Here is a 144,179-nt window from a genome sequence, read left to right as displayed (position 1 = left end):
AACGTCCAGATATATATCCAGATATATAAAACTGACTTCATTTCACCACGCTTATCCTTTTATGTTAAATCAAATTGAAAGTCGAGAAAGTGGTTGGGTGCGACACGCTCATAGAGACTAAGTCTGGGCTGTAGGGTGGGTGGTTAACTGTACAGCCTAGACTTTGTCCCCAGTGACTATTTCCTGTTCCGGCAAATGAAATCTGCCCTATGTGGAAGACGCTTCCAGGATGACGAAGACATTAGGGCTGCCACAGAGGCGTGGTAAGAGGGTGTATTGAGGTGAACGGATATTATATTGAAAAATAAAAGTGCAAAAAGATATTCTGCGACATGGTCTTCCAAAACTTATTGAACGCCCCTCGTAGCTGGAATATTGCTGAGTGCGGCGTTAAACAACCAACCAACCAACCAACCAACTGCATAACTATTACACTATGCAAAGCGAAGTTGATGCGTGTTACTATCTTGTTTGGTTTAATACAGTGTGTGTAAATGTCTGTCGCTTTCATGGGATTGCTCCACTTCTGCACTGTAGTTGTAAATAGAATGACGTCTTGCGAGTTTTTATGAATGAAAAAGGTAGACTAAGTTCAGGTGTGACAGAGGTCACGGTGATCCAATCAAAACGAATAAAACGAGGTCAACCTTGTACGACACACGTGTGATGTACTGATTTAGTATCTTACCACCTGTAGCTTCACCACGTGGGTAATAATAATCAGTCTCGAATATATGGCTGTGTATTTTATTGTTTAACAGTGATTGTTGCTGTGTTACATTGTTTCTGTTGAGATTCGGTAGACGCTCATTGCATTGTGTTTGAAAAGTGATCTGCCGTCAGGAAGTTACTATATTTAGATGATAGTGTAGTGCGTAAATTTCCGGTCCGGAATACCTTGGACGGTGATGGTATATTATAGAAACGTCTGTAATGTTACAGTGCCGCTAGACTGGCTAGGTCACTGTGTAGAAATTTCCAGTAGCTTGTTAGGATTATATAAGGAGACAAAAGAGCGTGTTTAGGTGTCTCTCACGCATTTCATCACATCGGGACCAGCCTTCATGTCAGAACCACATATGAACCCATATTCCCTGGCTAGCCCATCTCGGAAGATTGACCACAGTCGCCCCTGGGTGAATAGATTATTATCACTGACTTTTGCTATCACCACTGTATCTATCAATAGATATAGAATACTAAACGAGCTCCCGTGTAATACCAATTTTATGAAACGAGTGAATAGTTGTGGTATCTGACGAGCGAAAGCGAGTCAGATACCACAACTATTCACGAGTTTCATAAAATTGGTTTTACACGGGAGCGAGTTTAGTATTTTATTTATTACTTGCAATTTATAACGTTTTTTGAATTATATTGTTGAGTATGAATAGGCTGACACCTACATGATCCACGATATAGTCCAATTGAGTTTAACAGAATAATACTTCAAACACGTCAAAAGTTGAAACGTATGAATTTCATACCATACAACGGGTCTACCTTTAGAATTCACAACATTATCGTAGGGCTAAGACTTTCGCATCTCACATACTTTAACTTAGACCAACGACTGCCGTTGGGCTACAATACGATCGCCTATTGTGGAACGGGCCTTGCACCTCAAAGTTTTCAATAACGTCACAATACCCGATGACGTAATTTGTGGAATTTTGTTGCAAGATCCATCGGCGAAACAATGCCATGTGACGTCAGCCTAGCAACAAGGTTGCTGGGGTCATCGAGTGTGCATAAGCTCCTCTCTGTGATCTATCAACTCTACACGCAATGTCGTTGAATAAGCCAAGGGATGTTGAGAGCTTTCAATATTTGTTCGTGAAACGTGTTCCGAGAGTACATAAGCACGCGTTTTGGTATTACACAATGTGTAATAAAGCTGTATGTTTATTAAACGGGTGATCTCTTCACGGGCAAGTAATAGAGTGGTGGTATGATATGCAATGGCAATATATTATTATATGATGGCAGTGGTCAGTATCAGAGACAAAAATACAGAGGTGATAGCAAAAGTCAGTGATATATTGTGTACTGCCATTGTAATTGCTGTGCAGGAATTTGTGTTGATTTGTAACGTAGTTAATTTTGTAATACATTTGTTGATTGTGTGCCATTTGTTGGTTGTATGTTGGCTTCACACTAAGTCCTTTTACGTACAGATTTCTGGGTTAACATAGGTTCCATAGGGAGCAAGGAAAAATAATGATGACACTTATCACACTCCGTCGCAGTGGTGACTCAGCATAACACCACTGCCAGAGGCTAATTTGCATATCAAGTGACCGGACTTTTCTCTTGTTTGTAAACAAACGCGCTTTTTCAGAAATCAGTATAGAACGGACTAATGCAAGTATTTGGGGGCGCTTTACATATTGTTTTGCATAACTATATAGATATGCTACTACAACTGCGACAGTGAGTTGCATGACAATATATATTTATGCATCAAAGTGACCGTGTCGCTAGCTTCGATGACAGCACGTGGAGCCGTACAACCAATGTAAACATAGGATAACTACGCAAAAACAAGTAGATTTTTACGTATTTGCATACTTTCTCAATGAAAGTTAACTATTCTTTGACATTTGTTTATGAAAATGTGTAGACTTGTCAAACATGAAACGGATGAAAAGCGTATGCAATATCTTGAATGGACTGTGAAAGATGTGACGAATCGTCACATGGCGCTGGCCTGTGGCAGAGGTACTATGCTAGCTGGCTGCCGGCCGCATGGAACTCTGGGTAGGAGAGTGGACACTTATATAAACGGATAACTCAAAATTACTGATGACACCAGGTGTCCTTGAAATGGATAAACATTCCACCGGTAGAAACCACCCCTCATTTATGATAAAAATAAGTGCCAGTGAGTACGGAGGTTTGAGAACATGGAATGGCATCGCTACATCGTGGTTTAGGTTTTACACAACTGTTAGAGTGAAATGGACAGGATCTACGCTGCTTATAAAGTGAGTTTTCATGTCACTTAGACAGTGTGATTTTATGTCCCTTTGAGATATAGTGAATGTTGTATTAATTACCTATAATCTTCTCATGGGGGGTGTTGTAAACAGATAACGTACCCTCATCGCCTCTAAGATAATATGAAATGAGCGTGTTGAGTAATTATGCATAAATTAATCAATTACACGCTGGAGATGCTCACCCTTTTCGCGAACACCTAATACAGTCAATGTTTATTTGTTTGTTGTTACATTAGTTTGAGGCGCTGTTGATTTAGGAGATACACCTACTGTGTACTTTGATGTAGTCCCACTGTCGAGAAGATAACTTTTATTATAATTAATGTTTCAAATGTATAAATAAGAGGTATATACTCTACATTAGGACTACATCATATTTCAAAACACAGTAGGTTTATCTCCATTCTACCATGACGGCAACAACGCTTTGAAAACGTCGCTCTCTTGCAACGCGTAACAACAAAGGTACACAAATCCGCAATCTTAGAACATTCCGAAAAGTGGTCACAGGTAGTTATATCTGTAACAAATAATCCCAAAGTTCAAGATTAAAAACACCATAGTCTTGAGTAGTACAAAAAAGTGTTCAAAACAAATAGTTTTGCAAAGAGAAGTTGACAACTAACCCTTCAAACGTAGCTCAAAGACAGATGTTTTAATTTCTACCAACCTCCTGTGCACTTTTTGGACTGACCCCAAGTCAATTCTTGGAAATCAGCGCGATAGGTCATTTCTTGGACATCGAACATGCCATTTCCGTTGTAGGGTAAACAGGTTGTTGAAATAGTTTTTAAAATGCTAAACGAATATATTTCTACAACAAACTTTATGAATTTACTTAACATTCTTCTATTCATTTTGCATGTGTAAGTGTTATTAGTTATCAATTACCCACAGTAATTAATAAATAATCAAAATAAAAGCCTCTCCACCCCGAACTAGGATGTGGCTCAACTTGACCTGCATCAGAGTTAATCACTTTTCAAAAACCTCAATATGGCTGCCAATGTTTACATTTTCTGTGCCTCAGTAGACAGGTTACGGAGCAGGATGACAACACCGATCTATGATCTGGTTCCACATTAACCTGTAGATTAATGATGAATGATCCTGCTGGTACCATGTGATTACCAATGGAACTGAAGTATGACTGAACATCCGCATATAGAATACATGTTGTGATGCCATCATGGTTCTATATAACATATACAGTCCATAATTATGACACATACATTTTGCATAAAGATACGTACAGTTTAAAAGAACCTTAACACAAATTCACAAGTGTTGTCTTACACAAAAGAAAGCTTTAAACAAACCTGAAAGATTTTTAGATATTATGTTCACTTTGCATCCATTTCAATATTCATGATATTCTCAAAATTTGATAAATATAAGCGACACAACTTTTTCCATATTCATGAAAAATCTCGATTTCGCCGCGTCGATTCCGACTATATCATGAGCAGGTGTGTAAGAATCACTATCAAATTGTGATGATACTGCGAGTGGCACCTGCCATAAACACGTGCAAAGGCAAGTCAACTGTTCATTTAAAATAACACGGGAACATGTGGTACAAGTCAAAATAGGAAATTGCATCGGACATCGTGTCAAATTTAGAAATGCCCTTTACATGTCTATCATAAGACCTTTGCAAGCTTTACTGGGGCCTTGAATGCTGAAACCCTTGTGAGTCGGATGGGGACCTCTTTAACAAGACATGCCATCATAAGAGGGAACATGCAATGGTATTGGCTCACTTTAGTCGGGTTAGCTAACATCAATATTTCTGAACTGCTTATTATTTCAAAATGTATTTAATTCTTTCTCCCATAACATGGCTTGATCTTCCATCGCCAGCAGTGATTTATTCGCAGTGGTTTATTTTTTTTCACCCAATCAGATTTCCTGGCTGAGAGTGGAGAGTTGTGTCATCGCGTTTTGATTGGCTGGCTAAATTTAACTGACTGCACTATTTTCGGATCGGGGATACCCGAGATCGTCTAGTACAGGAAATCTCCATCTGGCAAAACAATACCGTAGTGACAATGTTTCCATTGCCGAAAGTTGGTGACCGAGAGAAAATTTGTTGGTGAAGAAGGGGTGTGATATATGGAGATATATCAGAGAATTTCGGCTTCCCAATGTACCAGATTCAGTTGCAGAATGAGAAGACGGTAACCGAAGCGAGATACCGCATCGATATTACGGGACCAGTGAGCAATTCCGGTACATTCTTTACTGGGCGTTTTCAAAGCTAATTACAAAGCAAATGAAACAGTTAATTAATTCATGTAAAAATACCGATGAAATAGTGAAAGAAACAATATTGTTTGGTATTATTTAAAAAAATGACTATCAACCACATAATAAATGTCACGTTATAACGAAGTGTTGATCTAGAGCCGATCGATCAAAAACATATTTCATAGTTATATTAAAATAATCGAGACTTAAAATTTATATTTTACGAAAATAAACACTCAGATAATCTGGATCTAAAGCAATACTCAATTTTAATGCAGGTAACGATCAATCTTTGCCGGACGGACCGTCCATCTCACAACCAAGATGTTTTGCAACCACAGCAGTTGTTTCCCCTTTCAACAGATGGTATTTATCCAGATCAATATATTTATGTATTTCGGCCTTTAATTATTTGGTATCTTTTCAACATGAAGACTTCAATTATTTAAACATACTATCTCAGGACAATTAAGAAACTCATTGTGAAAAAACAACATCACCCCGTTTAAACTTGAATGTATAAAGTCATACCTAAATCTAAATAAACTCCAAAAAGTAATATAAGTATTTATATTTCTTCTTAACTATTTTGATTTATTATAGGGAGCAGATAAAATGATGAAGATAAAGATGGTGGGCACCAATCAACCTTATTAGGTATTTTTTTCAAAAACAATATTCTTTTTTTTCAACAATGATGTACATTTATGCATATTAAAATATATTTTGTATTTTAGATAGGATGAAATAATCTCAAAATTAATTTCATATTATTAGTTTTAGGTAAAAACTCAATATCACAGTTAATTATTTTCAGAATTAACAGACAATACAGAGTATTGAGACATTTAGAATTAGGTTTGTCTCAAGTATATTCTTTAAGCCAAAGATTTATCATTTACCATGATTACTGAAAAAACCCACTTCTTTAATAATGCAATTGTTATATTATCACAGCAGATAAAGAGCCCCAATATGCATAGCTAGCTTAATTTTAATGATAATTATTTAGCATTTCTTGGGATGATAAACTGGACACATGACAAAATAAGAAATGTATTTTTATTTATTATTCTCCCATTACAAGGTTTACAATGGTCTATTTTTTTCACATAATCTAATTGGCTGCCTGGGAGTGGAAAGCTGTGTCGCTATTTTAATCAGAGACCTTAAATTATTCTAATGTGTAAATTTTCAGAACATGGTAAGTAAAGAAAAACTCAAATTTATGGGTGATGAAGAAATGACCAACAAGAGGTCCTCTAATAACATTTTACCATAAGCCTCATTTCTTTACATTAGCAATGTCTAATTTTAATACTTTTTACCCAATCGTGATTAATCTGCCACCATTAGAACTCGGCAAAATCTCGTTCTAATCGTGACAGATTAATCACTCTTGTGTAGATGTTTCGGTAACAACCGAACACAGTGGTTAATCCTCTATTTACACAGCAGCTGAACAGAAGTTAGTCCTCACATTATTACACGGCCACATGATTGGTAACAAGCTTGAAACTTCATAAATAGCTTTTCCTTTGAAGATGGTTCCAAGTCTATATAACTTAAGGTTTTTGTGACTTGAACATGAACTACATATTCTTTTACAAAGTAACAAAACTACTTACATCGATATCACCCGCTCATCTTGCTGAGTCACAGTCGGCTGAATCCTGTTTCTTGCGCGGCATGGACAAAACATGGTCTTGGCAACATGGCGGTAGGGTTTGAACACGAGAAGAAAGAGGGGTAACTTCAGGACAAAGTACATGTACATTATCGCAGTTGAGGCCATGGTACTAGTGAAGTTGTCTACAGTTACAGGCACACTTTTCTCGTACAATATCAACGCAAGCATCACGACCACATAGGCACAAATCATGATGAATACGCCAAAGGACTGGCGGATAAGGTTTGCGCTGATAGAACCGACATGTGCAGTGTTCTGTTGTGCTTTGTGGAAGAGCCACACACGGACTGTCATGAGAATGCTCACTAAAGGTAACGTGAATATGGCCGACAACTTAAGGACCTCATACCAGACGTTACGATTCTGGACTCTGTGGAAACTAAACAGCATGAAATCTATGTTGACAACATAGTCGCCGGCAGTGAATATGAGGCATCCTATAGCAATGTTGAAAGTCCATGAGGCGATTATGAAGACAACTACACTCAGTGTTGTATTGTAAAGTTTGAACTTCATTGGGTGACAGACCGCGACACAGAGGGTGATGCCTGTCATTCCGATGGATTGAAGAGATTCACTATATGCCATCACCACAAATACGCGGAAAATAGTTGCTTCAACGGTACCTATCTCTGAGTTGCTGAACAATGTGTACAGTAACATCACGCTGCTCACAATCCCAACTCCACCATCAGCCGCAGCCTGGTTGACATACAGTTTACTTGGTGATGACTTCATTTTGTTTTGCTTGTATATCACCATTATAATGATGATATTATTAACAATATTGACCAAGTCTGTAAGAAACCAGAAAGTTACACACCAAACATCATTGCACATTAAGGTGTTCTTTTCACCACTTCCATCTGTGTGTCTATGAGTCTCCGTTGAGTTTGATGTTGAATTGGTCGTATCCATTTTATTCCTTTAAGGGTCTTTGATAGTAGACTGGCACTTTGTATAAAATCTCCCTCTTACGAACGTCTTTGTCGATTCTACATATAGTCAGCAGCCGAAAGTGAAACCATATTCCTGAACAGAATTGTTTGATGGACTGTTCGGAAAACGTTCACACTGTAATTAACATACACGTGGTATTCTCATCGATCGACACCAGGCAGAAAACGAAGCTAATAATACATATTTATGGGAATTTGTGAGATCTTCCGGTCATGATGCTGTCGATCGGGGGTTGTTGTTTTCTGACGGTGTTGTCAGGGCGACATCATTGCAATGTAAATTGATAGTGTCAATCTACCGAGGTGCAATAGAAACTATATCTCAGTTGATTGTATAATTTTTATTTTCAGTTGCAAATATCTTATCTTAGCGATATCATATCCATTAAATGAACTGTACTGCCGCATGTCAGCACTCAAAGACTACTTCTGCATGGTTTTGTTTAAAAAATATAATAATTTGATCTAAAATTTTTACAATTTTCAAAGAAACAATTCGCATAACACACAACTGCTAATAAGACATCTTTTCTTTGAAAAACAATAAATGTGAATTTTACACCAGTCTTCATTGAACCAATCTATTTTGAAACAAAATAATTCAACCATAGATTACTTTTTACACACTGTTGCTGGAACGAGTGATGGCAAAAAAGTGAGTGAGTGAGTGAGTGAGTTGGGTTTAACGCCGCTTTTAACAGTATTCCAATCATATCACGGCGTGTCAGCTTAATGTGGGAGGAAAGCCCGAAGTGATGCAGGTCTTAGACGTTTACCACTTCGGTGAAACCCACGAGCACGGGTATGGTGCTGACAAACCTAGAAACATAATCGGGGCGAACCGGGATTCGAACCCACAATCATAGGTTTCTGGCGTGCCCAAGGGACGCAACTCTGCACAGCGAATCGCGGCGCCTTAGGCGACTGGGCCACCCGTGCCCCCGATGGCAAAAAAGAACATAATCAAATTGAACAACAGTTCTTTTAATTACATGAACAAACAAACTCAGGATATTTTCCTTTGCCCTTCAATTTAGTTACAAGCAGAAAAATATGGATATGTATTTCAAAGAAATTAAAACACGTTAAAAACCTAAGAGGCGTATCATCCGCACACCTAAAGGCAGCTGCACTAACAATCTTTAACGATAGGATTAACGGAGCGGGTGAGTGATTATAGTTTAACACCGCATCTGGACGTTGGAAGTGCGTGGCCGTCATCAAGACATAGTGGATAAGCACATTTGTAACTTTTACACACATATATCAAAATGTAATTATTTTAGGGTTTTAAAGGATCAAAGTGTTTCTTTCTTTCAAAGTTATGGAAACGTAAAGAAGATTTAGTTTAATTTTAAGCTTTTGACTACCAATTTCATTAATGAATACTCGAGGTGTGTACATATAAATTCTTTTTTTGTAACTCACCGAATAAATATGATGATCATCGTTATCATATTCAAGGTAGCATTTTATAGGGTACCTGGGGCGCTGGGGTAATCTAGTGGTTAAAGCGTTCGCTCTTCACGCCAAAGCCCCGGGTTCGATTCCCCACATGGGTTCAATGTCTATTTCTGCTTCCCCCGCTGTGATATTGCGGCAATATTGCTAAGAGCGACTCATTCATAGAGTACCAAGTGTCTCATCAGCAATATTTATCACGCATATATATTGATCATTATAGTCATTTTAATTCTTTGCTCTCCTTTTGGTGTATTTGAAATTGACAACCTTCAGTCAAGTCACTCACTCTGATAGAAATAAAGACACACCGGTCAAGTGAGTGAGTGAGTGAGTGAGTGAGTGAGTGAGTGAGTGAGTGAGTGAGTGAGTGAGTGAGTGAGTGAGTGAGTGAGTGAGTTCAATTTAAAGTCACGTCGGCAATATTTCAGCCATAATGTGACTTGTGCAAGTTATACAATATTGATAAAAAAAATGTCGACGACGGACAGTATAATTACTAGCATTATATCACAGATTGACTCAAAACTAGATTATTGAGGTACGACACAATATAAAAATGGGGCTATATAGATCGCCAGCAACAAGGTTAAAATCACCATACTGGGGACCAAGGGGACTTATGGTACCTCTGCTACCTGCATGGTTCCCAAGCAGGATTTCCACTTCCCCAAGTTACTTGCGATTGTTGCGAGTTTAGCCAGAGATTAAGAGTGAACAAATATTCTGCAGTTAAAATAGAGGTAGATATAAATATACTTTGAAAGAGCTGGTCTTACATACCTTCTCTGGGGGACAATACTTTTACGCTACTTCAACCCCCGTCGAGGGTAGAGCCACGAACAGTCTCAGTTACTAATTATACACAACTGCTTTATAAAATAAATAACTTTTTTACATCAAAATGGGTGAATTAGTTCTATATCTTTTAAAAAGTTAATGACTAAACGTGAATTAACATGTTTTGACACTGAATATTTAGCCCTTGTGATGAAAAAATCAATACAGGCAAGCAGGACATGCTTGAGTGTGATTCCTTTCATCACCAGGGATACAAAACGGAGGATTCTCACCTTTTAATAAATATTCGTAAAATGACCTCTCCAAATCTGGACTGACAACCCAAGTAGATTTCGGATGTAACATCGAATCACAGGTTTGTAATCACTGTATGGGATAAGAAGTGGCAGGAAAGATTTGTTGAGTGCTGCCTTTGCAGCAGCATCAGCCATTGTGTTACCTTTTATGCCCATATGACTGGGTAACCAACAAAAGACGATGTCGTATTGGCCAGTTGAAAGATCATTGTAAAGTTCTAAAATATCTAAAATCATCGAATGAGTCAAAGATACATTATTCAGTGCCGAAGGCAAGAAAGAGAATCAGATCTAGAAAAGATTATAAACTCTTTACATGTTTGGAGGTGAAAATGAATGATATAAATTGTATCGACGAAGATCAAATATATCTGTATTTTTTTAGATATGTCTTTTGTAAACCAGTAAACTTTAAGGTTTTTTTTGCTCTTGTGTCAGTAACTTTAGATCACTAAACTTGTTCCTAAGTCCTCTGCAATTCCTTTAAAATTAAATTGATAGACTGGCTCATGGGGGTTCAACTGGGGACCGTGATTGTGTGGAAGTGCCACTTCCAGGCACCGCGTGAGAAGGGGCAACCTCCATGTCAAGTGGTTCAAATGAATTTTGAACCGTAACATGAGCTGCAAATGTTGAAGTGCTCTGGTCCTTTTCTTCAACTGTTTCATTTGAGTTTTTGTGAGGCGAGCAACACCCTGGAGTACTTGATGAGATGAACCAGTAACAAGGGTAGTTTCTTGTTGTGGTTCCTCAGTCTGGCTGGCTGAAGAACGTTGACAATCTTGTGATATTTGTATATGTTCATCTAAGTTTATCTGGGCTTCATTAATCCAAGATATCACTGTTTGGCAGGAAGTCGAGACAGATTTAGATTTAGTAGGAGAGACTGGAGCCGAAGAAGAAATTGCAGCTGAATATGTTAGACTAGTGGTAGGTGTTGATTGTGCAGGATCTAATCGTTTTGCTTCAAAATAAGAGATATTATTTTTTCATTTGAATGTGATAATTTTGGTCTCATGTGCAAAATTCGGACAGGATATAGAAGATGCCACAGGCTCACCACTGCAGTTGGCACACTTCATGTCATTCGTGCATTCGAAGCTCTCATGAGCCCCACTGCAGCGTGAGCATCTTGCATTGTAAGTGCAAGACCTCGCACCATGTCCAAATCTCTGACATTTATAACATCGGAGTGGATTTGGTACATAGATTTCCACACCGATGTTACAATAACCGGCTTCAATGGATTTGGGAAGTGTTGTCATTCCAAAAGTAAAAAGATATGTATTTGTTTTGATAATGTTTGAATCCTGTTTCCTTGTAAGACGCGTTACAGAGGTTGCAACTTGTTCTTTCAACTCGGCTACAATATCTTCTTCTTTCATATCTGAAAGACAACGCGACCAGTCTCTGACAATGCCTCTACAGATATTCAGTGTCTTGCGTGCTGAAACAACAACCCGGGTGTTTACAAACTGCTGTAGACCCAGCAGATTGAGAGACTGTTGCCTCTTCACGCATTTCACTAAAAGTGAACCGCTCCGACGCGAGTGACATTTTTAACGTCTCCGCAGACACCTTGGATGCCCTTGGATACAGCAAAAGAATTAAGTTTTATTGGACTTCCATCTGCATCTTCTATGACCAAGAACCTTGGCCAAGAATCATTTCCTGAAGTAGATACTTCATCATCAGCAGAAGATAAATGTCTTCTCTTATTTGCTTTCAATGAATCAGAGTGTGAGTGTTGAGCCATGGTATGAGTTTCAGCAAAATTGCCACCCGCCATCGAGTGTCAACAAGGACGATATTGCAGTGGAAGCCAGACATCGTCACCAGGGTTACAAGGATGTTATACTCCAGAAATACAGACATAAATAGCCATGAATTCAAAAAGAAGATATGTCTGACTGGTTCGGCCTATGACAAGTTTCCCAAGAAACTCATAATTCAGAGGTCTATATCACCAGATTGGCCCATGAGCCACAGCTCTAGACTCTAGACAAATGTAAGAATACAACAGTTTTGAATATAATGTTTCAGTTTACAAACATTTGACACGTAATTCAAAGTTAGAGATTGTCCATGCACAGGGCATGACATGACCAGCCGATTGATAAAATCGGGCCCATTCTACCACCCGTCTAGGTGAAGTAAGGGTCGAAGTGGTGTGTTGAGCAAAAGGAACACTGTTCCTGTCTCCAGTGCCCTCAACCACCAGAATCCCGTCCACAGGGATGCAACCCACGCCAAACAGGTTGCCCAATTTAGTCGCCTCGTACAAGAAATGAACTGGGTGCTGAGGACATATTCTACCCCGGGTCCACACGGGGGAAGAGCTATTAATGTTACCCACCACTGACCACGTGGAGGTTGCTCTTCACGAGTGCCCACACCAGTCAACGTATCAGTAGTACCTTAATGTTCATGATTTTTTCGACCGCCTCCGTGGCCTTATGGATAGAGCGTATGGCCTGAGAGTGACAGTGCTGTGGTTTGAGCCCCAAGCCACGTCAAAATATTAAAGATGGTACATACTGCTACCCTGCCTGGCACTCGGCATAAAGGCGTTGTCAGTAGAATAAGTCGGTAAAGTCAGTAAAATAAGCTGGTATCTGTAAACTTTGGCAAATGGACAAACTTGTGGACCTTGCAGTGGTCAAATACTTGCAGAATGGCCATCCAAGAAGATATGAATACAAAACTAGGAAAGGATGCCTCTTCCTTCCGTGAAGAGGTGAGCACCAGAGTTCAAACTTCTGACATCCGATCAAACACACACCAGGCACAACTTTTTTGTCGTGATAATCTAGCGCTGCTTGAAGCTGATCCAGAAAGATTCGTGCAAAGATTTGTGACTATGGATTGACTGTGAACGTGAGTTTAACACTTCTAGTCGAAGCAACATTCAAAACAGAGGAAGCATTTCATATCGCCACCCCTACCACCACGAAAAGGCAAAGACGGTCATATCAGCTAGAAAGGTCATGGCCATCATGGTGGACTATCTTCCAAAAGGTCACACACAAAAGGGAGCATATTATGCCGCACATCTGAAGTAATTACTGGGCGGAATTAAGACGTGGAAACCTGAGAAAAGGTGGTCTCTCTCATCAGGACAATGTGCCAGTGCTCAAATCAGTCATTACAATGGCTACTACACACGAACGTGACGTTGATCCCCTTCACTACATTATACTCCTGATCTGGCTCCGTCAGTCTTCCAAAACATTAAGACTGCTTTACAAAAAGACACTGACCAGATCATATGATGGAAATGGTGGATATTTGTATAATTCTTATGAACTGTTAGAAAACAACTTAATCAGATATAGATGTGTCGACAGATGAAAATGAATCAATTTCAGTCAATCATCAAATCATATTTGAAATTGTATAAGTTATGTCAGAGGAGATAGCATCAAACATCAAATGTTCAGTAAATATCTATCCCTGTGAGCAGGTTAATATACTAGTATATGACGTATCATTTATGACATAACTCGATAAAAAGGAAGGTGAAAACTAAATAACAATTGAGTATTTTTTGTTGTTGCATCATTTCTGAATCTGAATGATTTGCCAAATACCGCCCAGTTGAGACCCGGGAATCTGTATGGCTGTCAAATACCGACCAGTTGAGAATTCTCGCTCTTCCCTCAATCGCTTATATTTACCAATCATTATGGGAGGACGTGGTTTGATTTATGTTGGGGCTCTTCATGATAGAATTGTTTTGTGCACTTTTGCACACATTTATTTGTCTGATGATCCTCTTGGGAAGCATGTCAAGACTGATGATGAAAAACAAGGCATTCCACAGTTTTCTAAAACCAGCCAAGGATCTGGGACATAATCTTAATGCCAGTGTTGATTTTGTTGATGGTTCTGTACTGCTGGACGGTACAGAAATGAGTGTCAACCCAGCGAAGTGCCATATCAAGTCGGCCCAGACTTCAAGGAGAGGCTTTCTGAACGACCACTGCATCGAGTTTATGTGTTGAGAAGATCAGCAATCCTGCAGAGTCCTATGCTTGAATGAAGTCGTCTGGCCTGAAAAGTGAAACTGAAGGCTTTCTGTTCGACGTTCAGAACCAGTCACTTCCCTCTGGAAACCGTCAATGTGTGATTTGGACTATGATTAATGTTTGTTGCTGACTAGCAAACATTTTTCCAATTGATTCTAGTGATTCTCATTATTTTTATGTTTCAACTATTTTAATAACGTTGTCATTAGTTTAAATCTTTTAGAAGAGCTTTAATGGTATGTGTTTATACCTTCAGTGGTATTTTGTATGTTAAATCCCATGTTAAATCAAAACCAAATTGCTTAGGGCAAAAAGGGCAAAAATACAGATATTGGCCCTTTCGACCCTTACACAAATTTAAAACGTAAATATTTTTCCTTTTTCAATTTTTTTTATAGAAACATGTATATAGGTGACATATTGCTTAATGAAAACAATAATGCGCTGAATAGGTAACCTTGACCGTTGAGATCACATGCACTGGCGCAACGAGAACAACCACTACACGCGAGACCCTTGAGATCACATGCACTGGCGCAACGAGAACACAACCACGCGAGACCCTTGAGATCACATGCACTGGCGCAACGACAACGCCACTACGCGTGACCCTTGAGTTCACATGCACTGACGCAACCAGAACACCACTACGCGTGACCCTTGAGTTTATATGCACTGGCGCAACGAGAACAACCACTGCGCGAGACCCTTGAGATCACATACACTGGTGCAACGAGAACAACCACTAAACGTGAACCTTGAGTACACATGCACTAGCGCAACGAGAACACCATTAAACCTGACCCTTGAGTTCACATGCACTGGTGCAACGAGAACACCACTAAACGTGACCCTTGAGTACACATGCACTGGTGCAACGAGAACAACACTAAACGTGACCCTTGAGTTCACATACACTGGCGCAACCAGGACACCACTACGTGTGACCCTTGAGTTCACATGCACGTGCACTGGTGCAACGAGAACACCACTAAACGTGACCCTTGAGTTCACATGCACTGACGCAACGAGAACACCTGTAAACGTGACCCTTGAGTTCACATGCACTGGCGCAACGAGAACAGCCACTAAACGTGACCCTTGAGTTCACATGCACTGGTGCAACGAGAACACCACTAAACGTGACCCTTGAGTTCACATGCACTGGCGCAACGAAAACAGCCACTAAACGTGACCCTTGAGTTCACATGCACTGGCGCAACGAGAACAGCCACTAAACGAGAACAGGCACTGACCATTGAGTTCACATACACTGGTGCAACGAGAACACCACTAAACGTGACCCTTGAGTTCACATGCACTGGTGCAACGAGAACACCTGTAAACGTGACCCTTGAGTTCACATGCACATGCACTGGCGCAACGAGATCAGCCACTAAACGTGACCCTTAAGTACACATGCACGTGCACTGGCGCAACGAGAACACCACTAAACGTGACCCTTGAGTTCACATGCACTGGCGCAACGAGAACAGCCACTAAACGTGACCTTTGAGTACACATGCACTGGTGCACACCAGGTCATCACTACGCTTGATCCTTGAGTTCACATGCACTGACGCAACGAGAACACCTGTAAACGTGACCCTTGAGTTCACATGCACGTGCACTGGCGCAACGAGAACACCACTAAACGTGACCCTTGAGTTCACATGAACTGGCGCAACGAGAACACCACTAAACGTGACCCTTGAGTTCACATGCACGTGCACTGGCGCAACGAGAACAGCGACTAAACGTGACCCTTGAGTTCACATGCACTGGTGCAACGAGAACACCACTAAACGTGACCCTTGAGTTCACATGCACTGGCGCAACGAAAACAGCCACTAAACGTGACCCTTGAGTTCACATGCACTGGCGCAACGAGAACAGCCACTAAACGAGAACAGGCACTGACCATTGAGTTCACATACACTGGTGCAACGAGAACACCACTAAACGTGACCCTTGAGTTCACATGCACTGACGCAACGAGAACACCTGTAAACGTGACCCTTGAGTTCACATGCACGTGCACTGGCGCAACGAGATCAGCCACTAAACGTGACCCTTGAGTACACATGCACGTGCACTGGCGCAACGAGAACACCACTAAACGTGACCCTTGAGTTCACATGCACTGGCGCAACGAGAACAGCCACTAAACGTGACCTTTGAGTACACATGCACTGGCGCACACCAGGTCATCACTACGCTTGATCCTTGAGTTCACATGCACTGACGCAACGAGAACACCTGTAAACGTGACCCTTGAGTTCACATGCACGTGCACTGGCGCAACGAGAACAGCCACTAAACGGGACCCTTGAGTACACATGCACGTGCACTGGCGCAACGAGAACACCACTAAACGTGACCCTTGAGTTCACATGCACTGGCGCAACGAGAACAGCCACTAAACGGGACCCTTGAGTACACATGCACGTGCACTGGCGCAACGAGAACACCACTAAACGTGACCCTTGAGTTCACATGAACTGGCGCAACGAGAACACCACTAAACGTGACCCTTGAGTTCACATGCACGTGCACTGGCGCAACGAGAACAGCGACTAAACGTGACCCTTGAGTTCACATGCACTGGTGCAACGAGAACACCACTAAACGTGACCCTTGAGTTCACATGCACTGGCGCAACGAAAACAGCCACTAAACGTGACCCTTGAGTTCACATGCACTGGCGCAACGAGAACAGCCACTAAACGAGAACAGGCACTGACCATTGAGTTCACATACACTGGTGCAACGAGAACACCACTAAACGTGACCCTTGAGTTCACATGCACTGACGCAACGAGAACACCTGTAAACGTGACCCTTGAGTTCACATGCACGTGCACTGGCGCAACGAGATCAGCCACTAAACGTGACCCTTGAGTACACATGCACGTGCACTGGCGCAACGAGAACACCACTAAACGTGACCCTTGAGTTCACATGCACTGGCGCAACGAGAACAGCCACTAAACGTGACCTTTGAGTACACATGCACTGGCGCACACCAGGTCATCACTACGCTTGATCCTTGAGTTCACATGCACTGACGCAACGAGAACACCTGTAAACGTGACCCTTGAGTTCACATGCACGTGCACTGGCGCAACGAGAACAGCCACTAAACGGGACCCTTGAGTACACATGCACGTGCACTGGCGCAACGAGAACACCACTAAACGTGACCCTTGAGTTCACATGCACTGGCGCAACGAGAACAGCCACTAAACGTGACCCTTGAGTACACATGCACTGGCGCATACCAGGTCATCACTACGCGTGACCCTTGAGTTCACATGCACTGACGCAACGAGAACACCTGTAAACGTGACCCTTGAGTTCACATGCACGTGCACTGGCGCAACGAGAACAGCCACTAAACGGGACCCTTGAGTACACATGCACGTGCACTGGCGCAACGAGAACACCACTAAACGTGACCCTTGAGTTCACATGCACTGGCGCAACGAGAACAGCCACTAAACGTGACCCTTTAGTACACATGCACTGGCGCACACCAGGTCATCACTACGCGTGGCCCTTGAGTTCACATGCACTGGTGCAACGAGAACACCACTAAACGTGACCCTTGAGTTCACATGCACTGACGCAACGAGAACACCTGTAAACGTGGCCCTTGAGTTCACATGCACGTGCACTGGCGCAACGAGAACAGCCACTAAACGTGACCCTTGAGTACACATGCACTGGCGCACACCAGGTCATCACTACGCGTGGCCCTTGAGTTCACATGCACTGGTGCAACGAGAACACCACTAAACGTGACCCTTGAGTTCACATGCACGTGCACTGGCGCAACGTGACCCTTGAGTTCACATGCACTGACGCAACGAGAACACCTGTAAACGTGACCCTTGAGTACACATGCACTGGCGCAACCAGAACACCGCCGTCAGAACACGGCAACTGTTGGTCTCTTCAGTTCACAAGCGCTTGGACATTAAGCACAGGCACAGAACACAGCGAGTTACAGGATTGTCGATGAAGAATTACGAAATAATAAAAGCGACAAAATCCTTTCCATTATCATAAACAAACCCCAAAGAATCCATTTTTCGATTCGGATTATATCATAAGGCTGTGTTTATGAATCAGTGAAAGAGTAGAGAGACCAGGCGTTCACGACCATTTGGGACGTGTTTACATGTAACCATGCGAAGGATTTTATTCGTTGACAACGACTCACATTAAACCTGTTAAACCCCTCTACATTACCGACCCGTGAAGATACGGTGTAGAATTATTCTTCAGTAACCCATGCTAGGGTAACAGGCGACGATGCGTATCGGAACAGGCGACTAACGGGATCGGTTGGTCAGACTGGCTGACTTAGTTGATGCATGTCATCGATCCCAAATGCGTGGATCGATGCTCATGATGGCAATGACAGAATTGTCTGGTCCAGACTCGTTTATTCACAGACCGCCGTCATATAGCGGGAATATCGCTGAGTGCGGAAAACAACACTGGTTACAATTCGATGGTTAATTGTGGTAATAATATTTATATCGTGTCGAATCAAACATTAACGCACGCTGATCACCCACCTAATTCAACTGACGCAAGTCCTAAATCTACGGCTAAACTCTTATTAATTGGAGGGACGTATCATATATATCCCTTCTGTCGTCACGTTTCACGACTGGAGATCCAGCTGTCTGTTGTCAAGGTGCGACACATCGCTAATGCGTGAAGGATACCAGCGGCAATGTAACAGTACATAGGCGGTAAATCCGGGACACTTGTTGATGGTGCTAATTGATTTACGTATTCTGATTAATATATATGTTGAGGACGCGTTTAGCTTTTCGAAGCTTTAACGATCACAAACACTTTTTAATCAAACAATATTTACCAATAAATAATACGTCATAATAGAATCAGTTATTATTAGTTTGACACGCATGGTATGAGCTCTGAGTGTCAACTCAGCACATAATATATTTTTTGTCTGTTTGTCTTTGTCTTTGTCTTTGTCCGCATTCAGCAATATTCCAGCTTTACGATGGCAGTCTGTAAATAGAGTCTAGACCAAACACTTCAGTTATTGACGTCACGTGAATCGATCTACTCAAATTGGATACAATGACATGCGTCAACCGATCCCGTTAGTAGCCTCTTACGACAACATGGGTTGGTGAAGACCATTTGCAATCAGGATCGGGTACAAAACATATGACATAACATTGGATTGCTGAATAATTCATCGATAATATGGTAAGAACAGATTACCAGTGCAGATCATAGGAGACTTTCAATGGAGTGGTTTGATACATTGGTCGCGTGAATGAATTTAATATTTCGGAAGGAAATATAACACTTCTTGGAAGAATAGTATTACTTTCCTAAAGAGCTTAATTTTAGCACTCAACCACCTCTTTTTATAACTACCCAATTAAAATGTGAGCATGGTCAAACCTCTTGAAAAACAATATTTTTGTTCACATGACGAGATAAAGGTAATGGAAAAGAAAAATGAAAAGAAGCTTTAGAAAAACCGAGGTTTGCAAGCACCAGCCATAGTTATTATTAAAGTTAACAAATGGCATGTATCAAGATGATTTTCAACAATCAAAGACACCCCTGGAGTCAACCTTTTCGAAATAAATTGAACGAATAAAGCCACTTTCAAGTGCACTCAGCAATATTCCAGCTATATGACGGCGGTCTGTAAATAATCGAGTCTGGACCAAACAATCCAGTGATTGATATCATGGGATACGGTGACATGCATCAACCTAATCAGTGAACCTTATTCCGTGAGTCGCCTTTTACGGCAAACATTGGTTGCTGAAGACCGATTCTAACCCGGATCCATTAAGCCGTGGACTAACTTATATGCTTTTCAATTAAGAACTGACCTTCACTTTGTGTGAGTTCATTGGAGTATGAACCTTCATAGAGTGAGGGCCAAACTGTATGAACGTCGTCTCCGAAAGTCAGTTCTTATAATTTTTTATCACAATTTCTTACCTCAAAGGATGTAGGCCAAGATCTAAACACAGTTTTATTGTTTAGTACGTGTGACTTCATGTTTACACTGACAGCCAAACAACAACCAGATATACCGCGGAATAAAATAGCTCCCCCCAAAAAGAGGTGACATGAGCGAATGGATGCAGAACTTGCTCTTCAGAAACATCCTACGCAACACATGTGTTCATATAATATCCCCATTAGATGAGAAAGGTCTGTAATGAACTACCTCAGTAAGTCAGTCACAATGACAGCGCGTCGTAATACATTTAAATCAAGTACAAGACGCCAAAATGGCCGACACGATAAACGTGACGGGAGGATTTCCGAAGTTGTTAATGAACCTGTGGCGGTTAAATGTGTTAGTCATCATTGATCAACTGACCAATTATTGAAAGGTGATTAAAGATGCGTCAAACAGACACCAAGGTAAATTCGTAAATTGCTGGAGACAATCACTGTCAGCCTAGACACAGATCGAGTCGATACTGACGATAGTTTGGATGTGCATTTTTTCGTTTGTTCATTAGGATGGGCCGTAGCGAGGAAAAAATTGTGAACAATCATGCAGTCAAGCTCTCTTACGTTTCTCAATATATACTGAAATGCTGAGACCAAGATTAAAGGTTCTAAATGATCAGAAATAATGTTTATGTATGTTTTCGTGCTAGGGAATTCCCAGGGGTTTCCCCAGGAATGTGGAAGTAGTCCGTCAGTGTTTACGTCATTTCAAGAACACAGTCTCGTGAAAAACGTATGAACGTCAAATTGTGTCGTTCATACACTTATGAACGTCAATTTCGCGGTCATGTGACCGACCTCTCGTCCAATGGAAAAGCCGTATATCGTGTAAACGCCAAATTAAAAAATTATAGTGATACAAAATCGCCTACTTTGGCTAAAATGGATTAATGTTGCTGTTGGTTCTCCACTGACTTTGTCCTATATTTATACATTGAAAGAATAATCATGAAAACATATATTTACAAAATAAATAAATGTGCGTGCGTGCGTGTGTGCGTGCGTGCGTGCGTGCGTGCGTGCGTGTGAGTAGCCTGTTTAATACATCTATATAGGACAAACTATAAGTTAGTATGGTTAAATGTATGTAAATTTATGTTGGTACTTGTTGGATTCATATATGATTGTGAATTTCGGAGGATTTAATGAGTGACGTGGTTAAATAGCAGTGTCACACTGTGCAATCTCAGGTCTACCTGAAACAACAAAGTGTCATGGTTCCCCCACAATTGTATGGCTCCTCCTGTCAGAGAATAAGTTGTATGTATTGCAGCATTGACAAATGTACAGCATTTCGTCTCATGTCATTAACAAAGTTTGCTTAATTGCTCATGAAAAGACTGACATTCCCCATTAACAATCACGTCAATAATAAAAAAAAGGTTTTACGTTTTGGATGCATGGTGGTCACGGATTGGCCCAAAGTCGAGTTGTGAGCGTTCGTGTAAGCATTTAGGCAAAATGTAGGCATCTCTCTTGGCATGAATTGTCCCCCTCCTTCTTGTTGATCTTTTTGTTAATGCATATGAATTTCTACTCGGATTGGCAAAGTAAAAAGAAAGTAATTTGGCCAAGAAGTAATAAGCTTCAGGTATATCGATGATCGTTCAATAACCATCAAAAAGCCAATTTACTTCACTTCACTGATGTACCCACCTGAACTAGAAATATAGGAGACCAGTGAGACCGCCTGATCTGTCTCATATTTGGATCTTGGAATAAAGACTCAGAGTGACAAAACACTCTCTTCGACACTGTATGATTAAGAGGGATAACTTCAACTTTCCAATAGTCAACGTTCCCCTTTTGTCGAGCAATATTCGTGCAGCTCTAGCCTTTGATGTTTACATTTTCACAACTTTTGAGGTAGAATCGCGCATGCTCTTTCTTCCAAGATCACAAAGCGCGTCAAGATTGATCAAGATTACAACATTCAAGATCTCAGTAAAACTTCCAAAACGTTTCATGGTAGACATGTGGAGGACATTTTCAATTTGACGCACGATTACAAAAATGATGTTCGATGCAATTCCCTATTTTCAAATTTTATTTTTTAATACATGAAGTGTATATAATACAGTTCAGGATAATTTTACAAGTAGAATCATGTTTCATTTCTAGAACTAAAGGCATATTTGAAATATAACATAACAGATTTTAAATCTTAATATTTTGTGGTTGCCATAAGGGGAATAGATTGTTGAACTGACGCCCGAATGACATATTTATTTTGTGTGTATTGCTTTCGAATATATTTTAAGGATGGACATATAAAGGTGAAATGATACATATCTTTGATATTGTCCAGATAACAATATGTATGTCATAGCTTTCTTCTAACACCAAATTCCTATTAGAAAATATATATCAATCAATCTATATCGGTAAACTAATCTAACTATTCTTAAAGTAAATTCAGTATAGCGAATTGACCGCCGCATACAAGATATTTTATGTTTCACATATGCGGCTAAACTCACGGTCACTCCAGCTGTGAGACAGTGGCTCATTATGCAAGTCTGCCCAGCCAGGCCGACACAAAGGGACACTCTCTCTGAGAACCAGTGATTAGTGAGTTAACTTCACGTCACAGGGCCGGCACACATGGTCAGTCCGACTGTGATATAAGGGTCAGTTAGGCAATATAACAACCTACTTGAATAAATCCGTAAATAATGACACACCCACCCATAGTTACAGCCGATCAACAGCTGCCACCTGGGATGTCGTGATCATTAGTTATGTAACGTAATGAAGGCCTGAGTTGTATATATACGGCGGTCGGTGGTAGCAAACTTCACTCTGCTTCCACCAATAAACGTCACCAACTCAACAGCCTTCTCTGTCCTTCAAGGTGATAGCCAGTCGTGACTGCTGCTACCGCTAATTCCCCCAATTAAGTAGTACACCCAAAAGACAAGCTACGTCACCCAAAAGACGCGCTACGTCATGTACATAATCTTTCAGATTTTGAAATGTTGTGGTGTCTCCCTGTATATTAAGCTTCGTACATCCAAAACTAGCACGAGCAAAATCAGTAGCACAAGGTGGAATTTATTAAATATTTCTTTGCTTCTAGGCTTATCTTTAAAAAAGTGCATAATATTTATATCTAGCTCTAGATGATAATATATTCGTCCATTCTTTGCGGTACATCACTCTGGCTTGAAAAAGGTTACGACAACTAACTATACATTCAACATCTTGGTAAACCCAAGCATAGTCCAGAACTGAAGTAAACAGAATGAGTTTAACATTACTTGTCCAGTTCTGTCTACCTTCTGAATCAAGATTAAATCACATTTTGTAACATTCTTTTATTCATGACAAGAGAAACGATTTGTAGATAGACAATAATCATTCAAGCTTGTTCCATTGTGACTAAAACATGTATCTTCACCAGTGTTTCTATCCTCACCACAACGACCATTCATAATGTGGATATCTAAGGAAATACATACGTCAATGAGGCTTTGACCAAATTTGTTTACAACCGTATCTTTTGATTTTAGGGCGCTTCGAAAGGATCTTTATTCTCACCAGCAATATTATTCTCGAGTAATTTGAGTGAGTGAGTGAGTGAGTTTGGTTTAACGCCGCTTTTAACATTATTCCAGTTATATCACGGCGTGTCAGCTTAATGTGGGAGGAAACTCCCAAGTGATGCAGGTCTCAGACGTTTACCACTTCGGTTAAACCCACGAGCACGGGTATGGTGCTGACAAACCTAGAAACATAATCGGGGCGAACCGGGATTCGAACCCACAATCATATGTTTATGGCGTGCCCAAGGGACGCAACTCTGCACAGTGAATCGCGGCGCCTTAGACGACTGGGCCACCCGTGCCCCCTCGAGTAATTTGACATATCACCGGTACGAGCACCTGTCTCTTCCTTCTAATATGATGCAAGGTGTGTTCCTGTAGTTTGGCAATATATTCTAAAATGATATTTCCTAAAAGATACATACCAATTGTATTGGTTTGCCATAAAATGTCGTGCTCATGATGTAGTCGGAATCGTACAACAAACGACTCTGCTTTAATTTGGAAGAGATTTCATATAAATGGTGTTGTCGTATTTGTTTATCTGTACGGGGATCCTAGATGTATGCATTGTAGGTTCGAACCCCAGCACTGATAATGACTTATTTACCAGCATCATACCTGTGCTCGCTGGTTTAAACTTCAGTTGTGAAAACCTACGACCTGCATCACTTCCCTAACACGTTAAGCTGACATGCGTGTGATGTGACTGAAATATTGTTTAAATCGACACTAAACCTAACTCACTCATTGATTGTAATTGTAGAGGAGAAAAGTATTTATTTAGTAATGCCAGTCACACACAACGGGTGGACATGACATCAAATTGCAAAAATCATGTTTCATTATGCTCCTTATGCTGGTTCTGACTCGGAAAGGAAGATCTGACAATCTGAAAATCGCCAGTGTTTAATTAAGCATTTATATAAAAACAGACATGATTCAGAACATATTTATTGGTGTAAAAGACAAAATACAATGTTTTGATGATGAATAGCAAGATGAGAATTGTGAATACTATACACACGGATATTGAGTGTATTCATCTTTGGTTGTCCTTTAATGTCCACATTCCTTAAAATTTGACGCATCAGTGACGGAGATTATGTCCGATGCAATTCTCTATTTTGACTTGGCCAGCGGACTTGCCCTTGCATCCGTTTGTGATGTGTGCCAATGGTTAGGCAGGATACGCTTTCCTTTTCACGAACACCTGGTCTCATCACTATTTGCGAGTGATTCATAAACTATGTTCATGATATAGTTGGAACCGTACAATGGAAGATATTTCTTACTGATTATAGAAAGGGTTTCTTCGCTTATATTTATGTCTATTCAGTCTCTGCCACATACCAACCAATACATCCTCCAATATTATCATGGCTTGGGGACACTATGACATTAACTTGCGTAAAATAACTGGATATCTATAGTTGTTAACGAAACGACTCCAAACTCAAATTTCCTCGTCAATGTTGATTAATAACGACCAAGACGTTTTTGTCCGAGGATCTCGACCTTTCCAGAAAGGACATTGGATCCGACATCTGGTTTGATGTTGGGCTGCTGACCACCAACCCAGAATACTACCACGCCTGAAACATATGAATACATACTGTGTCATAAACATTAATACGTTTTCTTTATAATCTGGAATAAAGTTCAATGAAGGTTTTCGTTAGGCTTCAGAGCTACGACCATTCAGTGTGCAACAACAGAAATATAAAATCCGTCACATTTCATTGAGATTTATATGCAGTTTGCATCTGGAAAACATCTTGAGAACAATGATGATCTACCTCATGCTGACATCTTCGGCTTTTCATTGAATTGTTATTGTCTTTATGAGGGACTATTTACAGAGAAATGGTGATTAAACTGATTTTATGGACATACAGTTCAGCTTTCCAATTGTATATTTGCATTTTAGTGTGTGAGCGCTACTCATTGGTTTTTCGATAATTAGGACTACCATTTGGACAACAGAACGTATGCGTTTACCTGGCTCAACAACCCATCCCTTCTGGTCAGTCCACACTGCCAGAGATTCTGCCGAGATGGTGAAGTTCCACTGAGTCTGCACGCCCCGTGGTGCAAACACTCTGTTGAAGGCCACCAGCTGAAGATGTGGAACCGTCACCGTGGGGTTAGACCAGGATATGTACACCTGGATCACCTGGAATAAGGAAATCATGGTCAACTTTCGTACATTGAGTTAGAGACCGGTGAAGATCCGGGGAAGACTAGGTCTACAGTAACCCGTGCTTGCCGTAAAAGGTGACTATGCTCGTCGTAAGAGGCGACAAACGGGATTGGGTAGTCGGGCTCCCTGACTTTGTTGATGCATGTCAACGTATCCGAAACTGCGTGGATAGATGCTCATGATTGGAATCACTGGATTGTCTAGTCTAGACTCGATTATTTACAGACCGCCGTCATATAGCTGGAATTTTGCTCAGCTATACAAACAAACAAAGAGCAAGAAAACATCGAGGTAGGATGCACACTAAAGACTGCCTTCCTTATGTCTTATATTATGTACATTATATGATACTGATGCACCATAGTACTCCGTGGCTACATCTCTATGAGTATTTATACAGTACAATCTAAAACAGTGGTGTTTCTGGTCTCACAATGGCCGTGATGTGACACAGTGAAATAGTTGTATTTACTCAGTGTTACATACCTCGTCAGCGTCAAACGATCCTCGATTGCTGAGTGTTACTGAACCAGTGATGTCGTCCCCAGCTTTCACCTGATTGAGATACCTCATACTGTCATACACAAATTTGGTGTAGGAGAGACCGTAGCCGAAGGGGAAGAGAACTTGATACTTGGCGTACCGGTATGTGCGTCCGGCCATTGAGTAGTCTGTCATGTCAGGAACCTTAAAAAGCAATAGATTTACAGGAACTGGTAAGTATGAACACATGACCCGTGAAGATCCGGGGTAGAATAGGTCTTCAGCAACCCATGCTTGCCGTAAAAGGCGACTACGCTTGTTTAAGAGGCGACTAACGGGATCGGGTGGTCAGACTCGCTGACTTGGTTGATGCATGTCGTCGATTCAAATTACGTGGATCGATGCTCATGATATTAATTACTCGATTGTCTGGTCCAGACTCGATTACTTACAGACCGCCGTCATATAGCTGGAATATTGCTGAGTGCGGCTTTAAACAACAAACCAACCAATGCAACCAAGTAAGAATATACATAACCACTTTGCAGAACTGACATTCTAAAACGGTTGACCTCACACCATGAAGGAACATACCCTTTACGACAAAAGTAACCATCTTAATTGAGTTGTGAGGATTTGTTGAAGAATATGTCGGCAGTGCCACCAGAAGGCTTCCCACATTGTACCCATATAGATAGATAGATACTAAGATTTTCGTACGGTGTTAATATACTTTGGCCACGTGATTGGAAGCCTTCCGGCAGGAACTGAGTTCGGCCCATCCGCCAAAAGTACTCGACGCAGTGCCTCGCCAGTTGCTTGCGATGGGAAAAATAGTTCCATGATAACCTGAACATTGGGACTCTCAACAGCCCATGTAATGTTGAGGGGCCCCGCATTGAATAGAAGGAGGATGACTTTCGCACCAGTTGCTGAAAGAAGTGAATAGATAGTATAACATAACTATAACATAACTTATAACCTAACGTGTCACAAAAGTAATAACTCTGTTTCAGATTAGTGAGCGAGTGCGTTATTTTGGTCTTAAGCCGCTTTTAAAACCAGTATTGGGGAGACAGAAATGGGCTTCACATATTGTACCCAAGTGTAGAATCGAAACCGGACTTTCGACGGGACAAAAACAGTTTAAAGAATAGACAAAAATCGTATTAAAACATGCGCAAGCATTCACTGTGAAACCGAGGGATCCAAGCAACGTTATTGATCATAATATTTAGCCACCTTAATCATTTTAGTGTTGAGGATCTTGGGGAATTTCGTGACAAGTCCCCCATGACATCAACTGGTTTGTCGTCCTATGAAGATTCCTGGTTAGAATTGGTCTTCAGCAACCAATGCTTGTCGTAAGAGGCGACTAACAGGATCGGGTGGTCAGGCTCACTGACTTGGTTGATGCATGTCATCGTATCCCATTTGCGTGGATCGATGCTCATGATGCCATTCACTGGACTGTCTGGTCCAGACTAGATTATTTGCAGACCGCCCTCATATAACTGGAATTGCTGAGCACGGCGTTAAACAAAAAACAAACAACTGGTTTCTCCTGCCTACCCTGGCCGGCGGTGACAGCATCCTTCAGCAGTTGCAGCTGTTGTCCAGGGAGGTCCAGGTTGGCCTTGTCGTTGCCCTCAGATTCTAATTCCTGACCTGAAGTATTTGATACATATCATGGTCATAGTCTAAAATGTTAAACCCTACTATTTTGTCATTCGTGTCTTTCCTTGCTGTCCTAGTCATTATCCTACGTTTACGACATAGAGTCTTCTTACATTACCAGAGAGACTACAAGAAAAGGGATCATAAACCGAGAACATGCATTAGCTCACCTGTGCCAAGACACACAAAAATAAGACCCGCGCCTTTCGCTGCTGTCAGGACTTCCTCGGAGTTATACTGAGTACACTTATTGTCTGTACAGCCAGCTCCGTACCGCACAGCAGACCAGAGGGTGGTTATGCCTTGGAGAGGGTTGGTGGTATAGTTGGGGTTCATATCAGGAGCATAGTTTCCAAACAATTGTATGGTATTGTTGGCCATTGGACCCACAATCTGAAGGAAAAGTAATTTTGTTATTTATCGTATCATTGCAGACGTGAGGCAGAACGCGATAGTTATCTGTATTTTGGTCGCTTGATACAATTTTGAGGAACCCCGACACATTTTAAATATAAATTACAAAACGATTATTTTGAAGATCATAGTTCTGTTATTAATCGTACGTACAGTGCCGTTCCATTACCAATGGCAAAATAAGAAATGTCCTCTGGTGTGATTCAACACACTAATGCCAATGGAATGCTCCTTTCCAAGTTGAAGCCAATTTACACCTACCGCCACGTTCTTGTAGTTCGATGCCTTTAACGGAAGGACATTGTCATTTTTCAGCAACACAAATGATTTCAGCGTTGCCTCTACAGACAGGTTCCTATGAGCCTCGCTTTGAAGTACCGACAGGTTAAGTTTGGAGTATGGGTTCATTTCCGGGGGGTCGAACTCTCCAAGCCTCATTCTGACGTTGAACAACGTCTTTACATTGGCCCTGACCTCGTCTTCGGTAAGTTTGCCTTGTTTCACAGCATCGACTGAAATACAATGACTTTCTGCATGTGCATCCTAGATTATTCGGTATGTTATGTATCCATTCTATTACGATATGTATTCTGGAACTTGACATAACGATAGAAATAGCCATCTGGTCAAACACGCCAGAACACGCGAGAGTTAGTTACCTTAAGATGGAGAGGACCGAATCTATGTTGGCAAATTGGCTAAGTGTATTTTTTAGAAAAGAGATATCATAAATTATACTACCCCAAATTTAATAGGGATATTATAAGTGTGCAGATGGGGGATAAACCGACTGGATGTTTGGAGATGTTGGCTCTAGAATAGGAATCTATTTGGACATGGATCTGACTGAATCAGATCATCCCTATCAAGTGTAGAGCAGGATAGTTTGGATAATGGAGGTAGGTTCACGCCTTGAAATTTTAAAAAATCGCCTTGGTTATAATAAGTTATACATAAGTTAAATTGTCAAAGTTACAAAAAGCAATAACATGTTTATGTCTGGAGTTATTGTTTAATTAATATAATTGACAGTACTTCAAAAGATTCACTTTCATTCTCTGAAATAAGGACCCACAACACAGATTCTAGAACTTCCACCATATGCACTGGGCGTTTTTGTTTTCTAAAATATGTATTTTAAAAACATCGCATATAAGACATAAAAACATCGTATACCAACTGAGAAGTAGACGGGTTGATGAAGATTCGTGGAAAGTTCAAGGTTCAATCCTGCCTTTACACACGCTGTGACGGTGTCGACGCTGTTGTTGATGTAGTGGTGTTCGCTGATGATGTTCTCAATGGCGGCCTGGTCGCTGATAACGTAGCCTTTGAATCCCCATTCGTTTCTCAGAATATCCGTCAGTAGCTTCTTGTTGACACATGCTGGAACTCCGTTGATTCTTGAAAATAATTGTCACAAGTAAATTTCCATTTTTAATCAGAGCATATACCAGACATGGAAAAGAAAATGCTCAAGGCGCAAATTATCAAGTTATTGGCTTTGTTCGTGGTATCTTTACAACAACCTATTTATTCTTGGTGTATTCAGTAAATCAATCTGAGAAAGAAGATTACATGCAAGTCTACAAGGTGACGTTTCCGGACAGAATATTGTAACATGAACGTAAAGTTAATTTAATTAGCGTCCATTCGTAACAGTGAGTCTAGTGAGTGAGTTGAGTTTTAGCAACGCTTTGAACAGTATTCCAGTTATATCACGCCGTGTCAGCTTAATGTGGGAGGAAAGCCCGAAGCGATTCAGGTCTCATATGTTTACCACTTTCGTAAAAACCCACGGGCATGGGTATGGTGCTGACAAACAAAGAAACCTAATCGGGGCGAACCGGGATTCGAACCCACAAGGATCCTGGTGTGCCCAATGGTTTGTGGAACACCCTTGCCTCCGTTTCGTAAGAACAAGCAGGTAGCTGTATTGTTTTTGAGTACCAACTTGTTGAAGCTGCACATGACATTGTAGGTACCGGCCTTGACACAGGAGCGGAACGCTGGGAGAAAGGTAGTGCGCCAGTCTCTCTCAGACACCTTTGGAAAACAATACGCAAACCCTTAAGTACGTCAATGCATTTACATCCGTATGTACGCACACATGCTAATGGAAGGTAACATGTATTGTTTATTGTTAATTTACAGAAAACAAAAACAATGAGTTTGGAATTATGACTCCAACGTTATCTTAATACGCGGCACAAAACACTTGGTTCGTTATGATGAAAGAAACATACACATGGGAATAGGAACGCATGCCAGGTTTGCATTGAACAAAGGGAAACCGTTGTCAATGTGCTATGAAATATTTCAAGTATGATCCCGTACTTAAAATTCCTTCTTTGTAACTTGTGTCAAATTTGTCCCTAGGACCATGTGCTTATCTATGAAACGACGAAAACTGAGATCGGTGGGCCAACTCTGTGACTCTGTGAACGTGTGAACCTATTTCCAGAGACTGGTTTGCATGATCCGGGATAAGTTATGTACAGGTAAATAGTTTGACTATTGTTCATTTGCTGTGTTTTATTGTTGATTTGCTGTGTTTAACTACTTTCACACACTATCAGTGTTTTGTGACGTGCAGTTGATCTTTACGTTACCTTTGCATCAAAAGAGAAACGTGACACCGGAATATTCTCGGGACCACCATGGACATTGAAGTGTTTGCAGCCGGCGTTGGCTCTGATGTAGCGGGGATCACTTCCCTGGAGACCCTTTACAAAATTAGCAGCAAAGACTCCTGTTAGGAATGGATCCTCTCCATATGTTTCCTGTTGAAAAAGTACAATCAGTTGTACCTTATCCTTCCATTGGGGATCGTTATACCACCCAGCGCTTTAAAGACAGAGACAAAAGCTTAGCGTGCTACCAATGTAAGAGATTTGTCGATATATTTGAGGCAAATATGGTATTGATATTTCCGAAAGATCTCCTCCACAAAGAATATTCATCGTATTCCTTCAACACAAAGGACCGCTAGTCTTGTTCCAACATTCATTTCGAGCATCTGTACTTCCTACTAGACATGAACTTCTCATCTGATCGTGGTCGTTAGTCGATTCCTGCCAACCTGGGGTCTCTCACCTGAATCCTGCCCCACCTGGAATATCTCACCAGATTCCTTCCGCACCCTTGTTCTCTCACCTGATTCCTGCCCCACCCGCGTTCTCTCACCCGATTCCTGTCCCACCCGTGTTCTCTCACCCGATTCCTTCCGCACCCGTGTTCTCTCACCCGATTCCTGCCCCACCCGTGTTCTCTCACCCGATTCATGCCCCACCCGTGTTCTCTCACCCGATTCCTTCCGCACCCGTGATCTCTCACCTGATTCCTGCCCCACCCGGGGTCTCTCACTTGATTCTTGCCCCACCCGGGGTCTCTCACCTGATTCCTCCCCCACCTTGGGTCTCTTACCTGATTCCTGCCCCACTTGGAATGTCTCACCTGATTGCTGACCCACCCGTGTTCTCTCACCCGATTCCTTCCGCAGACCGTGTTCTCTCACCTGATTCCTGCCCCACCTGGAATATCTCACCTGATTCCTGCCCCACCTGGGGTCTCTCACGATGTTGATGACCGGACTGAAACAGCTGATACCCTTGTGGTCGCCATATTGTCCTTTCCTCATGTAGTCATTAAACTTGGCCCTCACCTCCACACCCGTGGCCTGGGCTACCCGGAATATCAGATCTGTGCTGCAGGAAGGGACGAAACAATTCTTGGTATAAGATACAGCTGCATATTATATAAAAAATATAGGTGTAGGATAAAGTACGAGGCCGAGGTCATGACTGGAAAAGTAAGGACCTCAGTGCGAAGGAAGTGTAAAAGTAAGACCGACCGAGGACGAGTACTTTATCTAACATATGAACCGTCAAATGAAAAGATTACATTTTAATGATCAAATAAAACAGTATCCTTTATCCAAATACTGCCGGTCCTAACACTGCATTGTTTATACCGCGCTGGGTGGTACCCAGCTGGTATATCGAGGAGCATGGTCTAATTTTAAAACAGCGCGCACGGCCGCTCGTGCTGCACGGAATTTTCGTTACGCGGCATCACGTGTCCTGTTAGAACATTCATTTGACGGAGACACGATGGATGAGGCAGACAGCGACAGAGAACTGTTCATAACCCAGTCCAAAACCGTTGAAAAGAGTGATGAAGCAGAGAGTGACGATGACTTTTTGTTTCGTTTCAAGGAACCTGGAGAGATGTAACGTCTGCCTTTATAAAAAAAAAGGGTTCTTTGGTAAGATTTCTTTTGAAAAATGGTAAACAATGAATCGTTTGTAAAATGGTTTATATATATGTACCAATCAGCGTCAGTCGAAAAAAGGAATGAATGCAGCCATATGTTATCCTAGTACTTATGTTGTATATCAAGTCATGTTGTAACTGTCGATGGAAATTCGAAAATATTCCGAGATGTTTATTTCTTTTACTGCAGTAAGGCAGCAGGCAAGGAAACTAATGCATTCTACTTCACAGCACTGAAGAAACTGTCTATATTACCACTCTAAATACTGAACTGTACAGTTTGGAGAATGTATTTATGCAGCATGTATGTATAACTACTATTTAAATGCATTCTCACTTTGGAGGATTGGAATCTGTTGTAATAGATTGAATTTGGTTCTTCAGTTTAATACTTTATTTAATTGAATTTCAGGTCACCGCAGTAAAGCCGTTCGGGTGTACAAGAGGTCTTCAGATGACCAAAAGGCATCAGTTTCCGACCTGTTGTGCGTTGTCCCTGACAGAAAGAGAAACGTTGATTCTGAACCAACTGCTCAAACTTCTGAACCAGAATCAAAAGTTTCTGTTAACTGTGGAAAATGCAAAGACAAGCAGTATTCGTTAACTATTAATTTCAAATGAAATAAAGAATTGTTGAAAAATTGGTTGTTGTTGTTTTTTTTGAAGGATTAAGAAAATCAGGTATCTGAAACGGGCTCCGATTTCTCAAAACAAACTTGAGAATTCTTACTCAAAATTATTTCTGACTAAATTTCTCTACATGTTTCCAACGCTAAAGCCTGATTTCAACCTATACTGTAACTTTGTACAAACTATCACACTGAAGCGTTTTTGTGGGCTAAATTTGCTAATGTCGTAAATCCGGTTTTGACTGAAAACTTGGTTTGTTTCGAAATCAGGGCAAGGTTTTACTTTAAACAGTAAGACCCGATAAGACCCCGAAAAAGTAAGACCTGCTACTGGGTCTTACTTTTGAAAGTAAGACCTCTTATTGGGTCTTACTTTTTAGAAGTAAAACCTCCAACTCCGCAAGAGGTCATTACATGAAATTCGAGTACCTCCAGTATAATGGGACATATCAGTGATAGGTTTATATATATATTTCACGTACTCGACCATCAAGTGCGGAGACCCATCGGGGCACATATCAATGTTTCGATTGTACATAACTGACGTGTCGCAGTATAGCTTAAATAATGCCTATGTGACGTAAATTGTTAACTCACTCACTCAAAGCTCAAGATCTCCTGTACGCTAACATGTTACTTGTTAGGATTGTTATTATACCGCCAAGGGAACAAGGGTCTCTTTCATAATGTCTAAAGCCTGGTTACAATTGGTCCCAAGAAAGCGATGCTAGTCGTACAAGGCGTCTAAATTGATTGGGGAATGGTTCACTGCGTGTCAGTTGACCACAAAATCATACTAGTATCACTCTCTTTATGTATGGCTGAGAAGATGAAAATTAAATATAGTCTCTGCGTCTAGTGTAACAACCATTGCGCCAACTGAATTCTAACCACCATTAGCTCATTAGTCGACTTCTGAGGGATTTACAGCATGCTGAGTGGTTCCACAGATACCTACAGCAAACAACGGAGGAAGTTCTCCGATCGTTGTTAATAACGTGAAAATACAGAAATAGTTTAGATGTAATCAGTTAGCGGTGTCGTAGAATGACAGGGACACCGTCCACATAAAGCGTTCAGTACTATATGGTCGATATGGTCGAGAGTTTCCTTAACACATTAACATTCATGGGTTTCGGGGATGCTCAATATTTCACGTGTGCCCAAAATAACATACCCCACGGTAATGCGGGTAGAACATAGTACAATGTGCTCATATTATCAACCACTAGTTTGTCGACGCGACCTTTCACGTTCCTTTGTGATATCGTTGCAACATTGCTGACATGGGCTTTGAACAACATTCACTCACTCACTCACTAATTCATACAGGGCCCATTGACCAATGTCCTTGGAGGGTAAAGCGGCGATAAACACAACTCACTCACCCACCTTGGAGGGTACCTCTTAACTTAATAACTACACTAGATTTAATATATCACGCGCATAACAGTATCTGGTGTCTTGCGAGATATTAACTAGTGTGTGATAATCTTGAAAACTTATGAATGATAAGGACCGTCAACACTGCACTCTGGAAGTATACATATTGTCCATATCTTGATACGGGGCGGTCGGGTAGCCTAGTGGTTAAAGCGTTCGCTTATCACGCCGAAGACCCGGGTTCGATTCCCGACATGGGTACACTGTGTGAAGCCCATTTCTGGTGTCCCCCGCCGTGATATTGCTGGAATATTGCTAAAAGCGGCGTAAAACCATACTCACTCACTCACTCACTCATATCTTGATACTTACAATTAACTGATAAGATGCATATCTGAACAATTAGAGCATTATCCTATATTTCCTCAGTACGGAGCATTATGTAAACCGCTACGCTTGATACTAATAATTACGTTAGATTGTTAGTGTGACAATGTTTAATGCATTCAGAGTAACAAAAACAATGCCGACACAAAATACATCATTGTTAACACCTGAACACCTGAACACCTGAACAGTCAGCCCGGCTAAATATCACGCCTCCAGTTGCCCGAGGGTCCGCCACGGCAGTAGGAATGCACTTAAGACAGAAATGCCATTTGAGGTCAAAGCGAAATGAATAACAAACAGCGAGCGTGGTGTCAGCGCGTCGTCATGAGTGCTAACATTTAGCAGTTCCGTGTCATTGTGTAGATCCTGCAGTTGGGAATGGTTGGAATTTCCTTTGACTAACATAACGCCCTTATCGGAGTGTTACATTAACAACAGTTGCAGCTATATAATTCAACATACATCCGCATACAGAGAAGAAAATACGTGGTCACGGTCGATTAAACATATTACACAAATATGAACTCAGGTAATCAGACGTGCTACTTTGTATACTGTGCATAACTGAATGCGTATTTAATGGAATATATTTTGTTTGCATTATCACATAAGACTACATTTAAAGCCAGTATTATTAATGCATGATGAATATGCATGCTACATGTAACTTGTTTATCGATATGACGCGTGCTCATACAGTCATGAGTCATTGTTTTCAAATATTTTCTGTGGTCTTACCTGAATGAGGCTCCAAGTCCTATGGCCTGGGGGAAGGCTGTGGCGTGCCCTGCCCCCGCGTCCCCTCGGAGACACTCGGTGTTCCAGGAGTAGGGTGTGATACCCAGTCGTGGTACAGCAGGGGCAGGGCCAGCTTTGGGCCCCGACCCCCCACGGGATATTTGTAGTTTGATCTCGTCCAGGGTGAGGCGACCCACGAGATCGTTGACTCTGTCCGCCCAGGGTAGGGATGTGTTTCTGAAGGGGAAGTCCCCCGCCACTAGTGATGCGAGGAAGAGGAGGAAAAGCATTGTTCAGGGACGACAGTGTGTATATGACTGGTTGTAGGACGGCTGCAGAGCAAGGATATAAGTAGAGGTGACCTATTTATTTATAGATGTGTACATGGATATGTATGGTGTCGTTTCCTGTTTTCCTTGGGATTTGAACCCGTAAAGATCCGGGTTAGAACTTAGTCATTTTGTAGTGGAGGACATTGTGGAATTTCATGACACCAAACACGTCCCCCATGACATCAACTGGTTTCTCGTCCCGTAAAGATTTCGGGTTCGAATTGGTCTTCAGCAACCGTCGAAAGAGACCCCTAACGGGATCGTGTGGTCAGGCTCGATGACTTGGCTGTTGCATGTCATCGTATCTTAATTGCGTTGATAGATGTTCATGATGTCACGCACAGGATTGAGTTAACCTATGTATTAATTGATGCTCGCAAGGATATGTATGGTATTTAAACACGTGAAAATCCAGGTAAGAATAATTGATATTCAGCAGCCCATGCCTGTTGTGAGAGGCCACTAACGGGCTGGCAAGGTTCGCTGGCGCAGGTTTGGTTGAGTGCGCAGATCGATGATCATCACTAGATTTTTTCTGGTCCAGAATCGATTATTTACTGACCGCCGTCATGTAGCTTCAATATTGTTGAGTGCGGAATTAAACAAGAAACCAAACAAACAAAGCTTTGGAATTTGACACCGGTAATTGCTGCTCTCCGCGAGGAACTGGTTTGAAAGCAGGTACTGCAATACAAACTATTTATGCTGTAGTGTCATGTGTGATCCCTTGAAACAAGGTACCGTATCTCGCTGTTGCGAATCCTACAATGATAAGTGATAGTCAGTTAGCTCTCACTTTGCTGCATAGAAATATTCCAGCAATTTCAAAACGGATGACATTACTTAATAGGCTTCAGTGCACCCATGTGGGGAACCAAACAACCGCCTTCGGTGTGACGAGCGAATAGGCTACCAGTAGTTGTGATGTTAGTTGTTTGTGACATTCAATAAGTACGTAAATCCTTCGACAAGATATTATTTTTGGTTCGTATGTTTGTTTTGATTTATATGCTTTATAACCGCATGTCTATGTTTGCCACACAATGTGGCGTCATGTAGACAAATTGAACAAGCGATCGTTTGAAATTGGAAGGTCTGGGAAAATATGTTGAGAAAATAGACAAATAATGTCGACTACACAAAATAATGTTGTGAAATTAAAAAAATTAGCCCATGGTTTTGATTAAATATATATCTGATTCTGAAGCTAAAAAATGTCAAGTGCCCATATAATATCCCCTACCCTGCACCAAAAGAATATCAAATGGTCAGTCCATTTCTTCATGGGCGCATGTATTAAATACGATATATAGCAAGCTCAGTTTACCGGAGACTTATCTTTAGTTTGTTGTAACGATAAAGACTTAGCTTTTATTTACCAAAGCAATAACTATAACAGAAAACGGCATAGACAAATGAAATAGCAGCAATCAAAGCTAGATGCATAGTATCAAATATACGTCAAAAGAACAAATAGAAGATCATGTTCGTTGCTCATGCTATCAACCACTAGTTCCCTGGACTTATCATATACAGGTCGCAATCATAATCGCTCTCATCGGCTGAAATTAGTCATTACCGGTTATCACATTGAAGTATCTTATACACTGCTATCAGAATCACGTATGATCAGTAACTAAAACGAAATGAAAAAAAGACAGCAAAAAAGGAGCTTTGCTCAATAATGACCAAGAACGTTTAGTCCAATAATCGTGAATCGGGCTGAAATGACATTAGATTCGGTAGCTGGTTTGACGTGAGGCTGCTGACCTCCAACCCACAATGACATGAGAGCTGAGAAGAACAACGAAATAAAGGTGTATCATAACGTCAAATTTAGATGGAGATTTTGAACCTGGTTATTGTTTTAAGGTTTTGAAGATTTTGTGTAAAGAACATCATATCAGAACGTTTCTTAGGACATATTAGAAACACATGATTGAATCAGAAGGTTGAAATATGTGGACAAAATTGTCTAAACCTACTGCCATATCAAGGCACCCTTCCTTGTTTCCTGAACACACGAGGAGTGAGTGAATAGGATGCGTTGAACGCCGTTTTGGACAGTATTTCAGTTATAACACGTTGAGGGGAAGCCTGTGCTACTTTTGTGATGAGAGAGGTGGCGATGGTGACCGAACTTCCAAAACGATGCTGTGGCGGTGAATGGGTCTATGGTATATATCGAAACAACCGAGGGTAGATGGATTTGTGACATCTTTCCATGACGGAGCGCATCCTTTATCCTGTTTTTAAATCCTGTCATTAAATCTGTTTTACTGAGTAAAACAACATTAGCTTCTTATTTGTTAATCACAATTAATAACAAACAGAAAGAAGCTCACTTGGTTCAAACGGTATTTCCATTCACTTAGAAAATAGAAATCGCCTAGGAATGCAATGCGTGAGCGAACGGCCTGATCTACTACAACTAAAAATAAGTTCGTTGTGTGTTATTCGACCTTCAAGATTCGTAAAACAAATAAATGAGTCCATTATCCGTCATCCAGGTGTGGGAGAGGCTTTTAGCTGACAGATATAATTGGTCACACTACTATTACGTGCTATGAAGATCGCAGCCTTGGTCATGAAGTAGTCTAACAGGTCAAGAGTTGCGTTGACTGTCGCGCCTAGTGTGTAAGAAACATGTTGTCAGAGGCTGAATGATGAAGATGTTTACTTTCATAACTACATGCCTCATCATCATCAAAAGCCCCTCGATTGGTTAGTGAGACAGGACAAGTGATGTTGTCCCCGGCCGTCACCTGAGTGGGACACTCCAAAAGGTCGTAGGAGAAGCTGGTGTAGGACAGACCGTAGCCGAAGGGGAAGAGAACTGGATACGTGGCGTACCGGTCTGTGCGTCCGTTCATTGAGTAGTCCGTCATCTGAGGCAACTTGTCACTCAGATGTACTCAAATGTACTCAGAAAGCACAACTACATGTAGTTCAGGACAACATGTGCGATGACATAAGATGACTTCGATGTCCATGCATGTTTGACTATTACTCCATTAAAGTTTGTTATTGAAACATATTACAATTCATATTTATATGTTTATCTTGGCAGCATTTAACTATTTACGCGCAGTCCCAAATCGTACTAAACACCAACTGTATCATGAAATACGTTACAGCGCTAGGTTATGGAGTATACAGTATATTTTTAAAGCAAAAGAAATAATTTCAGCTTTCCTCTTGGCCAAAGAATAATATGGTTAAATTTTAAATAAATATTGAAAAATGAGACCGCTCAGAATAATATATTCAGCTCTCGATTAACTGTGAAACAGATTCCATTGGGCGTAATAGTGGTGAACACTATATATGTTAATGGATGAGTGATCAGTGATTACAGCAGATGTTGTGTGAAGGGTAAGCATGTCATGTTCTACCGATAGCGCCCGCCATTCATACATTTAAACAATCGACAACAATGTAACCATTCATTGTTTTGAGTTATACATGTTAACCTACGGAATTGATATACAATGGCCAAGTAACCGGAAGTCTCCCGGCAGGAACTGAGTTCGGTCACTCCGTCAATAGTACTCGCCGCAGTGCCTCGCCTGTTGCTTGTGTTGGTAAAAATAGTTCCATGATAACCTGAAGATTGGGACAACAGCCAATGTAATGTTGAGCGGCCCCGCGTTGAATAGAAGGAGGATGACCTTGGCACCAGATGTTGAAAGGAGTAAATAAATAGAATATCATTGTAACTTATTGCATATTTCTCCCACGGTGTTAAAATATTGGCCAGGGGATTGGCAGTTTTTTTATATTTTGGTCCCTCCGGCAAAACTACTCGTTGCATGGCCTCGACTGTTGCGTGTGTTTGGGGGAAAAAGCTTCATGATAAATTCGACGTTTGGATAGCAGGCAATGTGATATTGAGGGGCCAACCATTTAACAGACGAAGGGTGAAGACCTTGGAACCAGAAGCAGGTTCGAGAGACGTAATGATACCTTGTAACGGCGGCAGTTGATTCATAAAAGCGAACGTAGTGTGAGTAATGGTAGTTGATATTATTGCCGTAGCAATTATTACAGAGAAATAACACTGATCATGTTATGACTTTCAGTGATATACCGCATGTCCCAGTTTCGCTGACGTGACCTGCCTCCACCTCCCCTAGCCGAAGATGACAGCATCCTGCAGCAGCTGCAGCTGTAGCCCTGGGAGGTCCAGGATGGCCTTGTCGTTGCCTTCAAATTCTAATTCCTGACCTGAATGGAATATCATGGAGCATCGGTAACAACTTTTGATCCAGTTTAAAATGGAATAAATAATATTCGAAGCTCCAACTTATTCTTAATCTGACCAGGTTTTCGGAGTAAATACATGTAAATAAGTGTTAGATATCAAATCAAATGTCAACATGATAATGTCACTTTATTTGATGATGACAGTAGCTAGCCTGTGATTTAAATGAATAATGTGTTACTGTCTGGGGAGTATTTGCATGGGTGTGAGTGCACACAGGGGGGACTATAGTTACAAGGACCACAGTGTCCAAGATGAAGACTTGTAATTATCATTTCTTCGCGCTTCATACATAAAATGACACCATACCTTGAGTTACAAAACTGTATCCAGCTACAATATTTCCAGATTTAACAGCTGCCATTGAGTCAGTGCAGCTCTTATGATACTGTCTCATTTCGTTTTGCTGACGACTGAATATAAATCATAACAAAGTCCGGATTCAGAAGCAGCCAAGGATCTCCACACGCTGAGCAGCATTGTTTCTGAAATCTCAGAGAAAAGGGACGTTGCCACCAGAGAATCGCCTATAATCTACTTAACACAAGCAACAATGATATCATTAGTTGTAAAATAGTTGGTTTTATTTATAATCTGAACAAGAATTTGAGATCACGACGGAAGACATGTAGCATTTCTAGGCATTCCACCCGGAGAGCTGAAAATGTTGCATTGGCGTCCCTGAATATTTGCAAAGCTTCAGACTCAAAGAAGTCATCATTTCGAGAAAGTCATAGTGAAGTTATGGTGCTTTTTTATAGCAATAACAGCAGGGATGTAATAGCCACTCCTCATCAACATTTGAAAGGATTAAAACATATATGTGCAAGTGTATATATCAGATCATGAGATTTATGACAAGATCTATGACAAGGTCTGTGGAAAATATGTAAGACATTTGATTCCACGTATAAAAATATATTATTGTCACGCTATTTTATAGAAGGACGTTTTGCTTGAGTGATAGAGGGAGAGAAGTGGCGGTGCGGATTTGTTGCTAAAAGCCATACAATAACATTGTTTAAACAGAATCGTTCCTATGCTAGCTTTAATGCAGTTACTCGCCTATTGAAGCTGCACATATTACTGTAGGTACCGTCCAGGACACAGAAGCGGAATGCTTGGAGGAACGTTGTTTGCTAGTCTGTCTCAGTCACCTTTTAACAACATATGCATTTGGCATCTATTCTAAGACAACATGAATGTTAGTATTGGACTACCAAGGTCATGCGAGGAGACCCTTTATCAGATATACCCCGATCTATGTGCCTGAATATACCATTATACCGGGACAAAACGATGAAACATGTTCATGTGTACTCAGTGTCAGAGTGAGTGAGTGAGTGAGTGAGTGAGGTTTTACGCCGCTTTTAGCAATATTCCAGCAATATCACGGCGGGGGACACCAGAAATGGGATTCACACATTGTACCCATGTCGGCTAACCACTAGGCTACCCGACCGCCCCTACTCAGTGTCAGAAAAAACAAAAGGTATGAATTTTCGGGAATGTCACTTATTTGTAACTGTTGTGAACTTACATTTATTGTTCTTGGGTAGCAGTTAAATGTAAACTTTCATTTACTGTTCTTGTGAAGCAGCTATATGTAAACTTTCATTTACTGTTCTTGTGAAGCAGCTATATGTAAACTTTCATTTACTGTTCTTGGGCAGCGTGTTCTCGTACCCGTCTTTGATCTCAATGTACCTTCGCATCAAAACTGAACCGCGAAACCGGTATGTTCTTTGGGCCACCATGGACATTGAAGTGCTTGCAGCCGGCGTTGGCTCTGACGTAGCGGGGATCGCTTCCATGGAGACCCTTCACGAAATTTGAAGCAAAGACTCCTGTCAGGTGTGGATCCTCTCCATATGATTCCTGTGCAGAAACGTTAATCACGTCTATTTCTACGAAATCGAGGTAAGTACAGATGTATATTTACTGTAAAAGCAATAATATTCATTGGTGATATCACGACAATCAAACACAGTGAAGAATGGTAATATTGAACAATAAATTTCAATTCTACCTGCGTCATGTTGTACTCATACAGGTAATAAAAGCGGAAAAACACATTTCCATAATCTTAAGAAGCCTACTGAACGATCGCGACTATATCATTAGCATGTGTTTATTAATTACTATAAAAAATGATGATACCAGGTGTTCGCAAACGATTGAGCGTTCCTTGGCCCACCAGTGGCATCCCTAACAATCAGTTGTTTACCTGAACACATGGTACATGTCAAAATAGGGATTTGCATCGGACATATTTTTTGTCACTGGTGTGTCAAGTCTATAGATGTCTTCCACAAACCTTATGAAAGGCTTTACTGAGTCATTGAATGCTGAAACCTTTGTCAAATAACTTTTAAAAACTCTCTTCGTAGAAAGAGCTGGTTCGATTGTACCTCAAGAGTTGTGAAATATAGGCACCGGAGTCATCTATCTTGACATACAGTCTTGAGCAAAGTATATTGCAAAATTGACCAGTTTTGCAGGCATTTCACAAAACGTTACAAATCCATGCGATGCGAATAGTTTCAGTTGTTTCAGACAATGATGTTTGGGGGATGGAGGTTGCGTCTCCAGCACCAACGTCCCCCAGAGACACTCTTTATCCCAGGAATATGGTTTGATACCAAGGCGGGGTATAGCAGGGGCGGGCCCAGCGTTAGAGCCTTCACCCCCACATTTATGGTATGATCTCGTCCAGGATGACACGACCTATGAGATCGTTGACTCTGTCCTCCCAGTGTAGAGTGATATTTCTAAAGGGGTAATCCCCCAACACAAGGGGAACGAAGACGAGAAGCAGAAGCATAATGTGGGGACGACACAAAGACAGCACTGACTATCCTCTCTGTAAAAATCATCTCTCTGGAAACCACAGGACCAATGAAGTGGAAACTTCACATGCTTCATCTCACCAATAATGACATGTTATTTCATTCACGAGGTCTGAATCGGATTTTCAATGTGGACGTTGTGACACCCATATTGAATAACCTCTGTATGATTAACAAAACATATAGTCACTAAATAAAGTGTTCACGTGTTTTCTCACATTGGTTAATTTCTCCCACTATGATAGCCACGACGCCTCTATTGTTGTACTCATGCTTGTTCAAATACACTGAGTACTGTTGAAACGAACTTTCTAAGTTTCCTTTAAACAATTTTCTATTTTCTATCATATTTTTCGCAAAAAAATGACAAAGCTAGAGTTGCTAAGTTTATTCCGCAAACCTTGCACATTCCATGACATGAACGAAAGACATCCATGCGGAACCCGGCCATCCTCTAAGCTCCCAGAAGTATCGTGCAGTGAGTCGTCTTCCCGCCTCTCGGTCAGCCCATGTGCACCCGGTTGTGTTTTCGCGAGCTGTACAAGGGAGTTTCTTTCCAGATCATATGTAATAGTTTTCTCATTTTTAAATAAAAGATTATGAAATCGCAATCGACACCTCTCACCACGTTCTCTAGCCTCATCCATCATCACTTTGAGGTGTTTGTGTATCTGCCAGACAGCATAGGAAAAGTCCTCGGATACCGAATAGCCAGTGTCTTTCAGGAGTTTTGTTTTGCCAAGTACAGCTGATTCTACATTAAAATCAAGGAATTTGACGGTAATTGATTTACCCCAGTTAACACGATGAGCTCTTTCAATAACCTCTTCAGTATCAATTTCCATAGTGTTTTCAGACTTTCTCGCACACAATCTTCACAATCTTTCCAGGTTTCGTTCTGTTGAACTTTCGGTACACCGTGATTGTTTCGTCGACTTGGATTTTCAAGGTAGTCCAGTTTCGTAGTGAGTGTTTCCATTTCTTTTCTCAGGGGTGTATTTTGTCTCCATATGACCACATTTTGAGTTCAAATCAGTAACCGTTGTTGCAAGTGAAGTCAGTGTTGCAGTCATCATTGATAATTTGGACGACAAATCAATCTGAACTTTATCAACTTTAGTATAAACCAACTTTATTTCAGACAGCAGTCAGATCAATATCTGTCAAACCTATTGGCGTTGACCGTCCTTGTTTAGCTCCACTGTCTCAGGACCAGGTTCTATTCCAGAACATAATAACAGTATCTGTGTAACCGGAGTGGTTTTGGTGAATGAATCCACAAACGCAGGTTGATTTATAGATGACAGTTGTTTAATTCAGTAGAATTAAATGAAAAGAGGCACTGTGAAAATAAATACACAGAGTTAAAATACGCACAATCCCTACACATACAAATACAATATTACATTATCTTATAAACAAATATTAGAATTTTATATGATCACATACATGTACATTGCTATGATCAGTCGTAATTAGTTTTTTGCTCTAAATATTATGAACATTTGTCATATAATATATTGACAAACATATCTTATTAATAACGGGAGAGTGGTGATCAATACATCAATACATAACTCACCATTTCAGTACATATGAACATTAATACATATGAAATATAATAGTCCTGACCAAGTGTATGGCACTGTGCCCTATGATGTCACAACATCATATACATCATTTGATTTACCGGAATACACCTGAACATATATATGTGCAGTTAGGTGCAGAACCTCAGTTTAAAGGTAAATAGCTACTAATATATGTATTCATTATATCAATAAGTTAAGTAGTATATCAACATGAAAATGCTATTTAAGATTGGCTATAATAAACATATTGAAGCTATTTATCAACTATAACTACATTTACCTGAATACGATGACAGATATGATATATATTTATCACACCTAATAATATAAGTACTATTAAAATAAGTTAAGAAAACATACATATGCACCTTAGAAAACCCTTATTATATCAAAGCACTAAATAAGAACACAAAACTAAACAATTTAAACACAAACTAACCTGTGACAGTTGACTGAATTGTTTCACCGATGAACTGAACTTGTTTCCAGAGTCAAATACAAGTGTAAATTCTAACTGACCAAACTGACCTGTCACTGAAAGTTAGGGGCTGGGGCTAGACAACAGAGACCAGAGAAACAATAGAGAAGGCAAGCGCAAGAGTGACTGTGCTATTGCAATAGTGAAGCAGGTTAGATTGGGAGGTTGAACAAGGACTAAGATTTAGGTATTAAAAGAAGAGCTGACCTTAAAATACACTTGATGATATATACATAATTACATACTACTACATCTGCACAACACATTTTAGACACACCTGGCTCAAGTTCAAGTTGTCATTGATGTGGAGTGAAGAAAAGGTATCGCAAGATGATTTTGCATATAGAGTTAAACTTCTGACTGCTATTGGTTTGCCAGTTTATAGTTGAGTAGTTCGTACAAATACATCATCACATGTCCTTCCGAAAATGTGGCTGAGGCTGTGGCTCCTGTTGTCGTTGTAAACAAAGGACAGATCAAGACACTTTGCTGACACAAAAAGTTTCAAAAGCATCACAGACGGATGGTGGCGGAATCAATGTGAGATAAATACACTTCAATCATTATGTAACCGTAAGACCTGAAGACCATATAGTTAGCAATAACGTTGTACAGATTACCATGCGGTAAGACAGGGCAATCAATGGCGTCCATTTTGAAGATTGGGAGTAAGGCAAGAGTTTGCAAACCGCTGTCATATAGCTGGAATATTGCTGGGTGCGGCGTTAAACAAGAAACCAAACCAAAGCCTATCTGTTTCACACCACTGGTTTGGGTGAAAGTTCCTGTTCTTGCTCGCCAAATGTCAATCGATACACCTATTTTATGTTTGTATGATCTGCATAACGTCAAACTTTGTGTATTGTAATAATATTCACAAAGCTTGCCCACAAACAGAAACGCCGATCTGTCTCAATCACGCATGCTCGCCACTATACGTATGATAAGTAACTAAAACGAAATAAAAAAGACAGTCAAGAAGGAGCTTTACTCAATATGGGCCAAGAACTTTTTGTCCATTAATCGTGAATCGTACTGAAATGACATTAGATTCGATAGCTGGTTTGGCGTTGGGCTGCTGACCTCCTACCCATAATGACACGACAGCTGAAACGAACAATGAAAAATAGTTGTATCATGACGTCCCCGTTGGATGGATATTTTGAAATTGGAAACACATGACTATATAAAGAGGTTGAATGATGTGGACAAAATTGTCTTAACCTACTGCCTTATCAAGGCATCACTTTCTTGTTTCCTGCAACATGAAGGGTGAGTGAACGAGATGAGTTTATTGCCGTTTTTGGACACTATTTCAGTTATATCACGGCGTGCCAGCTTGATGTGGGAGGGAATCCCATTCTATTTAGATAAATATACAGGACTCTTTTACTGCCACAGCTTCGTTTGTGTCCAGTATGAATGCCACAACACAATTTATAAACTCAAATGTCTCTGAAAGGATAAGAGAAACTATATGCTGCGTTTGTGATAAGATAGGTGACGATGGTGACCTTACCTCCAAAAAGAAGCCACGGAAGCGAATGGGTATTTATCGAAACAAGCGAGTAGAGATGACTTTGTGACATCTTTCCATGGCAAAGCGCATCCTTGATCCTGTTATTAACTTATAAATCTAGATTCGATTATTTACTGACCTTGTGCGATATCAGTGTTAGTGTGTTAAACAACATTAGGTATCTAATTTGTTATGAATCATAATCAATTACAAACTGGAAGAAGCTCACTTGGCTCAACAATCCATCCATCCTCGTCAGTCCACACTGCCATGGCTTCTGCCGAGATGGTGAAGTTCCAGTGAGTCTGTACTCCCCGCGGTGCAAACACCCTGTTGAAGGCCACCAGCTGAAGCTGTGGAACCGCCACAGGGACCATAGCCCAGGATATATACACCTGGATGACCTGAAGTAAGAAATTCTCTTCCCATACGTACAGACATATTTCCTTAACAATCTGTCTTGATATAATATTACGAATATTTTTTTAGGGTAAGCCTCAAAGGCTGTATTAGGTTCAAGCTGCATTTTCATTCACTTAGAAACTAGAAATCACCCAGGAATACTACAACGCCTGCTCGAACCACCTAATTTATGACAAGAAGAAGATAGTTCATTGTATATTTTTCGTCATTCAGGACTGGGAAAGGCTTTTAACTGACAGTTATTCGTCTCTCAAAATGTTTACCATGAGATAGTTTCTGAGGTGACGTTCCCAATATTGTCAGACAAACAAACTTTTCTCATTATTAGATAGGTTGTATATTATTCAAGAAGGAAAACATTGCTGAGATGTTCTCCATATTGCAACAAATTATTGCCGGATGGGTTGTTAAGTGAATATATACACCTTTCTCCATTTTGGGAGACTGGTATACATACGTGTAAATCGTCATCGATCAATGATATTTGAAAGACGAATGATGAAATAGTTTGTTCATGGTTATTCGGGACGTTTGAAAGTCAACGAAAGATGAAATGCTTCGTTATTCGTTTTTCAGGAAATCAAACGAGTGTAACGAAATATTTCGTTTTTCAGCAAGTGGTTATTGCATCCATGTATAGGACCTCTGACTATAGTTCCTGCTAAGTGAACTCTTTTGCATATTTATTGGTTCATGGTACCAAGTTCTTCATAATACAGGGGGGCACGGGTGGCCCAGTCGTCTAAGGCGCCGCGATTCGCTGTGCAGAGTTGCGTCCCTTGGGCACGCCAGAAACCTATGATTGTGGGTTCGAATCCCGGTTCGCCCCGATTATGTTTCTAGGTTTGTCATCACCATATCCGTGCTCGTGGGTTTCACCGAAGTGGTAAACGTCTAAGACCTGCATCACTTCGGGCTTTCCTCCCACATTAAGCTGACACGCCGTGATATAATTGGAATACTGTTAAAAGCGGCGTTAAACCCAACTCACTCACTCACTCACTCACTCAGAGTAGCACTGTGGCACTTTAGCAAACCTTCTGTGTGATAAATGTATTGATCTCACTCTCCTTCTTTGCTGTGCAGAAGGGTTGCTTATTGTTCACACTACTATGAAGACTCGCATCCTGGTAATGAAGTAGTCTAACAGGTCAAGAGTCGTGTTGACTATCGTGCCTACTATGTAAGAAGCATGCCATCAGGGGTTTAAGGGTGAAGGTGTCTACTTTCATAACTACATACCTCATCGGCATCAAAAGACCCTCGATTGGTTAGTGAGACAGAACAAGTGATGTTGTCCCCGGCCGTCACCTGAGTGGGACACTCCAAAAGGTCGTAGGAGAAGCTGGTGTAGGACAGACCGTAGCCGAAGGGGAAGAGAACTGGATACGTGGCGTACCGGTAAGTGCGTCCGTTCATTGAGTAGTCCGTCATCTGAGGCAACTTGTGAAAAAATGTACTCAGATAGCACAACTGCATGTAGTTCAGGACGACATGTTCGGTTAAAGTGAAATAAGATGACTGCGATGTCCATGCATGTTTGACAGTCACTGCATTAAAGTTTGTTCTTTAAAACATATTACTCTTCATGTGTATGATTCAAGTATGTTTGATCCTGGCAGTATTAAACTCTTTACCCGCGGTCCAAAATCGTATCAACCACCAACTGTATCACGAAATACTTAGTCATGATCTACCGATACCGCCCACCATTCATACATTTAAGCAATCGAAAATAGTGTAACCATACATGGTTTTGTCAACATACGGAATTGATATACAATGGCCATGTAACTGGAAGTCTCCCGGCAGGAACTGAGTTCGGCCCCTCCGCCAATAGTACTCGCCGCAGTGCCTCGCCTGTTGCTTGTGCTGGGAAAAATAGTTCCATGATAACCTGAACATTGGGACTCTCAACAGCCCATGTAATGTTGAGCGGCCCTGCGTTGAATAGAAGGAGGATGACCTTGGCACCAGATGCTGGAAAAAGTAGATAAATAGTATAACATTGTAACTTTGACAAGTATATTTCTTCCACTGTGTTAACATACTTTGGCGGCTGATTTTTCTATTTTGTTCCCTTTACGATGCCTCCATTGTTGCGTGTGTCTTGGCAAAATAGCTTCATGATAAATTAGATGTTTGGACTTGCAGCAGCCAACGTGATGTTGAGGAACCCACCATTGAACAGAAGAAAGGTGACCTTGTAACCAGAAGCTGGTTGGAAAGAGGTAATGATACCCAATCCTGGCGGCAGTAGATTGTGAAAGTGAATATCGTGGGAGTAATGGTAGCTGATATTGCAGTAGAGGTACAGAGAAATAACACTGATTATAACATGACATTCAGTGATATCCTACATGTCTCAGTTTCGACTGACATGTCCTGCCTCCACCTACCCTGACCGAAAGTGACAGCATCCTGCAGCAGCTGCAGCTGTAGCCCTGGGAGGTCCAGGTTGGCCCTGTCGTTGCCTTCAGATTCTAATTCCTGACCTGAATGGAATATCATGGAGCATCGATTACAACGTTTTATCCAGTTTACAATAGAATAAACCATGTTTGAAGCTCCAACTAATTCCGAATCTGACCAGGGTAGAGAGGACTATTTTCTGAGTAAATACATTAAATAAGTGTTTGATATTAAAACAAAATGTGGCAATATAATGTTCTGTAAAATCGAGCAAAACCTTTTAAACTTTTGTTTATGATTCAGAACATTGTGTCAACTTAACGTTATACACCAGTGACAGGAAACACAATTAATATAAATCTTGGTGTGCCAGAACAACAGGCAAAATGTTACACCTTGAAAACGTTGACTTTTGAAAACGTACTTAGTTCTTATTTTATTGTCACTGTTTAAACTAAACTCAACTCGAGATGATTAAAGTCAACTATAGCGAAGAGTTATAAAAAAGGTTACCTAGCAATAAAGGTTTTCCGAACATTACATAAGCCCACCTGTTCCCAGACAAGCGAAAATGAGATCAGAGCCAGTTGCTACTGTCTGGACTTCCTGGGAGTTATACTGAGTGCAGTTGTTGTCCGTGCAGCCTGCCCCATACCTCACTGTAGACCAGAGATACTTTATGCCTTGTAATGGGTTGGTGGTGTATTCGAGGTTCATGGTGGGAGCATAATCTCCGAACAGTTGATATGTATTGTTGGCCATTGGTCCGACAACCTGTTCAACAAGGATTTGTTGTTATGTACTTGGACCCTGCCAGTATCAAAATGTATCATCATCTGCAAACTGCAATCTTGGCATGTTTTCCAAAGTGTAAAAATACGACAGGATATGGCGAACAGCTGTATCATGACTGACTGTAAGGACCCATTCACACCATTTTCATCTCAGTTTTGCCGGTTACGTGCTATCTGCTTCATCAGATATTGGACACATATTATTCTGTGGCATTGATGTTTGTGTTGTGAGTTGTACGCTTTTCCTAACGCATGTACCTACCGACACATTTTTGTAGCTTGATGGATTTAAGGGAAGGACATTTTGGTTTTTCAGCAACACAAATGTCTTCATTGCTGCCTCAACAGACAGGTTCCTGTGAGCCTCACCCTGAACTACCGACATGTTTAGCTTTGTGTATTGATTCATTTCCGGTGGGTCGAACTCTCCAAGCCTCATTCTGACATTGAAAAGCTCCATAACTCTGGTCCTGACCTCGTCTTCTGTCAGCTTGCCTTGTTTCACAGCATCATCTGAAATACATGTTGTGTCCATGCAAGCCTTGATGTTTGCAACAATGTGTCTGTTTTGGTAATAAACGATTGTTTGGATCAATGTGCAGAATAATGTATAATATTTGTTTGGATATTGTTTAACACCACACTCAGATATATTCCAGCTATATGACAGCAGTCTATAAGTAAAAGAATCTGGATCAGACACACCTGAGATTAAAAACATGAGCATGAATCTATACAATCGAGATTCGATGAGATGCATCAACCAAGACAGCGAACCTGATCACCTGATCCCGTCAGTCACCTCTTAAGACACTCTTTGGTTGCTGAAGGGCGGTCGGGAAGCCTCTTGGTTAAAGCGTTCACTCGTCCCTCCGAAGACCCAGGTTCGACTTCACAATATGTAAAGCCGAATATTGCTAAAAGCGGCGTTAAACCATACTCACACACTTACTCACTTCTGTTGCTGAAGCCAAATTCAAACCCGCATCTTCACAGGTCAAGTTAATGATCTCCACTTTTTATTTTCTTATTTTGGAGAACAACATATGCTTAGGTTCGCACGTACGGGCAATAGGGTTCGGTGAGATACACTAAACAAAGCAACCTCAGCTCTGTTGGTAAACACTGTCTCCAGACGGGTAGATAATTCACACTGAGGTGTAATTACTCAGTACCATTGTAATTGGATACTTTCGACTGGCAACAGGTTAGGTTTTACATTGTAACAACTGTCTGTGCCTTGTGATATCTGATGCTACTTCAACTCTTATCAACATATAAAGGTTATATACATGTATATCATAATCTACTGACATTTAATATTTATTTCTATATGCATCAGATTGCATGATTTAACGATGGTCATGGGCTCAAAAGCTGTGGCGCCAAAAACTACAACCCACCTTAGCAAACATTCATTTCCCATCATTTTGTTATCACGTTTGTTGCTCAATGTACAAAATACCACTTGATGTTGAATAAAATGGACATGAAGCGTGCTTTTCCTGTAACAATCAAGAAAATACACATTATGTTCGGAAGACAATTGTGTTTTCAACACCGATACCACTTACCAATTGCAAAGAAAACTGGATGATCGTCGTGATAGGTCAATTCGAGGTTCAAGCCAGCCTTCACACAGGATGCAGCAGCGTCGACAGTGTTATTGAAGTAGTGTTGATTCGCTATGATTTCAACAGCGCCTTCGTCACTGACCACATAACCTTTGAAACCCCATTCGGTTCTCAGAATATCCGTCAGGAGCTTCTGGTTGGCACATGCTGGAACTCCGTTGATTCTTAAAAATTGAATGAATCAAATGTCAACACGATAATATCACTTTATTTGATGATACCAGGTGGCCTAGAAGTCAATGAAATAGTGTGTTACTATCTGGGGAGTATTTGAATCAGTGTCCAAGATGAAGACCATTTTTCCGCGTTTCCTTTGATAAGGATTGTCCATTTGGACAAAGACCAAACTGTGTGCATATGCCAATTCCATGGAGGTTGAATCGACACAAAAAACATACTGTGAAATGTATCCAGCTACAAATTCAACAGCTGCCTTCAAAATAACTGCCTCATCATCATATTCATCCTCTCCTCTCAGCACTTGAAAAATATACGTATGGACAGCTGCAAACACTAGAGAGCCTGAAAGAATGTGTGAAGTTAGCATATTATTCAGTCACAATATGCCGACCTACAGCATTTATGATACTGTGTCATTACTTCCTGCTGAAGACAGATCATAACAATGTCCGGATTCAGAAGCAGCAATGGAGCTTCACTGCACGTTGAGCAGCCAGTTTCTGAATTCTCAGACTATAAGGGACCTTGCCTTGACAGAATCATCTTAACACATGTAACAAAAATATCATTAGTTGAATAAAAGTTGGGTTTATATATAATCTGAACAAGAAGTTGAGAGCATGATGAAAGGCATTCAACCCAGATACCTGAAAATGATGCATGGGCGCGCCTGCATATTTGCTAAACATAGACTGAAAGCAAATGTTGAAACATACTTCTTGTTTCTGTGCTCTCTTTAATGTTATATTACTCACCTATTGAAGCTGCACATGATACTGTAGGTGCCGGCCATGACACAGAAGCGGAATGCTGGGAGGAACGTTGTGTGCCAGTCGGCCTCAGACACCTTTTAACAACATGTGCATTTTGCATGAAGCAATGAATAATTATATTCTAAGATTATATGAATAATGTTATTGGACTACCAACGTCAGGCAGGAGACCCTTCATCAGATATAACCCAATCTATAAATTCTTATTTTGAAGTTTAAGAGATTTTTCAAAAAACTTCAAAAGTGACGGTTACATAGTGTGCATAAATTTCACCTTTTGACGTTTACAAGATTTTTGACCGGAACTACTTTTCATGGGGATTCCCCGCATGGAACAATTTTCTATTCTCTCCCCTTCTTACCACGATCGTGATGATCGGTTATGCTGGACAATACATTAATGCTTCTGTTTACTCTCAAGTTTTCATTAAAACACTTATGTACATATTCGCATTACCCCTTGGATGCCACAGGGACACGTATGTCCCTCCTCTTCTACCCTCACTTTGAAGTCGAGTACAAATCGCAATATGTGACACAAAATACTCTTCAATGTTTTCAATTCTGTGGGAAATTCCCGGTTCTGTGATATCGGCCAATGTACGTTTAGGCCAAAGAAAATGACAGAAAATGACCTCTGAAACAATCAAAATAATGCCCGGACAAAACGAGGAAAACATGTTCATGTATACTCAGAAAAACAAATTATTTGTCAGTGTATTTTATTAACAGTTCAACGTACATTGTTCTCATTCCTGACCTTGAACTCACGTTACCTTTGCATCAAAACTGAACCGCGAAACTGGTATATTTTCAGGACCACCATAGACATCGAAGTGCTTGCAGCCGGCGTTGGCTCTGACGTAGCGGGGATCGCTTCCTTGGAGACCCTTCACGAAATTTGAAGCAAAGACTCCTGACAGGTATGGATCCTCTCCATACGTTTCCTGTGCAGAAACATTAATCACGTCTATTTCTACCTGTGCATAAAAGTGTTTATGATTAGTCTCGACTGACATGATATGGATGGAATCTCATGACATGCTTCTGATGTATCTGCGGAGGACAGGTTCTCCCTGTTTTCTTTTTAAAGTGGATTCACGATTAGGTATTTATCCCCTATGGTTATGAATAAAATTGTGACTGTCAATTCATATGTTCTTTTGCCTTTATTTTACCTTTATCAATCCTGGTATATGGCAGTAAATGTTATTCTTAAACAATGATTGGAACGTTAACCGTATAACATTGTTTCTGTTAAGGTTCGATAGAAGCTCATTGCATTGTGTTTGGACAGAGATTAGTTGTCAGGAATGTAGTACTATTTCATGTGAGCAGTTGTGAGGAAGTTACTATATTTAGAAGCTGGTGTGATGTGTAAACCCCCGGATCACCGTGGACTGTGATAAAGAGTTATAGAAACATGGAGAATATTCTATGTTGTGATGGCACTGAGTGGAAATTTCTAGATTGTGTGTTTATTTGTTAGTTGTTAAAGGCTGTCCTAAGCAAACGTCCAGCTATATGAATGCAGTATGTAAATAAACAAGTCTGAACCTGACAACCCAGTGATTGACATCATGATCTACGCAATTGGAATACGATGACATGCATTAACAAGGTCAGCGAGCCTGACCACCGGATCCCGTTAGTCGCCTCTTACGACAAGAATCGGTTATTGAAAACCTGTTCTACAATTTTGTGACACCCAGCTACAGCTTTTAACTATTCACATGCCCCAGTGTTTGTCCCTGTTCATATGTCCTAATAATCAGAGGAAAGTGTACATGACTACAAATTTATGCAAACTGAGCCTCATCACTTCTCACATGCACACTATGTGTCTCTACGTCATTATATTGATGCAAGCGTGAAATGGATGCAAAAATGCGAGTGTCCCGTGCATTGACAAGGTGACGCAGTTTTGTAATGATATTATGTAAATGAACTGCTGTCACCCAATACCATATCCTGGAATTATAAGACTACAGCCTGGGTGTTATCGTTTGCTTACTAGTTTTAACGTTCAAGGGTAGCTCTACACAATGCACTTTAGGCCAGGGGTCGACACTCGGATTAATTTGGTGTTATAAGACCGCTGTTATAAAACAATGAGGTAAGATGATGTTATATCAAATATGTTGTTCCACTGGTTCATAACCCCATGCCTCTGATCAAGTGGAAGTCGTGCAATGCTTTTGGCAGGGATTGTGATTAATGATTGTGGAAAGGGTTTTATTGCTTATATTTAGGGACCGACCATTTGATATTCTGTGGGGGAGGCCTGGTATTTTGTCTGGAGATTAGATACTTATATTAGAGACAAGAAATCCCAGTCACAAGTAGAGTCGACTGCACGATTTTCCGACGATTTCATGAGCATATGTTTATGAATAACTATCAAATAATGATGATGTAAGGGTCAAAATTGTTAGGTTTTTATTTCAAAATCATATTTCTTTTTGTTTTGTTATCAAAGTATTAAAAATGTAAATCATATTTCGTTTTTGGCAAGTATTACTTCATATTTCATTTCTTTTCCATTCCAAATTTATGTTTACTCATTTTAATATGCCAAAGACCATAACTGCTTTGAGTCATATAATATTTACCAGGTGGCCTCAGAAATTAGATTTTTTTCTAAGTCTAAGAACAATGGTGAGTTTGCTGAATTGTGTTATATATAATATTTTATCATTATCTACATGTGTTTAAATGTTTTAGAGCAATAATTTAGTTATAAAGTGTATTTCAGCGTTTGTTAACTTTTTCTGTTTACATTTGCATGGTATATCATGTCACTAAAAGTAGTAAATTTTATTAGGTTAATTCATTTATAATGCATATGTCACTATAATTATTTGCATTAATGTATCATTTGATCAAAATAGTAATTATTGTTTATTTATTTTGTATTTCAGTCAATCTGAAAATAACAGTAATTAAGTGAGCGAGTGAGCATGGTTTTACGCCGTGTTCAGCAATATTCCAGCAGAAATGGGCTTCACACATTGTACCTATGTCGGGAATCGAACCCGGGTCTTCGGAGTGACGGGCGAACGCTTTAACCATAAGGCTACCCGACCGCCCCAACAGTACGTCAGAAAAGAAACACATTTATGTGAAAAGAAAAGAAAAGAATGTGAAGAAAAGAAAAAAATGTTAACACTAAAGAATAAAGAAGTCTTATATTCAAGAAAGACTTAAAGTTATTACAGATGATACCAGGAAAACACCTTGAAACAATGTGTTTTAATGGCAGACATTGAAGCATAATCGTTTATTTCATGGTTTTCAAGTCCCTGCGTGAATCTTCTTTGAGAAAGATGGCTCCATACATGAAAAGAACTAGTACTCTATAGATATATTAGAGGCAAACGTAGCTTATGAAAACATTTACATATGCCTTACTGGTATTATTACTTTTCGATAGTGATTCATGAACACATGATTTGAATCGTTTAGTCGACTCTGCATCATGCAGAGATTTCTGTTGGATATGGAAAGGGTTTTGTCGCTTCATTACCATATATTGTATAGTTGCTTTGGGGATCATTGGACTTTCCATTAGCATTGGCATTTAATATTAATGTAATTGAAAACAAAGTTCATGGTGAATTATATATTCAGACCATGTATTTTTCATGAGTTCCCTACCCACAAAAACTAAGTATCAATAGAGTATAAGTATATACGTCACACAGATGGTGTTACTTTAAAAGAACAAACATATGATTAAATATATATTTTACAGAACGGTCAGTAATTACATTTGCAAATATAATATGAAATTATACATTCGTTGCATTGACTCTAGGCAAAGCGTTATAGAACATAACCTCAAAGATAAGTGTTGAATAAATGTTAAAAACTGTCTCTGACATTATTCATGGGATCTCGCAATATGTCTTTTGACCTAGTCTCTGCCCAGGTTTAAAAAAAGACAACAGGTATACGAGCTTGATTGTAGGTAGTCCATGGTCTAGTTTCTGTGACGGTTTGGATACTCGCTGATGTTTTCGCTTCCCCTTTGGCGTTTCACACCTGATTCCTGCCCCCTCCAGTGTCTCTCACCTGATTCCTGCCCCACCTCGGGTCTCTCGCGATGTTAATGACTGGACTGAAACAGCTGATACCCTTGCGGTCGCCATATGTCCCGTATCTCGTGTAGTTGTTATACTTGGCCCTCACCTCCTCACCCGTGGCCTGGGCTACCCGGAATATCAGATCAGGGCTGCAGGAAGCGAAACCGGTTTTCATTTCAATATCATGGCAATAATTGATAACGTAGAATGGTGTTATTGTCATATATTAATAGTACGTGAGTCATATTGTACAAATACAGGTAATAAAAGAAAATGTCCGTAATCATATAAAGCCCATTGTAAATTCCGACTATATCATAATCATGTGTTTATATACCAGTTGTTCGCAAAAAAACGTGTGCACACACTGACCAATCCGTGGCTTCCGTCACGAACACACGCAAAGGCAAGTCAATTATTCACCTTAACAAACACGGAAAAAAACATGGTACAAGTCGAGAAAGGGATTTACAAGATGAGCTGGGTTTTGTCAGGCTCGCTGACTTGGTTGATGCACGTCATCGTATCCCAATTGCGTGGTTCGATGCTCATGATGTCAATCACTGGATTGTCTGGTCCAGACTCGATTATTTACAGACCGCCGTCATATGGTGTGAAATATTGCTGAGTGCAGCGTTAAACAACATGAAAAAATACTCCTTGAGTGCTGTATAACCCACATCAAGCAACTTTTGAGCGGAGTCCTATGACATTGGCTGGGTCTGATGGAATACTGCTCGAAAATAAAGGGATAGCCATCCTTCTTGTCACAAAGTCTTGAGAAAAGTTTATTGTTACATGTCCCAGTTTTGTCAAGTATTTTACTGTTCGTTACACATTTAAGGAGATACGGATACATTCAATTGTGACAATTATATTTGAAACAGAAAAACTTTAACGTGCAGTTATTCAGGCGTGACGACTAAATGAGTTTTTTCATATATATCACAGCATGTGCGTACCTGAATACTCCCCCCGCAAAAAGGGAAAGAAAAAAAGAAGAAACGACTGATTTTATCATTGTGGTGAGATTATCATTTTTTTCATTATTCCCTAACTTACATCGTGCAACCATATGCAGAAAAGAGTACTTGTGTATGTGTTTGTCCTGTGGTCTTACCTAAATGAGGCTCCAAGTCCTATGGCCTGGGGAAAGGAGGTTGCGTCTCCCGCCCCAACGTCCCCTCGGAGACACTCGGTATCCCAGGAATATGGTTTGATACCCAGGCGGGGTATAGCAGGGGCGGGCCCAGCTTGAGCGCCTTCACCCCCACGTGACATTTGTAGTATGATCTCGTCGAGGGTGAGACGACCTACGAGGTCATTGACTCTGTCTACCCAGGGTAGAGAGATATTTCTAAAGGGGTAATCCCCCGCCACTAGGGGAATGAAGAAGAGAAGCAGAAGCATTATGTGGGGACGACACAAAGGCAGCACTGACTATCATATAGAGCCGAATCTTATCTACAATTGCTTGCATATATATTTTGCCGTGACCCGTTTTCCTTCTTAGATAAATCGTTTAACTATTATACCAAGGGACCGACCTTGACATTTCAAGAAATAACCTTATGAAAATAACATTATCCGGCCATAAATATTGTACCCAGGCGTGAACACAAACAATAAGTTATTCATGACATGCACATGGAAATAAGTTAAGCAACACCCGTATGTTCTCAGACCGGGCAACTTTAATGAACTAGTGCATGAGATGTGCAAAGGATTTCCATACCAAATAAATTATTTAGTGAAAAGGGTTGAGGAGGAACAGAGCTAAGATTACCATGAAATAATGTGTTTTGTTTTGGAGATGTTACCGATTTGGAAAATGACTTTATTTCATCCAAAAAAAATGAATGTCACTTTGGTTGCACAGACTAATTAAACTGTCAGTACCATTCACACTTCTGGTTCACGGAATTGAAGAACAATGTCCTGTAAGTCCAAATTTTGACGGAATTGAAGAACAATGTCCTGTAAGTCCAAAATTTCCATCAGTATCTTGTGCAACCTCCCTGAACCCGAACAACTGCTTCAAGACGCCTCCTCGTTCTTTGGGTCAATCTCTGGATTTGATTCAGAGGAATTCTGTCCCATTTGTCAAGCAGCAGTCAAGCAGCAGAGCGTATAGACAGGTGGGTCTATTTGTCGAACACAGCGGCCAAAAATGGGACAGAATGGGACAGAATTCCTCAGAACCCTCATTATCTCATGGTAATCTTGGCTACATTCCTCCTCAACTCTTTCTCGTCATTAAATAATGTATTTGGTGTGGAAATCTTTTACTCATTTCATGCACTAGTTCATTGAAGTTGCTCACTCTTAGATTATACGGGTGTTGCTTAACTAATTTCCAATTGTATAGAAAACGTCAACGCCAGAGAAGTTAGACTCGAAAATCAGCCGAAACACATTCCATTGGGCGCAGGAGGCAAAACAGAGGTGTAATCACACATGAATGCGTCAATGAAAATAAGCAATAACCAGCAAAATAACTAAAGCCACACGATATTGTTCAATCACAAAAACAAAAATAATCGGTCATTTTTGCTGTGGATGGAATTATGCCACATGGAACGAACTGAAGGAACACTCCATATGCAGTCCTTATGGCATATGTCACACGATGTGATTCAGAGGCCAGCGTACAGTCAGTAGCCAGTGTGTTCACTGCAGCATTGATGCAGGCCTCACACCTTCGCGTAATTGAGGCCACTAAATGTTGAAGAACGACCTTGGAATTGGCATTCCACATCCTGAGAAAGGATACGTCCGTGTTCCTGAAACGTTGTTTGAGGATCAGGGAGACGTTTCAAACGTGGTTCCATTTCATCCCAGACATGTTCGATCAGGCAATCTTGCAGGTCAGGGCAACACATTACCATTGTTCTCAGACAGATATTCCAGCAACATGTGGTATTGCCATATCAGCCATTTGCAAAATATCATTCGGCTATCTTCAAGCATCCAAATTCGCACTAAACACAGTCCTTCCTGGAGTCGTTACCCATCGCCGAACATAACGCCACTATCTGCAACGCGTTTGCCTTGAAGAACATATGGCGTCATGTAACGTTAATCTCGACGCCTGCAGTCATCAGAACGGTGACAAAGGTATTGTGACTCATCAGTGAGGATGGCCCTTCTCCTCTGACGTGCTGTCCACCAAAAGTGTTGTCTGCACAAATGGAGACGTCGACATTGACGTTCTGCCATCGGGACTGACCGTCTGCTCTGGGCGCCTGGAGCGGATGCCGTAGATCCGTAGATGTCGACGGACTGGTGTGGTACGAGCATTGAGGGTTGCTGTTTGAAACCTGTGTTGGAAATCTATGATTCGAATTCAGAGATGTTGTCATGAGTGGGCGTCCACAACGGAGACGATCTCTGACGCTGTTGATAACGTTACTATAAATGCAATATGGTGTTCCTGTTGACGAACGAGGTATATGATTCAATCTTTGCTGTGGCTATGGCATTTTCAAAACGTTCGAAAGTGGTGCATTTCTGAACCATGCATTTCTGAAAATTGCTCAGATACGCATGATTCTAAATGCACATAGAATGAATTTCTTTGCTCTGTAAACATCATCTCCTCAGAAACCAGTGGACTGATGAAGCTGATACTTCATGACATGCTTCATTTCACCAATGATGACAACTTAATTTGTTGCTGAGGTTTGAGGTTTACCCACATTGGAAAAACTGTTTTAATTAAAACTAAAAACATTAATCGGCCATTTACGTTCAGAGTGTAATATATAAATTGTGTGCGTTTGCGTGTGCGTGTGTGTGTGTGTGTGTGTGTGTGTGTGTGTGTGTGTGTTCATAGTAATTCCTGCAATTTGATTGGCTAAATTGGTCAATTACAAAGTCACCGGTACTCCAAACAGTTTGTGGCTTTCTTCCCATAATAACACTGTTCAATGGTCGGAGTATTATCATGAAAAAGATCAAAATGAAAATGCTTCTTACAGACCCTGCAGTTAATCACCCAACCAACAGCCCAGACTTTGACCCTAGTGACTATTTCCTGTACTGACAAATGAAATCTGCCCTACGTGGAAGACGCTTCCAGGATGACAAGGACATAAAGGCTGCCACAGAGGCGTGGTTAGAGGGCCATTCTGCGTTTTTTTATAAAAAAGTGGTATTAAAGTGAGTGTGTATGGTTTTACGCCACTTTTAGCAATATTCCAGCAATGTCACGGCGGGGGACACCAGAAATGGGCTTCACACATTGTACCTATGTCGGGAATCGAACCCGGGTCCCAAGTGGTATTAAAATCTTGAAGTACAAATGGAATAAGTGTATTGAAGTGAATGGAGATTATATTGAAAATAAGTGCAAAAGATATACTGCGACTTGATCTTATATTGAAGTTGCAAAACTTATTGAACGCGCCTCGTAAGTGAACAGTACTTTGGTGATTTCACGGCGTGTGAGCGCAAAGCTCTATGCAGTCACAGACGTCTATCACTTTGGTGAAACCCCGTACACAATTATGGTGTTGATAATCCAGGAATTTTCATTCATGCAGATTGGAAATTCGAACCTTCGATCGTCGATGTAGACACAACTCGATCTGCACAGCGAAATCCGTCGATTTTGGCGAATGGGAGAACCATTCCCCCACACTTTGGAGAGTACAGTGCAAAGAACAAGCCACTTTTACATGTTCTTATATCTCCCTTCTGACAACTACATTCAGACATGTACCATTCTTCAAAATCGGGCTGTATTGCGTCCGATACTTATACGTGTTATTATTTTATTGTTATTGTAACGTACATTCAAGGATTGAAGTTGTATTTATTGACGTTCATCAGCTGATGAAGACAGGCACGTGAGGCACTGTCTTCATCAGCTGATGAACGTCAACAAATACAACTGCAATCCTTATATTGATTCATAATTCATAACAAAACAATCCATTAAACATCAAACTTTAATTATTGGAAAGCGAACTTTATCAACGTGGAGAGTCGTGACGTCGTCCGTCCCAAACATTCCATTTTGAGTGACACCCCTTTGTTTTACAAACGGCAGAAAATGGCGGCTACCGCAATGTCATTCGCTTGAAATACAAGTTGCACCCAGTAATGTTAGCAATGGAAAGAAATACAGACCCGGCTTATGCTGAAAATGGATACATATTAACGTTCTGAGAACTTCTGGTGTGTGGCTGAGTCATACTACGGCTGCCGATGACGGGGATTACCGCATGAGGCGGCGCGGTTGGATTTACTGAGGCACGATAGTGTGGGGCTCGGTGATTTCTTTTGGTAAGTCGAGCATTCTTTGTTATAGCTTCGAATGGATGCTTCATTTCGGTCACCCGACAAATACATGATCTGTCTGACTTCAAAGCCTGCATCCTTAAGAGCCTAAATCGATGTCGCTCTCAGTTTTCCCTCATTATTTTTAATGTTATTTTTAGACATTGAGGAATTCCCCTAAATTATTTCTATATGTCTCCGCGCGATTGACAACGTAATCACGTGACATACTGACGTTCATCGGGAAATGAACGACAGTCAGCTTGGCAGTGTACATGTTCACCTAGGCGAGGTCACCAGCTCCTGTCAATATTTACATTTCGTATCCAAACATAAAGTAACTACATATGATGTCCAATATCTGACAGTCACAATTAAAATATGCTAGAGATTATATGCTACATATCGTTTAACTCAAAATTTGCATAATTCCAGTGAGGAAACATATTCTTTCAGTACAAAAGAGGCGAGGTGAAATTGGGTTTAACGTCGCGTCTAAGATTATTGCACTTATATAGCGACGCGCATGAGTGTGTGTGTGTGTGTGTGTGTGTGTGTGTGTGTGTGTGTGTGTGCGTGCGTGGCTGCTTGTACTAGTCCGGACTGATGCCGATTGATAGTGCTAGCACACTGAGATACCATGCTAATGACGACGAATAAAGTTTTAAGTTGTCACTACATCTACATGTACAAATGGATTTGGTAGCAATCGCTCGGAGTTAAACAATAAAGGAATACTGCCTGGTGGGAATGGTTTTTGTATGAATTGTTCTCACGCCGTTTTTCAAATTTCATCTTACGATGTCTAAAGTGAACACGTACACGCGGAAGGTACGCAAATGAATTCAGAGAACGCAGAAACAAATATCTGTATCCTTATATCCAAAGTGTCCCCGAACACCTTCTTTAGTGTGAAGTGATTTAGTTTTGAAGCATCTGTTTAAAATTCATGAACATACCGCCAAATTCTTGTGCAGTTTTGACTGGTTAAGTTTAGAGTATTAGTCGAATTCTTCAAGCTTCACCCGTCCTGGACCTTAATGGGTCTTCAGCATCCCAGTATCTGATATTCCGGTTTTGTGATTAGTCATGAATAATTCACGAACACCTGGTGTCATCACTGATCTTCAGGATCCATTTATATATTTTTCACAACAATTTATCCTTTTACGCCAAATCTGTTTCGAGACTGAAAAACAGATACTTAGTAACATAATACTTAGTGTATGCCGTATGTACTAAATCTGCATTGCACGTTCGTTAATATCTGTTGTAGCCTTTGTTATGTCGTACCTTGTTATGTTTGATCAACTCTTTCGGATTCCTGATTGACCAGCTTAGTTTGTCGGTCCCATACCAATGCTCTTTGGATTTCACAAGAGTAATGAACGTCCGAGACCTGATATATACATGTATCTTATATTTTATTCAAACCGGTATTAAACACAGCTCACTTCTTATTAAAAAATATAGGAACATAACCAGGACGCCCTGTGGTACATTCGGCAACGACTAAACATTTCAAACACTAAACTTTAAACTAGATTTCAGTACGTTGTGTAACACTGCTATATTAAGATTAAGTATATTTAACCATTTTGTTTGATACTTGTGTTTGTTTTTAGAATATGTCCTATCCGATCACTTTATACATATATAGAACACATATCCAATTCCATTCATTATAAACCTATACATGAGATACACAGGTGAAAAGTGAAGAATTAATAATGATTAATATCGACCAAGCGTTTTTTGTCCTATAACTTTGAACTGGCAAGAAACAACATTGGAGTCAATAGCTGGCCTGGCGTTAGGTTGTTGGCCTCCTACCCACAACGAAATGACACCTGAAAGGACAATTATGGTAGAACATTTATTTTGTTCAATGTCTTGACATTGCACTCTGTCATTTAGTAACTTGCACACACCAGGTAATGACGAAATGATTTTAGATACACAAATATTCTAATACTAATAATAATTTATTCGGTGAAGGGGTCTGTTGTATGTAGTCACCGTGGTAAACCTTTATGTGATAAAAAGCTAGGTTCTTATAAAAACAGCTGATTCCATTTTATTTCTTTTCCCTCTAAACGATAAAAGTGTTGAATAGTGACTTAATCAATTGTCAAAATATAAGAAATTATTCTGAACAAGCCAAATTGCCATTGTTACGTTACGGTGCCTCGTGAGAGAACAGACAGTGCGCATGGGGAGGTTCTTGTGGATCATTTTCCCCCAGTAGCCTTTGTTTGTGATATAAGCTAACATCTCCGAATCGGATTGTTACTGACTTAGTGCGTATCGTCATTCTTTGAAGAGTTGATCTTTCCTCACAATATTAACGACTGGTATCCTAGGCCGAGATCCAATTATCAACAAGACACCGTAATATGTCTGGAATATTTCTGAATATAAAACAAGTATGTTCTCTCTCCCATACAACGAGGATTGTTGTTCATGTAATCAACCACATTATTGCCTGGTACAGACTGGACTACTTCTGTTTTTTATATAATTTTGTTGATGTCGTAAGGGTACCTCGTGTGCCGCACGAGTCAGCTTACCTGGCTCAACAACCCATCCCTTCTGGTCAGTCCACACTGCGAGAGATTCTGCCGAGATGGTAAAGTTCCACTGAGTCTGCACGCCCCGTGGTGCAAACGCTCTGTTGAAGGCCACCAGTTGAAGCTGTGGAACCGTCACCGTGGCGTTAGACCAGGATATGTACGCCTGGATGGCCTGGAATAAGGACACGCCCAGTAGTTGGTTATATTCCAGATGTTGGAACATGCATGGGTCATATGTATGTCAACGACATTATAAGCAACTATAACTCATTGAGAAATGTTTGTTTCCCAGAAGGATATTCCTTTTAACATTTCATTAAATCCAAGCAGACTCAGGTGATGAGCTAAGTTGTCAAATTGTGAGGTGGGAAGACGGAGAATGTCAATGGTATAATCATTTTTGTGATCATGGGTGATGTTTGATAAAAGCTGTTGTCTCCTTTCAACAATCCATACCTCAAAGGCATCAAAGGATCCTCGATTGCTAAGTAAGACAAAACCAGTGACATCGTGCCCGGCTGTCACCTGAGAGGGACACTCCAATGTGTCGTAGAAGAAGCTGGTGTAGGACAGACCGTAGCCAAAGGGGAAGAGAACTGGATACGTGGCGTACCGGTATGTGCGTCCGACCATTGTGTAGTTGGTAATATCAGGCACCTTTAGGATTAACATGAAAGGATACATTTCATACATACGTGCCTACTGTGAACTTTAAAATAATACAGTGAACCATTATTCCTTGAAGGTTTATACCCGAAAAAAAAATTAACTGATGGCATTTTACCTCCACATCCATCTGCAAAATGTGACGTGGTCTTATTATTATTTACTTCTCTACCAACATTCCAACACTGCCATATGATCAAATATTGTCAGAGAATTAGGTTTTCTAAAACTGGAAAACAGTCTGCTCATGTTTATCCCTATCTGGCATGTTTTCATTTCATTTGAGTAGATGACACATTGTTATTAAATGTAATGGAATTATTAAAATTCTACTGAATATTGTTATGAACTAACAATGCAAAAGAAAAGAATTTACTCAAAACATGGCTAAACGTATAGATGCTGAAGAAAAAATAAATTGAACCAGAACGCAATCAAGCTTTGAATATGTTGAGGTTAAGTTTTGAGGAAGATAATTCATACCTACCGTGTCCATATATCTTGGCCACGTTACCGGAAGTCTTCCGGCAGGTACTGAATTTGGTCCCTCTGCCAAAAGTACTTGTCGCAGAGCCTCGCCTGTTGACTGGGCTGGGAAAAACAGTTCCATTATTGCATGTACATTGGGACTCTCAGCAGCCCAAGTAATATTGAGGGGTCCGCCATTGAAAAGAAGGAGGATGACCTTGGCACCATATTCTGGAAGTAGAGATGTAATGACCACTTGTTCAGTAGCATAAGACTGACAAATCGTGAGTGTGATTGAGAGAATGGGTTTTAAATATATTGAACATGAATCCTGGTTGTGTTATCCCATCCCTACCTACCCTTGCCGGTGGTGACAGCATCCATCAGCAGCTGCAGCTGTTGCCCAGGGAGCTCCAGGTTGGCCTTGTCATTTCCTTCAGATTCTAGTTCCCGACCTAAATGGAAACGTCGGCATAGAAACTTCATCTGGTAGACAAGTCTTAAATTGATGCCAAGAAACACACATCAACCGAAGCTAAGAACGTGTTCTGAATGTATGTGTTCTTCAGTGGTACGATTATGTGAATAATGTCTTAACTGACATTATGTCTATCACTGTCGCACACTGCTGTCACAAAGACAAAACTGACACGTGGTTAAAAGGTTTATATGCAACTAATGCTGTACACCGTCGTAAAATTCCTATATTAATACAGTCATGTTATTCACGTGTTGAACTACCCGTACAATAGCATATCAATCTCGAAAGAGAGTTTCGCATAAAAATTTGTCAGTTTCAATTATTATTTTGTGCAAATCTGGAATCAGATATCTCGAATCAGATTCCTGCAATAGCAAATGTTTATTTTTTTGTATAGAAACATTTACGAACGGGTTTAAATTGGGTGAAAAGTTTGCATGAGCTATAACCTCTTTCCACAAATGTATTTCGTCGCTATGGAAGATGGCCAATTCTTCCTTCCGAGAAAAATGGGTTGTCTAAATAATAATTAAGGGGCAGCTATAGGAACATAGGTTTTGGGGATATATTAAACCTTCTACCATGAATTTGACGTTTGACGACCGCATCACCGCGGCAGCTCTTATTAATACAATAGTACTATTTTCAGTCATTGTCGGTAGACATATTTAAATAATTATATCTACAATTACAGGTTACATAATGCACAGATGTGGTTACTACGATATTCAAAGGATGTGTGGTAATACATTTCGTGCAGAAAACACGATAGAAATCTACAAAGGGAATGTTTTTACGTTTTGGAGACAATAGAGAGCTTGGAATTTTGGCGCTTTTCTACATACGACTGTGACGTCATATCTTTTGCTTCACAATGATCGATATAACGTCATAATGGTGACGTACGATGTAGAGCGAAAGCCTTGCAAAGCTTGCTTTGTTTTCTATAGGGATGCCCACCTCATGTTAGCTTAACAAGTCTCCGTGGTTATATGCTTTCAATGCCTGCCATATGTTCGAGTGAAGTATAATGGTGTAAACAAACTGCTTGAGTATATACAGCACCATATTTTGTTCGGTGATTCCGCAATTCAGATCGATAACCCATTCAAAACACTGGACTCAACCCATGCCGCTTCACTCAGTATATTTCCTAACACCAAAGAGATCGCATTTGTTTAGTCATGGTAGAATGGAGATAGACATACTGTGTTTTCAATGTAGAGCTGGGTTACCTGTAGATTTAGCCGCGCTAAATGCAACATTTTAACCCTCACGCTGCGCGTTCGGTTCCAAATTCAATTTAGCTCGGTTAAATATACAGGTAACGTAGCTCTACATTGAAAACACAGTATGTGTATCTCCTGATTAACTCACCTGTGCCAAGACACACAAAAATGAGGTCAGAGGCTGTTACTGCAATTCGGACTTGGTGGGAGTTATACTGAGTGCATTTGTTGTCCATGCAGCCTGCCGCATACCTCACTGTAGACCAGAGATATTGTAAGCCCTGTAGAGGTGTGGTGGTGTATTCGCGGTTCATTGCGGGAGCATAGTCTCCAAACTGTTCATATGGATTGTTGGCCATTGGTCCGACAGCCTGTTGGACAATGACTGCTTTTCATTTTGTGAACAGTGGCAAGGAGGAAAGTAAGAAATGGTATGGAAATCTTTAATTACAGCCTTCACCATGTAAAACTTATTAATGTTGTGTAAATACGACATAATTTATATGGGAACTGTTTTCAATCTCGTAACCTACCGCTACGTTTTGGTAGCTTGATGGCTTCAAGGGAAGGACATTGTCTTGGTTTTTCAGCAACACAAATGTCTTCAATGCTGCCTCAACAGACAGGTTCCTGTGAGCTTCGCCCTGCACTATTGATATGTTTAGTTTTGTATATTGATTCATTTCCGGTGGGTCGAACTCTCCAAGCCTCATTCTGACATTGAACAGCTCCTTAACTCTGATCCTAACCTCGTCTTCAGTCAGCTTGCCTTGTTTCGCAGCATCAACTGAAGGACACAAAATAGTACTGGTACAGCACCTTGTCCATTTTAGAGCCATACCTCCAGGTTGACAGTTAGCATTGTTTAAAGTAACACTTAAAGGGAAATAAGGTTGCGAGAAAATGCGATGTGTCAAGCAACAAGACTTCAGCTCAGGCAAACGTGGTGTGAGGTGGTTATTTTCCACAATCTAACAACTTAACATTGATGCTACAAGAGAATCTCGGCACTACATGTGCCGAGTATATAATTGCCGTTAGTTATCAAAATGTCATTAACACTCATATATTAAATCGATTGAGAAATGATCAAGTTAGATTCATTGTAAATGGACAATATACTCTTGCTACCAAATCGTCAACAACGGCCTGTAAGGACAGTTTTGTTTCCAATTTCCTTAAGTAATATTAGTCATTAAGATTCATATAATTCTGGTCTTCGTCTTGTTGAATACAGGTGTATTTTGTATCTCTTAATGGCAAGAACAGGCCACCATACATATTGACGTTGTCCCTTCACCCAAAAACCTATGAACTTGGCATGAACATGTGCACAATGAAATAATAAACAATAACATCCAAATTTGGATACAATCATGCCCTAAACAGATTGACAAGGAAAGGGACTCTCGGTGGTATACTCAAATTATGCGAAACATGCACGTACCCACTGACAGAAACACCTGTTCGGCGTTAAAAAAGGACAATTCGAGGTTGCATCCAGCCTTCACACATGCGGTGACGGTGTCGACGCTGTTGTTGAGGTAGTGGTGTTTAGTGATGATGTTCTCAATGGCAGCTTCGTCACTGACCACGTAACCTTTGAAACCCCATTCGGTTCTCAGAATATCCGTCAGAAGCTTCTTGTTGGCACATGCTGGAACTCCGTTGATGCTTAAAAATAAGTGATTCACATATGGATTAGATATTCAAGAGATTATACCATTTCTACATATTATAATGCAAGATACACATACAGGATGTTTAAGGTTTCAATGTTAGGGTTTGCAGTTGTAAGAAGATGGATGCCTGTGGAATAATGAGTTGTCACTAAATTAGTTCAAGTAACATTTGCGTTGTACCAACCTGTTATAGCTACACATGATACTGTAGGTACCGGCCTTGACACAGGAGCGGAAGGCTGGGAGAAACGTTGTGCGCCAATCTCTTTCAGACACCTGAAAAGGTTTGTGTGTTTGTTGTTTAATGCCGAACTCAGCAATATTCCAGCTACATGACGGCGGTCTGAAAGTTATCGAGTCTGGACCAGATAATCCAGTGATTGACATCATAAACATCGACCCATGCAACTTGGATCGATGACAGGCAACAACCAAGTCAGCGAGCCTGTCCACCCGATCCCTTTATTTGCCTTTTACAAGCATACTCGCTTTTTACGACAAGCATGGGTTGCTGAAAAAATTCTACCCCTGATCGTCACGGCTCACACCTGAAAAGAACAATTCAGTATTCTATATGCATTCATTGATATAATTGTTCATAAACTATTATATTTCGGTTTTCTTGCTAAAATATAACAACAAAAGACTTTAAGTGAGAAACTAGTTTAGCTCGACTCCAGGCTAAATAAATGTATGCATGTAGCTTTACTTAAGACCTGGGAAATCACGAGAGAAATAACAAATTGTATTCAAGAACAAAGTAGTATGTATAAAAGTACAAATGTCGAGAAATAAGAACTTCATTATGAGTATATTCTTAACTCTTCAAACAACAATAATCTACCTTCTCGCAAAACGTTAATGCCAGTATATGAACATAAAGAACTTAGATGCAAATTCCCAATGTTTGAATAAAGTCTTTGATAGGCATTTAGAAGATCAGAAATTTAGAAGAACATATCAGGGCTACTTCTTTCTCATTCATCAAGTGAATGATGAAGTGGCAAAATGTAGCCCCGAAACGTCGTGGCAAATACGTCTCATTACATGACATGACATTACATCTCTGACCTCGGGCTACCTTTGCATCAAACGATAAGCGAGAAACGGGAATATTCTCGGGACCCCCATGGACATTGAAGTGTTTGCAGCCAGCGTTAGCTCTGACGTAGCGGGGATCACTTCCCTGGAGACCCTTTACAAAACTTGAGGCAAAGACTCCTGACAGGTATGGATCCTCTCCATACGTTTCCTGTAGTAAGAGAAATATGTTTGTATGACCCCAAAGCTTCTAAATATGTCAGTGCAAACTGGAAGATCACCAGATACAAGGCAGCGGACTCAACAGTGACGGAGTCTGATTCCCATACTTCAGTGGTGATGACTTATGTGATGATGATAGTGCTGACGAATCCTGAACACATGTCACAGTGAGCCAGGGATGCTCGCAAGGGACATGCAGCATAAAACGTCATGAAACATTTAAAAGAACCCGGGCAACGTCCAAATAATAAAATGACACACAAAAATAAACATCAGATTTGGCAGTTTTGTTTTGTTGCTTGTTTGTTGCTTAACTCCGCACTCAGCAATATTCCAGCTACATGACGGCGGTCTGTAAATAATCGAGTTTGGACCAGACAATCCAGTGATTGACAACATGAGCCTCGATCCACGCAATTGGGATCGATGACATGCATCAAACAAGTCAGAGAGCCTGACCACTCGATCCCGTTAGTCGCCCTTACGACAAGCATACTCGCCTTTTACGTCAAGCATGGGTCTGAAGAACTATTCTACCCCGGATCTTCACCGACCGATTTGACAGTAAAAAGAAGGGAGCTTGCAATAGTGATCGCCTCGATTCAAAAGAAAAATACTTGTACTCTCAAATATCAAAGCAGATGGGACACGCGACGCAATTCGTGGTGCTATTAGAGCATATTATACTTAGTATAAAGACCAATAAAGATCCATGTACATACAATCAGCAGAATTCATGTTACTGTGAATTTTTCGTTAACTTTACATATGGATCTGAGCTACTCTCTACAACTTTGCACAATTCATTAAAATATGCTTCCTATGACAAGATAATAGCATATTGAAATTATTAACGCTAGGGTTATTCCAGTGAAACGTAGGTATATATTTTGATATTAAGGAAGAGAAATATGGGCAAGCCACTATAAAGATGTTCTCAACTCTAGCTGTTCCAGAATACACAATTTACGATATCAACTAGCAATATTATACTTGATTTACTGGCTTTTGAATACCTGCCTTCTTGAATACAATCTCATTAAAATCAGACCTTAGTTCTCGCTACCGCTAAACGATGATCTAAAGACATCCCATTAGGGGTCACGTCAGAACGACCTTTCATCCGACTAATCAGAGCCTCGCCTACCAGATTATGAAGGTGACAGTCGGAATGTTATTTCTAATTATAATCATGCAACATCGAAAACTTTAACAGGGGGTATTCCGAACGATAGTTACGGGTTTAACGACTGAACCAATACAATCTAGACCATCTAGTAGCCATTCCAGAATGTTCTTTTGTTCAGGTTTCAAATTTGTAATCGAGAATTTGTCAAAATATGGTTCGAAGCGTAGTCGCCAATTTGAAATAAGTGCCGTAAAGCCATTCTATTGGTTGGTCAAAGTTCGCGAAAGGTCGGTCTGACGTGACCCGTAATGTGATGTCCTCAGATCTTTGTTTAGCGGTAGCGAGAACTAAGATCTGATTTTAATGAGATTGTGTTGAATTCAATCACATAATGTTTGTACAGAGTTGTTTAAAAATAAAATATCAGCTTCTTGTGGACCACAACAAAGCCATAACTGTAAATGTGACCAATACTCTTCATACATGTGAAACCTACATAACGCTTTTACAGACTGACTGACAAGATAACATTGCTTTGGCCATCTGTCATTAGCCATTGAAAACAACCAATATTGTAGACATATTTTGTGATAGTCAACAAATATATCATATCTATCACATTCACCAGTATGGTTTTACGCCGTTTTTAGTAATATTCCAGGAATAGCACGGCGGGGGACACCAGGAATGGGCTCCACACATTGTACCCATGTTGGGAATCGATCCCGGGTATTCAGCATGGTGAGCGAATCCTTTAACCGCTAGGCTACCCCACTGCGCCTTAACCACATTTGAAAGATGATTGTCCTATGGCACACTTGCCATTTTTATATACATGTCATTTCTATTCATCCATTTGTTAGTGCTTCTGAGTGTACCACCATTCCGAAAAACTAAGATTTATGTCTCACTTTAAATTGTACTTTTGAATCAATGCGTAGATCGATGCTCATGATGTCAATCACTTAGTCCAGAGTCATTCGTTTACCGACCTCCGTCATATTGCGGGAATATTGCTGAGTGCGACGTTAAACAACAAACAAAAACGTTTAAAAACATATAATAGCTATTATCATGACTGCCTCTCTTTAATATGGTTTACTAAGTAAAAGCCACACAACCCTTTCCCAATCCATAAGACACGTCTGGAAAAACAAATACGATTGTACCGTTCCGACTACATCATGAACATGTGTTTATGAATCACTATCAAGTGATGATACAAGGACTTAAGCTTGCCCAACCAGTGACACTGCCTAAAATCATGCTGCGTAGGTCAATTATTCAGCTGAGGAAACACAGGAAAGTGTGAAATGTTCTCAAGATGTCTACCATAAAACGTTTTCGAAGCTTTCTCAAGATGTCTACCATAAAACGTTTTCGAAGCTTTACTGAGGCCTTGAATGTTGTAAACATGACAAACAGCTATTGAGCAAGAGCAGTATGACTCTCTTTGATTGAACCTCAAAAGTTGTAAAATGAAGACACCATCTCATTAAGGCTGGAATTGCTGAATCTTTATGCATAGATCTAAATATGACACAGACTAGGCTGTCTCATTGGTCTCCTTTATTTCTAGTTCAGGTGGGTATTTACTGGCTTATGAACGATATCAGATCATCGATCTACCTCAAACTACCAGTAAAATCTTTCTTGCCAAATAACTTTGTTTTTACTTTGCCACAACAAGCCGAAATTCCGATTCATATGCAAGGAGATAATGCATATCACTGGGGGGGGGGGGGGGGGGGGCTACTTCTTGTCTAAATGTCTTACCCACACATTTCACGAAAATGTTATCAATGAGGAAGTAAAGTATTTCACATATTGTTTTTTCAGGAAGCTCTAGATGCCATTTGTTTTCATTTTTGTCAAATAGGTCCTGAATGTCTGAAGATAGATATGGGCTACATATATGGTCAACGCGTTTAGTAACAATTGTCCAATGGATCAATTTCTCCTCAACAATTTACCCACAATGATTTTGAATTACTTTAGTGCTGTGATAATGTATTAACCATATCATCATATAATTTTTACCGCTATTTTCTCTTTTACGCCCAATGGCATCTGTGTCTGATAATCAAGTCTGTTTTATATTTTTCTAAAAGTTCTAAATAATTTGCAGCCAAAGGACAGATAAGTTGAGACTGGATTAAAATGGCAGGGAGGAATGCAGGATTTTATCGTTGCAAGCATGCACTGATAATGCTTCCTATTGTCCTTGTGTTATGTAATCGTATGTCAATGACCTGCAGATTGTCTCTCACCTGATTCCTGCCCCACCTGGGGTCTCTCACGATGTTGATGACTGGGCTGAAACAACTGATACCCTTGTGGTCGCCATATGACCCGTACTTCGTATAATTGTTATACTTGGCCCTAACCTCCTCACCCGTGGCCTGGGCTACCCGGAATATCAGATCAGGGCTGCAGGAAATGACGACACGGCTTAAGCAGTTGCAGGACTTCATCTAAATGTTCAGTTACTATGATGTTGTGTACTGACTCAAGAGATATTTTAGAGCATGTGTTAAAGAAGACGTTATCCAACTAGGTTTATTGTCTATACACGCCTTTAAATATTCATGGATTGTATGGTTGTATGCCATATATTGTTGTTGAATTTGAAGAGACAAACTTTCACAGGATACCCATAACAAAGTACAAATGTCTTACCTAAATGAGGCTGCCAGTCCTATGGCCTGGGGAAAGGAGGTAGCGTTCCCCGCCGAGACGTCCCCGCGGAGACACTCTGTGTTCCAGGAATATGGTTTGATACCCAGACGGGGTATAGCAGGGGCGGGACCACCTTCAGGTCCTGCGCCCCCTCGGGAAATCTGAAGCTGCATGTCGTCCAGTGTGAGACGCCCCACGAGGTCGTTGACTCTGTCCTCCCAGGGTAGAGAGATATTTCTGAAGGGGTAGTCCCCCACCACTAGGGGGACGAGAAGGAGAAGAAGGTTAAGCATTGTGTCGAGACGACACAGATAGAATGACTGTGTGACGACTGCGATGTGTTACATAAATTGACTCATTTTATCTTTGGCTGCCTACCTATCACGCCCAGGCCGAATACCTACCATTCCACGACATGATTACCCTTAAGATTACAAGTGCCCGTGAAGATCCGGGGTAGAGTAGGTCTTCAGCAACCCAGGCTTGCCGTAAACAGCAACTATGCTTGTCGTAAAAGGCAACTAACGGGATCGGGTGGTCAGGCTCTCTGACATGGTTGATGCATGTCATCGATCCCAATTGCGTGGATCGATGCTCATGTTGTCAATCACTGGATTGTCTTGTCCAGACTCGATTATTTACAGACCGCCATCACATAGCTGGAATATTGCTGAGTGCGGCGTTAAACAACCAACAAACAAACAAACTAAGATTACAAGTTAAATTTAACAGAGTTACAAATCATTCTACTTTTTGAGCCTGGGTTGTTTTTGATAGAATAATTAAACCTGAGAAATAAACTCAAACAATGTAACCGTGAATCTATGAATTATACGATACCTGGACATGAAATATATATTATGAAGGCGCGGACTATTTGGCTTAAAAGTGTATGAATCATCTGACTGTGTAACCGTCATTGTGGTGAGATTACATAACCTATATTAAAACTGGACTTACAAGACATAATTTGGTTGGACATCAACAATGTCTGTGGTAGAGTAAGGATTAAGACAGGTCACAACACCTCATCCAACTTAAAACAGGTCACAACACCTCCAACCATTCCCCATTTTAGTGGACTGTAAATATGGCAACCTTACACACAAACGTTTGCTCATTTATGTCTAGACTTAAAAAACATACGTTTATGTGTTAACATTGTGAAAACAGTTTTGCAAACTTTGTCTGTGAAGTTTGATAAACTCGAAAAACAATATTTTCAATAATTTTCTTTTGCTAATATTTTCGTCTTTACAAACTCGATTGGTAGGTTGTCAGACATATCTTTATCGCTTACGGGAGCACGGGTGGCCCAGTCGTCTAAGGCGCCGCTATTCGCTGTGCAGAGTTGCGTCCCTTAGGCACGCCAGAAACATATGATTGTGGGTTCGAATCCCGGTTCGCCCCGATTATGTTTCTAGGTCTGTCAGCACCATACCCGTGCTCGTGGGTTTCACCGAAGTGGTAAACGTCTGAGCCCTGCATCACTTCGGGCTTTCCTCCCACATTAAGCTGACACGCCGTGATATAACTGGAATACTGTTAAAAGCGGCGTTAAACCCAACTCACTCACTCACTCACTCACGCTTACAAATAATCAGATACTGGAGATATTTTTTTACTTGTGTGGCGTCGGCAATTGAGACAAGGGTTGGGGACGGTGTGACAACGATGTTGTGTGAATGCACACGTTAGCAGTTTCTCAGTGTGGAGTGTTATGGTTGAACCCTAATGTGTCCACACCGGCATGTGTAATGTATTTATGTGCGGGATATGTGCGTGTGTTCTCGAGCGAATACCGTATTGTTTATGCATGTGAAGCATTATGGATCTCAAGGCACATTCACATAAAGTGGCACGGAGTGCCTTGTTCTATAATTGAGTGAACCTCGGGTGGATGTTGCACTCAGCAATTTTCCAGCTATATGACAGCGGTCTGTAAATAATGGATCCTGGACCAGACAATCCAGTGATTGACATCATAAGCATCGATCCACGCAATTGGCATACAATGGCATGCATCAACCAAGTCAGCGAGCCTGACCACTCCATCCCGATATAGTCGCCTCTTACAGCAAGCAGGACGTGCTGATAATCTATTCTAACCCGAATCTTCACGGGTTGTTTTCATGTGTAGTCTTTTGGGAATACATCCACATATGTTAGGAACTACACCCCCCACATGTTAGGGAATACAATCGTCATATGTTGGGAATACATACTCATTCCAGTGCTAGAATAGTAGCTTTCTCACCTATTGAAGCTGCACATCAAATCTGAACCGTGAAACCGGTATATTCTCGGGGCCACCGTGGACATTGAACTTTTTGCAGCCGGTGTTGGCTCTGACGTTGCGGGGATCACTTGCAGCAAAGACTCCTGTAAGGAAACATTAACCAAGCCTATTTGTACCTACGCATCAAAGAACTTGACCGTTTATGGTGAATGTATGGTGATTGTATACTCTGACCCAAGTGGTTATTCATGATTCTTGAACAGACATGACATGGATGGAATATCATGACCACATATGCTTCTGGTATATACGTGGAGGACAGGTTCTCCCTGTTTCCTTTCAAAAGAGGTAGAGAGGATTTACGAGTACATTGTATGTATTTATCAGTTTGTGTTAGGATTATGAGTAAAATAGTGATTACATATTGATTAGCGTTTAAAAGAAACTTTCAAAATGGTTTATGGTGGACATGTGAAAGACATTTCGAAATTTGACGTGACAAGGTTTAGCTACGATGCAATTTCCCTATTTTGACTTGTACCATATGTTCAAGTGGTATTTTAAGGTGATTAATTGGCTGTGTGTGTGTTTGTGACGGGTGCCACCAGTATGGCAGGATACGTTCACCTTTTCGCGAACAACTGGTATCATCGCTATTTGATTCATAAACACATGCTCGTAATGTGGTCAGAATCGTTCAATCGACTATGTTTTTGGCTGAAATTTCTTAAGAATATGGAAAGGGTTTTGTCGCTTTTATTTACCAATGTAATACTACTTACATACCGTGGTTCTCGATCAAAATACATTGTGATTCGGTTATTGTCACGTAACAACCAATTATATGGTTTGTTTGCATATTTGATTTTTTCACCCTGCTGCGGCTTTTAACTCTTCTCATGTTCCACTTTTCACATGTTCATGTTCATATATTCTCATAATGGGGGTAAAGTGCGTATGAATAGTAAGAAATACAAAATGCAAACATAGAGCCGCATCACTTCCCCCACATGCATGCCGAAACATCCATGCGAAGCCTTACTATATATAATGAAATTGATGCTAGCATGAAATGAATGTGCCAAATGAATCTCTTTTTTTCGCATTCATGAAGTGACGCATTGTGTGATAATAATAATAAATTGTGCTTCCCTTCTTGCGGATCTGTTTCTTTGTGCATATGATTCGGAATTTCTGTCCGGATTTGCAAAGTCAAAACAAGGTAATTTGGCAAAGAAGTTAAACTTAAGCTTCGGGTGTATCGGTGATCTGATATCGTTCAATAACCATCAAATAACCAATTCCCTGCCACTGATTTACCCACCTGAACTAGACACAAAGGAGACCAGTGACACCGCCTCATCTGTACTTAGATGCATGCATAAAGAGGGATGACTTCAACTTTCCAACGGTCAACTTTCCCTTCATGTCGAGCAATATTCCAGCCCTTGGTGTTTACATTTCGCAACTTTTAAGATACAATCGAGCATTCTTTTTCTACCAAGATTTCAAAGAGCGTCATACGACTTTGCTCAGAAGTTGTTTGATCAAGGCCTCAGTAAAGCTGTCAAAAAGTTTTATGGTGGACATGTGGAGGACATTTCCAACTTTTACGCATCAGTGACAAAAAAGATGTCCGATGTAATTCCTTATTTTGATTAGGGCCATATGTTCCCTGTTGTTTCCAGTTGAACAATTGAATTGCCTTGTTTGTGACGGTTGTCACCGGTGGGGCAGGATACGCTCACCTTTTCGAACACCTGGTATCATTACTATATGATAGTGATTCATGAACACATGCTCATGGTATGGTTGGAATTGTATAATCCACTCTTTTTTATGAAGAGATTTCTCGTGGATATAGAAGGGTTTTGTCACTTAACTCACTTAACTCAAAGGAACTGCAAAAACCATATCCTGGAATTCCAGTCTGTGTATTACACGTTATTAAACGTTTTAAGGTGGGTCCACTCATTAATTTCATGATGCATTTAATGCCAGGAGTCGACACTTGGATTACATGTCGGTAGGTGTCGAATTAAACCCATGCATATGTCACAGTCGATATCGCAGAATGGACTATTGATGATTGTGTAAAGGGTTTTATCGCTTTCATTTATTTATTTGAGTACATGAGATTTTCCTGTATGTATCATATATCCTCATGTCGCCCGTGTACATGTTTCATGTGCGGACCTGAAACAGTGCAGGTGTACTCTCTTTCTTTGTGAGCAGTTTGAGACATAATGTATGCACTATATCTCTTTTCAAAGATTAATCTGCTTCACTATTTTCGCACGAATAATAGATTATTGTATTGCTTCGAACGAGAAAGATCCACTATAAATATATTACAGGCACACGCACTCATTCTATCACATATAGCATCTTTCCGGACCAAGAGTGTCCATTAGCCTATACCAAATCCTTGTTTTTACACTTGCCCTTTCAGGGGACAACGTTTTCGGAACACAGATGTTGCTTTTGCAAAACGTTCTCTAATTTGACTCTCAATATGTGTGATAGTCCTCTCATATTGCAGCACCGAAACGTCGGCTTCAACTGGCAAGGATGAAAACCAGGCCTTGATATAGGCCAGTGGACACACTTGGCTCGGGAAGATGCATTTATATATGCCCGACCATTATCAAGTAGTTGCTTTAAGGATCATTGGAATGACCATCATCCTGTTTTAACGCAATTGGCCACGAAACGTTCAAAAAGCCTTGATGTCATTGGATTCTAATTATCTACGTCATGCAGAAAGTCCTATTTAACAAACATTTTTGCCTCTGGACAAACGGTTATAGTGTCATAAAAACAACCTGTTAGATAAGTGTAGAATGTACATGTAATTACAGACTGATTCTGACATGTTCTAGCTGGGATCTTGCAGTATGTCTTCGGAACGATCAAAAGATGTAGTTCTAAAGTATGCATTTCCGCAGATCACTAAGATTGGCAATGCAATGTACATTGATTGGACAATGAACCTTGGCACTTTGTCCTGCTTTTTAAATGTTCCCAATATTATTTTACTCGGTCTTTAAACATCATCTCCTTAGAAAACACTGGTGCAGTGACCTTCACGTGCTTCATCTCATAAGTGAGATATCAAACGTGTTTGGTTTCTGAAGTATCTCAGGCTATCTGAAACATTGAACCTGCATAGATAGGGAACAGTGGGCAAAGTCTGCCATCCATTCAATTAATGAGCTCCAAGATGACATGTTTTTCGGACACGATATGGCAAAATCAGTCAGTTCCTTCTGATATTGCTCTAGGTATGATACAGTATAAAACTGCAAATGTTGCCATGTTGGGTTCATTGTAAAAGTTGGTATTAAAACAGGCATGTCGTAGATTTTACGAGGCAATGTTGAGTGTCTGGTGAAACGCACTTAAAAGTTTTAATAGTTTACAATGAAGGGCTTTTCGGGCTAGGAAACACTGATTTTTGTAAATGATGTGTCCAACGGACAAAAGAAACCCAGAATTATCATAAGGGCAAGTTGAAGATTCGAACCCTCGCTAGTGGTAGACACAACTCAGCACAGCGAAATCCGGCGATTTTGACGAATGGGAGTAGCATTCCCCCGACCCCCGCATTCTGGACAGACCACAAACTGTCACATGAGCGGAAATATGTGAAAGATAGTATACGGAACAATAAACAAATGGGACGTGCCAATCTTACACTCACACACATATATATGCCATTCTACAAAATCAGGCTTAATAGTGTCCCATATGTATGCGTGTTATTGTAACGTACATTTACATTTAAGAATTAAAACATAAAGTTACCATATATTCTACAATTAATGTGGGTATATTTTACAAATCATGTAACTCAACATTTCCATAATTCCAGTGACGTAAAATATTCTTTCTGTCAAAGGGAGTTTCATAAATCATGACAATTGTTATTTATAATATAATACTGGTTGTCCCTACATTTTGGCTTGCTTCGTTACCAGTCTTTTGCCCACCCTTCTCTAAATTTTAACTTAAGATATCCAAAACAAAAACGTATACACGCAAGGTCCGCACATGAATTCTGAGAAAGCTGACAAAATCTGTATCCTTATTCCCAAAGTGTTCCCGGGCTACCAACATTGGTGAAAACCTGGTATCATCACTGTTTGATAGTGATTCATAACGACATACTCATGACACAGTCGGAATCGTGCAATCGACGATTTTGCTTATGAATATGTAAAGTGTTTTGTCACTTGTATTTATTGAAATATCAATCTGAATTAATTTTATTTTAAAGCACCTGTCCTAAACTCGTATAGCTACGACGAAGTTCTTATAACTGGATATATTTGGGGGAAGGACCTTTTTCATCAACACACACGTCTTCAAGTTCCTGTCAGTCTGGTAAAGTTTAGAGTATGTGTCAAATTCTTCAAGCCTCACTGTACTTGACCTTAATAGGTCTTTAGTTTCCAAGCAGCGGAAGGTCAGGCTCTGCGACTTGTCATCAAGAGTTCACGAACACCTGGCGTCCTCACTGATCTTCAGGATCCATTAATAATTTGCCTTTTTCTCCCAATAGAGTCTGTATCGAGACTGATTATTCTCTAGCGTTGACATTAAATATTTAACCCATCACGTTCATATAAACGAATGAAAAAATAAATACGTATTGTATGCAGTATGTACGAACTCTACATTGCACTTGTCTCTTCATTCCACTCACTCCGGGCGCTTGTGATAAATAGACAACACTATGATATAGACATGTATGTTATATTTTATTCCAATCAGTATTGAACACAACTCACTTCTTATTAAACAAAATATAGGACCATAAACTGGCAGCCCTGTCATCCATCAAGCAGCAACTAAACATTTCAACATTTTACTTTGAGTTTAGTTCATTGTGTGGCATTACAATTAAGTACATTTTACCATTTTGTTTGATAAAAAAATTCTTTGTAGATAATGTCCTATCTGATCGTTTAATACATATATAGAACGCGTTGCATATCAAATATCATCCATTATCAAACTATACATGAGAAATGCGTAAAAAAAGGCAGAAGTTATGCTGGTTAATATCGACCTAGAGTTTTTTGGCCTATAACCGTGAACTGGCCGGAAATGACATTGGAGTCAAGAGCTGGTCTGGAATGAGGTTGCTGGCCTCCTACCCACAATGAAATGACACCTGAAAAGTCAAATTATGTAAGAGTAATTTATTGTATTACATTCACTTTGCTTAATGTCTAAGTGTTGATAATATATCATGTTGACTGTCATTTAGCATTTGAGTACACCAGGTAATGACCAAATGATTTTAGAACTACAACAGCTCTATTTTTCTAAAGATATTTATTGATATTTGTATTTATTATTGGTTTGGAGAAGCGGTCTGTTGTAAATACAGTGATGAAACCTTTATGTGATGTCAACCTGGGGCCTTATCGAAACAGCTGATTCGATTTTAGACCTTTTCCCTCTGACAAATAAAGGTGTAGAACACTCCTAACTTTGTCAATAGTCAGCACTACAAGAAACACGTCGCGGTATTCTGAACCAGATAAGCTGCCAGTGATACGTTACAGTGCATCATGTGGGAACAGAAAGTTCCAATGGGGAATGATTTCCCCAGTCGCCTTTATTTGTGGAACTGTCAGAACTGTCAGAACTGGATGGCTACAATGTCGGTTATTTATTTTGTGTCATCACTCTTTCAAAAGTGGGTCATACTATCAAAGACTGGTAGATAATTTGGTCAGGGCCAAGCAAACCAGACACCGTGATATGTCTGGAATATTTCTGAATGCGACAATAAAACAAGTGTGTTCTCTCTCCCATACAACGAGGACTGTTGTTCATGGCATCAACCACATTATTGTCTGGTCCAGACTGGACTACTTCCGTTTTTGTTCATAATGTTGTTGATGTCGTAAGGGTACCTCGTGTGCCGCACGAGTCGGCTTACCTGGCTCAACAACCCAACCCTTCTGGTCAGTCCACACTGCCAGAGATTCTGCCGAGATGGTAAAGTTCCACTGAGTCTGCACGCCCCGTGGTGCAAACACTCTGTTGAAGGCCACCAGCTGAAGCTGTGGAACCGTCACCGTGGCGTTAGACCAGGATATGTACACCTGGATAACCTGGAATAAAGACGTGGTGTAAGTCCTATTTATGTTGGAACATATATTGGTAAAATGTCATATGTATTAATAGTCTGATTGTGAGGGAGCAAGTGGGGAATACATTATTGTCTTAATAGTATAATAATGTTTGTGATCATGGCTGCTATGTGATGAAGCTTTTCATTACTTTCAACACTCATACCTCATCGGCATCAAAGGATCCTCGATTGCTAAGTGAGACAAAACCAGTCATGTCATCCCCTGCAGTCACCTGAGTGGGATACTCCAAAATGTGGTAGAAGAAGCTGGTGTAGGAGAGACCGTAGCCGAAGGGGAAGAGAACTGGATACGTGGCGTACCGGTATGTGCGTCCGACCATTGTATAGTTGGTAATGTCGGGCACCTTTGGGGTTAACATTGAAGGATATTTAATACATACATGCCTACTGTGACATGACTTATTTTGTATAAGTTTGCGACCTTAAAATACCATAGTGGACCATCATTCCTTGAAGGTAAGTACTTAAACAAAATTAACTGAAGGAGTTTTACCTCTTCGTCGACCTGCAACATTTGACGTGGTCTTCTTATTATTCAATTCTCTACCAACATTCAACACTACCGTAGATTTGTCAATGGACCGGATTTCTAAAATTGGAAAACAATCTGCTCATGTTGACCTCTATTTGGCATGTTTTCATTTCTTTTGAGTAGTTGACACATTGTTATAAGATGTAATGCAATAATTTAAATTCTAATGAATTATGTGGGGATTACCTGGAGCAAGAACGCAACCAAGCTAGCGATATGTTAAAGTTATGTTTTGAAGAAGACAATTTACACTTACTGTGTCCATGTACCTTGGCCACGTTACCGGAAGTCTTCCAGCAGGCACGGAATTTGGCCCTTCTGCCAACAGTACTCGCCGCAGAGCCTCGCCTGTTGACTGGGCTGGGAAAAATAGTTCGATAATAGCCTGAACATTGGGACTCTCAGCAGCCCAAGTAATATTGAGGGGTCCGCCATTGAAAAGAAGGAGGATGACCTTGGCACCATATCCTGGAAGGAGAGATGTAATGATCACTTGTTCCGTAGTTCAAGTCAGTAAAAACCGCGCGAGTGAGTAAGTGAATGTTGTTTCCCCGATTCATCACGGAGTAAAATATATATAACTTGAAGCATAACAGTGTTATCCTACTTCAACCTACCCTGGCCAGTGGTGACAGCATCCTTCAGCAACTGCAGCTGTTGCCCGGGGAGTTCTAGGTTTGCCTTGTCGTTGGCTTCTGATTCTAGTTCCTGACCTGAATAGAAACGTCGGCATATAACCTTTACCTAGTAGACAAGTCTTGTACTGATGCCAAGAAATCACATCAAATATATACACATGCACAAAAGTTAAGCGCCACCATATTCATAGTTTCTTGATTTCACGTGTGGGAATCAGAAATACGAAATATGATGATGTATGACTGAATTAGGCTTCCATAGTTTTATGAACCCAAATTTGTCCAGATACCACAAGGAACGCGTGCTTTACGTGTTACTGCAGTTCCTTACCTTATAAATAGTGAAATTCAAGTTTCAGACACGTGGTTGCATTTTGCTCCTGTGTGAGATTCCCCTTCCAATAGAGGTTGGAAATCAGCCATGGTGAGGACATCTTGTGCATCTCGTTATAATAGTCATTATTAAGTGCCTAAAGTAACAGCTCACATATATGGTGGGTGGCGCTTAACTTTTGTGCATGTGTATACTATAAATTGTCAATGCAAGAGAATAACCATCCTAGATGTTCACTTGGCGTAAAGGGCTGTGGAAACTATATGAATGGACCACTGAACACCAGGTGTTCGCGAAACGTGTAAGTATGTCCTGCCCTACCGGTAGCATCCGCCATTCACACAATTTGCACAAAGAAGTAAGTATTTATTGCCTGACGCAGCACAGCAGTACTCCTGTCATGCGACGTCAGTTGGTAAACAAACCATACAATCAATTCATCGATGAACCATCAAATCCAATGACTCGAGATTACCATAACTGATTGTTTTATGAATAATGTCTGCTGTGTACAACTGCAGAGCTTTTACTGCTTATAAGTAAAGAAACACGTTTAATTTTTTTTATTCATTTTGCAAAACAATGGGGGAAAGTTTTAAAGTCTCGCCCCAAACATTTCTTTTGAAGTTGACTCAGCATAGATACATGCTACTGAGCTTATGATGAAACTCGGATACTTCAATCCACCAGCAGAACCATCGACCCAGTTCAAGTAAATATAAATTGTCATTGCTAGAGAACCGTGAAGCTTTTTCCACATGATTTTACGGTGATAGAGTGTAAAAATTGAAAAACTATACATATATAACACATTTTACGCCACAGGACACACATGATAATGACAAGAAAGGAGTCTCTTTGAGAATTACTTATTTAACCAAGTTAGATATAGAGAATACTCGGTAATACCACCTCTAATTGACATATTTGTTATTGCTAATGATAGCAAAATCCATTAGAATACATGAAGGCCATGACATAGAGATACAGTTGCCTTTCATGTAGTATAACATTTTTGCAAGATAACACATTAATACTCTCCTTTATTTCCTCTTCATGGACAGAAACAATACAATCATGCCATGTGAGATAACTGGGACCCTGTTTTGGAATTGTATTGATTACTGTATTGAACCGCTGATGGTACTGTGTATATGATATTCACGTTCATTTAAATGTTTATCTTCTTCAGGGCTACGATGACACTGACACATTGTCTAAAACTGAGAACACGACAAAAATGACACGTGGTTTAAAGCAATGGCCAGCTTAAATGCAACTAATGCTGTACCACTGTCGTAAAATTCCTATATTAACACAGGCATGATATTCACAGGTTGAAGTTCTCCAACATGAGCTATGACCACTTTCCAAAAGTTTATTTTGTCGCTAAGTTGGAAGACGACCAACACTTCGTCCCAGTCATAAGAGTTGTCCAAAGGTTAGGCACACCCTAATATATTTAATAATTGTTTGGTCCCAATATTTGTAACAGTCATGAAAGATATAATTACGGGAAGAATTATCTCGAGATGATGTCATCAGTCATCCGTGACGAAAGTTCACGTGTCATGCAGGGTATGCCCTACAGCACGCTACCCTCGAGTATCTCTAAAAGCAGTATATCCAAACGTTAAAATTGCTTTCTTAAGCTTGGTTTTAAACAGTTATTCCATGACATTGTGTGACTATGACACAAAGGCGATAATCAAACGCCACAAGATGACAAATAATCGGCATGCATAACACAGGAATGTCTTGTAATGCAATTGGTCGGAATTTGGGGTATCATCACACTGTCGTAAGGTGTTTAGTTGAGAAACATGCTCAGACCGGTGATGTACAGGACCGTCCCAGATTCGGAAGACCTCCTGTGATGACCCTTTTTAACAAGTACTCGTCTGAAACAACTGTGGTTGCCCAATCGTCGTTTCAGCAACAGAACCGCCAGGAACTGACTGAAAGCAGCAGCACTGAGGGCTAAACGAGTCATAAAGAGTCCCTTGTTGAGAGTTCACCACAAAGCTGCTCGTTTAGCATAGTGTATTCCGCGACATAATGGAATCTAAGAACTTGGAGACGGATCCATTGGTCAGACGAAAGTCGCTTTCTGCTCTACGTCACCGATGTAAGAACGAGAGTTTGTCGGCACCGGAACACGGCCTGCACCCCTAGGAACTGACTGTTGCATTCGGCGGGGGCCCGGTAATGGTTTGGGGTGTATATCTCATGATTGCAGATGGATTTGGCCGCCATAAGGAGCATTTTAACAGGGGCTCAGTCCATCCGGGACGTTTTGAGGCAAGTCCTCGTTCCTCAATTTGACAACCACCCTCTTGCTATTTTACCTCAGTACATGGATGGTAATGTCAGGCCTCATCGTTCGCATGCAGTCGTGGATTACATGAGGGCCAATGCAATAACGACTCTACCTTCGCCAGCAATGAGCCCAGATGTGAACCCTCTTGAACATGTTTGGGATATTCTGGGGCAGCGCATACAGGCACGATATCCTCCTGTACAAGATTTACGCCAACTGGAAGCAGCATTGCATCAGGAGTGTTTGTTGTTGACCAATCAACAGATCCAACCTCTGATTGGAGGCATGAGACGTAGGGTGGAATGCGTCATCCGGGCACTTGTCGGTTATACCCACGACTGATCTGTTTCACGTGTCATGTCAAGTAGAGACTTTAAGGAACGTTTTGACATGAAACATGACACGTAACTCGTTTACTTAATCCGGGAGCTCCATACTTTTCTTAGGTATTGTCTAAGGTAAAAAACAGAACCTGTGTTACCATGATGTTTTTGTCAGTAAATTCCAATCACAACTCACCAATATCTTCTTTCTTTGATGTCAAATATTTGTTCTATCCAGTTGCATTGGTATCGCCCATCTCCTGTGGTCAGTCATCCCATGCTATGACTTTTGCCGTTTGTCATGGTTCAGAAATAGGGGTGTGCTTAACTTTTTTCTGTGTGTATGATAAGGTACAGTTATATGTTTTTAGATATACATTAACTCACCTGTGCCAAGACACACAAAAATGAGGTCGGATGCTGTTACTGCTGTCTGGACTTCGTGGGAGTAATACTGAGTGCATTTGTTGTCTGTGCAGCCTGCTGCATACCTCACTGTAGACCAGAGATACTGTATACCTTGTAGAGGGTTGGTGGTGTATTCTGGGTTCATGGTGGGGGCATAGTCTCCAAACAGTTGATATGTATTGTTGGCCATTGGGCCCACAACCTGTTAGAGAAGGATTTCTTTTCATTATGTTAACACTTGCAAGTAGGAAGGTAAGAAACAGGATGGTAAGCGAGAAATATTGCTCAAAGCGGAGTAAACCATACTCAATCATATACCTACAGCAACGTTTCTGTAGCTTGATGGATTTAAGGGGAGGACGTTTTGGTTTTTCAGCAACACAAATGTCTTCATTGCTGCCTCAACAGCCAGGTTCCTGTGAGCCTCACTCTGAACTATCGACATGTTTAATTTTGTGTATTGATTCATTTCCGGTGGGTCGAACTCTCCAAGCCTCATTCTGACGTTGAACAGCGTCTTCACACTGGTCCTGACCTCTTCTTCAGTCAGCTTGCCTTGTTTCACAGCATCAACTGAAGGACACAAAGTAACACCCATACCGTATCTCACACATTCATTTCAGAGACATACGTCCACGTTAACAGTTCACATTGTTTAGAGTTTCACTTGAAATAAGGATGACATGACTGTGGGATTAACAACTCACAGCTAAGGTTGAGAAATATATTGGTGATGTGAGTAGAACACATGGTCTACTGTGAAACAAACAATTGTAACATTGTTGCCACAAGAGAATCCCAACTGCTACAGGTGTTGATAATATACTGAACCACATAAAAACGTCATCCCAAGTAACATTGCTTGAAAAATTGTGATTTAAATATCTGGGTAATCTTTGTCAAAGATTCTAAAATTTAACATTATCTTGTCCGGAAAAAGGAAATTTCATGATAAAAAACAAAACAGATGACAATAAAACCGATCGCCCAAACGTATCACGGCAACGGCCATTGTAACCGATGTACGTGTTCCTTGCAAATTAAAATGCACATGCGTTCCCCCATTTCTTGCCCTATAAAAATCCACACTGATCGCATAACATTCATTCGTTATTGAATTGGTACCACATGCAAAGATTGACAAGAAATCAGCGACACTAAGCCCTTATTGAATTTATTACACATGTCTTCGTCTTCTGTTCCTTTTTGATTTTAGGTGCAAACATATCAGTGTTCCCTTACTTCTTTTGAGTAGTTTAAGTATGTTTGAGACAGTGTTTGGACAAATAAGGTTTCTCATATATCTATCCATGGTGACGTTTCTTTGGCGGTTCAGTATAGAACTGCCGTTAAGGTCACAAACACTCATATATAAAATCGACTGAGAAATGTTCCAGTCAGTAAAATGACAAAATATATTTGCTACTAAATCGTGAAGAATGGCCTGACAGTTTCATATATCTGAATTTACTCATCAGGTACTCCCACTATGTTACTGCATGTCATATATGTATTTTTTAGAGTTCAGCTTTCAAGGCCTTATGGTTCCTGAAATGCTCAAATGTTGTCTTCACATTGGTTTGGGCGTGAAAGGCACAATAGTGAAGAACATTATATGAATGCATCACTGTGAATCACTAACTGATCCGTACACTCCAAAATATGCATAACACTGACGAGACCAGGTGTATACTTTTTTTTGCCTGGCAGTTATCCACCTAAGCAAACACTCATTTCCCATCATGTTGTTCTCACGTTGGCTGCCGAATGTGTCAAATATCACTTTATGCTGACGAAGATGATAAGAACGTGAATCATGCCTTTTCCGTAACAATCGGAAAACAAATCTTGTCCTCGTGGTTTTGCTCGGAAGTCAATCGTGTTTTCAATGCAGATACCACTTACCAACTGAAAAGAAAACTGGATGACCATCGAAATAGGACAATTCGAGGTTGCATCCAGCCTTCACAGATGCTGCAACAGTGTCGACGCTGTCGTTCAGGTAGTGGTGTGCATAGATGATGTTCTCAATGGCGCCTTCGTCGCTGACCACATAACCTTTGAAACCCCATTCGGTTCTCAGGATATCCGTCAGAAGCTTCTTGTTGGCACATGCTGGCACTCCGTTGATTCTTACAAATAAGATTATGATATTCATACCATGAACTGGATATTCAAGAGCTCATATAATTCCTACATACTACAATGTAAGAGACGCATTATCCTCCTGAAGTGATATATAAGGTCCCGATGTTGGCCTTGGAAGTTTTAAGATCATTGGTGAGGACCAAATTAGACTAAATAACATTTGCTTTTGTACTAACCTATTATAGCTACACATGATACTGTAGGTCCCAGCTTTGACACAGGAGCGGAAGGCTGGGAGAAACGTAGTTCGCCAATCTCTATCAGACACCTGAAAAGAAAATTCAATATTCCATATGCATTCAATGACATAGGAATTTTACATTCATTGTGAGCATATCCTTCACATCTGCTGACAACAATCGACCTCCCTGCAAAGTGTTAATGCCAGAAAAGAAACATCAATAATGGTGCAAAATTCGCACTGTTTGAATTTGCAACTTAGTTAAAATTAAATCTTTGATAGGCATTTACAAGAACGTAAAGACATCCAACTTTTATTTACAGCAACTTCTGTATTATTTAGACTCAACGTACTCTGAAACGTAATTACAAACTATAAAACAAAGTTCTTATCCATATACATTCCATGTCTGAATGAACTGTTTGGTTGCTGACACATTTCATTACATGACGGCATCTCTGACCTCGAGCTACCTTTGCATCAAACGATGCGCGTGAAACAGGTATATTCTCAGGACCACCATGGACATTGAAGTGCTTGCAGCCGGCGTTGGCTCTGACGTAGCGGGGATCGCTTCCCTGGAGACCCTTAACGAAATTTGAAGCAAAGACTCCTGTCAGGTGTGGATCCTCTCCATACGTTTCCTGAAGAAAAAGAAAAAGCATGTTGATCTGACACCAAAGCTACCTAGAACCTCGAGATACAGAGGTTGGTCCACAAACACGGTGTCTAATTCCCATACTACCTCCAGTGGTGATGATAGTGCTGACGAATTCTAATCACATGTCACAGTGACTCACGGATCCAGGCAAGGGATATACAACATAAACGCCGTTAAACTTTTACAAGAACACAGGCAACGTCCAAACAATGATATGCCTCAAACAGAAAGAAACATGAAGTTTGACATACATGGTAGAGGTCTTTCAGTGGTGTCTTTCAGAAAAGAAAGATACATGAAAGCTTATTTGACATACGACGTTGTTCGTGATGCTGTTGCGGTAAAAAGACCATAGGTCCATATACATCAATTCAGAAGGATATATTTTATTGATGCAGATGGGTAAGTAATATATACTGAACCGTAAAAGAAACGTCACTTCAAGTAACATTGCTTGAAAAGTTTAAATATCTTGGTAATTTTTGTCAAAGTTTCTAAAATTTAACATTACCTTGTCCTGAAAAATGAAATTTGATGATAAAAAAACAAAGCAGATGACAGTAAAACCGATCGACCTAACGCATCAAGGCAACAGCCATGGTAACACGATGCACGTGAGTTCCCCCTATCTTGCCCAATAAAAATCCACCCTGGTCGGAAAACATTCATTCGTTAATAAATTGCTACCACATGCCAAGATTGACAAGAAATCAGCTACACCAAGTCCTTGGATGATTGCAAGTTGGACAAACCGCCCGGCAAGTAGCCAATGCATTTCAAGTCCATGTAAGGACCACCATGTACAGGCCCCAGAAACGGTACCAGACCACCAACACTACAGATGACCGACCACATAGGGGAAGACCGTCAGGATCGTCAGATTGTGCGACAGCATCTTCAAGATCGCTTTTATACTGCTGCGGAAACTGCTCGACAGATCATGGGGACACATCAGTGCACACACCTCCACTGTCACAGGCCACACCGATTGCCCATTCTGACACCATGCCATCGCCGGGACCATGTTCAGTGGGCAACACAGCACCAGTATTGGCGTCACCACCAGTGGAGAAGAGTCCTCTTCTCAGACGATATCAATATCCCAATTTGCTCGAATGTTTGTGATATTTATTGACTGTGGGACAAGCACCGTTAAACGGGTTTGGTTGTAATGAGACCTACACGTGGCAGGGCTAATAACACACCTAGCCAAGACGAATTTAAACATTTACCGTTAAAAACCGGCTCTATGCAGCCCTTCTGAAGGCAAGGTGTTCTGTGAATGGCCCTACCAGCTCACCATAAGCGGCAAAGTTGCGATGAGCTAGGCAACACCAGGGACGAGCTGTGCGCCAATAGTGATGCACCATGTTCACAGAGACTCAAGGTTTGCCTCTGATGGCAGAGGTTGAGTGGGCGGTATGCGAGGGCAACAACTCTTGACCATGATCGGTATGAGGGAGTGTGGTGTCATGGCGTGGGGCGGTATCACACATAACAGGCGAACTGATTTGGTTATTGTAAATAGACATTTGACTTGCCAGGCACATGATGACGAAATCTTTCGTCCCGTCGTTGCTCCGTTCGCTGACATAATCAGATGACAATGCCAAACCACATCGTGCCCATGTCGTCACCGATAGTGTTCGACGAGAAGACATACGGACTTGGACTAGCCTGCTAAAGAACGTTTGGCCTTGACGTTATATATCTTGCATCCTTAGCGCAGAGAGGTAGAGACTGGATTCAGTCTAAAGGAATTGTCGATTTTTACACTAAGCTGATTTCTTACAATTGCAGGGAGGACTATTACATTGTGTAATTGACATTCACTGACTGCGCTTCCTATTGCTCTCTATTATTGCATGACCTGCAGATTATACTGACCTGATTCCTACCCCACCTGGGGTCTCTCACGATGTTGATGACTGGACTGAAACAGCTGATACCCTTGTAGTCTCCATATATCCCATACCTCGTATAATTGTTATACTTGGCCCTCACCTCCTCACCCGTGGCCTGGGCAATCCGGAATATCAGATCAGTGCTGTCGGAAATGACGGAACGATTTAACCAGTTGCAGGAACAACATCTTAATGTATATCTGAATGTTTGGAGCGTATGCTAAGGAAGGCGTTGTCCTCAGCTTGCACCGTGACAGGTACATAAACTAGGTATATTGTCCATACAAGCATTTACATTTCACAGATTGTATGGTTGTATGTCATATATTGTTATTGAATTTGAAGAGACCAGCATCCACAGGATACCTAGAGCAACGTTCTAATGTCATACCTAAATGAGGCTCCAAGTCCTATGGCCTGGGGAAAGGAGGTAGCGTCCCCCGCCCCCACATCCCCCCGGAGACACTCGGTGTTCCAGGAATATGGTTTGATACCCAGATGGGGTATAGCAGGGGCGGGGCCACCTTGAGGGCCCGCGCCTCCTTTGGACATCTGCAGCTTAATCTCGTCCAGGGTGAGACGCCCCACGAGATCGTTGACTCTGTCCTCCCAGGATAGAGAGATATTTCTGAAGGGGTAGTCCCCCACCACTAGGGGGACGAGAAGGAGAAGAAGGTTAAGCATTGTGTCGGGACGACACAGATAGAATTACTGTATGACGACTAGATCAAGATAGGTTACAGAGATATAACGTGGCTCATTTTATTTATGTCTGCCTATATATCATGCCAAGGCCACATTCCTACCACTCCCAGGTATGATAACCAGATCATTAGAAAAACTGTTTTCGACAAAATATACTGAACCGTAAAAGAAACGTCACCATGGATAGATATATCAGAAACCTTATTTGTCCAAACACTGTAAACATACGTTGAGACATATTAAAAAGATGAAACTTGGCAAAACTGATCATCAAGGTTGAAATTAAAGTGTCAAATATTCTTAAAGTGAAACTAGTCTCTTAGAAAATGGCATCACAAGTCAGTATCTCGTGTGTATGCCATGGGCATTGATGACTGCTGTGCAACGTCGATACATGGAATGGATGAGGCGGTTGATGAAGGACATAGGCACTTGAGCCCACACTCTGTGGAACGCCTGATGCAGATCAGCTGCAGTTGTCGGCCTTGGTCGGATGTCATTCAGCCGTCTTTGAATCTCGTCCCACAGGTGCTCTTTGGGATTTAAATCGGGACGGAGGGCAGGCCAATGCATGGTTCTGATGCCATTCTGCTGGAGGAAGTCTATTGTTGCTCTCTCAGTGTGGGCACGGGTGTTATCATGCTGAATTTTGTGGTTGCGGCGACATGGCAAATGAGGTATGGCGTGTGGTCTCAACACTTCTTTTTTTTTATATAAACGTTTTTATTGTTCCCAGAGTTGTAGATTAATACAGAATTCCGTCAAAGACATATTTCGGATTGCATAGAATGGCACAATACACTCTTTAGAAAATTAAAGGGTTGGAAACAAACATTGTCCTATTTCAAACCAACACGGTTGCAACACACAGTCAGACTCAAACATAACATGTATCAACAGAGAGCTATGAATCAAATGCTGAGAATAAAGGTAACCATTTTCTATTAAAGTTACTTTTGTCATCCTTTTTTATAGCAATAAATTTCTCGATTGAATATATGTTTTTAAACAATTTTAAAAGTATATCTAATTTCGGTTTGGTTCCTTTAATTCCACTCACATGAATATGCCTTTTCCCCAATAAAACTATATGATTGATTAAAGTATTAGAGTTGTTAGAACCAAACCAAATAAGATATTTTGTCAATTTATTTTTTTGTGGAAGGTAATTGTTAAGCCAAAGTTCGAGATCATTCCAAAATTGTTTAGTTTCATTACATTCCCAAAAGACATGACTGACGTCCTCATTGACAGCATTACAAAAGCTACACACACTGTTGTCTACAAGATTCATTGTTAATAGTTCCTTCTTTGTGTAGATAATTCCATGTAGAAATCTGTATTGAAAATCTAAAAGTTTTACATCCTTCAGTTTATATCTATAAACAGTAAATATCATTTTCCAATCAAAGTCACAGTGAAAAATTGATTGCCATTTATTACAAACTTTAAGATTATTTTCATTTGATATTAATTTATCATAAAAGATTCTAGCCCACACTCTGTGGAACGCCTGATGCAGATCAGCTGCAGTTGTCGGCCTTGGTCGGATGTCATTCAGCCGTCTTTGAATCTCGTCCCACATGTGCTCTTCGGGATTTAAATCGGGACGGAGGGCAGGCCAATGCATGGTTCTGATGCCATTCTGCTGGAGGAAGTCTATTGTTGCTCTCTCAGTGTGGGCACGGGTGTTATCATGCTGAATTTTGTGGTTGCGGCGACATGGCAAATGAGGTATGGCGTGTGGTCTCAACACTTGATCAATGTACCGAGCTGCTGTGACGCCATTGGCTCTCCCTGGACCGATGTTCTGGAAGACCCCACCCCATGATGCTCGGACCACCCCACGAGTCTCTCTCAACAACACAAGCATCCGAATAACATTCCCCACGCCAGACTCTCTCTCTGCCATCTGTTGTTGAGATACAGTAACGACTCTCGTCTGAGAAGAGGACTCTTCTCCACTGCTGGTGACGCCAATGCTGGTGCTGTGTTGCCCACTGAAGACGGTCCCGGCGATGACGTGGTGTCAGAATGGGTCCTAGGTATGGCATGTGACAGTGTAGATGTCTCTTCCGTCAATCGTCGACGCACGGTGTCCGCACAAATGTGTCGCTGGTGTGTCCCCATGATCTGTCGAGCATTTTCGGCAGCAGTAGCAAAGTGATCTTGAAGATGCTGTCGCATAATCTGACGATCCTGACGTCGGCTGGTGACCCTTGGTCTTCCACTATGTGATCGGTCAGTGTAGTGTTGGTGGTCTGGTACCATTGCTGGAGCCTGTATATGGTCCTTTCGTGGACTGCAAACGTTTAGTGGTCTCAATGACGCGAAGGTATGTGGCGTGCATCAATGCTGCAGGTGAACACGCTGGCTACTGACTGTGAGCTTTGCCTCTGAATCCCATCGTGTGACATATGCCATAAGGACTGCATATGGAGTGTTCCTTCAGTTCGTTCCATGTGGCAAAATTCCATCCACAGCAAAAATGACCGATTATTTTTGTATGGGACAATATAGTGTGCCTTAGCTAATTTGCTGGTTATTGCATATTTTCATTGACGTATTCATGTGTAATTACACAGCTGTTTTGTTTCTTGTCCCCAATGGAATCTGTTTAGACAGATGTTCGAGGCTAGCGTCTCTGGCGTTAGCGTTTTGTATTATGAATAACTAATTGGTTGTGTTGGGTACAATATTTATGGACGGATAATGTTGTGTTGAAATGGTTATTTCTTAAAATGTCAAGGTCGGTCCCTTGAAGTTACAAGATTTATCCCAGAAGGAAAACGGGTCATGGCACAATATATATGCAAGCAATTATAGATAAGATTCAGTCTCAGTGCTGCCTTTGTGTCGTCCCCACACAATGCTTCTGCTTCTCCTCTTCGTTCCCCTAGTGGTCGGGGACTACCCCTTTAGAAATATCTCTCTACCCTGGGACGACAGAGTCAATGACCTCGTAGGTCGTCTCACCCTCGACGAGATCATACTACAAATGTCACGTGGGGGTGAAGGCGCTCAAGCTGGGCCCGCCCCTGCTATACCCCGCCTGGGTATCAAACCATATTCCTGGGATACCGAGTGTCTCCGAGGGGACGTTGGGGCTGGAGACGCAACCTCCTTTCCCCAGGCCATAGGACTTGGAGCCTCATTTAGGTAAGACCACAGGACAAACACATACACAATTACTCTTTTCTGCATAATGTTGCACGATGTCAGTAAGGTAATAATGATAAAAATGATAATCTTACTTCAATGACAAAATCAGTCATTTTTTTTTTAAATTGGGAGTGGGGAGGGGGGGGGGGGGGGGGGGGAGGTATTCATGTCCACTTATGCTGTGATATATATATGAGAGAATTCATTTAGTCACATCTAAGTAACTGTACGTTAAAGTCGGTTTTTCAGTTTCAAACATAATTGTCTGTAACTGAAGCTATTGGTATGTCTTTGATTTGTAACGTACAGTAAAATGCCTGGCAAAACTGGTAAATGTAACAATAAACTTATCTCAAGACGTTATGAGAAGAGGGGTAGCTATACCTTTATTGTCAAACAGTATTCCATCAGACCAAGCCAACGTTTGAGGTATAATCGAACATGATCCTGCTACGGCTTGTGCCGGGGACCATCACCTTTTTTGCGCACACCTAGTATATAAACACGTGCTTATGATAGTCGGAATCGTACTGCGGGCTATGACCATTAGCGTTTTCGCTTTTATTAACTATATGAATACAAGATGGCCCCCATGGTATTGATAGACATTTGTTAAGAAATTGTCTTCGTTGTCAATAATTGCCCTGACATCACCAGTTAACACTATTCCTTGTTTAATAGTAAATATATAGCATCTGTACATACCTCGGACGATGCAATTTGCGAATTAAGATGCAATGGTCCCAATGTACCAAGTTTCAGCGTTAGGTACATATATTACAGCTGCTTATATTATCGTTTTAATAGTGCTATGATATTACACAGTTTTACCCACATTTCCAAATCGTTCCTTTACGAATGCAAATGTTTCAACGGTGTATTCATCAACGTGACAAAGAGGAATTTCTTGATAATACGATTTTTTGCGACCATCAAATAAGGATCACTGTCCAATGTTACTGATGGGTCAAGTGAAATGGCAGCAAAATGTAAAACCGTTTTGCCCCATCCTACAGCCCTGACCTGATATTCCGGGTAGCCCAGGCCACGGGTGAGGAGGTGAGGGCCAAGTATAACAACTATACGAAGTACGGGTCATATGGCGACCGCAAGGGTATCAGCTGTTTCAGTCCAGTCATCAACATCGCGAGAGACCCCAGGTGGGGCAGGAATCAGGTGAGAGACACTGAAGGGAGCCAGAATTAGGTGAGAGTCGGAATCGGGTGAAAGACACGAGAGAGGGCAGGCATCAGGTGTGAAACTCCACAGGGCTGCCAAAAGAGTATCTTAACAGTGACAGAAACTAGGCGAAGGACTGACTACCTCCAATGAAGCTCTATACCTGTTGTCTTTTTTAAAACTGGGCAGAGACAAGGTCAAAATACATTGCGAAATCCCAGGAATAATCATAATGACATTCTACACTTATCTTTGAGGTTATATTCTATAACACGTCGCCCAGAGGCATGACAAGAAATGTGTAATTTCACTTGATGTTTGCAAAGATAATTGCAGACCGTTTTGCAAAATGTATATTTAATCATGAAAGGGGATCCTCATGTATAACAATCTGTTTGATCTGTGTGGCGAATATAAGTAGACTTATACTATATGTAATTACTGACCATCCTGTAAAATGTATATTTACTGATAATATGTTCTTTTAAAGTAACACCATCAGTTTGGTCTGTGTGACGTATATACTTAGACTCTATTGATACTATCGCCGCGAATAGCTGCAAAATTGCTGATGCGGCGTTAAGCAATATTCACTCACTCATTCACTATTGATACTAAGTTTGTGTGGGTTTGGGAACTCTGAAAAATACATGGTCTGAATATATAATTCACCATGAACTTTGTTTTCAATTTCATTAATATAAAATGCCAATACTAATGGAAAGTCTAATGATCCCCAAAGCAACTATACAATATATGGTAATGAAGCGACAAAACCCTTTTCATATCCAACAGAAATCTCTGCATGATGCAGAGTCGACTATACGATTCCGAGAATGTGTTTATGAATCACTATCGAAAAGTAAAAATACCAGTAAGGCATATGTAAATGTTTTCATAAACTACGTTTGCCTCTAATATATCTATAGAGTACTAGTTCTTTTCATGTATGGAGCCATCTTTCTTTCTCAAAGAAGATTCACGCAGGGACTTTATGGGAAAAAAACACATGAAATGAACGATTTTTGCTTCAATGTCTGCCATTAAAACACATTGTTTCATGGTGTTTTCCTGCTATCATCTGTAATAACTTAAAGTCTTTCTTTATGATTTCTTTATTCTTTCCTTTTAACATTCTTTCACTTCCTTACATTTTTTTTCTCTTCTTTTCACATAAATGTCTTTCTTTTCTTAATTACTGTTGGGGCTATCGGGTAGCCTAATGGTTAAAGCGTTCGCACGTCACGCTGAAGACCCGGGTTGGATTCTCGACATGGGTACAATGTGTGAAGCCAATTCTGGTCTCCCCGCCGTGATATTGCTGGAATATTGCTGAAAATGGCGTAAAACCAAACTTACTCACTCACTTTAAAACTGTTATTTTCAGATTGACTAAAATACAAAATATATAAACAATAATTACTATCTTTTATCAAATGATATATTAATGCATTATAAATGAATTAACCTAATAAAATTGACTACTTTTTAGTGACATGACATACTATGCAAATGTAAACAGAAAATGTAAACAGACGCCGAAAAACACTTTATAACTAAATAATTTGCACTAAAACATGTAAACACGTGTGGATAATGATAAAATAATATATATAATTTTTTTGGGCAAAATCACCATTGTTCTTGGACTCTAATATCTTTGAAAAACCCTTTCTAATTTCTTTGAATCTTTCATGCATGCTGCATGCTTTCTGGGGCCACACGGAAAATAATACATGACTCAAAGCAGTTATTCCCCTAATTATAATTAGTAAACATGAAGTTGGAAAGGAAAAGAAATGAAATATGAAGTAATACTTGCCAAAAACAAATATGATTTACATTTTAATACTTTGATAACAAAACATAAAGAAATAACAATTTTGACCCTTAAATGGTCATTATTTGATATTGATTCATAAACACATGCTCATGACATGGTCGGAAAATCGTGCAGTCGACTCTTCTTGTGGCTTGGATTTCCTGTCTCTAATATAGGCCTCCCCACAGAATATCAAATGGTCGGTCCCTAAATGAAAACAACCAAACCCTCCACAATCATTAATCACCATCCCTGCCAAAAGAATTGCACGATATCCACTTGATCAGGGGCATGGGGTTATGAACCAATGGAACTACATATTTGATATAACATCATCTCACCTCATTGTTTTGTAAGGAGTTATCGCAACCGTACATCTAACAACTTGCAATATTTCAGTCACGTCATTGGGAACGTGTTGTTTTATCGATGCAAGATAGTTATATATACTGATTCGCAAAAGAAACGTCACCATGGATAGATACATGAGAAACCTCATTTGTCCAAATACTGCAAATATACTTTGAGACATAATAAAATCATGAAACTTGGCAAAACTGATCATCAATAGATGGAATGGATGAGGCGGTTGACGCAGTTCAGCTGCAGTTGTCGGCCTTGGTCGGACGTCATTCAGACGTCTTTGAATCTCGCCCCACAGGTGCTTAACGGGATTTAAATTGGGACTGAGGGCAGGCGACTGCATGGTTCTGATACCATTCTGCTTGAGGAAGTCTCGCAGTGTGGGCACGGGCGTTATTATGCTGAAACTCGTGGTTGGGGCGACGTGCCAAATGAAGCATGGCGTGTGGTCTCAACACTCGATCAATGTACCGAGCTGCCGTGACACATTGCCTCTCCTTGGACCGAAGACCACAGGGCCGACCCTCTGTGCCAGACCAATTACAGACTCTCTCTCTCTCTCTCTCTGTGCCATCTTCTGTTGAGATACAGTAACGATCTCTGGTATCTGAGAAGAGGACTCTTCTCCACTGCTGGTGACGCCAATGCTGGTGCTGTGTTACCCACTGAAGACGGTCCCGGCGATCGTCAATCGTAGACGAACAATGTCCGCACAAATGTGTCGCTGGGATGTCCCCATGGTCTGTCGAGCAGTTTCCGCAGCAGTAACAAAGCGATCTTGAAGATGCTGTCGCACAATCTGACGATCCTGACGTCAGCTGAAGATTCTTGGTCTTCCACTACGTGGTCTGTCATCTGTAGTGTTGGTGGTCTGGTACCGTTGCTGGAGCCTGCATATGATCCTTACGTGGACTTGAAATGCATTGGCTACTTGCCAGGTGGTTTGTCCAGCTTACAATCGTCCAAGGGTTAGGTGTCACTGATTTCTTGTCACCCCTTGTGGTAGCAATTCAATTTCAATTTACACGGAACTCACGTGCATCGGGTTACCATGGCCGTTGCCATGATGCGTTTGGGCGATCGGTTTTATTGTCATCTGCTTTTTTTTCATCATCAATTTCCTTTTTACGGACACGGTAATGTTAAATTTTAGAAAGTTTGACAAAAATTACCTAGATATTTAAATGACAACTTTTCATGCAATGTCACTTGGGGTGACGTTTCTTTTGCGGTTCAGTATATATAAGCCTGTGAAAAATATACTCGAACAATGTAACCGTCAATCTATGAATTATGTGATACCTGAGCACTGAATATACTCTTAAAAAAAGAAATGCAAAGCCAGATTTGTTTTTTTATCATCCAATTTCCTTTTTACGGATAAGGTAATGTTAAATTTTAGAAACTTTGACAAAAATTACCCAGATATTTGAATGACAGCATTTCATGGAATGTTACTTGGGGTGAGGATTTTTTTGGTTTTTTTTCTACCCTTGAACGTTAAAACTAATAAGCAAACAATAACACCCAGGCTGTAGACTTAGAATTCCAAGATCTGGTATTGGGTGACAGCAATTTGTTTAAATAATACCATTACAAAACTGCGTCACCTTGTTAATACACGGGACACTCGCATTTTTGCATCCATTTCATGCTCGCATCAATATCATGACATACAGTACACATGGTGTGCATGTGAGAAGTTATGAGGCTCTATGTTTACATTTTGTATGTGAACAGTTAAAATTTGTAGCTGGGTGTAATAAGATCGTAGAACAGGTCTTCAGCAACCCATGCTTGCTGTAAAAGTTGACCATGCTTGTCGTAAGAGGCGACTAACGGGATCGGCTGACATAGTTTATGCATGTCATCGTATTCTAATTGCATGGGTCGATGTTCATGATTTCAGTCACTGGATTTACAGACTGCCTTCACATAGCTGGAATATTGCTGAGTACAGCCTTAAACAACAAACTGGAAATTTCCAGACAATGCCATCACTTCACAAAATATTCTTTGACTCTTTATCACAGTCTGTGGTGATCGGGAGTTTTACACATCAAACCAGCATCTAAATATAGTAACTTCCTCACAACTGCTCACATTAAATAGTACCATATTCCTGACAACTAATCACTGTCCAAACACAGTGCAGTGAGCTTCTAATGAATCTAATGTTTAATGTTCTAATGTTTAACAATAAAATACACTGCCATATATAAGGTAAAAGAAAGGGGGGAAATACATATGAATTGACAGTCACATTTATATTCATAATTTTAAGGAATAAATACTTAATCGTGAATCCACATCCAGGTAGAAATAGACATGATGAATGTTTCTGCACAGGAAACGTATGGAGAGGATCCATACCTGTCAGGAGTCTTTGCTTCAAATTTCGTGAAGGGTCTCCAGGGAAGCGACCCCCGCTACATCAGAGCCAACGCTGGCTGCAAGCACTTCGATGTCTATGGTGGTCCCGAAAATATACCGGTTTCGCGGTTCAGTTTTGATGCAAAGGTAACTTGAGGTCAAGGTCAGGTATGAGAACAATAAATGGAAATGTACATTTAAGTGTTAAAAAATACCCTGACGAATATTTGTTTTTTTCTGACACTAAGTATACACAAACATCTTTTCATTGTTTTGATTTTTCAGGGGTCATTTTCAATACATTTTTTTTGTTCTAAAATCAAATTGGACGATATCACAGAACAGGGAATTTCCCACAGAACTGAAAACCTTGAGTGAGTGTGTGAGTGAGTTGGGTTTAACGCCGCTTTTACCATTATTCCAGTTATATCACGGTGTGTCAGCTTAATGTGGGAGGAAAGCACGAAGTATGGTGCTTACAAACCAAGAAACATAATCGGGGCGAGCCGGGATTGGAACCCACAATCATAGGTTTCTGACGTGCTAAGGGACGCTACACTGCACAGCGGCGCCTTAGACGACAGGGCCACCCGTGGCGCCTGAAAACCTTGAAGAGTATTGAATTCGACATGTGGCATCCAGGGGATCATGCGAATATGTAAATAAGTGTTTAAGGAAACCTTGAGCGAAAAAGAAAGCCTGAATTTATTGTCCGACATTTCGGATCATCACGATCGTGCTTAAAAGGGGAAAATAATAGAGAATTGTTCCGTGCGGGGATTCCCCATTAAAAGTAGTTCCGGTCAAAAATCGTATAAACGTCAAAAGGTTAAGATTATGTAAACAATGTGAACGTCATTTTTAAAGTTTGATGCACAATGAACGGGTCATGTGATCAGCAAATAAACCAAACATCTCATGGGGAATCCCTTAAACTTCAAAATAAGAATTTATAGAATATTGAAGAATATATTGAGGTACATACATTGAGATTACGTTATAGCTGATGACGGCTGACCTTGCCTGACGTTGTCCAATACCAACATTCATATAGTATTAGAATAGAATCATTCATTGCTTCATGCAAAATACATTTGTTGTTAAAAGGTGACTGAAACAGACTTGCACACAACGTTCCTCCCAGCATTCCGCTTCTGTGTCATGGCCGGCACCTACAGTATCATGTGCAGCTTCAATAGGTGAGAAATAACATTAAAGAAACAAGTATGCTTAAACAATCTTATTGTATGGCTTTTAGCAACAGAACCCTCCCTCCACCTCTCTCCCTCGATCACACAATCTAAAAGTCCTTATATTATTATATCCCTACTGTTATTGCTATACATAAAACACCAATAGCTTCACAAAAGCTTTCACAAAATCTGCCTAAGATTGAGTGCTAATATGCAGGAGCGCCCATGCAGCATTTGCAGTCTTTTAAGTTGAATGCTTAGACATGCTACAAGCCTTTCGTATTTATCTCAATTTGTTGTTCAGTTATAAATATAACTATTATTCAACTAATGATGTTATTGTTACTTGTGTTAGGATGATTCTATCAAGGCAAGGCCCCATTTGTTCTCAACGTGCAGTGAAGCGCCATTGCTGCTTCTGAATTGTTATGATTTGTCTTCAGCAGGAAGTAATGACACAGAATCATAAATGCTATAGGTCGGGATATTGTAACTGAATAATATGCTACTTTCACACATTCTTTCAGGCTCTTCAGTATTTGCAGCTGTACATGCGGGTGTTTTTCAAGTGCTGAGAGGAGTGAATGAATATGATCATGAGGCAGTTATTTTGAAAGGCAGCTGTTGAATTTGTAGCTGGATACATTTTTGTACCCCTAAGTATGGTGTGATATTGTGTCGATTCCACCTCCATGGAATTGGCATATGCATACAGTTTGGTCTTCTTCAAAAAGGACAATCATTATCAAAGGAAGTCCGGAAAATTGATAAGTACAAGTCTTCATCTTGGACTTTGTGGTTAAAATGCTTGCGGATGTGTCCTTGAAAAAAGAGCCACTCATGTATGCACTCACTGTGATAACAATACTCCCCAGACAGTAACACATTATTCACTGAAATCCAAGGCTAGCTACTATCATCAAATAACGTGATCTTATCACGTTGACATTTGATTCCTCATTTTCAAGAATAAACGGAGTTCCAGCATGTGCCAACCAGAAGCTTCTGACGGATGTTCTGAGAACCGAATGGGGTTTCAAAGGTTACGTGGTCAGTGACGAAGGCGCCGTTGAGATCATGACGGGTCAACACTACTTCAATAACTCTGTCGACGCTGCTGCATCCTGTGTGAAGGCTGGATTGAACCTCGAATTGTCCTATCACGACGATCATCCAGTCTTCTTTTCAATTGGTAAGTGCTGTCGATGTTGAAAACACAATCGTCTTGCATAACCGTAATATTTATTTTCTGATTGTTACGAGAAAAGCACGCTTCACGTTCAGCATCAATTGGTATTTTGTACAACAAACAACAAACGTGAGAACAAAATGATGGGAAATGAATGTTTGCTAAGGTGGGTTGTAGTTTTAGGCGCCACAGCTTTTGAGCCCTTGACCATCGTTAGTTCTAATAGGCAATGAGAGGGAGAGGGGAGACTGTTGTTTCCATCTACCTAACGTTATTTCAAGCACAAAATGAATCTGCACAATAATGAAAGCATGGAAGTTGGTGTACGTAGAAATATATCTAGACAGCTTAAATGTCCATATGATATGTATAACCTTCAGATGTTGATGAGATTTGAGTGAGTGAGTATGGTTTTACGCTATTTTCAGCAATATTACAGCCATGATAAGATTTGAAGTAGCATCAAATATCACAAGGCATACACAGTTATAATGTAAAACATAACATGTTGCAAGTCAAGAATATCCAATTACAATGGTACTGAGTAATGATACATCAGTATGAATTATATACCCGTCTGTAGATAGTGTTTACCAACAGAGCTGAGGTTGCACTGTTTGGTGTATCGCAAACTCTGTTGGCCGTACGTGGCTCACATGCAACCCATGTTGTTCTCCAACATAAACAAATAGAAAGTGGAGCTCATTCACTTCCTGACTGACATGTGATTATTGGGGTTTGAATTTGGCTTCAGCAACCAAAGATTGTCGTAAGAGGTCACTGACGGGATCGAGTGATCAAGGTCGCTGACTTGGTTGATGCATGTCATTGTATCTCGATTGCATAGATCCATGCTCATGATGTCAATTGCTGGAGTGTCTGGTACAGATTCGTTTATTAATATACAGCTTGAATAGTATGGCGATAAGCAATATACAAACACACATTACACATTAATCTGCACATTGACGTAAACAAACATTTATTACTACAACAGACACATTGTTGCAAGGACACTACATGTATTTCAGATGATGCTGTGAAACAAGGCAAGCTGACTGAAGACGAGGTCAGGACCAGAGTTAAGGAGCTTTTCAATGTCAGATTTAGGCTTGGAGAGTTTGACCCACCGGAAATGAATCAATACACAGAACTAAACATATCGATAGTTCAGAGTGAGGCTCACAGTAACCTGTCTGTTGAGGCAGCAATGAAGACATTTGTGTTGCTGAAAAACCAAAACGTCCTTCCCTTAAATCCATCAAGCTACAAGAATGTGTCGGTAGGTACATGTGTTAGGAAAAGATGTTTGCAGCGTACAACTTACAACACAAAACATCAATGCCACAGAATAATATGTATCCAATATTTGATAAAGCAGATATATAGGACGTAACCGGCAAAATTATGGTGAAAATGGCATGATTGGATTACTGAAAATCAGTTGATCAGTGAAACATTTTGGAAACATGCAAAAATTGCAATTTCCAGATGATGTTAAGTTTTGATACTGACAGTTGTTCGTTTTTCTAATAATTCGTCCCGGTATATCTTATTGCCCTCCTGAGTCCTTGCCTGAGTACATAAAAATGAATCCTTGTTGAACAGGTTGTCGGACCAATGGCCAACAATACATATCAACTGTTCGGAGATTATGCTCCCACCATGAACCTCGAATACACCACCAACCCATTACAAGGCATAAAGTATCTCTGGTCTACAGTGAGGTATGGGGCAGGCTGCACGGACAACAACTGCACTCAGTATAACTCCCAGGAAGTCCAGACAGTAGCAAATGGCTCTGATCTCATTTTCGTTTGTCTGGGCACAGGTGAGCTTATCTAATGTTCGGAAAATCAACACTGGTCTTTCTTTTTATTGCTAGGTCCCCTTTTCTAAAACTCTATATTTGACTTTAGTTTAAACAGTAACAATAAAATAAGAACGAAGAACGTTTTCAAAAGTCATCGTTTTTAAGATGTAACATTTTGCCTGTTGTACTAACTTCTGGCGCACCAAGATACAGATTGATTGTGTTTTCAGTCACTTGTGTATAACGTCAAGGTGACACAATGTTCTCAATCATAACAAAAGTTTTAAAGATTTTGCTCGATTTCACTGAACGTCATACTGGCACATTTTGTTCTTATATTAAACACTAAAGATAATTGTATTTACTCCGAAAATAGTTCTCTTTGCCCTGGTCAGATTCAGAATTAGTTGGAGCTTCGAACATGATTTATTCTATTGAAAACTGGATCAAAACTTGTAACCGATGCTCCATGATATTCCATTCAGGTCAGGAATTAGAATCTGAAGGCAACGACAGGGCCAACCTGGACCTCCCAGGGCTACAGCTGCAGCTGCTGCAGGATGCTGTCACCTTCGGTCAGGGTACGTGGCGGCAGGACAATTCAGCAAATCTGAGACATGTGGTATATCACATGATCAGTGTTATTTCTTCTGTCATAATTTCTACTGGAATATTACCTACCATATCTCCCACGATATTCACTTTCGGAATCTACTGCCGCCATGACAAGCCATCATCTTTCCAACCAGTTCTGGTTCCAAGGTCATCCTTCTTCTGTTCAATGACGGGTTCCTCAACATAACATTGCCTGCTGCAAATCCAAACGTCTAATTTATCATGAAGCTAATTTCCCCGACACACACAGCAGTGGAGGTATTGCAAGGAGTACATTTGGTGGAGGGAACAAAAAAGGAAAAACAGCCAAACCGTGGCCAAAGTATGTTAACACCATGGAAGAAATATACTTGTCAAAGTTACAATGTTATACTATTTATCTACTTTTTCCAGCATCTGTTGCCAAGGTCATCCTCCTTCTATTCAACGCGGGGCCGCTCAACATTACATGGGCTGTTGAGAGTCCCAATGTTCAGGTTATCATGGAACTATTTTTCCCAGCACAAGCAACAGGCGAGGCACTGCGGCGAGTACTATTGGCGGAGGGACCGAACTCAGTTCCTGCCGGGAGACTTCCGGTTACTTGGCCATTGTATATCAATTCTGTAGGTTAACATGTATTACTCAGCACCATGTATGGTTACACTATTTTCGATTGTTTCTCTGTATGAATGGCGGGCGGTATTGGTAGATCACCACATGCTTACCCTTCACACAAACACTTAATCTCATTAAAATCAGACCTCAGTTCTCGCTACCGCTAAACAAAGATCTGAGGACATCCCATTAAGTGTCACGTCAGAACGACCTTCATCCGACCAATCAGAGCATCGCTTACCACATTATGAAAATGACAATCGAAATGTGATTTCTAATCATGCAACCTCGAAAACTTTAACTCCGAACGATAGTTACGGGTTTAACGACTGAATCCATACAATCTAAACTATCTTTTAGCCATTCCAGAATGTTCTTTAGTTCAGGTTTCAAATTTGTAATCGAGAATTTGGCAAAAAATGTTTCGAAGCGAAGTTTGCCAATTTGAAATTCGTGCCGTAAAGCACAAGAAAGCTGCCTTCTGGTCATTCCATTGGTCGGTCAAAGTTCGCGCAAGGTCGGTCTGACGTGACCCGTAATGGGATGTCCTCAGATCTTTGTTTAGCTGTAGCGAGAACTAAGATCTGATTTTAATGCATTGACAAACACCTGGTGTCATTACTGATGTTCACTGATCCATTTATTTACTGTTCACCGCTATTACACCAAATAGATTCTGTTTTGCAGTAAATCGAAAGCTCAACCTATTATTCCGAGCTGACGCATTTTCAATATTCATTTAAAATTTAACCATATTATTCTTAAGCCAAGAGCAAAGCTGAAATTATTTCTTTTGCGTTGTAAATATATCCTGTAAAACCTGTACAACCTATTGCGTAAAACCTATTGAGCGTGTAACCTAAATATTTCTTTATACAGTTGGTGGTTGATATGATTTAGGACTGCCAGGATCAAACATACTTGAAATATACACATGAATCGTAATACGCCAAAGAACGAACTTAAATGGAGCAATGGTCAAACATGCATGGACATCACAGTCAGCTTATGTCGCCTCAGCGACATGTTGTCCTGAACTACATGTAGTTGTTCTATCTCAGTACATTTTTTTTCACAAGTTGCCTCAGATGACGGACTACTCAATGAACGGACATCCAGTTCTCTTCCCCTTCGGCTACGGTCTGTCCTACACCAGCTTCTCCTACGACCTTTTGGAGTGTCCCTCTCAGGTGACGGCCGGGGACAACATCACTTGTACTGTCTCACTTACCAATCGAGGGTCTTTTGATGCTGATGAGGTATGTACTTATGAAAGTTAAGTGAGTGAGTAAGTTTGGTTTAACGATTTTTTTGCAATATTCCAGCAATATCACGGCGGGGTACACCTGAGATGTACTTCACACATTGTACCCATGTCGGGACGGAAACCCGGGTCTTTGGCGTGACGAGCAAACGCTTAAGCCACTAGGCTACCCGACCGCCCCTTTACCATTAAGCCTCTGATGACATGTTTCTTACATAATTGGCGCGACAGTCAACACGACTCTTCACCTGTTAGACAACTTCATTACCAATTTGTCAGTCTTGATAGTACTGTGCACAGCTTAAAAGGAGAGTGAGGTGAAGGTTTGCCAAATTACTGCAGTACTATTCCATGCTATGAAGACCAGAACTTGGTACCATGAACCAATAAATATGCCAAAGAGGTCACTGAGCAGGAACTACAGTCAGGGGTTCTATACACGGATGCAGGGACCCCTTGCTCAATAACGACATGTTTCGTTATACACGTTTGATTTACTGAATAAAAAATAACAAAGCATTCCATCTTTCGTTGTCTTTCAAACTTTCCGAATAATCAAGAACGATCTATTCCATTATTCGTCTTTCAAATATCATTAGTAAATGACGATTTACATGTATGTATAGACGTATGTCTCCCAACAAACAGAAAGGTGTATATATTCACTTAATAACCCATCCGGCAATCACTTGTTGCAATATGGAAAACATCTCAGCTATGTTTCCCTTCTTGTAAAATCTACAACCTACTTAATATCGAGACAAAAGGTCCTTAATGTCAGTCGTTGTAATGTCTGACAACATTAGGAACATCACCTCTAAAACAACTTCCTGGTAAACATTTGAGAGACGAATAACAAATGGTTTTGCTGTCAGTTTGACGCCTTTCCCAGTCCCGAATGACGGATAATGAACTCATTTACTAGTATTTGACGAAAAACAAACAACGAACTAACTTCTAGTACATCTTGAACTCAAAAGTGTCCTTATGAGGCTTTTCCCCAAAAGATATTCGTAATATTATATGAAGACAGATCGGTAAGGAAGTATGAATAATGCATATCTGTACCAAGTATTAGAAGAGAATTTCTTATTTCAGGTCATCCAGGTGTACATATCCTGGGCTATGGTCCCTGTGGCGGTTCCACAGCTTCAGCTGGTGGCCTTCAACAGGGTGTTTGCACCGCGGGGAGTGCAGACTCACTGGAACTTCACCATCTCGGCAGCAGCTATGGCAGTGTGGACTGATCAGGATGGATGGGTTGTTGAGCCAAGTGAGCTTCTTCCAGTTTTTTATTGATTATGATTCACAAATTAGACACCTAATGTTGTATTACACAGTAACATTGATATCTAACAAGGGTCAGTAAATAATCTAATCTGGCTGTAGAAGTAAGTAACAGGATCAAGGATGTGTTTCGTCATGGAATGACATCACAAAGTCATCTATCCTCGCTTGTTTCGATATATACTTAGAACCGTTCGCATCCATGGCTTCTTTTTTTAAGTTAGGCCACCATCGCCAAGTATCTTATCACAAACGTAGCACAGAGTTTCTCTCCTCTTTTTAGATACATTTGAGTAGATGGCTATAGGTAGTCTTGTGCCATTCAAGCTGGACACAAACGAAGCTGTGGTTGTGAATGAGTCCAGTATATTTATCAAAATAGAATTGGCTTCACTCCCACATCAAGCTGGCGTGGGGGATATAACTGACATACTGTCCAAAATCGGCGTTAAACCCATCTCGTTCACTCACAAACAAAGAAGTGATGCCTTGATATGGCAGTAGGTGGAGACAATTTTGTCAACACCATTCAACCTCCTGATTCAATCATGTGTGTCCAGTTTGTCCTCAGAAACAAAGTAAAAACATTTCTGCTATGAGGTTCTTTACACTGAATGTTCCCAACTTTAGGACCATAACTAGGTTCAAAATATCCATCAAACGTGGACGTCATGATACACCTTTATTTCATTGTTCTTTTCAGCTGCCATGAACGTATGGGTAGGAGGTCAGCAGCCCAGCACCAAACCAGCCATCGATTCTAATGTCATTACATTCCGACCGACGATTAATGGACAAAAAAGTCTTGGTCCATATTGAGTAAAGCTCCTTCTTGAGTCTCTTTTTATTTTGCTTTAGTTACTGATCATACGCCATTCTGATAGGTGTATTTAGGATTCTTCAACGTGATAACCGGTAATGACAAATTCTAGCGAGAGACAATATCACGGCGACCTGTATATGTTAGGTCCTGGGAAGCTAGTGATTGATAGAATGAGTAACTAACATTAACCTCTGTTTTTTCTTTTGACGTATATTTCATACTGTGTATCTGTCTTGGATTCCTGTTATTTCACGTGTCTAGGCCATAGTTATTGTTTTGGTAAATATTGGCTAAGTCGATGTCGCTACAACAAACAAAAGACGAGCCTGTGGTAAGCTGAGCCTGCTATTGTATGTAATACACGGGCACATGAAGAAATTGACCTGTAAGGGACCAACAATTTGATATTTTTGGGGGAAATTGGTTGGGGGATATTTCATGGACACTGGACATTTTCGGATGAATAATGCGGGTAGGATTTTTCCTGTAACCGCCTTAGGGAGGTTTCAGCAGTTGCTTAATGCCAATTGGCTGTTTTAGAAATCCTGTATCTTCATTGGTTAATGATCCATTGTCGGAACTTCTTTCTCCCCTTCATCATGTCCTTTTATCCTTTTTCACGAACAAGCTTCTGCCAAATGTGATTTGTCATTTATAATCTACAACATGAGGCGTAAGTGAGAAAGACTGAGTTTTCTGAAGTTGAGAAAAGTGATATGTTTATTTCAGTGAACATAACACTTGATATTTCGCTGCAGTGAACATAACACTTTGACAGAACTGTTGTCATACAAACGTTACTTCCGCTTGAATTGTCTCACATTGTCGTAAGTGTCAAGGCCGTACATAAACAGTTGACGTCCTTTTTAAGTGAGTTCCACATTGACAAGGCAAAATAATGATAGATGGTAATTTATGGAGTTAATATCACTTCTTGTCATTTGTTATTCTCTCGAAAACGTTTCGTTCTTAACTGTTAATTTTTCATTGTCAATCGAGACAAAGCACCTTTTTTGTTATTTGACCAGCGTGTATTCTGTCGCTTCCAGGGGGCACGGGTGGCCCAGTCGTCTAAGGCGCCGCGATTCGCTGTGCAGAGTTGCGTCCCTTGGGCACGCCAGAAACCTATGATGTGGGTTCGAATCCCGGTTCGCCCCGATTATGTTTCTAGGTTTGTCAGCACCATACCCGTGCTCGTGGGTTTCACCGAAGTGGTAAACGTCTGAGACCTGCATCACTTCGGGCTTTCCTCCCACATTAAGCTGACACGCCGCGATATAACTGGAATACTGTTAAAAGCGGCATTAAACCCAACTCACTCACTCACTCTTTCGCTTCCAACAGTGGTCTCCTAGTTTTCAAGAATATTTATAATCATGTCGAAATGTTTGACAAAGTATTTTTGTACCCCTAACTATTTTTTTTTTATACTTTTGTTTACATTTTTTTGAGTTTTTGCAAACACAAAACTACTTTTTTAGTCGCAAATACAAAATACAAGGGTTGGTGAACTGTCCCTGTGTGTCAGGTAGGGAGAATGTTTGTACTAAGGTTTTACATTTGTTATGAAATAATTCATTTTTCCGGGAGAAAACTACACAAAAAGTATCTAATAAATAGGATATTTCATGTGTCGAATGAAATATCATGTTTCTCCAATCTTGCCCCCGTCACTCGATGACAGAAACATGATATTTCACTTGACAAATGAAATTTGCTCTCTTTGTTTTATTTATCCAAATAAAATATCGTTCACACATGTTGTGAACGAAAATAGACGACACGAAACGTAAAACTAATTAAGATTTGTAAGTACAGTAAATTTTATTGACTTAATCGTGTGATAACCCTGCGTGTAAACAACAGTGTCAACATTGCTATCCCTAGAGATGAGCGATCTTCTGAAGATTGACGAAAATTTGATAGGAGGAATAGTGAATATTATATAGCCATTGAACAGTTATAGCGTCTGACTGAGCGAAAGACAACGTCATTGACTGTAAGACACATGGTTATTTGAAAGAGTTACCCGTGTTTTAGAATCAGTTTACACAGTTTGTTGTTGTTGAGAATGTTCAGACCGACCAGACGTTTGGTTTTCTTTGCGTTGTCATGAGAGCAAGTGACTTTAGGGCGACTGGTGGAACGCTATCGTCACGTGCTCGAATTTTGCATCAACAATGTCATGTCATTATGAATTCATTGTTGTACTATTAAACATGAATCAAAATGTATATGTATATTCATTATATTGCGTAAATTGTCAAAGAATTAATGCCTCTAAAAAGAACTTTTTCGCTTTCACGGAATCTTAATGGTGAATGTAGACTGTATGTGATCAGGTAAAATTCCACGACTCCGATGCCGTTTCACACGCTTATGAATATTAAGAAATGCGTCATATGAGTAAACTTTTTAATGTCTCTTTAGCTTCTTATTTAAAAAAATTGACGATGGGTAATAAAAACAATAACCCCTCATGACGAGGAATGACGGCTCGGGACTTACAACTTAAATTTCACGAGGGAGAGATAATCTTTCATTCCTCGTCACCAGTCAATAATTGTCTATATGGACATCCCAAATTTGGGCGTGAGAGCAAACGGACCATCAGTTTGCATTGAAGGAATCGAACCCACGACAAGCGTATCCTGTCACTGTTATGTGACGCAACAGAAAGATACGGTACCTTTTTGTCATACATGACACTAAAGGTTAAATAGTTTGCATGACAGTAACTGTTATTAAAACCATTTACCCGTGTCATTTTCTCAGTTTTGTGTGTTTACTTGTTTAATGCCGCTAACAGCAATATTGCAGCTAAATGACGGCGATCTGTTGATAATAGAGTCTGGACCTGACAATACGGTGCTTGACACTCTGTTGATAATAGAGTCTGGACCTGACAACACGGTGCTTGACAATCTATTGATAATAGATCTGGACCTGACAATACGGTGCTTGACAATCTGTTGATAATAGAGTCTGGACCTGACAACACGGTGCTTGACAATCTATTGATAATAGAGTCTGGACCTGACAATACGGTGCTTGACAATCTGTTGATAATAGAGTCTGGACCTGACAACACGATGCTTGACGATCTGTTGATAATAGAGTCTGGACCTGACAACACGGTGCTTGACGATCTGTTGATAATAGAGTCTGGACCTGACAATACGGTGCTTGACATCATGAACATCGATCTACGCAATTGAAATATGATGACATGCATCCAAGTCACCGATCCTGACCACACGATCCCGTTAGTATTCTCTTACGACAGACATGGGTTGCTGAACCCGGATCAATTCTAACCCGGAACGTTATGGGGTCAAATACAAAAACAGGAAACGACACCATACATATCCATGTACATCTATAAATAAATAGGTCACCTCTGCTTATATCCTGGTTCTGCAGTCGTCCTACAACCGGTCATATACACAGTGTCATATAGACAGCAAGCATGGGTTGCTGAAGACCTATTCTACCCCGGATCTTCACGGGTCGGGAAAAACCTGTGGAACACCAGAGAGTATTATTGATGGCCCTTGTATCAATTATCAACTTTGTGACATTATCACACATTCGTTATCATCTGGCAATACATCAGATACTATGTTGTACGCAGGGTATATCAAATATTGTGTATTTACTGATGATGTACCTACTAAGGACCCCTTATACATATTAGATCTATTGCCAAACTATAGGAACACACCTTGCATTCTATTAGGAGGAGGAGACCGGTGCTCGTGCCGGTAATTTGTCTGATTAGTCGAGAATAATATTGCTGGTGAGAACAGAGATTCTTTCGAAGCGCCCTAAAATCAAAAGATACTGTTGTAAACAAATTTGGTCAAAGCCTCATTGACTTATGTATTTCCTCATTATGAATGGTCGTTGTGTTGAGGAAAGAAACACTGGTGAAGATACATATTTTTGTCACAATGGAACAATAATTATTGTCTATCTACAAACCTTTTCTCTTGTCATAAATTATTTAAATTCATAGCAGAACATAATAATCACACCACCTTCGTTTGTACATTACCAGCACAATCTGTGCAATCTGAGCAAACAGTTTCTATTCGTCATGAACGTTATATATAGGACGAGTGTTGGTGTGAGGAGTTTCGTAACAGATTGCATTCTAACAGTTGTAAACAAGTCCCTATCATGTGCTATTTAACTGACAACAGCAGCATTGATACTTCTGTAGACGTATTTTCACGTGCGTTGCTACAAGCGGCCTCTATATTTAAGGGGAAGCTAGGTTACTGAGCGATAGATCACAGGGTAAAGCATGCCATAAAAGTGAACTGGAGGCCAGGCGAGCACTTCGATGGTACAGAAGCTGTAAAAGTGCAGCTTTTTCAATAACGTTAAACAACTTCTGAACAAATACAAGTCTATCACAAGATAGCTGCATATTTGAGAGAGATGGCATGATAACAGTAAATTGATTTGGAAGCACGTTACATACAAGAGTATTAATAGTACTTCTCAAATAAATATCTATGCATATGATTGGTACGAGTATTTTAAGATTTGTTTCAAGTTTCAGCTTTGAATAAAGATGGGTTTAGACCCACACTGGATGTTCATGATGTTGATGAAGCAGCACTGCATCATGAGCTAGAGTCCACAATTACAGAACAAGAGAAACTAAATGGTATACAGTCATTAAGGAAAGGTAAATCAGGCTTAGATATGTTATTAACGGATATGTTCAAAACATCATGTAAAAGCAGAATTGCCATACATGCATACTCTATTCAATAGGATTTATTCAACAGGCCAGTTTCCACGTCATTGGCGTAAAGGTACAATAGTGCCTATTTATGAAAATGGCCTAAGAGATTATCCTAATATCTACAGAGGTATAAGTTTAGATAGTGTATAATGGAAAGATATTTGCAACAGTCATTAACTGTAGATTGAAAACTTGGGCCGAAAAAAATAACAAAGTACATGTGAGGAACAAGCAGGTTTTAGGCCCGGGTATGCAACAACGGATAACTTGTTCACACTTACTGCCTGTATACAAAAATATGTAAGTATACGCAGAGGTAGATTTTATGTTGCATTTGTAGACTTAAGAAACACCATTTGATTAGGTAGAAAAAAAACAACAACTCACATTGTTCTCCCCAAATGTGACCAGCCTGTTAATATGTTGAATATGATTCAGTCTATGTACTTGTTACATCATGTGTTCGATGTAACGCTTAATTTACTGAGTGTTTCGATTGTCCTATTGGACCAAAACGGGGCTGTGTATTGAGCCCAATTTTATTTGGACATTTATTAATGAGTTCGTCGCTGAAATTCTTGATACTTGTTGAAGAGGAGTACAATTATGTCCCGACTTATATGCATTATCCCCACTGCTGTATGCTGATGATGTTATTTGTATTTCTGATCGAGTAAGTGGGCTGCACGAGCAACAGAATATCCCAGATAATTACCGTTCAGCTCGGAAGTAAAATGTTAATCTGTCGAAAACTAAAGTAATTGTTTTTCGTAAAGGCGGAATTGTTAAACAATGTGACACAACGGTATAATCGTAATGGACTTGTCAGAATATAAGTACCTTATTTGTGACAAATGATGACTCCATCTTAGAATGTAACAAGAGCAGTGTCACATTTGGCGTTAAATGGGGAAAGGTCACTAATAAATGTTTGATAATTGCTTTGGACATGTTGAAAAATACCACTTGGAACATTTTTCAAAATATTTGATTCAAAAATTAAACCCATCCGTATTTATGGATGCGAAATATGGGGACATTAAAGATAAAAGGTAGTAGAAACTTAAGGGTCCAAGATTTAGCATGTAAATATTATCTTGGTACAGGTATTAACATTCCTAATGTAATGGCTTTAGAGGAATGTGGACGGTACCCATTGTTTATAAACAGCTAAATGAAATGCATTAAATACTGGCTAAAACTTTATGCCATCTAATAGACTTCCGCGTAAAGCATACAAAGTGTAATTTAATCTTGATTCAGTAGGTAGACAGAACTTGGCAAGGAATGTTAGATTCATTCTGTTTAGTTCAGGTCTGGGCTATGCTTGGGTTAACCAAGGTATAGTTACTTTTCGTAGACTTTTTCAAGCCAGATTGTTGTTCAGCAAAGTATGGATAAATATATTACCATCTAGTATCAGATATAAATATTAAACACTTTTTAAAGATAAGCCTAGAAGCAAAGACATATATAATAGATTCGACTTGTGTAAATTTGCTACTGATTTTGCTCGTGCCCTTAGTTTTGGATGTACGAGGCTTAATATTGATACCGGGAGACACCACAACATTCCCAAATCTGAAAGATTATGTACATAGTGTTATCTAAACAATATCGAAGTTATGTATCATTTCGCCTTCATATGTCCATCCTTAAAATATATTCGAAAGCAATACACACTAAATAATTATGTCATTCGGTCGTCAAACAATATATTGGCCTTTTGGCAACCTCAAATTATTAAGATTTCACATCGGTTATATTTCAAATATGCCTTCAATACCAGAAATTAAACATGATTCTACTTGTACAATTATCCTGTACTGCAGTGTATACACTGCATGCATTTGGGCCTATGACATACATGATACATTAAACATTTGAATTTGAAAATATGGAATTGCATCCAACATCATTTTTGTCATCGTGCGTCAAATTTTGAAATGTCCTCCAAATGTCTAGCATTAAACTTTTTTGAAAATATACTGTGATCTTGAATGTTGTAATATTGATCAATCTTGACGCGCTTTAAAATCTTGGTAGAAAGACCATGCTCGACTGTACCTCAAAAGTTGTGAAATGTAAACATCAAAGGCTAGAGCTGATGGAATATTGCTCGAGAAAAAGGGTAAGTCATCCCTCTTAATCATACAGTGTCGAAGAGAGTGTTTTGTAACTCTGAGTCTTTATTCCAAGATGATGCGGTCTCACTGGTCTCCTTTATTTCTAGTTCAGGTGGGTACATCAGTCTAGTGAAGTAAATTGGCTTTTTGATGGTTATTGAATGATCATCGATATACCTGAAGCTTATTACTTCTTGGCCAAAATACTTTCTTTTTGCCAATCCGAGTAGAATGCATAATTCATATGCATAAACAAAAAGATCAACAAGAAGGGGGGGGGGGGGGGGGGGGGGGAGACAATTCATGCCCAGAGAGATGCCTACATTTTGCCTAAATGCCTACACGAACGCTCCAACTCGACTTTTGGCCAATCCGTGACCACCAAGCATCCAAAACAAAAACCTTTTTTATTATTGACGTGATTGTTCATGGGGAATGTCAGTCTTTTCATGAGCAATTGAGCAAACTTTGTTCATGACATACATGTAAGTCAAAATGCTGTACAGTTGTCAATGCTGCAATACATACAGCTTGTTCTCTGACAGGAGGAGCCATACAATTGTGGGGGGGCCATGGCACTTTGTTGTTTCAGGTAGCCCTGAGTTTGTACAGTGTGACAGTGCTATGTAGCCACGTCCCTTGTAACATCCTCAGTAGAAATTCACAATCATATATGAATCCAACAAGTACCAACATAAATTTATATACATTTAAACAGACACACTTATAGTTTGTCCTGTATAGCTGAATTAAACAGGCGACTCACACGCACGCACGCACAAAATTATTTATTTTTTCCGGAATTGATATGATTATATATGTTTGGTCTAGACTCGATTATTTACAGACCGCCATCACATAGCTTGAATATTACTGAATGCGGCGTTTAACAACAAACAGACAAAATCATGTTATTTACAGAGTTAAAACTCGAGCAGAGCTCATACCATGTGTGTCAAACTAATAATAATTGAAATGTTAGATTCTATTATGACGTATTTATAGGTAAATTATGGTTTGATTAAAATGTGTTTGTGATCGTTAAAGCTTCTAAAAGCTAAACGCGTCAACAAAATATATATTTATCAGAACACGTAAATCAACTAGCACCATCAACACGTTTCCCGGATTTACCACCGATGTACGTTACACTGGCGCTGGTATCCTTCACACAATAGCGCTGTGTCGCACCTGGACAACAGACTGCCGGATCTCCAGGCGTGAAATGTGACTACAGATGGGATTATATATGATACGTCCCTCCATTCAATAAGAGTTGAGCCGTAGCTTTAGGACTTGCATCATTTGAATAAGGTGAGTCAGCCGCGTGCGTTAACGTTTGATTAGACTCGATATAAATAATCTTACCACAATTTTCCATCGAATTGTTACTACATGAACTTATAGTATTTGAAAAGACTTAAAGACCCGTGAAGCTCCGGGTTACAATATATATAGGTCTTCAGCAACCCATGCTTTCCGTATAAAGCGACTATGCTTGTCGTAACAGGCGCCTTACGGGATCGGATGGTCGGGCTCGCTGACTTGGTTGATGCATGTCATTGTATCCCAAGAGCGTGAGACCCGTGAAGATCCGGGGTAGAACAGGTCTTCAGCAACCCATGCTTTCCGTATAAAGCGACTATGCTTGTCGTAAGAGGCGACTAACGGGATCGGACTGTCAGGTTGATGCATGTCATCGTATCCCAATTGCGTGGATCAATGCTCATGATGTCAATCACGGGATTGTCTGGTCCAGACTCGATTATATACAGACCGCCGTCATACAGCAGGAATATTGCTGAGTGCGGAGTTAAACAACAAACAAACAAACATAGACTAAACGTCTTTAATTAAAGCCTTTAGTGTTTGAAAATTCATACTTAATTTCCTTTGATGCTTTTCTAGTGTTGAGGGGTTTGACAGGTTTTATGAGTCGTTGTCATCGAATAAAATCCTTCGCATGGTTACATGTAAACACGTCCTAAATGGTCGCGAACGCATGGTATCTCTATTCTTTCACTGATTCATAAACACATGCTTATATTATATTCCGAATCGAAAAATTGATTCTTTGGGTTTTGTTTGTTATTATGGAAAGGATTTTTTCGCTTTTAATTATTTCGAAATTCTTCATCGACAATCCTGTAACTCGCTGTGTTCTGTGCCACTGCTCAGTGTCCCAGCGCTTGTGAGCCAAACAGTTGCCGTGTTCTGACGGCGGTGTTCTCGTTGCACCAGTGCATGTGTACTCAAGAGTCACGTTTAGTGGCTGTTCTCGTTGCGCCAGTGCATGTGAACTCAAGGGTCACGTTTAGTGGCTGTTCTCGTTGCGCCAGTGCATGTGAACTCAAGGGTCACGTTTAGTGGCTGTTCTCGTTGCGCTAGTGCATGTGATCTCAAGGGTCTCGTTTAGTGGTGTTCTCGTTGCACCAGTGCATGTGTACTCAAGGGTCTCGTTTAGTGGTGTTCTCGTTGCGTCAGTGCATGTGTACTCAAGGGTCTCGTTTAGTGGTGTTCTCGTTGCGTCAGTGCATGTGTACTCAAGGGTCTCGTTTAGTGGTGTTCTCGTTGCGTCAGTGCATGTGAACCCAAGGGTCTCGTTGAGTGGCGTTCTCGTTGCGTCAGTGCATGTGAACCCAAGGGTCTCGTTTAGTGGCGTTCTCGTTGCGCCAGTGCATGTGAACCCAAGGGTCACGCGTAGTTGTGTTCTCGTTGCGTCAGTGCATGTGAAGCCAAGGGTCACGCGTAGTTGTTCTGGTTGCGTCAGTGCATGTGAACCCAAGGGTCTCGTTTAGTGGCGTTCTCGTTGCACCAGTGCATGTGAACCCAAGGGTCACGCGTAGTTGTGTTCTGGTTGCGCCAGTGCATGTGTACTCAAGGGTCTCGCGTATAGTGGTTGTTCTCGTTGCGCCAGTGCATGTGAACCCAAGGGTCACGTTTAGTGGTGTTCTCGTTGCGTCAGTGCATGTGTACTCAAGGGTCACGTTTAGTGGTGTTCTCGTTGCGCCAGTGCATGTGAACCCAAGGGTCACGTTTAGTGGTGTTCTCGTTGCGTCAGTGCATGTGTACTCAAGGGTCACGTTTAGTGGTGTTCTCGTTGCGCCAGTGCATGTGATCTCAAGGGTCACGTTTAGTGGCGTTCTCGTTGCGTCAGTGCATGTGATCTCAAGGGTCACGTTTAGTGGTGTTCTCGTTGCGCCAGTGCATGTGATCTCAAGGGTCACGTTTAGTAGCGTTCTCGTTGCGTCAGTGCATGTGATCTCAAGGGTCACGTTTAGTGGCGTTCTCGTTGCGCCAGTGCATGTGATCTTAAGGGCCACACGTAGTGGCGTTGTCGTTGCGCCAGTGCATGTGAACTCGAGAGTCACGCGTAGTTGTGTTCTGGTTGCGCCAGTGCATGTGAACCCAAGGGTCACACGTAGTGGTGTTCTCGTTGCACAAGTGCATGTGAACTCAAGAGTCACGCGTTGTGGTGTTCTGGTTTCCCCTGAGTATGTAAACTGAAGGGGGTGCTGAAATTTTATTGATAAAAAATAAAGTATCCCTGTAAATTCTTGAAAAACATAATTATGCTTCAGGCCTTTGAACAAAAATGGAATTGCCTGCCACAAAAATTACATTCTGCAAGGTGTTCTTAAAAAGTATTCAGGCGCGTGTTTTAAATTAAAAAGATATCTTGTTTTGCAGATGAAGCTGAAAAATATCTTATCTCAATACAAAATCCCAGCTCCCTCCCCAGAATATCAGATAGTCGGAGCCTCATCGGTTTCATGGTGATGATACACATGTGTCACCTTGGGCTTTTCACCTTCACCTTCAAAGGGGTGTTTCTCTTTTTTGACAACATCCAGCATCAACTCACTTAATCCATACCTCACGGCTCTTTCTCTTCCCGGGACTTCCCGTGTTTAAGCCCCGGTCCTTATAACGGAAAATAACACTCTCTCGTTCGAACTATTTTATCAGAACTGTAGGCCTCAGGACTCAATTTCAGAAGCCTACGCTTTCTTAATTGGGCTACGCTTAATAATATAGGGGACGACCTTGGCAGAAGAAAAGTTGTTTTAACTGAGAAAATATAATACATGGATCTTAGATTTGAACAGGAATTAACTACATGAAATGCAAACATGAACTTGCACTTATTGTTGAATGTACATTGAGATTTGCCATGTGTAGTGCATCGCCATGTATTGACTTTCCAAGGGGGTAAGGTATCAATTTAAGGAAGATCACTCCAAAATAAGTATCCGGATACAAGTCAATGGGCCTATATACGGAAATAGTTTCCGTTTTTAAGCCCGCTATCATAATTCCGCGTTGGTCTAAATACGGAAAGCTCCCGTACTGGTTGGGCGTAATAAGTTCACATTATATAAAAAATCGTTGTCTATTCGTTTGTCCAGATGAAGACACTGGTTCTGCTGTTAGCTTTCGTTCTGTTGCTGAGCTTGGTGAGCGGCACAAGAACCAGTAACGGGTACTGGGGACACACGCCCTGCTGGGGACGGAGACGACGGGGAACCTGTATGAGGCGCGGGGTATGGAAGCGCGGCACCCCCGTTCGGATTCGAATCCCCTCTGGCAGGGATGTGGGTAGGTGAATTATTATTTTATCATTAATATTATATTTTACAGTTTAAGATAAAGAGGGTTGGGTGATCCTGGCAGTCAGACTAGTTAGGTTCATCAATTAAGCGCTGCCTAGTCGAACCCACCTTGAACTTTTCGGAGAATGTGAAGACTCCCCAAAACTACATTACCCTGGTTATCAGAAGGGCTGCATTCCTGCCACAGAGTTCAAACTCTTCCAACAATTCCTCCCAGCTTTCTCGTCCTTAACGTTTTCTGGCTTAGCCACTGGTCGCATATAATTCTGGTCCCCACAGGAATCCCGCAGCTGCCACTAATGTTAGATCGAAATGTGGTCCAGATAGCACAACGATGATATCTTGAGACAAAGTTGGTTATTTTGTCACATATTTGATAACAAGACATGTACGTGCGCACACAGCAGCACTCTCATGTACTGTCAGATAGATTTTTACCAGTTGTGTGTTACCCAGGCGACATCGAATCGCTCTCTGGATGGAGTCTCGCTCTTGCGAGATCTCATTATATTAATGAACTAACTGTTAACATTTAACTGAAATTTCTCAACATCACGTTCATAGAAGGGCGGAACAAGTCTAATCTGCTAGAAAAGATCAAATGATCCATAACATGTTGAGATACGGTGAGAGAGATCATTGTGTTGGTCTAATTTCTTTATCAGCTTTAATTCTCACTTTTTTTCTTTTTTTTTATCTCAACTTCAATGTCTTTAAGTCGAAATTCGTTTCCTTCTTTTTCTTTCTCATTTTCTGCTTCCATTTCTCGAAGCCAATTTTTCAATTTCCACAGCCATTTTTTCTCATTCTAATTTCTTCCAAGCCAAAACAGTTTATTCTTCAAGAAAAGTGGAAGCATTATGATCCAAAATGTCTTCCTCATCCAGGTATGTTTTTAAAATTTACCTGGCATCGGCCTTAATTCAACATGACAAGGTGTCAAATTCAGACTTTATGAGCACAGAGACTTGTTTCGTGGAAGGTTGGCTAACAAACTCCTTTACACTATACACCGTATTGGTTGTTGGCTTCACACAATATTAGACAATGAAATGTTTTTTCAACAATTTGACTCTTGAATATGTACTAAGTTTCGAGCGAGCCCCCAATGTCTGTTACGTGTCGATTCCCAAATTGAAACAATTAGTTAACCTGGAAATCTGTACGTAAAAGAATTTAGTGTGAAAACAACAAACAACCAACAAATGATATACAATCAACAATTACAAAGGCAGTGTGCAATTGTGTGGTAGTACAATGTTCAATGGCAGCATCAAATACAAAACATGGAGACCCGTGAATATTCTGTTTAGAATAGGTCTTCAGCAGCCAATGCTTGTAAGAGGCGACCGACGGGATTGTGGAGTCAGGCTCGCTGACTTGGTTGATGCATGTCATCGTATCCCAATTGCGTGGATCGATGCTCATGATGTCAATCACTGGATTGTCTGGTTCAGACTCGATTATTTACAGACCGCCGTCATAAAGCTGGAATATTACCGAGTGCGGCGTTAGGCAACAAACAATCAATACAAAACAATGATGGCAGTCGTTATTGCTAATGGTACAGTGTCCAAGCTTCAGAGATAGTCCTTGGCTGGATATCCAAGATGAAAACAGTGATCTTCACGCATCCGCTGATCTTAATGTAAAATAGGACAGGCACGCGCCCACTCCACTTATATAGTCTAACTACCTACCAGCACTTTCCACACGGTGCTAGACCAGTGTCACCAGAACATCACAAAATAGTCCACATGTTTCGTTGACGCTTGACATCCACCTATGCTATTCCGGAATTTTGTAGATAATTCGAGCATCTAACTATAATAACATCCGTCATTATTTTGCCTTGTCAATGTGGAACTTGTGGGATAACTGAATGTCTGCTTATTATCATTTTCGTTTTTCTCATCTCCATGTTCATCTACAGTGGAAGCGAGCGGGAGAAAATGTGAAAAAATGAAAGTAACAAAAATGCCATTTTTTAGAACATTCTGATTGGCTGTATGATATACAAGATATGTGAACAAATCGTTAATAGTTTTATCGATATTCTGTTATATTTAACGTATATCTGTTTCTGTATCGGTGTTTGGGGGGCTAAAAGACCCGATTCGCCATGGTGAAAAGAGCAAAGAAATATGCAGAGTTTACTTTCCACTTCTCGGATGTTTTTTTAATTGAACCCGACCTTTTTATTATATTATGATGACGGGGAGATGTGTATATATTCCACCGAGCCAGTGGATGGATGTGAAAAACACTGTTTCTTTTATTTTCGGCAGCAAATGTGGGATCAGCGGGAGACAATTACAGAATGAATTGCCTCAAAGGCAATCGTTGACAAGCATAGCATTCCGACTTTAAGTTCAGGCGAAATTGACAGATTCTTGTTTGACACTCAAAGATGGACTAGTCGCCAACCAGGTCTAGTCCTCGCAAGTTAAGGTCATACACTTCAAAATGACACAGTCAGTAACGTCTATGCTGAATATGAGTCTGTGATTGATCACATAAATTGGGGAAACAGATTCCAGCTTCTCATGTGCACAGTACGAATTGAAAAACTACAGAATGTGAAGAAAGTATACACTTGAAAAATCACACTTTTCTCTTCTCAGTACTATTCTGGAGTTTGCTTTTACACCGCTTTTAGCAATATTCCAGCAATTTTAGCAATATTCAACCATAAATGGGCTTCACACATTGTACCCATGTCGGGATTCGAACCCGGGTCTTCGGCGTGACGAGCGAACGCTTTAACCACTAGGCCCCCTACTGTGAAAGCGCGATCCCCATATTCCTTTCAATGTTATTAGCATGTCACCTGTTGGGAGATACTCTCTGGCAAGATGCGTGTAAAATCGGTTCTGATACTCGTATCCAATATATTACCACAGACTAACCATTTTTCTTGTAAATGTTACATTTTCAGTGCACCATCAAACAGGGGCGCATACATTTTTTGCCCGGCAGTTTAACGTGACATATTACACAATAGAAGAACATGTTGGAAGTGTATTTTTTAAGAAACAATCAATGAAATTATCATGTATGTGGGGTAAGTACTGCATAAGTGCTACAAAAAATGTTTAGATTGAGGCTCGAAAGGTGGCGCGACAGTGGATCGATGGTGGATCGAAAGTGCCGCAAAAGAACTGCGATCAAATAAAATTGGAATCCTGAGATGGCACAAAGGTATCTCGAATATGTCCCAATAAATCTCGCGCTAAACCTCAATGGTGACACCAAAATGCTGTGATAGTCTCGCATTTCTGGCAGAAAAAAAGCGAAGTTACCTTGTGTACACTGTATACTCTATAGTCCATCATTGACCTTTCTTGACTATCGAGGATAGATTTGTACACAGGTCGAATGTTTATTATATACTTACACTTTACACATCAGATGTATATACAGCATGGATGTCGGTTTTGTATAATTGCCTGTTTTGCTATTTATAGATCTCGGAGAAAGGGACGCAAATGACGTGGATTCAGACTTTGAATGTACGTATCAAGTTCAAGTTTCTAAAAACATAAATCATGTATTTATCATTTCTTCATTTTTATAATTTTCTTCACTCTTTGGCCTTTTTCACCCTATGGGATATGTTCCGGCAGATACTCCAGGCTGATTATTCTCTGGCGTTGACGTTTCATGTTGTAAATAATTTCCACAACCAAAAACAGCAGTCAATATCTCGAAGTTAACAAAACACAGAACCATTATCAGCCATGCATGTTATAATCACATAACGCTGTATCTAATACATTAAATATAAAAAGTGCAAACGAACTATTTTTGTTTTCCAGTTGATGATGAATGAGACCACCACGGAACAATACTTCCACGCTGTCACATTTAACAATTAAAAGTTGGACACTTCTGTCTTTGTATTAATTATTTCAGCTTCAGCTACTGTATCTCTTTACATCTCCGAGCAAATAAAACTGATATTCTACTGACATGCCCCTATCATCGTGTAAGACTGTCTTGAGTAATACACTAAAAGAAGGTCTTTTTCTGACCCGAGGACATGTGTCTGGCCCAAATCGCTGTGCAGAGTTGCATCTCTAATGCGAGCAAGAAATCAGGTTGGTTCGAACTTCGGATTCGCCATAATTATGTTTTTTCGTTTATCGTTTTTGCATACATCTTCGGATCCGGCTTTTATTCCTTAATTTCTCTATATTTGATTGTAACACGCCATGCGACCAGCAACGTCTGGTCAAGACAGAAAAGGCTCCGAGGTCCGTTTTGGTACATAATTTGTGAATTTAACTCTGAGTGGTTGGGAAATCATAATAAAAAACTTGCCTTGCCTTGCCTTCCCATCATTAAAAACACAAGTGATGAGAAACTAGAATGATACAAGTGGTCTTGTACAGGGACTTTAACGTACGGTGAATGGGGGCACGGGTGGCCCAGTCGTCTGAGGCGCCGCGATTCGCTGTGCAGAGTTGCGTCCCTTGGGCACGCAAGAAACCTATGATTTTGGGTTCGAATCCCGGTTCGCCCCGATTATGTTTCTAGGTTTGTCAGCACCATCCCCGTGCTCGTGGGTTTCACCGAAGTGATAAACGTCTGAGACCTGCATCACTTCGGGCTTTCCTCCCACATTAAGCTGACACGCCGCGATATAACTGGAATACTGTTAAAAGCGGCGTTAAACCCAACTCACTCACTCACGTACGGTGAATGGTAACGGAAGATTATAATTGGAGTGAGTTGGTCTTAACGCCGCTTTGAACGGTATTCCAGTCATATCACGGCGTGTCAGCTTACTGTGGGAGGATTGGCATAGATGTAAACAACGGCAGTTCAAGCTTGTGGTCAAAGGTTAGTTGGGGTCATACATTTGTTCATAGTTACATGTCCCCTTGATGTTCCATTCAGTTCAGTTATAATTCAGTTCTTGATCATGCCTGGTGTTCTAAAATTTCAAGTGTTAGGAACAGAAAAGATCATCCATCTGAACATGTCCAAGCAGCATGATAAGGGTTTACGTAACTTCAAATTATGACATTCATTTGGGCCAAAAAGAGCCCATATTATTCCCCCGTTATATATTTGCATAAAGGTGAGGAATGTTTTAATATTTCACTGATATAACACAGACATACAGAGTGGCATGGTGACATTTCCAATCATAGACTCTTGAAATTCACCACCTCCCGGAACAACAGCTGTCAGTACAGAACAGGATATGTAGGTGGTAGGCAATCTGCTGGGGTGTGAGTGACAGCTATCTACATACGCAGTGATAGATAGTCTGTAGCTCTGTGTCAGAGCATCAGGGACAGTACACGAACATCAGCAATGTGAGTATTGTTTCTATGTTTGTTTTGTTTGTTCGTTTGTTGTTTAACGCCGCACTCAGCAATATCCCAGCTATATGACGGCGGTCTGTAAATAATCGAGACTGGACTAGACAATCCAGTGATTGACATCATGAGCATCGATCAACGCAATCGGGATCATTGACATGCATCAACCAAGTCTGGGAGCCTGACCACCCGATCCCGTTTGTCGCCTCTTACGACAAGCATAGTCGCCTTTTACGGCAAGCATGGGTTGCAGAAGACCTATTCTACTCCGGATCACGGGTCGAGTACTATTTCTTAGTATGATTAATGTTTAAATACAAATGGACACCGTGTATTCGAATGTCTTCACAATCCGGAGTCTACTTCGATTACAGATAGGATTAGATATACAGATTATCAAACACCAAGTACAAGTTTAATACGCTTGTGCAGATTTGGGATTCTTGATTTTGAAAGCTACAGTTCCAAAACCAAACATGTTTTTAAATAAAACTATTAGCCTGAATACGATTTTAAATGAAAACAACATTTCAACAATGCAATATTTGTGGCAGACAGTTTGTTTCATTTAACAGTCTGAAGCATTTTTTTCAAAACGTTTCTGGGACAAATATCTTTTCGATAAAGTCCCTACTATTGTTAAAGCTATTTTCATCTTCCACTATTGTTAAAATCTTTGTTTCACACGAAGCACAGCTTGTTGATAAGCACGGCCGAATTACGAGGGAAATTGACGTGCCTTGTACGTATATAGTTTCTAAAGTTTTTTTAATGATAATGTATAAGTTTCAAAACAATATGGTTATGAATTATTAATAGCCATCAAACCTATAGGGTGTTTTCGGATTATTAGAAAAGTTGTTGAAAGAAAATGACGTATTCCAGTTGTTTAAGAGGGCCGCAATATATTTCTTTTGACAATCTTATATTTAAGTTTATGCAACGACGAACGGCAATCGATTGCTCAGGGATCATCCATTCAGCCGCATTGTTGTTTTCATTCAGCAATATTCCACCTATATCACTACAGTCTGTAAGTAAGTGAACTTGGACCAGCCAGACCATGACACTCACATGATCTTTAGGTCGCGTCTTTCGACCAGCATAGGTTCCGGCCCTCAACTTGGCGGTATTTGACAATCATACACATTCCCTGGCCTCAACTGGGCGGTATTTGACAATCATACAGATTCCCGGCCCTCAACTGGGCGGTATTTGACAATCACACATATTCCTTGGCCTCAACTGTGCGGCATTTGACAACTCATACACATTCCCAGGCCTTAACCGGGCGGTATATGACAATCATACAGATTCCTAGGCCTCAACTGGGCGGTATTTGACAATCACACATATTCCTTGGCCTCAACTGTGCGGCATTTGACAACTCATACACATTCCCAGGCCTTAACCGGGCGGTATATGACAATCATACAGATTCCCGGCCCTCAACTGGGCGGTATTTGACAATCACACATATTCCTTGGCCTCAACTGTGCGGCATTTGACAACTCATACACATTCCCAGGCCTTAACCGGGCGGTATATGACAATCATACAGATTCCCGGGCCTCAACCGGCTGGTATTTGACAGTCATACAGATTTTCGGCCCTCAACTGGGAGATATTTGACAATCATACAGATTCCCAGCCCTCAACTGGGCGGTATTTGGCAACTCATACACATTCCCAGGCCTTAACTGGGCGGTATTTGACAATCATACATATTTCCGGCCCTCAACTGGAAGGTATTTGACAATCACACAGATTCCCAGCCCTCAACTGGGCGGTATTTGACAAATCATACAGATTCCTTGGCCTCAACTGGGCGGTATTTGACAATCATACATATTCCCGGGCCTCAACTGGGCGGTATATGACAAATACAGATTTCATGGGCCTCAACTGGGCGGTATTTGACAAATCATACAGATTCCCGGGCCTCAACTGGGCGGTATGTGACAATCATACAGATTTCCAGGCCTCAACTGGTCGGTATATGACAAAACATACAGATTTCCGGCCCTCAACTGGGCGGTATTTGACAATCATACAGATTCCTAGGCCTCAACTTTGCGGTATTTGACAATCATACAGATTACTTGGCCTCAACTGGGCGGTATTTGACAATCGTACAGATTCCTTGGCCTCAACTGGGCGGTATATGACAACTCATACAGATTCCCAGGCCTCAACTGGGCGGTATTTAACAACTCATACAGATTCCCAGGCCTCAACTGGCTGGGTAGTATTTGACAAATCATACAGATTCCCGGGCCTCAACTGGGCGGTATTTGACAAATCAGACAGATTTCCGGGTCTCAACTGGGCGGTATTTAACAACTCATACAGATTCCCAGGCCTCAACTGGCTGGGTAGTATTTGACAACTCATACAGATTCCCAAATGACGCAACAACAAAAAACTCGATTCTTGTTTAATTTTCTTATCAAGACTAAACTACACTCTATCCTTTCGATAAAGGCAATTTCCTTTTTTGTTTTTATATATTTCAGCCTGAAGTGTCGTCTTCAGATAGTTTCAATACAGGTATGACCCAGTGTAACATTTGCCAAATAAATCAGCGTATGTTATTGTAGTCCTCGTGGCATTCATTATAAATACACATTACAAAATGTAGGGATTGAGTTGAGTTTAACGCTGTGTTGAAAAGTATTTCAGTCATAAAATAGCTTGTTGGCTTATTGGAGGAGATCAGGAGAGGTGCAGTGGAGTACATCGTCGAGTTCCTGATGTTTACAAAAATACACTGATATAACAACGTGGACGTATGTGCGTGTGTCTGGCTGTTTGTACTGGTCCGGACTTAAGGCGGTATTATAGTGCAAGGCCACGGAGATACCATGCCGCATTTCAAGAAGACACCGCACACAGACACATCATCTTATTGCCGAGCACCAGGCAGGGTAACAACAAGTAGCACCTTTTAACGTCCTCTTCGAATGACACGGCCAGGGCATCGAAACACTGACCTTCAGCTCTCCCGGCAGACGCTTTATCCGCTACACCATGAAGGACAATACTCCTCGGTAGAAACGTAAGGCATCACAGTAGAGTTCAAAGAGCGTTATACTTCACTTGCTTGTTGTTTGATCAGGGTAACAACATTCTTGACCTCAGTAAAGTTTTCAAAAAGTTGTATGGTAGACATGTGGAGAATATTTCCAAATTTCACGCGTCAGTGACAAAAATGATGCTAAAAGTCAATTCCCTTTTTTTATTTGTACAGCATGTTTCCGGTTTTTTCTCGTGTGTCATCGGTGGAGCAAGATACGCTTTTCGCGAACACCCCGTGTCATCACTATTTCAGTCATGATTCCTAAACTCACAGACAGAACATAGTCGCAATCATATCATAGACTTAGCTTTCAGCAGAGAATTCTTTTATGAATATGGAAAGAGTTAAGTCGCATCTCTTTGTTCTAACAGCCGTATGATGACGAAAGGCACAACGGTGGACTCATGTGGGGAATCGAACCCTGTGTCACAAAACAACGCTTCGATCACTGTGTACGTACGAAAAAGGCCATACACGTTTCCATTCTCGCATGTGTTAGCCAAACAGCACATCGATACAAACAAAGCTTGTCATTACATAGTCACGTCCATAGTCATTTCGCTAACAATGTACCGACCAATGTTTATATAAGGCTACGGTTCCTATTAGTTTCTTATCTTTATTTGGTTTTTTTTGTGTAGAAACTTTCATGAATGAATTGTTGCATATATTAAAGGATACATGTATTTAATATTGGAATTCAGTCACGGATGATTTATCAAAACTTAGGTATTGCAGAACTTATAAACAATTGTTTGAACCCGAGCGTTACCTACAATCTGAAACTGTTAAACGCTATCGTCATATTACACTACATTTTAAATGGCATTTGGGATGGCAAAGAAATGACAGAATCTGTAAATTATGAAATAATGGTGAATAGAAGATGATTTTCACGTTTTGCTCATATGTGTTAGACTGTTATCTATCAGTGTAGAGTGCATTGTTACAACCCTTAATGTAAAAATTACTCTCAATGTAAAAAAAATACAAAATAACTTTGGAAAAACTTTTTGGAAATGTGTTCAATTCTGAACATACATATTGTGAATGGAAGATTTGGAACTGACTATCAAATCGGTCACTGTACATTTATTGGGCATTTATTGAGTGAATGAGTGAGTTGGGTTTAAACAGTATTCCAGTTTTATCGCGGCGTTTCAGCTTAATGTGGGAGGAAAGCCCAATATATAGTCACACTGGTCTCCTTTATTTCTAGTTCAGGTTGGTAAATCAGTGGAAAGAATATTGCTATTTGATGGTTATTGAACTTCTTTAATCAGAAATTCCGATTCATTTGCATAAATAAACATATCCGACATGAAGTAAGAAAGACACACATCAAACTTTTTATTGATGAAATTGCCAAGTAATGTGAAAACAATGTGCATGTGCATCATTAATCGTCCAGTGCGTCCACTGCAACAAAAGAGGTTAATGTTTGTTAAACACCCTTAGACGGTTTCATAATTATGTAACGATTTATTTGCGTTAATATGAACAAAATATCCTTTGATTTGATTTACTGGAGGGAAGATGTTTATGTACTTAACTACCTGATGAGATGATGAGTGCATTCTTTAAACCGCCGAATATTTTCTTGAAAGCATTCAGGACTGTGACTGACTGGCATGTAGTTAGTCTGGAGATTGGCAACGACTACTTTCTAATTTATTTTCTAATTTTTAAAGTTCAAACATAAACATATAAGTCAAAAACATATACAAATACAATTCTGGTGTAGATTTACTTGTTTCATAATGTTGGTGTTCTTTTCAAATATCATGGTCAAATTGACGTCCATTTTTAATTCCAATTAGCGATGGACTACATGTAGTTGGTCTGGAGATTGGCAACGTTCACTTTCTAATTTATTTTCTAATTTTTAATGTTCAAAAACATATACAAATACAATTCTGGGGTAGATTTACTTGTTTCATAATGTTAGTGTTCTTTTCACATATCATGGTCAAATTGACGTCCATTTTTAATTCCAATTAGCGATGGACTACATGTAGTTGGTCTGGAGATTGGCAACGTTCACTTTCTAATTTATTTTTTTAATTTTTAAAGTTCAAAAACATATACAAATACAATTCTGGTGTAGATTTACTTGTTTCATAATGTTAGTGTTCTTTTCACATATCATGGTCAAATTGACGTCCATTTTAAATTCCAATTAGCGATGGACTACAGAAAATTAAGGGTAGGCCATTGCAAATCTGCCATTATATTTTCACTCGAATATCGAAAACGCATTAGTTTTTATTAGTTTTCTACAATAAAATATGCATAAATACTATTTTATTTTTGTTAGCGTTATCAAAATCAGTTATCATTTTCCTACAACTGCTGGTATAACTACAAGGCTGCAGTCAGTACAATTAACCTCGTCATAACTAAGTAATCCTTGCACTCCAACTTTTTAACGACTAGAACTGACTGCAGTGAGACTGGGAAAGAAAGTTCTTATGACAAAGGAAGGTTGACAATGTCCAACTACCAAAGGTGATGTAGGTATTACTCGTGGTTACAAACATGTATTGCGTCGCCTGTGTCTACCAAATTCCTTGTGGATTAATTTTATCAGACTGAGTGAGTGAGTTGTCTACTCCAGTACTCAAGTTGTACAACGGCGTGTCAGCTTAATGTGGGAGGAAAACCCAAAGTGATGCAGGTCTTAGACGTTTAGAAACCTAGAGTACGGTATGGTGCTGACAAACCTAGAAACATAACCGGGGAGAACCGGGATTCGAACCCACAATCATAGATTTCTGGCGTGCCCAAAGGACGCAACTCTCCACAGCTCCTTAGACGACTGGGCCCCCATTTTATTAGATGAGTAGATTACTTACTTTGATCCATTAGATCTCGAGCCTCACGCTGGATGTTGCTCAATTCGGCCTTGTCTGCGTCTGTGGAAATCAAGTTGATGACGTAAAAGTATGTTGAATTTTTCAAGCATATTAATACCACAAGAGACAAAATCCTATCCATAATGATGAGTATATTTCACGATTCCAACATGAGCATGTGTTAATGAATCACTATCAAATAGTAATGATGCCAGGTGCTCGCGAAAAGGTGAGCGTATCCTGCCCCAGTGATCGCCTCCGACACAAACGCATGCAAAGGCAAGTCAGTTGTTCACCTACAAAAACATGATTACATTTGGTATTTGGTACAAGTCACGATAGGGAAATGCATCGGACTGATAAGTCAAATTCGGAAATGTCTCCGGATGTCTATTGGAAATCATTCTAAAAGCTTTAAGAAGGCCTTGAATGTTGTCAACCTTTGGACAAGAGGAGTATGATGCTCCTTTAAATCATCGTAGGAGAAGCGTGCCCCATTGTACTGTTATACAGTCTTTTAGGCAGTTATCTGTGTAACTCTGAATAATTTTGATCTGCTATATATTAAACAGATGAGGCAGTTTCACGTATCACCTGTATTTCTAGCACAAGTGGGTAAATCAGTCCAAGGGAATTGGTTATTTGACCATTATTGATCGTTATCAGATCATCTGAAGTTTAAGTTAAACTTCTTGGCCATAAATCCATTGTTTTGAGTTTGCCAATCCAAAAAGACATTCTGACTTGTTTACATACAGAAACAAATCAGCAAGGAGGGGAGGGGAATTGGTGCCCTACTTCTTGCCTAAATGCCCTATTTTTCTCTATAAACGTCAGATAACCCTATTTGTCTCAATAAACGTCAGATAACCCTATTTTTTCTCTATAAACGTCAGATAACATTTGCTTTCCTGTATATCTTTATACGGGTTTTTGTAATTGTTTTACTGGTTTGTTAAATAATGTTTGTAGTGGCTTGTTAAATAACGACTTATAACACAATTATAGCTTGTCTGATATTAAAAAATGGAAACGTACATTACAGACTTATTATTGGACATAACTTTTCCGAGTCCCATGATGGAATTTGAACCACGGACCTTCTGATTCCGGGTCGGGCACCTTGTCCACAGGACCACAGAGGTTACACCCGTCATCAAGGATGGCATCTGTAGGATGACGCCGGTTTTGATTTTAAAAAGAGAAAGACTAAACTTGGTATCTTACCACTGAGTTGGTCAACTTCAACCAGTTCATTGATATCTCTGGTGGCCAACGTCTCTATCATTTCCTCCTCCGTCAGGTCTTCATGTAGAGCGCGTATCGCTCGAGCTGAAATATGAACATCAACAATAATTATAGAAGAAGTGAGTGAATTGGATTTAATGCCGCTTTGGAAAGTAATAAAGTTATGTCAACCCGCGTAGTGTGAGGAAGCGTTTGTTGTATAGGGTTACCACGAATTCAGACGCTAGACGGCGTGGCAATACGTGGTAATACATGTTTAAATAATGACAAGGTATATCTGTGTACCATCCTAGTTTTCCAAAGAAAAGGGAAATTCGGGCGTTATAGTGGACATGTAAACATTTGAAGCTTGTTAGTGATTTGGGTTTTATGGCCACTTTTATATGTATATTAATCGTATCCCTGTAATCAGATTTCACCTAAGTAGAATCAAGTAAGCTGAGATGGTACACACTTGAAAACTAAAAAGAAGGTGAACCGCGATGGCATACCATGGATGATAGAATATAAGATTCGAACTCAAAACCAATGGGTATAAGTAACAATTTGGGAACAGATCAGGTCTGTCACATTCTATTTCAGCTGAAATGAGCGTTTGCAGTAAACGTTGATGTATTTCTTCAAAGTTAAGACAACATTTCCTTTGTCCTTCGTCTAGGGAACTACCTGCTAACATACAGGGTCCATAGAATCTTCAGACGTACCAATTAAATGTATGACTTATAAAGAGAGTGTGTTCAGCCGAATTCATCATATTCCAGCAATATTAAGTCATGTAGCTACCAGAATGGACCTACAAAATGTACCCATGCGGGTCGTCGAACCAGCGTCATGAGCAAACGGTTTATCCTCCTAGGAGAGACTATACCAACGGGAATGGAGAACTAGATATACCTCACACTGAAAGCAAACATAAACCTTTCATTTTACAACACCCATGCCTTCAAAAAACACCGATTTGAATGATTAATTTCAGTTGGGATGGCGACAAAGAGATACTAGTGACTGTCGGCCTGTTAGATATTGTAATGGAAAGGTTTCTGTCAATAACTCAAGGAGGTTAGTTTTCTTTGTTCGTGTCATGTGGCTCCGTCGCTGAAATGTAACAACCCGCCTACCGTTTTTGTTTCTCCAGATGTTGAACTTGTTTACAACTCCAGAACCTTTTTGTGCGACTCTTCTAAACCATCCCCACGCGCTGGTTTCTGCAGGAAGGGCGGCCAAGACAACAAACATCAGCAGCAGAGCAACAGCCTTCATCTGCAACAAATTATTTCAAAATATGTACCGACTATGACCCAGGAAGAAGTACTTTTCTATGTGTATTAGCTACCGTGGTGAATCAATCAGAGATGGTTATTACCAGTCACAATATCATATTTTCTAATCATTGTGAAATAGGCATTGGTTCTCAATCTTTGATTCGAGCGATTATATCCAAATTTTCGTGGTATATTACATTTACTAATTGATTTGAAAATTGATGTTTGAAATTTGTAAAAACCGTATTGTTTTCCAAATTGGAAACACAATAAACAGGAACACAGACGCAAATTTCAAACTAGATTCCAGTCAATAAGGTTTACCTTACCTTATCTTTTTACATACCTAAATACGAGACATATCATAATGTCGGAGTGGACAGCTTTTTCCAATGAATGGAAATGACAGTGAATGCGTAAGGCCTCTATCGTGGATACTGACAATCATATACATTTAAATTATAATGATAGCGCTATTTTTCAGGGCATTATCATTTGCAGAGGCCCGCTGTTTTCCATTTTATCTGCCCGACGAAGAGTAATGCCCCAAAGATAGCGTTACCGTTATCATACCTAAATTGGATGGAATTTGTTATCAAATAAACATAAGCAACAATATCGGTTTTGAAACATTTACTGCAATCAACACACAACGAATGTCACTGACCCGCTTTTAAAATTACGGAAACGTCATAGAACAAACCAGATGACGTCACAATTGAACATCAATATGACCTCATCTAACAACGGGCGTGTTAATGGCCTGTCGTCAAGCAATATGAGGGCGTTATGAAGTTACAGTGGCCCGCTCTTTGCTGGTAACATTCGAGCGGTTTAATGATAATTCTATCCATTTTAGCTATAATCCTTGTTAAAACCAAAGGAAATGGACCGTTTCGAGTTTGCCTGACGCCAGAATGACGCCTGCATATTTTCGGTTGGTTGAAGAAGATAACAAAAACAGGAATGACTGTCACTGTAATTCAATAACAGGAAAGTTTACTTCTAGTTTAGTTTCATTTACACCAAATAACGTGTCGAATACCTTATGCATATAAGAGTGAGTGAGTGAATTTGGGTTGAACGCCAGTTTGAATAGTATTCCATTGATATCATGTTATATGTATGCGGGAGAAAAGCCCAAAGTCAGACGTTTACCACTTCGGTGAAGCCCACGAGCATGAGTATGGTGATGACAAACCTAGAAACAAATCGGGGCAAACCGGGTTTCGAACCAACTGTCATGACCAACGGCTTTTGGCGTATCCAAGGGGCGCAACTCTGGACAGCAATTTGCGGTGCCTTAGACGACCGATATATAAAAGAGGCGAAATCTGCATAGCTCCCCGAATGTCTAAACGGATGCTTTTTTGTGAAGGATATGCACTGAGACTGTTATTTCTCACGCTACCACCATATCCCATAGCTCATTCACAGCTTCCTGGAGAATATGCGATATCCCATAGCTCCATACAATTTAAGAGAATAATAATGAGAACTGTTTGAAAACAAATCAAATTTGCTATTGCGATTCAGTCAGAACCATCAATAAACGTTGGCCAATGGTTATACATGTACTGCTCTACAATGGATACCTGCACATTACACACTGCGGTCATGGTCCTTCTGACGTCATCTTTATATTAACGTATTTAATAAAACAAATTGTAAAAAGTAAAATAACCGAGTCATTTAATTACGGATTGCATATGAAAGAGCCAACATACCTTGCTCGGGTGAATTGATGACTGTCCCAGAAATGAACTGATTTCTGAAATGTTATGCCTTCTATAAATTCATGCAGGGTGAGAAGACCCCCATGCAGCCATCGTTATTACATCTGGCCAGTGGAACATATGTTTAAACACCATAACCCGAAACATAAAGAAGAACTTAACACGTTCTGCTGCCAAAGGGCATTTCAGACACGGTCATGTTAAATCCGATGTAGTGCTTGTAATAAGGTGTCTATGCCACAAGCAGTGTACATGCATAGTTGCATTAATCAGAGCTATTAGAGAAATCGGTCAGAAAGTTAACCATGAGCTATCCAATCAAACACAAGGTCAACGAGTATGCATCACTTTGTTCAATGTTCTGGTCATAGAGTAACACGAGCCGTTACTTCAACTGTTCAGGAGCCTGGTTTAATAATTTGCTCGTCAGGCCGAATGCCCGGGTTCGCAATATTACTGAAATATTGCTAAATGTAGCGTAAAGCCATATTCACTCAATGGAGTTGATCCTCAATCATATAAAGTTGAACGAGGCGATTTGATGGATCTGGTGGTCAAGCTCGTTGACTTAGATGATGGCATGTTAATGAACTCTGATTTGCCTAACCCTAACCCTAACCCTAACCCTAACCCTAACCAACATAATAACCATAACTGATTTGCCTGCTCTTCGAATATTCATTTAATTCGCAGGAATAATGCGGCGTTAAATAATTCAATTAGTCTATTTGATTTAGTAAGTTTCGAATACCGCCTTCTCATACAGTGTTTCACGCGTCAGTTTATCACGGGCCTATTACTTGTGTGACAAAATGACAAAGTATGGTTGAACAGCCAAAAGGAAACGACCCACACATATAATATGAACATGTAAGTATAGTTTCATTTAACCTGATTGTATTTACAAAAGCTTGGATCGTACAACTGAGCATATCCCCATGTTATTATGGTCCTGTAATGTTTAACGTTCTTTGGCGTAAAAGCTGTCAGAAATGTAACAATGACACAGCCTGCCAGCCACGAACAGTTTCCCAAAATACATGTGGGCAAGCTATCAGACAACCTCACTGCCAACAGTATTTTTGTCTACAAGACAGAAACGTTTATTAATAATACGCTCGCTCGCAAAGGCAATAACAAGTAAAATGGAACCTCATTAATCCAAACGGTATCGGTTTTCAGACAATTTCTCCGGATGAACAAATATCCGGTTTAATGAATCGTAGTTAAAGCAACAAGACACTTAGAAGTGGTTTCAAAAATATTCGTTCTGACAGAGTGTTTTCGGATTAACGGCGCCAAAGATAGAGCGGGTTCTTTGAATGGTCCTACCAGCATGTGATATGTATTTAGTAATGAAAAATCTATATTCAACTGAAAATATATTATTAACGTTAGTATAAATTTATGCCGAACCTATTTTCAGTCTGCATCAGTGACATGAATGGCAGGCAACTGACCCTTTGGCAGATTTAACTAATGGCATCATTGCTTGACATCGATGCATTATTGTAATGGACCATAGGCCTTTGAAATGCGTCAAGAGAGAACGGTAGCTAACCTCTCTCAAGGACAAGGAGAGCGGAAGGTCCGGGTATCGAATACCCGCCGCTTCATACCAAAAGACGTTAAAAGATGGTACGTCTGTCTGACGCTCGGCATTAATGGGTATAAAACAAGGACTGGTCGGCTCGGAGTCACTATACTGTGTCTGAGGGTTTTCATGTTGAACTGCGGCATGGTATCTCAGTTGGCCAGCACTATAAAATTGGCATAAGTCTGGACTAGTACAAGCAGCCACACACACACAAATACACACACACACACACACACGCACGCACGCACGCACGCACGCACGCACGCACGCACGCACGCACACACGCACACACACACGATATATGGGGACGATATATTGATCAGATCTCTGATCATATTGTGTGCAGCCCCGATGTCATATCTTGCTCCCAAACAGAGCTGCAAAAATGACAACGCCACAGATAACAATAAACAGATCACGAGTATGATGGGATTGGTACCCAAGTGTCACATTCAATTATGAGAAAGTCACGTTCAGTCTGATACAGGATGCACATCATGATACGTCAACTAAGTGCGTTGTCACAGGTGCCTTTAATGTGGTTTTCTCTATTGTTATCAGCTTACTCCCCTACAGGCAGGTGGGTCTTTTATAGATATATATATTTTTATTCGGTATTTAAGACCACGTGGCCCATTGTACAGTTGACATTTTCAGTTTCATTTGTTTAGTCACGTGATATACATGATATATAAAAACTATCTGACAGAGAATATATGTTTCAACAATATGGCTAATGAACGTATAACAGCAGAGTTGTCGGATTTTATAAGAATGATTAGTAACATCTTGTTTTTATGCCTCTTGTTAAACATCGGAATAAACTTTTTCTAAGTTGTTCATACTTATCACATACTAATAATACATGAAATTCATCCTCAATTTCTCCTTATTGGCAGTTTTTACAGATACCCATTTCAACGTCCCTTTTTTCACATCTACGTCTAAAATGTACGCTTAAATTGTGTAATGACACTCTGAATTTACATAATGACCTAACAAGCGATGTATCATCTGACATGCTTATTTACTTCTCTGGTTCTATAGCAGACTTGATATCCTTATACTGGCTAAAGAAACGAGAAGAGGATACTATCATGCCAGTTTTGACTATACATATCCTGTATACTTAAAGTTTGTTTAAAAGAGTATAAGAACAAATTTGTATCCCCTTCATCTTGGGATATCCACACAAATGAATAGCCACATGAAAATAATAAATATCTGACATTGGACGCCCAATTCGTTTTGCCTTTGTCATCGAGAGCTTTCAGTAGTTTATAACATTTGTAAGGATATCTTTTCGGCTCTATCCTCAGAAATTTTAAGCAATATTATGTCTTTCGAAGTTTACTTAATACATGAATGGGATAACGTCCTGTTTCACCTAAGATAGCTTTGTTGGAAGCATATGTTCCAACCACTGAAAAGCGCTTAAAGTAGGAAGCGTGTACTTTTTCACTAGCGTCATTATGTTTTGCGCCCCATATTTCTACTCTACAGAGCAAGATTGGTTCGATGTTGCCGTCAAATATAGTACAAGCTGGATACATATATAGTACAAGAAAAGGATACATGTATATTTTGCTTGAAAAAATTATAGATAGGTATAATTGCTTTTGATGCTTGCGATGCTAGTTGTTTGCACGCAACTGACCATGATAGTTTAGATGATAGCCTCAAGCCTAAATATTTATGATAAGTAACATTTTTAAGGCGATATTATTATGTCCATTTATCATTTTTTGCAATGATACCTCCATTTCTTAAAACAATTACATTTGTTTTTGACAAATTAACTTCCAATCCCCATCTGGGGGCACAGGTGGCCCAGTCGTCTAAGGCGCCGCAATTCGCTGTGCAGAGTTGCGTCCTTTGGGCACGCCAGAAACCTATGATTCTACAATCTCCATAGAAAAGTAGGTTTGTATGGGCTAAGCAGACTATCCAGAGACACCCTACAGTTTACATATATTGTTGAAACGAAGTGTTTGTTTTAAATTACGGAGGAACAAGTTTAAGAAAAAATGCATTGTTGCGTGATGGATGGGTTGGAGACTATGGGAAATTGTCAATATATACATTAACACCAAGTATGTAGGTATAAACAATCCTCGAGGTGTGTCCAGGATGCATCTATTCACTGCTGAAAGGTTTTAGCGCCAACACAGCTGCATAGAGCTGATGTCTGATAACAACAGGTTGTATGGTGCAATCTAGGATTGGGTGATGACCCCTTGGCTGGTGTACTTGTAATTATATCTACAACCCTCTCTGGTATCAGTGTCATTCAATTAGAACTGAGTACATGGGGTTTTAATTCGTGCAGCGAGTCATAATGGCCTGTGGTTATGGTACTCATGAAATGACAAATAAATATACCTCAAATCTAGTTATCTAAGGGCTCTCTCTCCCCACCCACCCTACCCCCCCCCCTGTCTCTCTCTCTCTCTCTCTCTCTCTCTCTCTCTCTTTCTCTCTCTCTCTCTCTCTCTCTCTCAGATGTAGGTTATCTGTAAAAGTGTGTTTAATGTTTTACTTTATGTACGTTATATATTGAATAGATCGCGATGAAACACATTAGCTAAACTTTGCTGTGGAACCTTGAGGGTCGTTATACACTTCGGAAAACTACTGTATGTGAACCTTCTTGCAAGTTATATTATAGTTAGGGTGAGGGGCATGTAATTGTGATTTTTACCAACTGTGGCAGAAAGCAACTTCAATGATCCTATGTTTATTACATGTCTTCGGTGGAACAAACTACTTACTAAATCCAGAGTGATGAATTAGTTAAACCTCTTGCTGCATTGATCTTCTCCATGTTCCAGAGAAGAAAATATTCTGTAAAATAAACTATTATTTGCAAAAAGTATCAAATAGTATATGAGTAATATTTCCTGTTAGGTTCACGTACATTATATGAATAAAAGTGTGCATGGTTGTAGCATGGATATGTTGTTTTGCTGTGTTGTGTATTTGTGGTATATGGTTTTGATGTATGGATTTGGTGCATGTTGTTTTTAAGCTTGTGTTATTTGAATGTGTAGTATACATGTTGTATGGGTCTGTCATTCACGCAATCATGACAAAATATACATTTGCATTGTACATGTATATAATAGTGCAAATATTTCGTAATTTTGACATTTGAAAGGGGTGGATGGCAAATCTGACAGCATGAACGTGTACTTCTCCAGATAGGGTCAGCCCCTCCATTTCTCCAATTTGAATCCCCACCGTTCGAGAATGCTTCCACCCAAATATTGTTGATATCAATCTCTAGGTTCCAGAGAAGAATTTGTTTAAAGCAATATAGCAAAATTACCCCTATTTGGCGCCGGCCCTCAGTCCCTGGGGGGGTCAACCCCACCATTTGTACAATTCTGAATCCCCACCACCTAGGGATGCTTCCAGTCAAATTTCGTTAATTTCCAATTTGTGAATCAGAAGAAGGCCTTTGACAAAATTGTTGACGTCTGGACGACGGACGCCACAGTATGGCGGACCAGTGGAGCTAATAACCTAGTGTGTGTTACCTTTGGAAGATGGACAAACTTGAGGAACATGCAGAGGCCAAGTCCTTGCAGACAAGCCATCCATGACATGCATCAAAACTATTTCTACAACCCGTCACCCCTACAAAGGAATGGCATGTTTGATTTCTAAGAAATGACCTGGGGTCAGTCCAAACATGCACAGCAGGGTGATACAAATTAATATATCTGTCTTTGGACTAAATTTGCAGGGGGATTTCACTGATTTGTCTACTTCTTTTTCAAAAACGATGTGTTTTGAATACTTATTATGAACAACTCAAGACTATGGTGTTTTTAATCTAACTGCCTATACCTGTGACCACTTTTCGGAATGTTCTAAGATAGCGACCTTTGTACCCTGTGCTGTTGCGCGCTGTTGTCGTTATGCTAGAATAGAGATAAACCTACTGTGTTTTAAAATTTGATGTAGTTCCACTGCATAGTATATACCTCTTATTTATATATTTGAAACCTCGCGCCATCAAATTTCAAACACCAACATAACAAGGCGTGGCATCAAGGTAACACAACCAGAACCAATCACAACAAACTTCTACTATACTAACTACTAGCCATACAATGTGCCTATCACCAAATTAAACTATCTAAAAATCTAAAACAATCTAATCATTACGGACACTCAGGCTTGATAACACAAATGCAAAACAAATACTCAAAAATACTAATGTCAAATACTCCAGACATTATAAACAACATCATAGACATATTCAACCTCACA

General features: G+C 40.4%; 6 protein-coding genes across 7 annotated transcripts; 1 reads left to right on the top strand and 5 right to left on the bottom strand.

The window, feature by feature from the left end:
• Nucleotides 1-25,006: 25,006 nt before the first annotated feature.
• Nucleotides 25,007-36,612, bottom strand: LOC124133571 (probable beta-D-xylosidase 2). 2 transcript variants are annotated; one of them, XM_048384382.1, is made up of 12 exons: nucleotides 36,261-36,612; nucleotides 32,393-32,552; nucleotides 31,458-31,628; nucleotides 30,800-30,891; nucleotides 30,022-30,248; nucleotides 29,107-29,357; nucleotides 28,602-28,824; nucleotides 28,326-28,422; nucleotides 27,475-27,682; nucleotides 26,758-26,958; nucleotides 26,070-26,244; nucleotides 25,007-25,663 (listed from the first exon to the last, which is right to left on the bottom strand). In XM_048384382.1, the coding sequence occupies exons 1-12, from the start codon at nucleotides 36,548-36,550 to the stop codon at nucleotides 25,548-25,550; spliced, it is 2,211 nt and encodes a 736-aa protein (XP_048240339.1). In that variant the 5' UTR covers nucleotides 36,551-36,612; the 3' UTR covers nucleotides 25,007-25,547. The 2 variants fall into 2 exon arrangements, with proteins under 2 accessions (XP_048240339.1, XP_046353970.2); XM_046498014.2 differs by having other exon boundaries at nucleotides 27,475-27,686; nucleotides 28,327-28,422; nucleotides 36,261-36,611.
• A 10,132-nt stretch (nucleotides 36,613-46,744) lies between these two features.
• LOC124133572 (probable beta-D-xylosidase 2) lies at nucleotides 46,745-59,042 on the bottom strand. The gene is made up of 12 exons (XM_048384443.1): nucleotides 58,716-59,042; nucleotides 57,585-57,744; nucleotides 54,287-54,457; nucleotides 53,493-53,584; nucleotides 52,498-52,721; nucleotides 51,186-51,436; nucleotides 50,681-50,903; nucleotides 50,117-50,212; nucleotides 49,486-49,697; nucleotides 48,960-49,160; nucleotides 47,524-47,698; nucleotides 46,745-46,882 (listed from the first exon to the last, which is right to left on the bottom strand). The coding sequence occupies exons 1-12, from the start codon at nucleotides 59,003-59,005 to the stop codon at nucleotides 46,767-46,769; spliced, it is 2,211 nt and encodes a 736-aa protein (XP_048240400.1). The 5' UTR covers nucleotides 59,006-59,042; the 3' UTR covers nucleotides 46,745-46,766.
• A 5,271-nt stretch (nucleotides 59,043-64,313) lies between these two features.
• LOC124133613 (probable beta-D-xylosidase 2) lies at nucleotides 64,314-75,381 on the bottom strand. The gene is made up of 12 exons (XM_046498068.2): nucleotides 75,049-75,381; nucleotides 74,640-74,799; nucleotides 71,059-71,229; nucleotides 70,162-70,253; nucleotides 69,743-69,969; nucleotides 68,829-69,082; nucleotides 68,444-68,666; nucleotides 66,945-67,040; nucleotides 66,605-66,816; nucleotides 65,908-66,108; nucleotides 65,449-65,623; nucleotides 64,314-64,728 (listed from the first exon to the last, which is right to left on the bottom strand). Exons 1-12 carry the CDS (start codon nucleotides 75,339-75,341, stop codon nucleotides 64,613-64,615), a joined length of 2,220 nt encoding a protein of 739 aa, XP_046354024.2. The 5' UTR covers nucleotides 75,342-75,381; the 3' UTR covers nucleotides 64,314-64,612.
• Nucleotides 75,382-82,031: 6,650 nt separating this feature from the next.
• On the bottom strand, nucleotides 82,032-93,639 carry LOC124133635 (probable beta-D-xylosidase 2). The gene is made up of 12 exons (XM_046498090.2): nucleotides 93,300-93,639; nucleotides 92,892-93,051; nucleotides 90,817-90,987; nucleotides 90,339-90,430; nucleotides 89,920-90,146; nucleotides 88,337-88,587; nucleotides 87,994-88,216; nucleotides 84,609-84,704; nucleotides 84,248-84,459; nucleotides 83,603-83,803; nucleotides 83,244-83,418; nucleotides 82,032-82,466 (listed from the first exon to the last, which is right to left on the bottom strand). Exons 1-12 carry the CDS (start codon nucleotides 93,590-93,592, stop codon nucleotides 82,351-82,353), a joined length of 2,217 nt encoding a protein of 738 aa, XP_046354046.2. The 5' UTR covers nucleotides 93,593-93,639; the 3' UTR covers nucleotides 82,032-82,350.
• A 2,829-nt stretch (nucleotides 93,640-96,468) lies between these two features.
• Nucleotides 96,469-111,289, top strand: LOC124133612 (probable beta-D-xylosidase 2). Its single transcript, XM_048383786.1, has 12 exons — nucleotides 96,469-96,772; nucleotides 97,792-97,951; nucleotides 102,489-102,659; nucleotides 103,620-103,711; nucleotides 104,674-104,897; nucleotides 105,926-106,176; nucleotides 106,503-106,725; nucleotides 107,193-107,288; nucleotides 107,716-107,927; nucleotides 108,999-109,178; nucleotides 110,282-110,456; nucleotides 111,174-111,289. Exons 1-12 carry the CDS (start codon nucleotides 96,483-96,485, stop codon nucleotides 111,287-111,289), a joined length of 2,190 nt encoding a protein of 729 aa, XP_048239743.1. The 5' UTR covers nucleotides 96,469-96,482.
• A 21,248-nt stretch (nucleotides 111,290-132,537) lies between these two features.
• LOC124133634 lies at nucleotides 132,538-138,425 on the bottom strand. Its single transcript, XM_046498089.2, has 5 exons — nucleotides 138,296-138,425; nucleotides 136,425-136,566; nucleotides 135,286-135,390; nucleotides 134,059-134,118; nucleotides 132,538-132,622 (listed from the first exon to the last, which is right to left on the bottom strand). Exons 2-5 carry the CDS (start codon nucleotides 136,564-136,566, stop codon nucleotides 132,603-132,605), a joined length of 327 nt encoding a protein of 108 aa, XP_046354045.2. The 5' UTR covers nucleotides 138,296-138,425; the 3' UTR covers nucleotides 132,538-132,602.
• Between the last annotated feature and the right edge of the window lie 5,754 nt (nucleotides 138,426-144,179).

This window comes from Haliotis rufescens, unplaced genomic scaffold (assembly GCF_023055435.1).
Source record: "Haliotis rufescens isolate VD_foot unplaced genomic scaffold, xgHalRufe1.0.p SCAF_5, whole genome shotgun sequence".
Taxonomy (NCBI): Eukaryota; Metazoa; Mollusca; class Gastropoda; order Lepetellida; family Haliotidae; genus Haliotis; species Haliotis rufescens.
The sequence above is the reverse complement of the archived record's forward strand: the minus strand, read 5'-3'. Positions and strand labels throughout refer to the sequence as shown.

Excerpts from the sequence above, each read along its gene's own strand:
- LOC124133572 (XM_048384443.1), bottom strand. The coding sequence starts at position 59,005 with ATGCTTCTGCTTCTCTTCTTCATTCCCCTAGTGGCGGGGGATTACCCC. Across the intron at positions 52,722-53,492 it reads ATCATGTGCAGCTTCAATAG|AATCAACGGAGTTCCAGCAT; the intron begins GTGAGTAATATA and ends TCAATTTTTAAG. Across the intron at positions 50,904-51,185 it reads CAAGCTACAAAAATGTGTCG|GTTGTCGGACCAATGGCCAA; the intron begins GTAGGTACATGC and ends CTTGTTGAACAG.
- LOC124133571 (XM_046498014.2), bottom strand. The coding sequence starts at position 36,550 with ATGCTTTTCCTCCTCTTCCTCGCATCACTAGTGGCGGGGGACTTCCCC. Across the intron at positions 26,959-27,474 it reads GGCCAAAGTATATTAACACC|GTTCCTGACATGACAGACTA; the intron begins GTACGAAAATCT and ends TTGCTTTTTAAG. Across the intron at positions 25,664-26,069 it reads GGGATGGGTTGTTGAGCCAG|GCGTGGTAGTATTCTGGGTT; the intron begins GTAAACGCATAC and ends CATATGTTTCAG.
- LOC124133634 (XM_046498089.2), bottom strand. The coding sequence starts at position 136,566 with ATGAAGGCTGTTGCTCTGCTGCTGATGTTTGTTGTCTTGGCCGCCCTT. Across the intron at positions 134,119-135,285 it reads TGAAGTTGACCAACTCAGTG|ACGCAGACAAGGCCGAATTG; the intron begins GTAAGATACCAA and ends TGATTTCCACAG. Across the intron at positions 132,623-134,058 it reads TCGAGATCTAATGGATCAAA|TGGACGCACTGGACGATTAA; the intron begins GTAAGTAATCTA and ends CTTTTGTTGCAG.
- LOC124133613 (XM_046498068.2), bottom strand. The coding sequence starts at position 75,341 with ATGCTTAACCTTCTTCTCCTTCTCGTCCCCCTAGTGGTGGGGGACTAC. Across the intron at positions 69,970-70,161 it reads ATCATGTGTAGCTATAACAG|CATCAACGGAGTTCCAGCAT; the intron begins GTTGGTACAACG and ends CTTATTTTTAAG. Across the intron at positions 65,624-65,907 it reads GATCCTTTGATGCCTTTGAG|GCCATCCAGGCGTACATATC; the intron begins GTATGGATTGTT and ends TCCTTATTCCAG.
- LOC124133612 (XM_048383786.1), top strand. The coding sequence starts at position 96,483 with ATGCTTCTGCTTCTCCTCTTCGTTCCCCTAGTGGTCGGGGACTACCCC. Across the intron at positions 107,928-108,998 it reads GGCCATTGTATATCAATTCT|TTGCCTCAGATGACGGACTA; the intron begins GTAGGTTAACAT and ends TTTTTTCACAAG. Across the intron at positions 109,179-110,281 it reads GGTCTTTTGATGCTGATGAG|GTCATCCAGGTGTACATATC; the intron begins GTATGTACTTAT and ends TTCTTATTTCAG.
- LOC124133635 (XM_046498090.2), bottom strand. The coding sequence starts at position 93,592 with ATGCTTAACCTTCTTCTCCTTCTCGTCCCCCTAGTGGTGGGGGACTAC. Across the intron at positions 90,988-92,891 it reads CCAGGTGGGGTAGGAATCAG|GAAACGTATGGAGAGGATCC; the intron begins GTCAGTATAATC and ends CTTTTTCTTCAG. Across the intron at positions 84,705-87,993 it reads TTTTGTGTGTCTTGGCACAG|GTCAGGAACTAGAATCAGAA; the intron begins GTGAGTTAATGT and ends GTTTCTATTCAG.